This window comes from Antechinus flavipes, chromosome 1, assembly GCF_016432865.1.
Source record: "Antechinus flavipes isolate AdamAnt ecotype Samford, QLD, Australia chromosome 1, AdamAnt_v2, whole genome shotgun sequence".
Classification (NCBI taxonomy): Eukaryota; Metazoa; Chordata; class Mammalia; order Dasyuromorphia; family Dasyuridae; genus Antechinus; species Antechinus flavipes.
Genome location: NC_067398.1, coordinates 119785309 through 119925225, shown reverse-complemented (window position 1 = coordinate 119925225; position 139917 = coordinate 119785309). Strand labels below are relative to the sequence as shown.

At 36.1% G+C, this 139917-nt stretch overlaps 2 protein-coding genes across 7 annotated transcripts; one reads left to right on the top strand and one right to left on the bottom strand.

Moving 5' to 3' along the window:
* The first annotated feature begins 19038 nt into the window (after positions 1–19038).
* CAPSL (calcyphosine like) lies at positions 19039–96080 on the top strand. 6 transcript variants are annotated; one of them, XR_007952481.1, is made up of 7 exons: positions 19056–19257; positions 20822–20892; positions 43584–43720; positions 49632–49809; positions 50076–50285; positions 54073–54172; positions 63531–63619. XR_007952481.1 is itself a non-coding variant. In XM_051989805.1 (6 exons), exons 3-6 carry the CDS (start codon positions 43584–43586, stop codon positions 51687–51689), a joined length of 726 nt encoding a protein of 241 aa, XP_051845765.1. In that variant the 5' UTR covers positions 19040–19257; positions 20822–20892; the 3' UTR covers positions 51690–52536. The 6 variants fall into 6 exon arrangements, 5 of the variants coding, with proteins under 5 accessions (XP_051845773.1, XP_051845781.1, XP_051845765.1 ...); XM_051989805.1 differs by lacking the exons at positions 54073–54172; positions 63531–63619 and adding an exon at positions 51489–52536 and having other exon boundaries at positions 19040–19257; XM_051989839.1 differs by lacking the exons at positions 54073–54172; positions 63531–63619 and adding an exon at positions 95278–96080 and having other exon boundaries at positions 19058–19257.
* IL7R (interleukin 7 receptor) lies at positions 75430–105791 on the bottom strand. The gene is made up of 8 exons (XM_051989793.1): positions 105682–105791; positions 99569–99707; positions 93421–93581; positions 90202–90359; positions 87592–87760; positions 83094–83193; positions 79786–79861; positions 75430–79269 (listed from the first exon to the last, which is right to left on the bottom strand). The coding sequence occupies exons 1-8, from the start codon at positions 105758–105760 to the stop codon at positions 78781–78783; spliced, it is 1371 nt and encodes a 456-aa protein (XP_051845753.1). The 5' UTR covers positions 105761–105791; the 3' UTR covers positions 75430–78780.
* Positions 105792–139917: the final 34126 nt, after the last annotated feature.

Genomic DNA, 139917 nt, shown 5'->3' with positions numbered 1-139917 from the left:
AGCCTGGACTCCCCCAAACAATGGGAGAAAAGATCAGGCAGAGGTGAGGGCTTCTGCACTCAGGATATTTAATCTTATGTTTTGTAGTTTATGCTTTGCCCTCTTCTTTTGAGGGCAAACACCTTGTCAGATGGGAGATGCCCTTTCTCATGAACTTTGAAAACAATGTATAGTATTTATTATACAGTTTGCCTCCCAAAAGTAAATTGAAAATTCATGGGGTTTATACTAAATCTTCCTTTTATGTTGTGTTGTATACCTGCCTGAAAAATTTTTTTAAGTTGAAAATAAATAAAAACAAAAGCCAAAAAAAAAAAAAAGTTGCTATATTTGAAATGCACCTCATTATGGGGAGACATGAGAAACAAAACTAATATTACCAAATCAAGAAGATTCCAAGGATGTTACAGCTTCTGTCTCATCCAAGTCATACTGCTATTCTCTGTTAGGAAAGTGACCCTTAAGGCAAACCTAGCTGAAGATGGAATGGTAGTGTGTGGGACAGTTTTGGCCACAAAAGCAATCAGAGACTCTCAAGTAAGAAAAAGCAAAAAGGGGTTTATTATGATCTCGTGAGATCTCAAGTCACAAGTCTCAAGTCATAATTAAGGCTATAGTTTAAAGTTATACTTCCATGAGAGTGCCTTCACTCAGTTAATTCCACATGATCCCTCTTTTATTTATTAATCTTTGAAGACCTCTCACACCATTCTTGATATATTTTCTCAACCATTTTATTCTCTATCTTCAATCCCTCTGGACCTGGCTTGTCCTTTTTCTCTACTGGGGTCTATCCTTGTCTAACTGGATTTCCCTCTCCAGGTTGCTCAATCTTTTTTCTGTGGAAATTCTACTTGTGTCCACAAGTCCAAATGCTCCCAATAAAACCTATTTATGTTTCATCCCATAGCTGCCATTCTCTGATCAGCCCACTACAATACTCTGCCTTGTGGTATTTTCCTTTCCTTACATGGTAACTCCCCTAACTCCACTTCTCCCTTTAGTTAACTAACTCTTTTAGGGTGCTAAGTCCCTTTCAGGATTTAGCCTGCTAGCTAAGTCATGTTCCAACCTCATGGGGCACTCTCTTTCTACTGGGAAATTATGAGTTCCATCAAGGAACTTATAGAAGCCCTTTACTTGATAATTATATGCTCTCTCAAATCTATAACAAATCCAATGTCTTTGTCATCTGGTTGATAATTATTTCAACCAGGGCCTGGAGTCTAATGAGCCTATTCAGTATACAAGTTGGGATTCTATACCCCCAATTCACATCTGAGGCCATCTGTCACTCCAACCATTTGTACTCCCCATAATTAGAATAGGTAACCTTTCACAAATAAAAGTGCTTATCAGCAACAACAAACTACTAAAAGAAACACAAAAATATGCATCTAACAACAGATAGATAACTTGGCCAAATACTCATTTACTTAATGACTGTGTGGGACAGTAGAGTCCACAAGTTCTCTCAGAGAAAGAAAAAGCAAAAACAAGTTCATTATGATCTTGTGAGAAAGGGCATCTTCTAACACAAGATTAAAGAGGTCCCTGAAGGCAGAAGCTCCCGAAGCCCTCATCCCTCCAGCCTGATCTTTTCTCCCATTGTTTTGGGGGAGTCTATTCTAATCAAGGAAACCTAATTCAGAAACAAAAGACTACAAGTAAGAAATTCTTAAGAGAATTCAAAGCCATCATCTTTAAAAGAAGTACTTAAATGCTAATTGAAGGGTGGTGGGAAACAGAAGGGGACAAACACCTGCAACTTTTTAGCTATAGCTCTATTTGTTATCATAAAGTCTCAAGTCACAATTATAGTCTAAGGCTTTCATGAGAGTATCTTCATTCAGTTAATTCCTCACAATGACCACATATTTTCAGATAGGAAACTGCAAGATCTTACATCTACTGAACACTTGCCCTGTTTATAGAAATTTGCTAGGAGAGGAAAAAGCAGGGATGTGATTATAATAAAAAACTGATCAGTTAGGCCTCAGCCTGAGAGCACATACATATCAAGATAAATCATCCTTAGTTCACTCAGTTTAATAATTCCACTTTATAGCTAAACTCAAGAATAATCAGGCAAGTTCTTATACCACTAAGAAACTGAGTCAGAAGTATCCTACCTTTAGTGGAGGCCAAGGTTGTCCTCCCAACTCTTGCCTATATACTAACCTCCACCTGTAACAATTCAGGATCACATTCCTCTGAGTAGCTTGATGCTGGATGATCCATCAGACAATCATATCTGAATTCAAAACTCCAAATAATATCAGCTACAGTTCCAAGAGATTTTATTACAAATAGCAAGTCTCAATTATCAAAGCTTCAGGTGAATCTAGCTCTCAAGGATCACATATCTTAAATAAGTACTGACTATAATCTTACATTGATAACAGTAAGAGATTATGCTAGAAAGATCACATTTTATCTTTCTAAATAGGTGGATTTTAAATTCAACATTACACATATCATTTTACTTTAATATGCTCAATAACCAATCTATATCAAAACATGTTATTAACCATGTTCAAAGGGACAAAGACATAGACCATCATTTTCAGAATCTCCCTAAACAATGGGAACAATTTTAAAATGACTCAATATAATCAATCAAATCTCACATAGAATATAGAATATACTGTCCTAATTTCACATTAAAGAACCCTATCAGAATTAGCAATAATTTCTTCATGTTAAAAAAAAGGTTAATCCAACTTCCTTCAGCCAAAAAGTCCTTATAAAATATAAATAACAGGGATAACATTAATATTATTAAAATTCCTCTAAGCACAAACATTCCCATCTCCCACCAAAACATTCTTAATTGCAAAGTCAATTTTAGAGGATATAAATTGTCCTTAACATTCTTGATGTTCCACCAAAGATCCTTTAAGCCTGGTATTCTCACCCTCCAGACTGCGGCTTCACTCATCTGTAATGTCTGATTCTTCCAGGACTAGCAAATGCCCACTCTCCTACAAACTGCAAACTCCAAAGGTGTTCTCTAGATCAACAATCCTTGTTTGCTAAGGGATAAAAAGGGATGAGGACACAGCCAGTATATAATTTCTTTAAAATTTATCCTTTATCTGAAAGGATGGGACTGCCCTCTTCCATGTCATTTTTATCTGTATGTGTATCTTTGTGCAGAATGTCTATGTCATATCTGTTCTGTGAGCTAGATCTTATTACCTGGAAAGATTTAAAATGCAGCCAGCAAGAAGAAAAACTTCTATGCTATAGTTAGAATATAGGAAAGATTTCTTAACTCACTCCCACCTTAAAAAAGGAAAAAAGGCTGACTTTTTCCTGTGGACCCCAGCTTTGGCCAAGCTTTCTACTAAAGAAAGAAAATTAGCTAATTTTTGAGAGCATTGATTAGGTAGTTTGGCAATTGTTCATTTCAAGATTACAAAAGTGCTTCGCATAAAACAAATGCTATATGAATTAACTTTTTTATTGGACTTAATTGCTTCATATATGATAACTTTATATATACATTGTGTGTGTGTGTGTGTGTGTGTGTGTGTGTGTGTGTGTGTGTGTATACAATGCCAATGTTGAGATAAGTGATTTTTGTGAGTGTGCAATTTGGAACAAATTCAACTAAATTAAGGCCTCCCTAGCACAATGAGGATAGTGCATACAGTAAAGAGAATCTCTCTCTTTCTTCCTCCTTACCCCATTCCCTGACATAGCAGGGATACACGGACAAAGGTTTGAGAGGGAGAGAAAGAAAATATACTCACTCAGTTCAGTGAGATCTGTTATTTGAGATATGTTAGTAAAAGCAGTTTTAAAGGAATTCTAAGCAAAGCCCTCTAAAGCGATATGTAAATTGTAATCTCTTTGTACCGACAGTGTTAAAAGAAGATTTAAGAGGTTGGGGATTTTAGGAAAAACAAAAAAATGATTGGCTGCTCTTAAATCCTGGCAACAAACAACTGAGTCTGCACTATCAGGCACTTGGCCTTTTCTGATTCACAGAGGAAACAAAAAAAGATTTGTATGGATTGGCAAAAACAATCAAAAGGCAGTGGTTTCTTTCTAAAATTGGAGAACTGAAATTTGGCTTGTAAATAAAAGTTTGTATCTGAGGAAAAACAAACAAACCAACCTTATCTGAATCAGGTATGCACTTTAAAAGCCTAAAGATCTGAAAGTCTACAGCTCTGAATTGGGGGAGGTAAAAGAGAACAAAGAAAGCAGATGTCATTCAAAGAAAGTAAAGAGACAGGAAGTGAAGGAGAGTCTTTTTTTTTCCCCTGGAATTCCTCTTAAATTGTAAGTTTGTTAGGTTTCTTAAAACTGTTTTGTGAGTAAGATTGTTATCCCTTAGAAATAACTTGAGCTATATAGGTCTCAATAAAGGAATGATCTACAACTTTGTTAAGAACAATTTCTAATGATTGGCTTTTATTCCAGGAATGTTGAGCTTAAGACCACCTCTTTAGATATCAATATGAGTTGTAAATTTTATATGATCAATCTCTCACTATTAAAATTACGTGAGATGACCATTGTTAACTAATATGTGCTAGAATTGTGAATTCTAAGGACAAGATATTTGAAATTTGTGTATAAATATTGAAACATTACTACTGGAAATTTAAATCTATGTTTAAGCAAATTTCTCTCTAATAACTTTCTCAACCTAATGTTAGGTCACATATTTACATAAAATATTCTATTTCCTTCTATGTAATTTGTAAGTTTTGTTTTGTGAAGTTAAGATTTTAAAACAAAAGTAGTTTTAACTAATGTGTATTGGATTATAAGCTTGATATAGAATATGAAACTTCCATTCAAGAAAGAAAATATAAGTGACAATTTGGTTATCACTTCTGAAAAACTTTTGATTAAATTTCTTTTTGTATGTTATCTGAAATAGGGGTTTGAAAATTACATTTTTTTGTAAATTAAGACAACTCTGAGGTACCACTACACACCTCTCAGATTGGCTGACAGGAAAAGATAATGATGAATGTTGGAGGGGATGTGGGAAAATTGAGACACTGATACATTGTTGGTGGAATTGTGAATGCATCCAACCATTCTGGACAGCAATTTGGAACTATATCCAAAGGGCTATCAAACTGCATATCCCTTGATCCAGCAGTGCTTCTACTGGGCTTGTATGCCAAAGAGATCTTAAAAGAGGGAAAAGGACCCACATGTGCAAAAATGTTTGTGGCAGCCCTTTTTGTAGTGGCAAGGAACTGTAAATTGAATGGATTGTACAACAATGGAGAATAGCTGAATAAGTAATAGTATATGAATATTATTGTTCTATAAGAAATGATCAGTAGGATGATTTCAAGAAGTCCTGGAGGAACTTAGGTCAACTGAGACTAAGCGAAATGAGCAGAATCAGGAGATCATTGTACACAGTGGCAACAAGATTATACGATGATCGGCTCTCTTCAATATTGAGATGATTGAGGCCAGTACCAATGATATTGTGATGAACTGAGCCATCTACACCCAGAGAGAGAGCTGTGAGAACTGAGCCTGGATTACAACATAGCATTCTCACTCTTTTTATTGTTGTTTGCTTGAATTTTATTTTCTTTCTCATTTCTTTTTCCTTTTTGATCTGATTTTTCTTTCTCATTTCTTTTTCCTTTTTGATCTGATTTTTCTTGTGCAGCAAGATAATTGTGTAAATATGTATGTTTTTTACCATGTTTAACATATGTTGGATTACTTGCCATCCAGGAGGAGATAGAGAGAAGGGGGGGGAGGGGAATTGAAACATAAGGTTTACAAGAGTCAATGTTTAAAAATTATCCTTGCATATGTTTTGAAAATAAAAAGCTTCAATTAAAAAAATAAAGTTGCATGATTTCATGGTTTTACTTTAGATCAATTGGAATATGAAGGAATAATTATGGAATGTCCTGACTTAAGTCCTTTCTCCCTAACCATTTACAAAATAGGTGAAGTATACAAAAATATAGCCCCTGCACTGGACCCTCTGTGGGTTAAATGAAATTCCTTCAACATTAATTGCTTCAAAAGTTTAACAGAATGGCTTATGTTTTACATGGTGTTAATAACTAAATATTTGGTTTTTTTATTTTTCAAGTTTATGGTTGCTTTAAGGCAAAGTTATTTTTGATGTTGTATCAAAGATTATGCTGCTTAGCAATGCAAGAAACTTTTAAGAAGTTTGTTATAACTGCAAATTCTCTGAAAATGATTATTTCTACCAAGATCTCCATCTGTCTTCAGCAAAATTACTTAATATTTATTTAAGTGCATAATGGTCTTCTTGTTTAATGAATATAACAGATATGATTTATAGCTTTCTTAGAAGTACTTAGAGCAGAATTTTAATCTGATATCCCTGCACTAGTTTTTACTGTGTCTTATAGGCTCATGTGATATGTTATGCACAATTTTTTTTGTTTTTGTTTTTAATATATAGACCTGAAATCTCTGATTGGTGAAACTTGCTATTCAGATGAAATCTTTTGGGATTCTTAACTATTATTATTTTGAGTTTTGAATTTGGGTATGATTGCCTGATGAACCATTAAGTTAGTAACCCACTATTTGGGAGAAATGTCCTAAGTTACTCAGAGGGATGCCTTTCTGAATTTTACAGGTGAATGTCTTATCTGGGCAAGACCTGGGAAGACAACCATAACCTCTGCTTGAGGTGGGATCCTTCTGACTCCCTTTCCTAGTTCTGTTTGTTTCTCACCTGATTATTCCTGAGTCGGGCTATGAGGTGGAATTGTTACTGCATGACTGGTTGTCAAACAGAGCTAAGAATGCTTTATCCTGTCATGTATGAAACTTGAAGGACCTGTTTTGATGCTATTGCAATCATGACCCTGCTTTTTCCTCTTATAGCAAATTTCTATAATCAGAGCAAATGGTCAGTAGAAGCCATGAGCCCAATATAAGCATCCCAAGGGACACAATGGTTTTCTTCCTTATATTTTAAGGATGCTTTCTTTTGCATACCATTGCATAAAAACTCACAATTTCTTTTTGCCTTTGAAAAGGCAAATCCAGGGGAATGTAACTCTCACCAATTAACATGCACAGTCATGTTCATAATATACAGGTTGCTCAGGGCTTCTGTGATAGCCCCCACATTATTTGGACAGGCACTGACTATCCAGTATGTAAATAATATCTTGATCTGCAGCCCAACCCAAATCTCTGGCTGCTGCCATAAAAACCCTTAACTTTCTGGCTTCCCCCCGGGGCTAGAGTTTCTTTGTCTGAAGGCTTACTTTGCCTATCAGTCTGTTAAGTATTTGGGCCATGAATTAACTCCTACAACCGCTTCATACTTTCTTGGGTATGCCTGGATTTTGTAGAACTGGATACTTAACTTTGATTACTGCCATACCCCTCTATGATTCTACTCAAGGCCCTGATCAGGTCAAGGCTTTTTACGACCTTAAAAGCTAAACTGCCCTTTCCCCCAGTCTTAGCCCTACCTAAAGCCTTTTACTACTTCTCAGAAAACTTGGTGTCTTTGGGGTGACCCTCCTGCCTTAGAGCAGTGGCTGCCATAGTCTTTCCTCTAAGCTCATCTTAGGCCACTCATTGACGATTCTAACTCCCACTGAGTTCAAAGCATTTTTGCCCAAACCAGAGCGTTAGAATTAGGGAAAGGAATAAGAGTGAATATCTATACTGACTCCAAATATGTTTTTTATTGCTTTCATGTTTTTTATGCTCATATGGAAAAAAAAGGGGATTTTTGACAGTCAAACATTCCCCCATTAAGTATGCAGGGGAACAATTACTGCAAGCTGAATCTGGACTTAGAGAGGTTTCTGTTGTTTTGTAAAGGACAAGAGAAAAAGGATTCACTTCAGGCCAAGGGAAACAGGCTTGCACATTCATTTGTTGCTACCCATTTGCCCCTGACCATGGCACCTTTAATTCCCCAGCTCCTGTCTCCTACACTCCTTGCTAAACAAAGAGAATATACCCTTTTTCTTTCTGAGTGGTTTCAAACACATTTAAGCTGACTTCTAATGTTGTGCCAAAGTTCCCTTTTGATGTCCTGACCTAGTTTCCCCAAACCCCAGGCTATAATCATTCCCTCTTCAGGTTATAGACATTCCATCTTAAGGTTTGACAGGATAAAGGTTTATCCATTTTAGATGTCATTAGAATATCAGTAACCTCCCTCCATTGTGTCATCCTAGGGGCCTCCCCACCATTAGGTTATCCCCATTCAGGTACCTCCTCCATTATGTCATTGTTCTTGTGATCATATAAAAAGCTTGTCCTTTTGATACTTAAAGGCTGGACTCTTTGGGATGATAGTCTTGTCCTGTCCTGGGACCAAACATGGATCCATTGGTCCCAGTATCCCTCTCCATTTAATAAACTTGAATTGATCTCTAATCTGTCTTGCTCAGTTTCTCTGGCATTACACTAATCCCAGAGGCCAACCAGTGGAAACTTCTTTTTGGCCTACAGCAAACTACTTATTTGAAAAATAAGTGCTCTCCAATCCCTTGGGAAATCTGTTTTCTCTGGTCACAAGCGAGGAGAAACAATTAGATCTGTCCAGTCTGTTTGTCTCAAGCAAATTCTGGAAGGAGAGGTCCATGTACATCAAGTGGACACAGTACAGCCTGGTGTGTGGCACATGGCAGTAACAGAGAATGGATTATATAGCAGAAAAGACATTCAGACAGCTTTTCTAGAATAAATATCAAAGAACATTTTCCCAAAATGCTGCTTTTGTTTCCTCTAAGGAGATGAGTGGAACGGTGTGGCCTTGTACAAGTGAAAGGAGTACTCAGGTGGATTAGGATGCAAGCACCATAATGTTTAAAGGCATTAACCATTAGGTAGAGAGAATGACATACAGAGTGGAGATAATAATTAATCTTAAGTGGGTATGATTTCCTTTCTTACAAGGAAAGGCTTTTACCCAATTAGTAAAGGTATCAACAAAAACTAAAAGCTGTTTGAAGCCTCTGCCAAGGGAGTGCCAGTCCTCTTCTAAGTATGTATCCTTCTGCAGATAATTGTTTTTTTTAACAGAACATATGCATGGGTAATTTTTCAGCACTGACCCTTGCAAAACCTTCTGTTCCAATTTTTCCCCTCCTTCCCCCCACCCCCTCCCCTAGATGGCAGGTAGACCAATACATGTGAATTATGTTAAAGTATATGTTAAATACAGTATATGCATATATATTTATACAGTTATTTTGCTGCACAAGAACAATTGGATTTAGAAATAAGTTAAAAATAATCTGGGAAGGAAAACAAAAATGCAAGTGGACAATAACAGAAGGAGTGGAAATGCTATATTGTGGTCTACACTCATTTCCCATAGTTCTTTCACTGGCTCGTTCTCTTCATTACTAAATAATTGGAACTGATTTGGTTCATCTCATTGCTGAAGAGAGCCATGTCCATCAGAATTGATTGAGATAGGCCTTTTTAACAGTCCTTCTTCTCCTGAAGAGTCCAAGGACTGAATAGATGCTTTCTGTTTGTATCTGGAGATGCCTCTGAATAGTCTATTTGTGTAAGGGGGTCTAGCACCCCTTCCCACACACCCAGATAGCTCACCAGTTACTTGGCAGAGTCCCCCACACACCAGTTCTTGCCTTTATTTGGGCTGTGTTGTACAACTTTCCTGACTGATTTCAAACTTTTCTTAGCTGCCTTATCTCCTGGGCCAAATTAATCCTCTATTTCTCTAGCCTACTTATGTCTTTGCTTTCCCCATGTGTCTCTTTGGGAGTTTACCTGATCAGAGCAGGAGTTCCTGAGCCAAATCCAAGGACCACCAGAGAACTTCCGAAGGGCTCCTGCCCAAGAATCCGGTATAGGAGAGACCCCTCATGAACAGGAAATATCCGACAAGCCCCCAAGTATGTGGGACAAAATTATCCACAAAAACAATCAGACTCTCAGAGTAAGAAAAAGCAAAAAAGGTTTTATTATGATCTCACAAGAAAGAGCATCTCCCATCTTACAAGGTGTTTATCAGCAAAAGGAGAGTGCAAAGCATAAACAGTAAACCACAAAATTACATACCCTGAATGAAGAAGCCCGCTCCCCAGCCTGGCCTTTTCTCCCATTGTTTATGGGGGTCCAGGCTTACATTCTAATCAAGAATATCTAACTCAGAAACAAAAGAATACATGTCAATAATATTAAACTCAATTTAAATTTCCCTAAAGACCTATGAAATAAGCAAATATCCTTGGACAATTGAATTCAAAGCCATCATCTTCTTTAAAAGAAGTACTTAAATGCTAATTAAGAGGGAGTGGGAAGAGGTAGTGGGACAAACACCTGCAACTTTTAGGTTTACCTCTATTTCTTATTGTAAAGTCTCAAGTCACAATTAAGGCTATATTCCCATGAGAGTATCTTCACTCATTTAATTCCACACAGTCGCAATTTAAGTATTCCTCATTCTTTTACAAAAGAACCTATTGGTGTTGAGGTCTAGATTTAGGGTACCTGAATGAAATTAGGGTTTAGTTGAAGTTTAGTGGCAGGTTTGGGGTACAGGGAGTCAAGCAAAGCTCCCCTGCAACCCTCTTGGATTCACCGCAAGAATACGGAGGTAAATGGGGTCTAGTAGCAGGTGAGTCCCCAGTAAAAGCATTTATTGGCCCGAGAGCTACATTGATAAAAGAGGTTTATTATTGGGTTTGGAAGTAAGGAGATAGGTGAAGATAGAGATAAGGAGGGCACTGGACAAAGGGTCCACATGGCTAACATGTTTGGAATCTCTGCAAAGAGGGGGTCCCAATATCTCCCTTTTATAATGGGAGATTTAGCTCGAGGGGCTTTTGGTGTAGCTCCAAAGTTGGCTCAGATCCGGGTGGGGCTGAGACAGGTCAGATCTTCTATTGGAATACAAAGGGCCCAGGATTTGTGAGTTAAAAGGTAATTTACATTATTAACTAGGAGAGGTTGGGAATCTAGAAAGGAATCTTTCCCACATCAATCCCTCCTCAAGCAGTTGGAACTTAATAAATTCATTTAAGGAAAAAGACATGGGGCAAAATTGAGACAGAATTGAGGATTTTCTCCTTCCAGGATTTTCCAAGTTCGGGGGTCCCCTCTTCACTGGTACCCCCACTTAATCGCTAACTCCTTTTAGGAAGTTATCTCATTTACTTAGAGTCACAATTCACAAACATCACAATAGCAGGTTCATTAGGAACTGCCTGTTTTATGGTATCTTGCCCCTAATTAATGGCAAGTTCCCCTAGGAAACTAAGCTAGCAGTTTTCTCCTTGTTAATGGCTAACTCCATTTTGGAACTTAGCCTGCCAGTTGATGGCAAGATAATGATGCCTCTTGATTTGGAGATAGTCTAAACCAGGGATCTTCAAACTTTTAAAATAGGGGGCCAGTTCATTGTCCCTCAGACTGTTGGAGGGCTAGACTATAGTAAAAACAAAACTTTGTTTTTCATAGCCCTGGGTGAGGGGGATAAACGTCCTCAGCTGCTGCATCTGGCCTGCAGGCCATAGTTTGAGGATCCCTGAGCCAACCACTGTGCTCATTTCTAGGGATACAAATGCACAAGCAATATAGTCCTTAGTCTCAGGTGGCTTATAATTCACATGGAAAGAAACAATGTAAGGCTACTCCATTTTGCATCTGCTGCCCAGCCTAGTTTAAATGTACAGACAAAGACCCTTCCTTGCCTGGAATCCTCTAGTGTCCTTAGTCCCCATTTTTCCTTCCACTCCTACTTTCCAGCTTTATGTTTTCTCCTCCTTTGCATTGTAAACTTGTTGAGGGCAGGGTTTTGTTTTGTTTTTTTAAATTATGTTTCCAGGATTTAGCATAATGCCTGAGTCAGTGGGCACTTAATAATGTTTATGGAATTAGAATGGATCAGAAAGGTGAGCAGAAGGGACTGAGAAGTCACAAAGATGAGGAAAGTTACAACTGGACAATCCACTGATAATTCTTCTCTGAAGTAATTAATTATAGTATTTGGATTAATAAGTGGGAGGCAGGCTGGGAGGATTTGCCAAGCTGCTCCATAGCAGAGGGCATATTCTCTGGACAGGAAGAAAGATGGAGGACCAGAAAAACTTGGAACATTGGAATAAACAGATGGTTCTAACATGGGCTGACTGCAATAGAACCAGGAGCACAGAAGGAACCTTTGGGTTCTGGTTAGTAAAGTTTGGATAAAAAGTAAAAGAGACAATTCACAACAAACCCCCAGGCCAGGATCTCAGTTTGATCCATCTCATTTCTTATCAGAGAGTCTGTGATTTTTGTAATTCTATGCTAAGAGTATTTTTACAATGGTCTCCACTCCTAAGGATATATTTAAAAACACACATAAACATGATATAAATGATGAAAAATTGTCCATTTTGGGCAGTGGCCTTTATAACTTATCATGTATGGAGCCATTGTATTTGCTAGTTGTTTTGTAAAAATATTCAAGCACTTATCAATAAATGAATTTTCATAAGTCAATCCAGTCCAACAAATATTTGTATTTCACAACAAATGGGTATAACAGGTGTGTGAAGACAAGGGAATGAGATGCTCTGAAAATCTCTCCATTATAAGGGCTTTGTATCTCCAACTACAGAGTTGGTCAAGGAGGAAAAGTTCTTGGTACCCCCAACTTTTTCCTCCATTGCTGCCTTAAAAGTTAGAGAGCCACAGAAGTGAGGAAGAAGGAAGAGATGAAAAATTAGAAATGGTGAGGCACTATAAGGGCAATTAAAGTGTTTAGGGAATGGAGTAATAGTTTTGAAGTTTGGAAAGTCTGAATTTTAATCTTGCCCCAGACACTTTCTAACTTTATGACTCTGGGCAAATCATTAAACCTCTCTCAGTATCAGTTTTCTCATCTTTAAAAACAAGGCAATAATAGCACCGGGTTTATATGAAGATCAAATCAGAATACACATAAAGTACTTTGCAAACTTTAAAGTGCTTATATAAATGTCAGTTATAATTTTTGTTATTAAGACATCCTTTTTTAATATAGTTTATTCTAGATTTATTCTGGGCTTGAGTGAAAGTTGAACTGACTGGAAATTTTTGTTAGTTTGATATCTTTTCAGTTGTGTCTGACTCTTTGTGAACCCATTTGGGGTTTTCTTGGCAAATATACTTGAGTGTCTTGCCATTTTCTTCTCCAGCTCACTTTACAGATGAGAAAACAAGGCAAACAGGATTAAGTGACCTGCCCAGAGTCACATAGCTAAGAATTGTCTGAGGTCAGATTTGAATCATGATGATGAGTCTTCCTGACTTCAGGTCCAGCCCTCTATCTACTGCACTGCTTAGTGTGGAAATATCAGATGACAAAGCATCTGTCTGAGATAAAGTGAGAGACTTCTGCACCAGTCATCTAACCTTCATGGGTGGTGCACATCATGTGAAGTATGAAGTATTCCTTCCATCATTCAGAGGAATAACAGTGAAATGATAATTTATATTTTCTATATGAAAAACAAAAATAAAACAAAAAAAATTATTACCTGGCCTGTAGACTCTCTCATACATTTCTGCATAATCTTGACCTGTTCTAGTAAATGTTCAGGAAGAAACCAAATTATTTTAGATATATTTCTCCTTCCTTATCTTTCAAATATGAGAAAAAAGACAAAACATCTCAAATCCCCAAATAAATTAGTTCTTTGGATATGCTGCATAATTACTGGGTGTATCATTATCCTGCAAGTTTTATCCCATTTTCCACATTCTTTAAAAAGAATTCTTTAAAGTCAATAAACTGCAGTACTTCAGGAAAAAAGTCCTGATTTGGAGCTGGAGCTTTGCTATTTTCTTTCTGTCACCTCTCTGAGTAGCTGTTTCCCCAACAGTGTTTACTAAATTATATTTATTAAGGCAGGAAAATGAACCAAAGTATATTACAATACTTTTTTTTTAAACTTAAAGAGTTAAAACCAAAAGATTTTTCCTTTTAGCCTTTAATCAACCATAAAAATGAATTTATTAGAATCCAACCAGTTCCTAAGTATATTGTTTATTAAATTGTTTTTTTTTTTTCTAGGTTACATTAGTCTTTATAGTTTTAGGGCTTTCAGTGGAATTCAATACATATTTCTTTACTCCTGCCATATGTGGATACACTGACCATATCTCCAATGGAATTTCAGTTTTAATAACAATGACTGATTGTCTTTTGAGTTCTTCAAGTCTTTAAAATCCCAAAGATTTTTATTCATGGAACCTATAGACTAATTTCATTTCTTTAAGTCATCTTGAACTGAATCTTTTTCTTCTTTAACTTGGCTTTTGGCTTTCCAAACCTAGGGGTGGAATCAGATGATTGTGTGTGTGTGTGTGTGTGTGTGTGTGTGTGTGTGTGTGTGTGTGTGTGCTCATGCATGTGTGAATATTATAAAGTCCCAAACAAACAAAATTAAATGCCTCTGTCCTTTGAGTCCCATTATTTAATTATTTAAATGGTAAATAACTATAGGAAGAGTGAAAAGAATACTCTCAAATAGTTAATAATTTGTTTTTAATCCATTCATTCATTATGATAATGTATTAATTTATAATGGATTTACTAATTCAATCACAGAATTGAGCAAGGCATCAAGACAGCAGTGAGCTAATTACAGATCTGTTGACAAAGGATTAATTTTATATTCCCTTTAGGGTGGTCTTCAAAAAAAAATAATGGAATTTCAGACTTGAGAGGGACCTTGCAGACCTAAAATTAGAATAGTTTATTGCACAAGAATTCCCTATACATTATATATCCAAGATATGGCATCCTGTTTCTGTTTAAATAATTCTTCAGGTAGACAGCCTAAACCTCACTGTTGGGGTGCTCCAGTGGGTAAATTGGAGGCCTAATTCATCCTCTGTGCACTCTTTGTTCTCTGGTGTTATATAGAACAAGTCTTTTAACTGAGTTTCAATGGATAAATGATGGACAGAAACAGCTACACCCAAAGAAGGAACACTGGGAAACGAATGTGAACTATTTGCATTTTTGATTTTCTTCCCGAGTTATTTTTACCTTCTGAATCCAATTCTCCCTGTGCAGCAGGAGAACTGTTTGGTTCTGCAAATATGTATTGTATCTAGGATATACTGCAACATATTTAACATATATAGGACTGCTTGCCATCTTGGGGGGGAGGGGGTGGAGGGAAGGAGGGGAAAAAACGAAACATAAGCGAGTGCAAGGGATAATGTTGTAAAAAAATTATCCTGGCATGGATTCTGTCAATACAAAGTTATTATTAAATAAAATAAAATTTAAATAAAAAAAAACAAAAACAAAAACAAAATAAACAAACAAAAAAAAGAACAAGTCTTAACTCTTCCAAATGACAGTCCTTCAAATACTCAGACAGCTGTCTTCTCCTTCTAAGATTTTCTCTTCTCCAACTAAACACTCTCAGTTCCTTCAACTAGTCCTTATAGCACGATTTAGAATTCCCTCAATAGTCTTGTCAGCCCTCCCTGGATGTTTCCTAGTGTTTCAATGTCCTTCCTAATATATGGTGCCTGGAACTTAGTATAGTATTTCAAATAACTTGCCCCTTTCTCCTATAACTACTCTTCTCTCACCAAATGTAGCCTGAGATTATTCCCCCCTGCTATCTCATCCACTCCTACTCCCACACTTTAAACCATTGAACTGGAGGAAGTCTCACAACTCTGCTAACTAAATGCATTACAAAATTGTCAACTAATCTTAACTGGATCCTCACTACAGCGAGCAGTGCTTTTATTCTTTCCTATTGATTCCCTTTATCACTTTTCACAGAAGCTATTCCTTTTTTTTTTTTAATTTAATTTTTATTTAATAATTACTTTATATTGACACTCGTTTCTGTTCTGATTTTTTTTTCCCTCCCTCCCTCTCTCCACCCCCTCCCCTAGATGGCAAGCAGTCCTTTATATGTTGGATATGTTGCAGCATATCCTAGATACAATATATGTTTGCAGAACTGAACAGTTCTCTTGTTGCATAGGGAGAATTGGATTCAGAAGGTATAAATAACCCGGGAAGAAAAACTAAAATGCAGATAGTTCACATTCGTTTCCCAGTGTTCTTTCTTTGGGTGTAGCTGCTTTTGTCCGTCATTTATCAATTGAAACTCAGGTCTCTTTGTCAAAGAAATCCACTTCCATCAAAATATGTCCTCATACAATATCGTTGTCGAAGTGTATAATGATCTCCTGGTTCTGCTCATTTCACTTAGCATCAGTTCATGTAAGTCTCGCCAGTCCTCTCTGTATTCATCCTGCTGGTCATTTCTTACAGAACAATAATATTCCATAACATTCATATACCACAATTTACCCAGCCATTCTCCAATTGATGGGCATCCATTCATTTTCCAGTTTCTAGCCACTACAAACAGGGCTGCTACAAACATTTTGGCACATACAGGTCCCTTTCCCTTCTTTAGTATTTCTTTGGGATATAAGCCCAATAGAAACACTGCTGGATCAAAGGGTATGCACAATTTGATAATTTTTTGGGCATAATTCCAGATTGCTCTCCAGAATGGTTGGATTCGTTCACAACTCCACCAACAATGCATTAGTGTCCCAGTTTTCCCGCATCCCCTCCAACATTCATCATTATTTTTTCCTGTCATCTTAGCCAATCTGACAGGTGTGTAATGGTATCTCAGAGTTGTCTTAATTTGCATTTCTCTGATCAAAAATGATTTGGAACACTCTTTCATATGAGTGGTAATAGTTCACAGAAGCTATTCCAAACACTCTCTTTCTCTCCTATACATTCCCTTTCTCCTCCTAACTACCCTTTCCAAACTGAGAATGTTGACTTTTGTTTTACTGAGTAAATTGAGGCCATTTAGCATGAGTTCCCTCTTCTTCCATTTTCTTCATTTCAAAACTCCTTGATATCTTGTGCTCTGTCCTCTTTCTCTCCAGTAGCTGTGGTCTTTGGCCCAAGGTCAACCCCTTTACAAGTACATTTGATCCCATCCCTATAAATGTTTTTCAGCAGATTGCTTCTTAAATAATCTCTGTCTTTGTATCTCTGTTTCTGTCTCTGAATTCCCTTTTTCCCCTTGAATGCTAAACTCTCCTTCATCCTAAAAAAAAATTGACTGGACTAGTATCTCTTCAAACTATTGCCCTATCACAATGCTTTCTTTCTCAAACTCCTTGAAAAAATTGCCTATACCTGTTACCTTTACTTTCTTTCTTCATATCCACTCCCCATCTCTTTCCTATTTAACGACCCTGCCATTCCACTTTAACCAGCAATTGTACCTGCTTGATCTTGTACTCTGGGTCTCATGGTGGGGGACCTTCCAGCCTGGGTGTATTCTATAGCTTCTTCATGCTTCCCTATCTTATGTGATACTTTATCATTGGATAAAATTAGATAAAAATAAAACCACAACTGTAGGGCCACTTCATATAGCAAAATTAGTAGGCAAAGCGAAACTTCAAAACTCTTTTCACTTCCCTTTTAAATACCTAATACTTTTGTCCTGCTCTCTTAATACCTGACTTTCCCAAACTTCATATCATAGAGTCTTAAATCATGACATCTTTAGTAGTGAAATAGACTTAATTAGAAATTATCCCCTTCTTCTTTCATGAATTCATGAATTCCATTCACAGCCATTCTTGACAAGCAATTATCCTGGACCTCATCTCTTTTTGCCTCTCTATTAAGGCATATCTTGCTCATCTGAGAATTAAATCATGGCATCATATTCAGCTCATCCTTGAAGGAAGAGTGTAGGCTCTCTATTGCTCAAATAGTATTTTATTTTTATTATATCTTATTTTTTTCTATAATATATATATTTTATAATATATAAGAAATTAGTACAATACATGAATATAATTTATAAATAAATATATATTCACACATTTGGGGGTACATGTTCAAAATCTTTTTTTTTTTTAATACAGATGGGTGTACCATCAAAGAGATACTGATTCAAAAGTATGTTGGAACCCTGCATTTTCAGCTGTCTACAGTTTTTGAAACAGGAAATTTGAAAGGAAGTCCACTTGAAAGGTAATTAGGAATTGGAGTTTACCTATGATCTCTTCTGGGATCTTGAACTTAAGGAAATCTTGGATCGTTGACTTTATTTAGCATTCTCATTTTACAGATGAGGAGAAGTGACTTATTTAAGTTTGTACAGGTAATAAACTGTAACTATGTATCTGAACCAATCCACTATTTCCATTAGATATGGTTGACCAATATTTGCCCCTCCCATTCTCCTACCCTTTATACTTAATGATAGCTGATATTTGTTAACCTTTAAAGCATACAAACTACACAGATATCTTTATATATGTGTGTGTGTGTATATATAACATTATAAATAGTTATTTTGTTCTTGATTTCTTGTTATTTTTGTTAACAATTTTTAAAAAGTGCACTAATTTTAATATTTATAGAGAAATGGAAGAAATGACTCTTGAGAAAGAAAGTTTTTCTGATGGGGTTTTGAGTCAATTAATTGTTGAGAAAGAGATTGCAAATGAATAAGGCAACATCCCAACATACCCTATAGAGCGTGGTCGTCTGCTTGCCTGCGACATTGACTAACCTATTGCTTTCTTACTTTGCACAGGGTGAAAAAGGATGATTATTCAGTCAGGTAACTTGATAGTGTGAGTGGGAAGAAGGTCAAGATTGAAAATGAATCATTTGTAATATTACCAGGTTACTCTGCGGTGTAGTCACACACTGTAACAAGATCTTTTCTGTGTTAAGTCACACACTGAAACGAGATATTCTACAAAAAGTCATTTGAAGAATTGTAGAAGTCTAAACAAGGGTTGCCCGGAAGAAAGAAGTCCATTTGCGACGTGTCATTATCTGTGTACAAAAATTATGTGGAAGAGAAGGTAGTGGAAATAGTCCTTCCAAAAGTCAAATTTCAGAATGTTCAGACTGAATAGTTCCTAGCTGCCCGGTGGATATGAAGCAGTAGGGCGTTTTAGGGATTAGAATTGCCTAGACAACAGGTTTGTAAACTTCAGGCTCTGAAGTGGGAGGGGGAGACAGGAATTGCCTGATGGGAAATTCTTCCAATCAGTCTTCAGTGTTACCTGTGGGCTCGAATCAAGGAGCGCCAATCATCCAATTGGAGCCGAGAAGGAGTACCTGGGAGACAGGGAGGGGTTGGGCAAGTGAGTCAAGGAGGAAGCGCAAGGGGATAGGAAGAGATGGGTTTTTCCACATGCAAGAAGCGGCTATAGTTTCAGTTTGAAGCGACTGTTCGCAACAGGTTAACATTTAAGGTAAATTAATGGCTTGGTATGTTACGCTGTTGTGGTCCAGTTTATTTTCTCCTATTCTAAAAAGATGACAGATGTCACTGCATCTTCTGAAGGGGAAATTTTCAAACAATGAAAATATCTGTTATTGTTGCCAGTGGGATGTCATCCTTAGAGGTAAACAGGTTCTGTGTACTGGGGGAGGCTCTTGCAAGATTTGCAGAATGAGCTAATGCTAATAAGGTGCCACAGATCTGAGCCTTTTGTATTAAAGTGTTAAATTGCACAGTTAAATTACATTAATCGGAAGACATCAGACTTAACAAAACAGCAAGATGCACTGGAAAGAGGGCTGAACCAGGACCATAGTTTAAATCCCTGGTTTGGTGACTACTTTGAGCGTGATCTTTGACAAGTTTCTTAACCTTGCTGGACATCAGTTTTCTCAACTGTAAAAAAAGGTTTGTGCCCTCCAGTTTTAAATGCATGATACCATTCGGAAATAATTGTAAAATTCACTGCTTTTGGATTCAAGTCAAACTAGGCAGTTCATGAGGTTCTGTAATTCTTATATTCTCCTATTTTATTCAATCTAAGAATCACAATTATATTATGAGAGGCCTTCTAGCCCATCCACCTTCTATCTGTCAGGAGCACTAGCAGACTGAATGCATCTATTTTTAAAGGTCTTGTTTTCTCTTAAGTCTCACTAGTATAGAATACATATTTACTTTTATTATTTTGAATCATGGGTTCTCTGTCAACATATCTGATACTGTTTTGTATCAGACGTTACATGTTCATAATTGTTAAGGAAAGGGTAGGTATTTAATATGTGAATTGTGAACAATTGTGTAGTGAAGACAGGAGAAATAATGGATGGTATGAGTGGGCTATCCATTTGACTCTGGCTCAGGTATTTTTCTAAACTAGAATTTTTGAGCATCTTTCTGAATAAGACCAACACTTTATGGCAATAATGTTTTTCTTTTTAAAAAAAGGCGCTACTTCTTCTTGTCGGACTGTAATGGAAAATGACTATTTAGATGATCAACATCTAGAATATAATAGCAACAATAATAACACTTGCTTGCTTTTATATAAAACTTACCTTGTGCCAGGCACTATACTAAGCACTTTTTAAATATTGTCATTATTACAAATAATATATATGACACAGAAGCAAAAGCAGTGTTTAAGAGAAGAGAACTCATCCTATTTACAAAGTGATTAGATCACACAAGAGGGACAGATTCAATTCAACAAGTATTTACTATGCACTTGCCATGTGGCCAGGTACTGTGGTAGTCACGGGAGATACAAAAACAAAAAACTAATCAGCCCCTATCTTCCAGGAAGTTATATTCTACTGGGGAAAAGGGTATTTATACATTCAAATGAGTCAAAACAAAATACCCATTTATTAGTGGGATTAAGGAGTATGAACAACAGAAGAAATCAGGATATCTTCCTGCTAAGAGATAGCACTTAAGTCTTGAGGGGAACTAGGGATTCTAAGAGGTGAGGAAGGGGAATATTTCTTGAATGGGCTTAACTTCTTATCAGCAACTGTTTTCTCTGTTTGTAGCCTCCATATTGACTTGCTTACAGAAAGGATGTCCATGGCAACCTGCATGAAAAATTCTCCGCCTATTTCAGGTTGACATTATATTTTTTAGCTACTCTCTGGGTTTTCTTGATTTCTGGTTTGGGAATTTTCTGATGCAGATGTTCTTTATTTGCAATGTCATGAGCTGCCAGGGACAAGGTCAAGTCAAACAATTTTTAAAAGTGTTACCAGCTGAAAAATGTAACTATGGAAAACAATGATTCTCCGCTGGTTGGGAATATAAAGGAAGTGGTGGGCTAAAAAGAATTGTCTTGCTGCCTTTTGTTTTAACATCACCATCATTTCTGTATGGTGTCCCTTTTCTTAGCACTAAACACTTCCTTAAGCAGATATGGTGACTTCATCTAACTGTTATATACAGCGTTGTGTTCTCTTTGGAGAGGAGGAAGATATGTTTTATTATCTGTTCTTAGGATCAATATTGTCTTTTATACTTACTCTTAGTCTTCCTCTTCTTCCTCCTCCTTCATTTTCGGAAAATTTACATTATTCTTGTCATTGTGTTTATTATTCTCCTAATCCTGCCTTCTTCATTCTTAAATCGTGTTCCTCTCCTTGTTTGTCTCTGAATTTTCCATTTCTTTTTTCTTTGCAGTAACATTCCATTATATCACAGACTAGTTTGTTCAGCCACCAGATATACTAATCTTATTTGACCATCCATCTGGTGTATTACCCTCAGTTGAGATCCCTCTGATTTCAGAGGAGACTCTGCCCACATAAAAGATATATGGGCACTCAGAATGATCTCTGTTAAACACTCAAACTAGGTGTGCACTGGACTTATTCTTGCCTACTTTGGTGAGAACTTTTACATGTGAAGAGCTGTACAATAATTTCAGTGATACCTCACTTTTATGTAACAAATGTTCTTCTGAAAAGCTGTCAGTTTACCTAGACTCCTAAAGATTTAAAACAGGAAAGGATTTTAGAGATAATCTATTCCAGTATTTTGATTTTAAAGATAATGAAATAGAGAAAACTTCACTTCTTTTCCTTCCCTTTTTTCCTTCCTCTCTCCCTCCCTCCCTTCCTTCCTTCCTTTTTCTCCTTCTCCCCCCTTCCCTTCCTTCCTTCCTTCTTCCCTTCCTATCCTTTCTCTCTTCCTTCCTTGCTCCCTCCCTCTCTTTCCCTTTCTTCCTTTCTTCCTTCCTTCCTTTTTTGAATTGGAAACTGATTTCATGGCTACTTTTGCTGCTAGGAAAAGTCAACATCCAGGTATAGGTTAGTAAGGGTGGTTGTGAGTAATGTTCAACGGTCCTGGTCTGTAGTAAATGTTAAACTACAGGAGGATGATAAAAGGGTGAGGCTTACACTTATCATATAACCTTATTGATAGTATTGAGTGTCATTGACATCAAATTATGGCATTGAATTATTTACTTTACTTCTTAATTCTTCTGGTTTCCTTGGGGAGTGTCACTTAAGGCATTTTAGCTTTGTAGATTAATGACTGAATAGCTAAATGAGTATAAGGTAAATTTCCACAGAATGATTGATTGTATTGATTATTACCTGTGTAAGAGTAGCCATTAGCACAAGTGTGCAGCTTTATCTACACCAATTTTTGGAGAAGACCAAAGGAAGAAATTTCAACTTGGATAGTTCTAAACATAGCTCATGGAATGGATTTGAAAATTTGGGGCTATGTCTGCCCTGATGACTGTTAGTTGATTTGTTTCAATAACCTATCAAACCTGGACTTTGTTAAGTCCAGGGGTCACAAAGACAAAAATGAAAAGGTCCTTGTTCTTGCAGAAAGTTCAATCTACTGAAAGAGTTTACATTAATGATAGTAATTGGATGTTCTTTGCTTGCTCAACTGAGCAGTAGTTACAGTTTTTCCCTTGAACTTGTTTACTTCAGTAATCAAATATGTCCCTGACAAATTTTTGCTCTGCTGTGTGAGATTATCTCTTTAGTTTGCTAACTTTATGTCTCCTTAGGATGAAGATCTGGCAGATTGCCCTGGTTGGGAACAAACTGTTTTCCTGGCAAATGCCTTTGGGACATAGGCCAGAAGAGAAGAAGAACACAGTGACATAGGGAGAGACATAACTACTTGAAATAGATTGTACCTGCTGTGATCCCCAGTAGACAATTTAACTCTTTATTTCACAAGACTAAATCTTTTTAAAACTGGGAGTATTTTGTTACAGCTTCTCTTTATTTTAAAGACACCAAGTTCATAGGACACAAATCCAAAAAACCAACAACTTTCTAAAGCTTTTACACTAAAACTTTGAACTATGGGAGACTGGAATTGTCTATATAGACTGGACTTTACTGTGCTAAGGGAAACTTTAAGGGGAAACCTTGTTTGGCCACATGGTCCTACCAATTTCTACTGAACTCCAAAGAGGTATCTTGAATATAAGTCAGTGAGTTCTAAATCACTTCCCGGTCCCATGAAGAATTTTGTACAGCTTACTTTTTCCCATGTGAAAAGGGAGAGCATGTGTCAATATTGGATGATTGGCCTGAGAGTTTTCTTTGTTTTTGATCTGAAACTATTATTTCATTAGACAATAGCTAGGTTAAGGTCTAGGTTTACAGAGAAAGGAAAAGACAGTTCTAGTTTTCAGAAGGCACATAGCTTAATGCGAGACATCAAACAAATATGCACAAACAAGATATCTACAGGGAAAAAATCAGGAAAGGAAAGGCACTAAAAGTAAGGGAAATCAGAAAAATCTTCTTATGGAAGGTAAGACTTTTGTTGGAACTCCATCATGAGATGGAGATGAGAGAGAGGTATCCAGGAATGAGGAACAGTCAGAGAAAATACCTGGAGCTGAGAGATAAAAAATCTTGTTTGAGGAACAGTAAAAAGTTCAGTATCATTGAATTACTGAGTATGTGGAGGAGAGACAAGAATACTAGAAACCAGAAGGAACAGATTGTGAAGAATTTTAAAAGCTTTGTAGACTATTTAAAATTTGATCCTGGAGTTAATAGGGAGCCACATAGTCAGAACTCTGCTAAAGGATGATCATATCCACAGCTATATGAAGTATGGATTGGAGTGGGAGAGATTTGTGACCAGGTCATTTTTATGGTCCAGGTGTAGGACCCATCCCTGCAACAGGATGATATTAGCATCAGAGGGGAAAAGGGGCTATATGTGAGGGATGGTATAAAAGTAGAACCAATGGGATTTGTCAGCAGATTAAATATAAGTGGGGGTGGATGATGGGGAAAGGAGTCAAGCAAAGCATATAAATTATGAGCCTGGGAAATTGGGAGGACGGTGGTACTTTTGACAGTAACAGGGAAGTTTGGAAGGAAGTAGGGAAGAGTTAGGAAAGAAAGATTATTAGTTCAGTTTTGGACAGGTTGAATTTAAGAAGTCTCTGAGACATCTAGTAAAGACATCCAATAGATAGTTGTAGATATGAGACTGGAGCTCAGTAGAGAAGTTAAAGCTGGATAAGTAAATTTGAGAATCATCAGAAGAATGACAATAATTAAATCCATGGGAGCTGATGAGAAGAGGGAGAAGAGAAGATGTTCAGGACGGAATCCTGAGGGACACCCGATGTTTGACCTGGATAAAGTCCAGGAAAGGAGAATAAGAAGGAGTGGTCAGATAGGAAAAAAGGGAACTAGGGAAAATAAAAGTCATGGAAACTAAGAGAGAAAAGTATTAAGGAAAAGGTCTGTGTCAAGACAATGTCGAGAATTTCAGAGAAGCCAAGAAGAATAAGGAGTAAAAAAAAAGGGCATTCAATTAGGCAATTAAGAGAATAATGGTAACTTTGGAGAGAACAGGCCCTGTTGAATGATGAGGTCAGAAGCCAGACTGCAGAGTCTGCAAAGTGAAAAAAGGAAACCAGAGGGGCCTATTGTAGATAGTCTTCTCAAGGAAATTAGGACAGGAGAAAGAGATAGAGCAATAGAGCAGGAATAGAAGGATCAAGTGAGAGTTTTTTGAGGATGGAGGAAGACAGGGGCATGTTTTCAAGCAAGAGGTGAGCAGTCAATAAACTGGGGAGAGACTGAAGATAAGTGAGAGAATGAGGATGATAAAGGGAACAATTGGTTGGAGAGGATGGGATGAAATGAGAACACTTGTGCATGGAGGGCATTTCTTTTTGCTTTGGCAAAGAGAGGGCAACCTCTTTGTGTGAGACAGTATGAAAGGGGAGAAAGTAGTAGAGGGCATCTGGCAGATATATGGTGAGGAGGAAAAGTAAAGAGGAAGTTCTTGGTGAACCTTTCTTATTAATTATAAGGTGAGATCCTCAGTTGAGGGAGTTGGGGAAAAGGTAAGGTATGGGAGATTTGAAAAGGGGTAAATACATTTGCAAAAGTTTTTGTGAGGAGGTAAGTAGTGATGATGTATAAAATAAGTGACTCACTACAATAAGGACCCCGTTGAGATTAACACAAATTGATAATAAGTTTAGTCAACATGTTTTTGTGATTTTTTTTTCCAGTTTTGTTGGGTGGTATGTGTGAAGGAGTAAAGACAGTGAATGATGGGAGTAATTCAGGGCTGAGATATGTGTGGAACTTCTACCAATCAATAACTCCATATGTGTGTCTATATGTGTGTGTTTATACACATACATATATACACACACATATATATACAACTATATACACACACACACACACACACACACACACATATATATATATATAATTTAAAAATCATTTAATAGGTAAAATTTTGCCTTCTTATCCCCTCACCTAATCTTCTAATGGAGACCTAAAGAAAAACACACTCCATTACAAACATGTATAGTCAATTAAAACAAATGTTGACATTAACTATTTTAAAAAATGGTATCATTTGTCCCTCTAAGTTCTTTATCAGGAGAGGGTAGCATTTTGCATCAATAGTTCTTTGAAATCATGAACTTTTATTGGACTGGTCAGAGTTCCTAATTTTTTCAAAGTTATTTGGCTTGATTATCATTTTATAAATTATTCTTCTGGTTCTATTCTTTACTCAGCATCAGATTATTTAAGTCTTCCCAGATTTCTCTTCTTCATTTCATGCCCTTCTTCATTTCTTACAAGATAATAATATCCCATCTCATATATAACATATATTCTTTCCCCAACTTGTGAATACCCTTCAGATTCTCATGTTCTTCTGTACCAATCTCTCTCTCTCTCTCTCTCTCTCTCTCTCTCTCTTATTTATTTATTTTAAAAATTTTAATAGCTTTTTATTTACAAGATATATGCATGGGTAATTTTGCAACATTGACAATTGCCAAACCTTTTGTTCCATTTTTTCCCCTCCTTCTCCCCACCCTCTCCCCTAGATGGCAGGATGACCAATACATGTTAAATATATTAGAGTATAAATTAAATACAAAATAAGTCTCTCTCTCTTTTAACCTATCTCTCCCCTCTTCTCTCTTCTCTTTTCCTCTTTCTCTTCTTTCCTCTCTCCTCTTTCCCCTCTAGGCCCCTCCCCTCTGCTTTCCTTTCATGTAAATAGCTTCTGTTTGGTTCATTTTAATTGTCAGGGAGTATATTGATTGGTCAAAGTTTAGAACTTCTTGTTCCAAATTGTTAATTTACTTTGTAAAACTTTTTTTCTGTAGTTCTTATTTCTTTTCTATTTTTCCTCAAATAATCTGATTTTATTTATAAATTTTTGAACTCCTTTACAAAAACTCTTACTTTGTGTTTTCCAAGAATTCTAGTTGTTTGTTCCTAAGTTGTGTTTTTATCTGAGGCATTGCTTGTATATGTTTTAGAATCATTATCTTCTTCTGGATTTGTGTTTTATTGTCCCTGTCACCATTATAGTTGTCCCTGTCGCTCATTATAGTAAGGTTCTTTTGCTTACTCTTTCTTCCAGTCTTCTTCTTGACTTCAGACTTGATATTATGAGTGGATTCGGTGGCACTTCTAGAGGAAAGTTTTGGGCTAATCCTTTTGCTGCTTTCTTGTGTTATTCTAGGATCTTAAGGATAGATTTGGGATCTGTAAGCTTTCAGTGCTTCCAGTGTAGTTTAATCCAGGGTAAAATATGATTGCTGCCCCACGGGCCTGCCTGAGCTTTGTTAAGTTCTTGATTTGAGTTTTGAACAGAGCAATAATAGAACACTGTTGGACGTAGGGTTATCAGCCAGGTAGGAAGTTGATCGGGTTCCATAGAACTACAAGTTCTCATTTGGCTTGGGATTTCTATTTTTGGTATTGCTCTACCAACTGCCCAGATGCTAGAACTGAAATCCATCTCTGTTCCTGGGGTCTGAGCCAGACTATTGCCTTTTATCTTCTTTCTTTCTAGATACATAGCCTTGGGCCTCCCCACCTCAGAACTCCATCTCCTTGGGCAGACCCACTTTATAATCTGCTCTGGACCTGTGACCCAAAACTGAATAGTGGGCAACAAAAGTTTCCAGTTAGCGCTTGTCCCATCACAGAACCCTGATATGGGGCTGGGGGTGGCTTGTACAGGGTTGGAAATCTCCTCTTGTCCTGATGCATTATCTTTTCCTAGGTGCTAGAGTGCTCTAAGCAGAGCATGCTCCTGCTTCAACCCAGTTTCCAGGGTCTGAACATCCCTGTGTTTTTCCTTATGCTGATATGGACTGGACAAATGACTCACTGTGACTTTTTCTGAGTTTCCCTATCAGAATTGTCTAGTGCACTTTCTAGATCTATTTAGAGGAGATATGGGGGAACCCTCAGCTTTTTGGCTTCCTATTACTTTGTCAATCTTCCACTCACTAACTTTGATCAAATTTATCATTTGGGAGGGAGGTGGGAGTTTTTAGATCATTAAGCTGTTAAATGATATGTCCAGAGTCACACAGGTGACAGAGTGTCTGGAGCAGGATTTCTTGACTTTGATACTGTTTTTTTTTGGTCCGGTGACCATTGCTATGTATCTTTCTTGAGAGTAAATATTAATCAAATTATGAAAAAGAAGTTGGAAGGGATTAAAAAAATTCCTTTCCTAATTGTCAAGGAGCACTGAATTACTCCTGAAATATTTCAAGTTTCTTTCTCTTCCCCTGTTGATATTCAACAGCAAAATTCAGTAAGCACTTATTAATATAATTAGATAATAATAATTATTATTAATATAGCAATATTAATTATTGATTACATGCAATCCAAGGCAGCTAGATGTCACAGTAGATAGAACAACCAGATATAAAGTCAGAAAGACTCATCTCCCCGAGTTCAAATCTAACTGTAAACATTTACCAGCTGTGTGATTCTGGGCTAGTCATCTAACCCTGTTTGCCTCAGTTTCCTCATCTGTAAAATGATCTGGAGAAGGAATTAGCAAACCATTCCTGTATCTTTGTCAAGAAAACTGCAGATGGGATCATGAAGAATTGCACATGACTGAAAATGACTAAATATGCCTGCATACATGCGTGCAATGTATTGTGCTGGGCACAATATGTATGTATGTGTGTTTGTGAAAATACGAGATAATGTGATATGATGAATAAGAAAGTATGTCGAGCTCTGCCCTAGGAGGTAATGGGTGCCTCCTCACAAGCAAAGATAAGACAGATGATCATTTGTTAGGGAGGTAGGTGATAGAAGACATCCTTGTGCAAGAACAGGTTGCACTAGGTATCCAGGAGGACACTTCCCATGATTATATAAGATGCAATTCTTGTCTCTGAGGATTTCAATCTCTTAAAAGGGAGAAGATTTTTGCAGAAGAATGAATGCAACATATGCATATGATTTTTTTCCCACTAGAGGGCTCCCTAGGGAAGGACATTTTCTCTACCAAAATAGATCAGAAACTATTTGAACTCACTGAGAAATTAAGTGACTTGCCCAGAGTCAGTCAATATGTATGAGACAAGACTTGAGCTCAGATTTTCTTGATCCCAAGACTACTTCTCTGTCTATTACACCATGTTTCCCATATTAATACAAATTAGATAAGTGAGAAGTGAAGAGTACAGTGTTATGAGATTAAATGGAAGATGATGTGGTTTGGGAGTAGGAAAAGTTTCATGGAGGAGGCAACATTGGAATTAGGATTTGAAGAATGGTTAGGATGTCAACAGAGAGAGATGAGGGAGATATAAAATAAAGGATGGAATAGAATCTATCCCTTAGCAAACCATAAATTGTGTGAACAAGAGAAAGAGAAGAATTAGTTATGGCTGTGGATTAATTGGAAAAATCATAGAATTGAATGGGACCCCTCAGGCCATGTAATCTATCTGTACCTGTCTAGAAATTCTTTCTAAAACATTCCTGGAAAGTGGTTACCAAATGTATGAATTTCTCTATTGGGTGAACCCATTATTTTCTGAGATAATTTGTTCTAAAAAGGAGCAGAAACATGAGAATCAAAGGGAAGATTTAATAATAGCAAGCATTTATACAATACTTTAAGATTTGCAAAGCACTTTCCAAATATTATCTTATTTGATCCTCACAATAAGCCTGGGAGATAAATGCTATTATTATCCCCATTTTACAGGTGAAGAAACTGAGGCAGACAGAGGGTAAGTGAATTGCATGGAATCACATAATTATTAAGTATCTGAGACTGGATTTGAACTCTTGAATCTGGGTCCAATTCTTTATTCATGGTACTATCAAGCTCCATTGTATGGCACAACCGAACTGACCTCTCTGCTGTTCCTAACTAATAATACTCCATCTTCTACAACTTGCGTTTGTATGCATTATCTCCTACACCTAGAATGCACTCTTTTCATACCTCTGTGTCTTAGACTCTATAATTTCCTTCAATACGTAGCTCAGATGCTACCTCTTACAGGAAGCCTTTCCTGAAATCCCTCCCTCCAGCTCCAGCCTCAGCTACTAGTGCCTTCTCCACACCAAAAATTATTTTGTATTTATTTACTCAGTTTATATCTTCTATCTACAGTGCTTAGTACAATGCCTGGTACATTAGTAGGCTTAATGTTAATTGACTGGCTATATATGTACACATATTCTTTCTTATATATCTTAGAGAGTAAGAATTATTTCATTTTGGTCATTTCATCTCATAAAACATAGTAGATGCTTATTATCTGCTTGTTGATTATTTGAATAGAATTTCTTAGGGATGAGGAGTTCAAATTGAGACACATTAAGTTTGAACTGATAGTTGAATGATATAGTACAAGCTAGAATGATATAGTAGATAATGTTTAATATGAATCCAGAGTTTTGGGGAGAGATCAGAGAGGGCTAGGAGGTCACCTACAGAGAGACAAGAGTTGAAGTGGCAGGAGCAGGTTAATTTACTGATGAGACATAGAGAAAGAAGAGAGTATTGAGGACCTAGCTTTGGAAAACAACCTACTCTGAGGGAATAGGAAGATGCAATTAGCAAAGCAGACAGAAGAAAAATCAGAGAGGTAGGGGAAGAATCAGGGGAATGTAGTATCCATGACAGCAAAGGAAGAATAGGGGCCAGAAGGAAGGAATAGTGCACTGACTTAAATGTGGCAAAAAAGTCCAAGATAAAGACTGAGAAAACATATTTTTTGATTAAAAGGGTTGTTTATTACTTTAGAGAGAGGAGTTTCAATAGAGTGGTGGGGATAGAAAGTAGATTACCAGGAATTGGAGTGAGTTATAAGAAAATGTTAATGATATCTGTGTTCATGTCAAGTACTACAAGTAGAATCATAGGAGAGTCCGATCCTTTGACAGATCCACGTAATTGAATTCAGCAAATATTTATTAAGGGTTTACTCTGGAAAGAAGATATGTGAGAGGCAATGAAGCAGCAGATAGAGCCAGCTCTGGACTCAGAAAGACCTGGGTTGAACTCTCATTTCTGACACTTACTGGTTGTGTGATTCTGGGAAAATCAAAACTTCCAGTGCCCCAGGCAACTCCTTAAGACTCCTAACTTGCTGAATAGTTGCTCATCTGATTTAATGTTTCCTTTCTGAGAAATTGCCTCTGAAAATGAAATCACAGTTCCTAGTCCAAAGAAAACTATGTTTAGAGCATCATGCTAAGTGTTTGGGGAGACAAAACTTTAGATAACACATAAACTTTTATATTGTGGAATATAAAGTCAAGGGAGGAACTACTCTAGAGACCAAATAACCATAGAATTGAATGATAATAAGAATTGACAATGATGTTGGCAGAGTACATTAATTTTATTTGATTCTTACAACCATTTTATGACATAATTGCCAGAGATAGTATTATCTCCATTTTATAGATGAAACAGGGCTGGAGAGGGCAAGGGGCTTTCCCAGAGTAGCAAGTAATGATGTGATAAGAGCTATGTAAAAGGAAGGATGGATTTGTAGGAAAATTAGTTATTATGGTGATTGTAATAGTCCAGTTAAGAGTGAGTGAATGGCATAGCTAAAATGGTGGTAAGAGAAATGATAAGATGACAGATACAAGAGCTATCATGGAAATTGCTATTCCTGGAAGCATTTTTCATGATATAATAAAAATTGAAATATAATTATTAATTTCTCACCACAGAAATGTGACTTTGTCTTAGTTTAAACAAAATTTGGGTAGTAAATATGAGGGCTATAAGGGCAAGAAAACGAGGCAGTCAGAAGCATGTCACCTCTAACCAGGGCCCTGAGACACAATGGCCAAGATGCCATGGGGACATGGAGCTAAGGAAAAAAAGTGCTTCCACATTACCAGATAATGTAGAATAATAAAAATTCTAAACAACCTATGTATTCAGAGATTGAGGAATGGAAGGACAACCTGTGGTACTGTATCATGGGAAATGCAAAAGGAGGAGTGTGCTGGAACCAGCCCTTAAGGGGTAGAGGGAAGGCAGGGAGAGAGAGAGAGAGAGAGAAGAGAGAGAGAGAGAGAGAGAGAGAGAGAGAGAGAGAGAGAGAGAGAGAGAGAGAGAAGCAAAAAGAAAGATACAGAGAGAGACAAAGACAGAGAGACAGAGAGAGAAACAGAGACACAGAGAGAGACAGAAAAAGTGAAGGGAGGGAAGAAAGGAGGGAGAAGGAGGAGGGAGAGAGGGGAGTACAGAGAGACTGAGACAGAGAGACAGAGAAAAACAAAAAGAGAGACACAGAAAGCGACAGAGACAGAGAGAGACAGAGACAGTGAGACAGAGAGAAATAGAAATACACAGAGACAGACAGAGAGACACACAGAGAGAAACAGAGACACAGAGAGAGAAAGAGAAAGGAGGGAGGGAAGAAGGGAGAAGGAAGAGGGAGAGAGGGGGAACAGAGAGACAGAGACAGAGAGACAGAGAAAAACAAAAAAAGAGACACAGAAAGAGACAAAGACAGAGACAGAGACAGAGAGACACAGAGAGAAATAGAGACACACAGAGACAGAGATAGAGACACAGAGAGAAATAGAGACACACAGAGACAGAGACAGAGAGACACAGAGAGAAATAGAGACACACAGAGACAGAAACAGAGAGAGAAACAGAGACATAGAGAGACACACAGAGAAAGATAGAGAAAGAGAAGGGAGGGAGGGAAGGAGAGATAAGGGGGGGGAGAGAGAGAGAAGAGAGAGAGAGAGAGAGACAGAGAGACAGGAAAAAAAGAGAAAGAGAGAGAAAAAGAGAGAGGGAACAGAGAGACAGAGACAGAAAGAGAAGGGAGGGAAAGAAGGAGGAAGAGAGAAGGAGGGAGGGAGGGAAGGAGTAAGGGAGGAAGACAGAGAGCGAGAGAGTGAGGAAAGAAGGGAAGGAGAGAGGAAAGAAAAGGAGGAAGGGAGAGGAAAGAAGGGAGGGAGGGAGAGGAAGCAGGGAGGGAGAGATAGAGACAGACAGACAGACAGAGACAGAGACACAGACAGACAAAGAGAGAGACAGAGACAGAGAGAGAGATATTCTGTGGGGAGAAGAGGAGGACTCTGAAGGGCTGGGTGAAGTGGTGTCTTAGTGTTAAACACCTCGCGCTCTCCTAACATGACATTTGGGATCCCTCTCACAGTGATATTGAAGTTAGAAAAGCTTAATACCAAATACATTGGGGGTGGGGGCAAAGGAGTCCTGTGAAGATGGACTGGATACACTAATTATAATTCACATTTCTTTTTAAACTTTTCAGATCAGTCAATTTATTCTTGTCCATGTTTAGCTCATACTATCTTATTTCTGTACTTGTGAGTAGATTATTTGTCCTTCTTGGAACATCTTCCCTAGTTGTTTTGACCCATGACCTGCTCTTCCTTTCTCATCCTACTTGAGACTCTCAGATTGTTTGTCCCTTTCTCTCTCTCTTCTTATCCCTCAGCCTTACGTTTTCTCTTTTTTTCTCTGTTTCTGTCTGTGTCTCTATCTTTGTCTGTCTTGTTGGAAGAGACCACACACACACGTTTTGTGGAGGAAGAGACTGGCCTAGGAAAGTTCTATGATTTGCTTATGATTACACAGATAATAAACATAACAGACATCGAATCCAGGTGTGGTGACTTTTGTTGTATCCAGTTTGTCCAGCGGTATCGGACACCTTCTTCTTTCGCTCCCTTGTCCTACCATTTATATCTCTGTATAACCGAACTTTGTCGCACAAACATGTGCTTGCATTTGTATTAAATTCCCTTTATTTGTTTCCTTCCCACCTTGAGAATGTAGCACACAGAGTAGGGCAGGTTCCTGAAAGCAGGAACTAAATCTTAGCCTTAAGTCAGTGGCCTGAGTTAGTGTCCAGACCTGACTGACCAATGTCCCAAGTGGACCTTTGGAGGCAAGTGCAAAGCTTTAAGGATGCTCCCAGAATGCTCAGTGATGGGCCCCATCAGAGGGACATACTTTCCAGCACGAAGGGATGTTCTCCCATGATTTTCCATTTCTACTTCTTATCAATCCCCAGTGACTCTGATTCCCTTTTGGTTTCCCCCTGGTCTGATAAACATGTTTCCTTCTGCTCTACTTTGAGAAGCGCCCGAGGCACTGACTTATAACTGGCCCGTGATACGTATTTAACTGACTAACTGATGTGTGAAAGGGAAAGACCCCAGTGCAGAATATAAGCGATCCCTTCTACATCTGGACTTAGTAGCTAAGAACCGGAGGTCTTAGAAACTAAGCTGGGCTTTGGGCTCAGTTGCTTGGATGGAATCTGTGTCGCTATCTACATGCCACCAGGGGGTGCTCCAAGACAGCTTAATCTGGAGTTTTTCTATTGTGTTTCTGTCTTTAAGATCAAGTTGATTTTTTTTTTTTTTTTTTCTTTTTGGACACCGAGGAACACTGCTCTGATCATTTATTTCTAAACATGGAGAGGAGACAAACCTCTTTTTAGCAACTCAGTCTTGATCAAACCCTAGTATCATCTGTTCCATCCAGGAGCAGCAGAGATAATGGAAGAGGTGTAGGTAGCTGGGTTCCAGCAATCAATCAATATGCATTTATTAAGCACCTACTGTGTGGCTGGCACTGTACTAGGTGCTAAGGATACACATTCAATGACTTAATCTCTCTCTCCTGGAAAGGAGGTTGCATGCAAATAACTAAGAAAACACATAAACATATAAAGGGGAAATAAAAAGACTGAGCAACTTTTCAGAAGAGGTAATTGGCAGTTCCCAAGTTGACTGGTCTCTAGTAAAGTCTCCTGCGTTCAATGTCTGCAGCTCAACCCTTCCTGCAGTTGTCTAGCATCTCAGAGCAGTATGGGCCATGTCCCATGTGTATCCTGCTTTACCTGGGAAATTTACAGACAGCATCCCAACACACAGTGGCAGTGCAGGAATAGAAAAAGGGTCAGTTCTCTCTGGGATGCCTGCCTAAGGATATTAATATATATTAAGATATATTGAGAGCTACTTTTTTGTAAAAAGATAATTTTTACTAATGAAATTAATTTTAAAATAATAGCTTTTATTTTCAAAATACATGCAAAGATAATTTTCAATTTGCAAAACCTTGTGTTCCAAATTTTTCTCCCTTTCTTCTCCCCACCTTTCTTTAAACAGCAAGTAATCCAGTACAGATTAAACAAATGCAATTTTTCTATACATATTTCCACATTTATCATGGAAAGTTGCTTTCTGATCAAGTTGGCAATGGTGTTATTACAGAAAGAGCCTTGGACAAAACAATAGGAGACTTGTATTCTAGTCCTGACTTATACTCCAGTCCTGATATTAAAAATAATAATTGCTAACATTTACTACTAAGTGCTAGGTACTGTGCTAACCACTTTAAAATTTTTATCTCATTTAGTTCTTGCAACAATATGAGCAATAAAAAAATTTATTATTATTCCTTTTTGTGCAGTTGGAGAAATCAAGGCAAACAAAGAATAAGTGACTTTGCTGGGGTCACCTAGCTAGTAAATGTCCAAGGTCAAATTTGAATTCAGGTCTTCCTGATGTGCTTTATAGAGGTGGAAATGTAAAATCTTTCAAGTCATGAGTTTGCAAAGTGCTTCCCCCAAACAACCCTGTGAGTCAGAAAACTGAAGTATTATTTCTCCTATTTTTACAAAGGGATGAACTGAGGTAGAAAGATTGCAGAGGAAGGAGTTCAGGATTTTGAATTAGAGCACCTAAGTTCGAACTGAGGTTCTGTTACAAGATTGTAGATGGAGAAATGTAGTTTGAATCCAGCCTTCTTATTTTCTCAGCTTGAAAAAACTTAGACCTGCCCAGGTAAAGTGATTACAGAACAAGAATTGAAACTTGGTCCTTTTGATCCACATCCAGTACTTTTCCTACGTGAGAACGAGGTGACTGACACATGGGATCATTCAGAGTTTGGGAAACAGCGAGTTGCCAATTTGGCTGGAACATTCACTATATGAACAGGAATGCTGTACCAGGAATTTGGAAGGTAGATTGGAACAATCTTGTGAAAGGCTGAGGAGTCTTTCTAAGGATTCTTGAGGAGGGGAATAGCATGGACTTATGCTGTAGAAAGATAATTTTGTTAGCTCTGTGGAGAATTGGTTAGAGAAGGATGAAATTGAAAGTTAAGAGGTCCTGTCAGAGCTATTATAATAATCTAGGAGAGAAATAATAAGGAACTGAATTAATAATAAATGCAAGCATTCACACAGTGCTTTAGGATACATTTGCAAAGTACTTTACATATATTATCCCATTTGATCTTCACAACAATCCTGACTATTAGTATTATTATTATCATGAGGACTCAATAAGAAGTTTAAAAATGAAATGGGGATATGATCAGTTCAATTCTTTTAGCTAGTGGCAAATGCCTTTCCTAATTGAGTGATTAAGCATTAATCAATTGCATGTTTAATTAAGTGGTAATCCAGCATCAGCATCTGAGTTGATGGTTAGGGGAATAGTGGAAAAGGAAATCTGTCCACAGAACACAGGTCCAAAAGACCTTCCTCAAGTATATAATATTTAAAGCCAGCTAGAGACTGGAGTAGGATGCTATGGGCCTGCAAATTGGTGTCCACGTTGGGTTGATGATATGGCAGTTCCTCAGTGTGAGATTGGGTGGCTGTTTGGGAGATAGTTCCCAAACTTTTTTCTTTTTTCTATGGGAAAAGTCCCATATCTGATGTGTCAGAGATGACCCTGCCTTTTCTAGTTGGTGACTAATGGACTGTAGTGTTTTGTTATGTGCCTCCTTCATGCGTTTCATTTCTGAATGTGGTAATTGGTTGAGGGGAATAAGAAAATGAGTTTAGAATGTTTCCTGATTTAATGAGGGAAAGTGAAAGATCTCATGTATGATGCCAGGTGTTATGCAGCCATTTGGGTCAAGGGGTATGTTTTATCTTCCCACTTATTATTGGGAGAGAGAAGGAGCTTTATTTGGGGGAATGGCTTGAGGCATGAAAGCAAAACAAAGCAAGCAAAAATAACACAGAATACAGGCCAATAGACATGGGCATGGATCTTCTCAAAGAAGGAGGGGAATTTTCTGCTAATAAATCATCTGGCAAGTGTCAGGAGGTGACCTTAAGTTATTCTCTCAGAAGGAGAGTTCTCATGTTGTTCTTATATTCCTCATCCGTTCACTTCCACCTTAGAATTTTGTAATAATATGGCTAACAGATTCTGTGGGGGAGGGAGAATAAATGGCCTATACACAAAGATCCTTCAAAGACTTTCAGTATGACTATAGATATGTATAAAATGTAATAGACATAGATAATAAAATAGAATAATAGATTATTCATTATATATATAATTATGAACATATATTTATACATTTTATAATAAATAGTGAGGTGATGAAGTGAACAGAGCACTGTATCTAGAGTCAGGAAGTCTTGAATTCAGATATGGCCTCAGATCTTGGACAAATCATTTAACTCCTATTTACCTTAGTTTCCTTCTTTGTAAAATAGTTTAATAATAGCACCATTCTCCTAGAATTGTGAGAATCAAATGAGATAATGTTTTCAAAGTATGTAACAAACCTTAAGGTGCTGCATCAGTAGTAATTATTAGCTATTTGTTTTCATTCTCCAGAGGGAAAAGGGTCCTTGAAATTATACCATTCTAAGAAGGGACCCTATCCTTACACATTCTGTATTAAAAAGGACTCAGAAAAACCATAAGCCATTATTATGAACTAAATTGTAACAGGTTCTACTACAGAACTAAAGATAACTTGAAGACTAGAAACTTGCTGAGAAGCCTGAGGATACTACCTACAGAAATGGAAAATGAGAGGAGAAGATTTGAAAATGGGGATGATAATTAGTTATGGTTTGGATATCCTGAGTTTGAGATATTCTGTTGGAGGTGTCCAGCTTGGTGAGACAGAACTGGACCCCTAGCTGGGTATGTGGACTTGGGAGTCATCTATATAGAGGTAAAGATGGAATCTATGGAAGTGATAGGGTCTTTGAGAGAAGATACGGAAAGAGAAAGGGGGGCTGTGAGGCTAGTCACCCCAGCTGGGAGGTCAAAGGACCTGAGGGAAGAGGAGATGCGGGAAAAAGCATCCTCTCACATAGCAGGAGAGAGGAGGGAGTAGAGGGGGCTGGTCCTCAGTGGTAAACATTCTAGACAGCTCAAGGAGGAAGGAGGCTGAGAATGGGCCATTGGTGTGGGCAATTAAGACATCCTGGGTAACATCAGAGAGAGCAGCTTCAGTAGAATGGTGAGGTTAGAAGCCAGACAGCGAGGGGCTGAGAAATGAGTGGGAGGAGAGGAAATGGAGGCAATGAGGGCAGATAACTTCTCCAGATGCCACCCTGCTCTCCCCAGCCATCCCTCCTCAGATCTTTCAAGGGCTCTTTTTTTTTTTAAATTTTGCATGATCTTGCACGATCCCTTCATGTTGCAGCACTCTCCTGTGGACACACACCATTTTCCCAGTGTCCTTCCTAAAATGAGGTGTCTGTGATGAAACACAGCGTTGTAGATGAAGTCAGAGCTCACCACCCTTGTTCTGCTTAAGTCTGAATTAACTTTTGCAGATGTTCTGTGACCTTGTTGGGCCATATCAAGCTTGCAGTCCATTAATATTCCTAGCTCTTTTTTTTTTTAGATGCATCATCATGTAACCACCCTTCCCCAATCTTGGTCTTATAAAATTGGCTTTTTAAAAAATTGAAGTCCAGAAAACAAAATGTATAGTTAAGCAACCATGCAGATCTGCTAACAGTCGATTCTTCTGGGAGCTAGCAGGATTGTCCATGCTCAGTTTGAGATGTCTGTGAGATATTCAGTTGGAGGTGTTCAAAATTGATTTGAACTTAGGTCCTCCTGACTTCAGCTGTTCACATCAATCAGCCATTTAAAAGTGCCTGCTATATTCCAGATACTATGTGGGGTGCTGCAGATAATGAGGAAAAATAGTCAAGTTTTGCCCTCAATTGGGGGAAACAATGTGCACATATAAATATACAAATATACAAAAGAGATAAACGGGAAATAAGACATAAATATAGAGGAGAGGCAGGAGGCGTAGGACAAGACCAGGAAAGGTCTCATGAGGTGTGGCTGGAGCTGATCTTTGAAGAGAACTAAGGATGCTAGAAGGGGCCAGTGAAGAGGGAAGGCATTCTTGGTTTGGCAAAGGCAATTTGAAATGAGATGGAATTTGAAATGAACAGGTGCCAGCTGCTGTTACCATTCCATTTTAAAGATGGGAACACTGAAGCAACCAAAATATTTGAATGATTTACTAGAATGGCTAATGGACTTCAGGGTTACTGGATCTAATCACTGCTTTTAGAGAAAGAAAAGAAAGTAAATTAATTTTAAAAATTTATTTATTTAATATTTTCCCCAGTTACATTTAAAACATTTTTTACATGTTTTTAAAACTTTTGAGTTCCAAGTTTCTTCCCTTATCCCCACCCCCAATTAAGAAGTTATGCACGTATGAAGTTATACAAAACATTTCCATAAAAGTCATGTTGTGAAAGAAAACATAGATTTCCCAAGAAAAGTTTTTAAGAGAAAGAAAGAGAGAAAGAAAGAGAAAAAAACATAAAGAATGCTTAATCAGTATTTAGACACAAGCAATTCCTTCTTTGGATATGGATAGGATTTTTCATTATAAGCCCTTCAGAGTGGTTGTGCATCATTGTACTGAGAATAGCAAAGTAATTTAGAACTAGTCATCTCAGAATATTGCTATATTTTATATATGGGATATTTCACTTTGCTTGAGTTCATGGAGGACTTTCCAATTTTTGTTTTCTGAGAGCATTCTGCTCATTTCCCATAGAGCAATAATCTATCACAAAAACCATAATTTATTTAGCCATTCCCCATTGATGGGCATCCCCTCAATTTCTAATTTTTTGCCCTGAGAAGAGAGCTACAATATATATTTTTTGCATATATAAGTAATTTTTCTTTTATTTTTAAATCTCTTTTGGTATTCATGTAGTGGTATTTTTGGTCAAAGAATATGAATTTATAGCCCTTTGGGCATAAATCATATCTTTTGATGATTTATCAATTGGGGTATGGGTCTTATTTTTTAAATTAATTTGATTCAGTTACTGTATGTTTGAGAAATGACACCTTATTAGAAAAATTTGCTTCAAAATTCTTTTTATAATTACTATTATTAATTGTATTTCTCCCTCATTTATTCTCTCTCTCCAAGAAAGTAAATTATTGATCAGAACATAGGAATATAACAAAATAAGAAAGAAAGGAAAATTGTAAGTGAAGGCAGTACAAGTTAAGCAAATTAGTTCAATAAGTAAATGAATTATTCTGTAGGGACAAAGTTCAAGCTGGAGAAATTTTTTGATCAAATGACTGTGGGACTAGCTAGGCATGAGGCCAGGTAGTATAACTGGAGTCCAACTAGAAGGAAAATTGGAAAGTCTGTTTAGAGTCAAATAAGGAGCAAGATAAAGATGAACTTGTTGAGACTGATTCTAGGGAGGCTTTTCAGTAGATTTAATAATTTACAATCTGAAACATTTAAAGAATTTTGGTTTCAGAAAGGAATGAAAGGAACCCCCAATAAGATTTTTTTTGCCCAAATCACCCATTCCTTCAGAATGATAGTGTCAAGCAAATATCTAAATAGAAAACCACAAATTAACATTTTCTTTCTTCTATTGCTTTTTAAATTATTTGGTTAAACAGTTCTCAATTGCATTTTAAATTTGTGTTTGATACCTCTGTTTTAGACTTTCCCTTCCTTCCTCCCTCCCTCCCTCCGTCCCTCCCTCCTTCCTCCCTTCCTCCTTCTGTCCCTTCCTTCCTTCCTTCCTTCCTTCCTTCCTTCCTTCCTTCCTTCCTTCCTTCCTTCCTTCCTTCCTTCCTTCCTTCCTTCCTTCCTTCCTTCCTTCCTATAAAACCATTTCACATTATCCAGGGGTCCTCAAACTTTTTAAATAGGGGGCCAGTTCACTGTCCCTCGGACTGTTGGAGAACCAGACTGTAGTAAAAACAAAAACTTTGTTTCGTGGGCCATTAAATAAAGAAACTTCATAGCCCTGGGTGAGGGGGATAAATGTCCTCAGCTGCCACATCTGGCCCACAGGCTGTAGTTTGAGGACCCCTGAATTACAATCCTGGGCTCTTCTCTCCCATCTTACACCTGTATCTCCATTTTTCTTTTAGAAAAAAAGGTATTCCTAACATAACCACAGTCCCCAAGCCCATTGGTATGCCTATGACCCTTCTAGGCAGCCATTGCACTGTAGGATATTTCTCATGGCTTGGGTGTAAAGTGACAGTAAGCTTAAATTTCCTTCTGCCATTTCTATTCATAATCGCTAAACTGGTTTGACTCTCAAGGGACAAAATGGACTAGGCTAAATTCCTCTTCTACCCAACTGATTGAGGACAACAATCATAGGTTCCACTGAATCTTTTTCTTTTTTTTAAACTTTATTTATTTTTGCCTAAGGTAATTAGGGTTAAGTGACTTGCCCAAGGTCAGATAGCTAGGAAGTATTAAGTGTCTGAGGTCAAATTTGAACTCAGGTTCTCCTGACTCCAGGGCTGATGCTCTATCTACTGCTCCATCTAGCTGCCCTTTAAATCTTTTTTTTTTTTTTTTCTTGAGGTTAAATATGCCCATTTCCTTCAGCTGATTCTCACATGGCATGAACTTGCCATTTTTCACCATCCTGGTTATTGTGCTTGGGATACTTTCCAGCTCAGTTGTCCTTCCTTAAATGGGAGATCTGAACTGAACAAAATGCTTTAGATGTAGTCTGACTACAGCGCAGTACAGAGGCCATCACCTAGTGATGTTTATATAAAGTTTGTAAGACGTAATTAATGGGTATTTTAATCACCTTTTTATTATAACATGATTTATTTCTTACAAGAATTTGTTGTTTTGATTTTTTTCCCTTTTGGGGGGAGAAAATTAATTAAAGAAGAAAAATTAAATTTAATGTATATACATACACACATACATATATTTGTCTACAAAGCATGCTATCATAGCAAGGAATCATGCTTCAGGTAGAGTTTAAACTGCATGACTTTGGAGAAGACTTTGAAATCTAGACTGTTATACAATGTATATATGCATACTTCTATGCACATATGTATAAAGTATGCTTTTGTAGCCATGTTCATCACTTTATTATTAATAAGGTTAGCGTATCTATTAATAAAAGAGGTAAGTGGCATTCATAATGGCAAAGACTCCTCATGATAGTGGGCTTAAAGTTTATATGCCCTTGGAAGAATAGGATGACAATCAACTCTAATTGTTCAACAATTAATGAGAGAATGAATATTCCAATAAGAGTTTTGTATGTAGCTTAGATCACCTAAATCTTTGTCAAAGGAACTTATCAATTTCCATATTACTTGTTAGACAAAAGGATAAATCCCTATTTTTCTAGCCCTGAGTACACACAGTGAACAGGCATCCTTTCAATTAGCCCAAACTTAGACTTTCTTTTATTGTCTTTGATTTGATTGTCTAGCTTGGATAAGTCTTTGAGAAATGGATGATTTCTGGAAAGTAGAAAGAGGGGAAAACCCTGGTTCTGATTCAATAATTATTAATAGGAGAGAAATAACCATTCCTCTCTATCTGCCTAGTCCTAGACACTTTTGAAAAATAATAGATTCTATGGATAACTTTTTATATCATCTCAAATTCTCCTTGTATCTATCATTCTTTTGCTATCAAAGAATCATCCCTTTTAATGAAAATTATTTTTAAATGTAGGAAAAACCTCCCCAAACCTTGACTAATATAGTGAAAAAATTGGGCATTTTATGCAGTGTTAATGTCTGTAGGCTCCATCTCTGCTAGCAGTGAGAGGAGATATCTTCTCACACCTCTTTTAATTGGCCATCCTTGTTCTTTATACTTTTGAAATATTTAATTTTGATTATTTTTTGGTTGCATCTTTCTATTTTCATTTCCTTAACATTCATCTTTACCATTTTCCTGATTTCCACGATTTTATTCTTCATCTGTTTATCTAAGTCTTCATACTTTTTTTTTTTTTAATGCAGTCTGGTTGTCTCATTCTAATTTGTTTTTGTCTGACTTGTGATTTAATGAGTGGGAGGAGGTCTCTGTAAGAAAACTTTCTCTACCAGTGCACTTCAGTAACTGATTTATACTTCATGGTCTTAAGAGAATTGCTAGAATTAAGTGATTTGTCCAGCTACACATAGCTAGTTTGTCTCAGGCCTTGACTCAGAGAAAGCAGGTTCCTTATCTTCTACTCAAGCTGATTCTCTGGTTTCATTAGGACTTGATAAATACAAATCAATCAATAAAGGAGAACCTAGAGTTCAGTAAAGACTAAACAACTAATTTCAGCAAAGATAAAATCAATAGAGAACGCTCAATAGTGAGCAAAGATAAAATCATTGGAGAGTTAATCAAGAGAATTCCTCTGGGTCTTGTTTATCATCAGGCCTGGCAGAAGAATGCAAAAGTGAAGGCCCAGGTTGCTGAAGAGCAAGAATTAAGGCAACTGAGTCAGAGAGGCAGGTAATAGATACACAGGCCTCACAAACATTCCCTCCCCCAAGAAAATTCTGATTTTTGAAATATATGACCCAAAAAAACCTAGTAGAAACTAGCTGAATATTTTAGAACTACCGAGTATTGTTCAACTTTAAAACCAACTGTACCTGGAAATGGATAAATAAGTAATACATATTCCAGTCACATTGTCCGTACTCCATAAATATTAATAGAACTGGATCGAATTGAATGTGGGAAATTCTAGAAAGTGAGCCAATTCTTGAGAAGTTATGACAAAGAATGCAATGAATAGGGGATATAAATTCTTGCAGATAAAGGACAGACTGCATAACTGATTTTTTCTAATGTATACTGATCTGTGACCAGAGTTCTAGGCCCAGACTTCTCCTCAAGCAGAGTTCCTCAGGAAAGATTTGGTGACTTGTGAAAATCTTCCCTCAGATGTCTGGGACAGCAAGGCATGACCGGGAGATGGCAACCCAGGCCAAGAAAAGGCTTGCTACAGCCACGGACCCCATGGAAAGACTTCGGCTCCAGTGCTTAGCCAGGGGGTCAGCTGGCATCAAGGGTCTCGGCAGGTAAGAAGGAAAGAACCAATGACAGCGTCGTATGTTGGCTAGAGCAGAATTTAAAACTGTTTCCATTCACAGCCCCTTTTCTCCCAAGAAATTTTTACACAATTCTGGGTATGTAGGTGTATAAAATATGCATACAAATCAAACATTTACTGATAATAATTCATAATTTTACTGATAACGAATCATAATTTTGTTACCCCCACAATCCCAAATGGGACTGCGACCCCCAGACCTACAGTTTAAGAAGCTCTTGACTATAGCACTAGGTCTATGATTTTATGAAAACTTAAAAGCTAATTAAATCTGAGTCATCACTCTTATTTTTGTCTTTTATCATCAGGTAAGGATGTTGGGCTAGATTATTTCAGATTATTTGCACCTTTTTGATTCATAATGACTGTATCCAAAGTAGATTCTCTGCCATACTGAGAAGTGAATATCACAACCTCCCTAAGTGACAGTTTTATTCTTTCCATCCCTTCCCTTTCTCCTACTCTCTTAAATCATGCCAAAAAAAGCTCAAAACTCTTCTCTCGGCTGAGTTTCTTCCTATGCTTCCTCTTTGACTGTGAAAGGTAGTGAGTTTTTGAAGGGCCAATGGTCCCTTTCTTCCTCCATTTGTATATAAATCATCTTATAGTCTCTGTACATTGTTCAGATGTATTTACCTTTAATTCAATCAATCAATTGACAATAAGCATGAATTTGCTAAGCATCTATCTTTCACATGCCAAGTATTATGCCAGGTACTGGGAAAACAAAAGACAAAAAAAGAGAAAAAGAAAAAACAACCTTTTCTCCACAGCAGTTCATGTTCTATCAACACATAGGGCGAAAGTAGATATTGTTTGTTCCCTTGGCAACTACATAACTTTGACACCAAGAACAGGCACTCTTAGATACCTGAGAAACTTCTTGGAACACTGAGGCATTCCCTACTGGGTCTGACAGCTACTAGCATTGAAGGGACCTGTTCTTGCTTTAGAGGGAATTGGACCATTGCCTGCATATTAGATTAGTCTACCATGTGTGCACCCTGTGTGTTCAAAACACAGCTCAGCATATAGAAATCAAGAGAAAGATTTTATTTATTTTTAATGAAAGTTTTTTATTTTCAAAATATATGCATGGATAATTTTTCAACATGAATCCTTGCAAAACCTTGTGTTTTTTTTTATTTTTTAAATTTTATAATAACTTTATATTGACAGAATCCATGCCAGGCTAATTTTTTACAACATTATCCCTTGCACTCGCTTCTGTTCCGATTCCCCCCCCCTTCCTCCAACCCTTCCCCTAGATGACAAGCAGTCCTTTACATATTGAATAGGTTACAGTATATCCTAAATATAATATATGTGTGCAGAACCGAACAGTTCTCTTCTTGCACAGGGAGAATTGGATTCAGAAGGTATAAATAACCCAGGAAGAAAAATAAAAATGCAAATAGTTTACATTCATTTCCCAGTGTTCTTTCTTTGGGTGTAGCTGCTTCTGCCCATCTTTGATCAATTGAAACTGAATTAGCTCGCTTTATTGAAGAGATCCACTTCCATCAGAATACATCCTCAAACAGTATGGTTGTTGAGGTATATAATGATCTCCTGGTTCTGTTCATTTCACTTAGCATCAGTTCATGTAAGTCTTTCCAAGCCTCTCTGTATTCATCCTGCTGGTCATTCCTTACAGAGCAATAATATTCCATAACATTCATATATCACAACTTGTTCAGCCATTCTCCAATGGATGGGCATCCGCTCAATTTCCAGTTCCTGGCCACAACAAACAGGGCTGCCACAAACATTTTTGCACATATAGGTCCCTTTAAGGGAAAGATTTTATGCAAAGCAGGTATGTGAGGGTGACTAGGGGTTCAGGGAGAGTAACAAATAGGGCTTTGCAGGTCAGAGAAGGGAAAGACGTTGGTTCCCCAGTCTTCCCATGGGGTTGGTGCCCCAGGGATCAAGACTCATATGGGGAGTTTGCAGGTAACACAGCCCTTGTGAATCTGCAGATGAAGTCTGGGCATCCTGCTGTGTGAAGATGAAAGCCCGAGACGGGGCCAGGTGCTTTTAATATTGCCAAAGCAGCCCCACAGTCACTGACGTCATTTTGTCTGGCCACATCCATCTGGAGGTAACCCTTCCATCTCTGATGGAAATCTAGCTCATCCTTGCTCACCGACAAGTCAGCCTCTTCGACTTGTGAGTTGTAACCAGGTTGTACGGTGGTAGTGTTATCTCCAATCTAAAACACTGAGGCAGAACTCAGTTTCTTTGAGCACAGGAACTATGCCTTTCATCTCAATTTTATGCCCACTTCGATGCCTCAAATAACTCACATTTATAAGGTTTTCTGTGGTTTGTAAAGCTACCTCACGTGAGCCTCCCCCATTTGCTGTGAAATAGGTGCTATTTTATAGATGAAAAAAACTAACTTCCAGAGACATTGGGCCTTCCCCAGGGTCAAGATTTGAACCTCCATCCTGACTCTAAATGTGGCACACTATACATCCTGCTGCACAGTATGGTTTTGTTTTGTTTTGTTTTTGAGGCAATAAGGAATTAAGTAACTTGCCTAGAATCATGCAGCTCTTAAGTGTCAAGTGTCTGAGTCTTGTTTTGAACTCTGATCCTCTGACTCCAGGACCACTGTGCCACTTCACTGTCCCCACAATATTTTTTTTATCCAAATATTGAATTTTACTTAAGAGGAAACTGGGATTTTTAATAGAGGTGCTTGCTAATTCATTTGTGCTTCTGATTGTGACTTCTCAGAATTTGAATGCTTCCTAGATGCTTGCAATATTTATTTCACTTTTTCCCCTCAAAACATTTTGTTTTTCCAAATATTGATAAAGATAATTTCAGCATTAATTTTTGTAAGATTTTGTTTCAAATTATTTTCCCTCCTTTGCTTGCCTCTCCCTGCCACAAGACAGTAATCAATCTTATATAGCTTAAATATGTGCAGTCCTTTTAAACACATTTCCATATTTGTCATGTGCAAAAAAAATGAGAAACAAAAAGCAAATAAAAAAATTATTTCTCTGAATGTGGATGGAAATATGGTGTTCTCTTCTTTTTTATAATATATGATTGTTCTCTGTGAGCAGGTTTCTTGGGGAGGTTTTCTGGAGGCAGCCTTAGTTTCAGTTCCAAGTAATAATCACCTCAAACGCAGACAGGAATTAAAATCCAGTCCTTTATTGTGTCCTTCAAAGTCTTGAGCTTCAGTCCCTAGCTCCCTCCGAATGTCTCCAGCCAGCACAAAGATGGAATATGGAATGAATCTGTCTCCGTCTCCAAGAGTGGGGCTTCTGTATCTCCAGAGAGCTCTTTGGCCCTGAGAGCTTCTTGCTTATATGCTGTACACTGAGTACACACCAATTATTATATCACTGGGAAACCATTATTTGTTGTAGGATTAAATCAATTCTAAACTAGATTTAAACATTGTCTTCTCAATTCTACTTAGTACCTTGTTTCAAGTTCTGGCCCATAACAGATGGCATTTTATATCCCAAGTATATTTGAATTTTCTTGAACCCCCACACCCCCCACCACATTTCTGAGAAGAGCCAGATCCATTATAGTTAATCATCACATAATCTTGCTGTAACTTTGTACAATATTCTCCAGGTTCTGCTTATTTTAGCATCAGTTCATGTAAGTCTTTGTAGGCTTTTCTGAAATCAGCCTGCTCACAATTTCTTATAGAACAATAATATTCCATTACATTCATATATCACAACTTATTCATCAATTCCCCAATTGATAGGCATCCACCCAATTTCCACTTCCTTGTCACTACAAAAAAGAGTGCTGCAAACCTTTTTGCACATACTCCACAATGTATTCTTAATAAATGCCTATTAACTTGACTGAATATACCTTAATTTTCTGTTCCTGGAGGGAACTGGTTAGGTTCACTCTTTGATGAATGCTCTATCCAACCTTTCCCTTTTTATTTTCTATTAATGTGACCTTTGGGGTCCCTTCTAGACAGAAATGCTATGATGCTGAGAGATACAAAAGATGTAAAGATCTCTCATTGTTCCTTGTAACAATAGAGGAAAAAAATGATGTCTCTCAGGGACCCTTTAGTGAGGGGGATCACATGGTAAAGGACCTAGAGAGTCAGCCATGGAGTTGGGAAGACCTGGCTTTAATTGCTTTAATTTCTCTCTGAGACACTATTTCTATATAGCCATCCAGAAATCATTAAACTTTCCAGCATCCCCAAGCAGTTCTCTTAACTTACCTTGTCCAATGTGTTGCTGATCTCAGTTTGGGAATGGATTTTCACACTGAGAACATTCTTACATTATATAGGAAGGAAGAGTCAACATTCTTTTAGAGATAGAAAATTATGAGTTAATTGTTTCCTCTTCTTCAAAACTAATTGATTTAGGTAGCTAAATCTAAGCAAAAGATAATATTTATCAAGAAATAAAAAATTCCCCTTGTTGAATTCAACAAGCCTTTATTAATTTTTGGAAGTATTACCAAACTCATCCCACCACTGGACATATTTAATTTTTTGGAAACATCGAGTCTAAATCTGACTCTCTGCAAATAATACTCTTTGCTTCTAGGGCTGTATTTTACATACAGATAGAACAAATTCAGCCATGCTGGCCTATGTGTTTGACCTTACACATGACATTTCTTATCTTCATGTTCTTACATACATACATGAAATGTACTCCTTCCTTAGTCTTGTTTCTTACAATTTTTAGCTTCCCCCAAAGTTTGACTCAATTTCCTATTGTACATGAATGTCCCTGCCAGATGCAAGCACCTTTCCCCTAAAATTAATATGTACTTATTCCTTGTACTTCTTATATTTCTGTATCTATGTATATGCTCTTTACTTTTCAGCTCCTGAAGGAAGGAAGGTGTTTTAGTCTTTGTCTCTCTGATACCTGACAGAGTTCCTGAGACATGCTAAGAGTCTGATAAATGCCCTCTTTGATTTGTAGACTACTGGAAGTCATCACTTTTTTTGTGTAACAGCTCTTTAAATAGTGGAGACAGCTCTCACATCCCCTTAAGTTTTCTCCTTCCCCAATTTTCCCAGAGAGGGAAGTCTGGCCATGATAACTCAAAAGGCTACCAAACTCTTTCAGCTTTATACTAACAGGGAAGACTTGAAGTTGTGGCTCTTTTTCATAGTCTGGTTTTCATTTGAAGTCAGCTTTTTTCCCCCTTATAATAGAATTCTTCACCTAGGAATGGATTTACTCTCTCTGAATGGGAAAAAAAAAATGCTCTTGCTGTTCAATGTCCTATTAAGGAAAATGAATATCTGCAGAGAGGCATTGTGGGAGATGGAGAGAATACTGGATGGATAATTGGTGGACTTGGGTTTGCTTCCTGGCTACCTCTTATCAGCTCCTGTAACCTCAGGCAACTTACTAAACATCTCTTCACCTCAATTCTCTCATTTTTGAGGGGGCTGGACTAGGTGATCTCTAATGTCCTGACAATTCTAATCCAGAATTCTAGAATCATCAAGGGCTTCATATCTGCATGATTTGATTTCCTGCCTGTGGATGGTAGATATTGCTGCATTCTCCCAAATGGAAGAGAGCCAATCACTATGTCTTTTAACTGATGGCTCATCTTAGAGAGAGAACTTCTAGACGGCCCTTATGTGCTTTATTTAAGTTCCATTTCCATCTTTTAAAAAGTTTAGAAATATTATCTTGGTTTGATTGCCAAAATACTAGTGGTTCCTTTTGAGTTTTGCAAAGCACTTTGTGTGCATGCATTATCTCCTTTCTGAGGTGTCGTATTTTTATGATGAAAAACCTTGACATTGATCTGTCTTTTTTCCTTTGTACTCCCACACCTATTTTGCTCTTAGTGGCTGTGTGTATACATTTGTATGTCTGTGTTTTCTTCAGAGTATTTCGAATCATGGATGATGATAACAGCCAAACCATTGACTTCAAAGAATTCATGAAAGGGTTAAATGATTATGCTGTTGTGTTGGAAAAAGAAGAAGCACAAGAGCTCTTCAATCGATTTGATAAAAATAGAAATGGGAAAATAGATTTTAATGAATTTCTTCTCACATTAAGGGTAGGTATCAGAGCACTACATCTGTGCTTGGTTTTCCAATTGTTTGCTCTCTAGTTTGGTTTTTATCTTTGGTACCTGTACAATGAAGAACACTGGGGGACAAGAAAGGAGAATGCTATCAGGGAATTTCTAAGATTTAACATTATTTGGACCACTTGTACATATGCAATTACTTTTTGAGTCCTAGAGACAGTAAATGAGCTTATCAATATCAGTAGAGCAGTGCTTTTCTATTAGGTTTGTATTTTCTTTTTCTCTTTCTGTAGCCTCCCATGTCCAGAGCCAGGAAGGAAGTCATCATGCAGGCTTTTCGGAAGTTAGACAAGACAGGCGATGGTATCATAACAATTGAGGATTTACGTGGATTGTACAATGTAAAACACCATCCAAAGTACCAGAATGGAGAATGGACAGAAGAACAAGTTTTCAGAAAATTTCTGGATAACTTTGATTCACCCTATGACAAAGATGGATTGGTAAGTGAAAAGGCTTAAGCTAGGTGGAGCTTGGCTAATTCAATTTTAATTGTTTAATGTGAAAAGGGACTAGTGAGTTCAGAATAAAACACATTTTCCATTATATCTGGCTGTGAATAGAAAGAAAGAAAGCAAGGAAGTTCTTTACCCAAGTTTTAAAATGTTAACAAACACTGAAGTATGAAAAGTAAAGCAGGCAGTTAAGTTGTCAGTGTAGCCTCTCAGTTATCTGATCTCCATGCATAGTGGAGAATGGGCTGCTTTGTTTAATTAAACATTATTCTGGTTAACAAAACCATTGTTAACCTCATCTGTAGATGATTAATTTCTAACAAAATGTACTCAAGCCTGAAGACACTTTCCTGACAATGTTTTAATCTCAACAAGATCTAACCTTTCTGAGCATGATTTTGAAGGCATTTCAAGATCTTTTTTAGTCATTGGTTCAACCAATAGTATCAATTTTCCTATTGATAGCTCAGTTTAACTTTTGAAGTGTACTGATAAAAATGTAGCATGATAAATTCTTTACTTTTGTAGTAGCTGAAGGTACCAGAAGTAAACATTTTAATATTCAAGATTTTTAGGATTTTAAGTAAGCCTTTCTCTAAACATTGGAATTGTTCCCTGAAAAGTTTCATGTAAATCAAATTTTTCTGAATGTACCATGTTTTAATGATACCAGGAAAACTTACCATATGAAGGAATCCTCCACTGAATCCTTTGTAAAGTAAATTATCAACCCCTATTTTATTTTATTTTTTTACATTGGGTTCTTTTAGAGTGAGTCAGACATTCCTTTATGGAATAGTCACCAAAGTATTTTGAAGCTTGAGAAATAATAATACAAAAATAGATGAAGGACTAGACAGGGAATTAGAAAATAAAGAATGAGAAATCTATAAGAAGAGATGGTAAAAGAAAAGAGGATAAAGATATTTTGGAAAACTAAGCTAGAAGAATACTGAGTACAATAATTAAACCACAGGGGAAACCAAACTATTGGCAGGTGGAAGTTGACCTTTTAAGAAGTAGTATGCAAATTGGTTGTTATATAAATGAGCCATTAGTGAAACTAAGAGCTCAGATAATAGTGCTTTCAAATTTACTGGATTCTATCAGGTATATTAAAGATAACAAAGTCACTGACAAGTGTTGAATTCTGAGCTATCTAACCAAATTTTTCTCTTTCTATTTCTCTAGTTATGTTGGATTTCTTGGAGAATCTGTTCTGTGGATTATTCAGATCCATTTTTGTGTCCTTCCTATTTTAGGTGTTTCTCTCTCTTATCTCTTTTCCTCTCCTTCCTTTTTTTTTCCTTAACACTACTATTAGAAAGAAACATGTGCAGTTCTTCTAACCATATTTCCCATTTATCATGCTGCATAAGAAAAATCAAATAAAAAAGAAATAGAAAGAAATAAAGATGACATTCCAAGCAACTCGTATTACTTAGTAGCTGTAGAGATTTAAAACATCACAAAAATGAAGTAGAAGAGCAAGTTGAAGTTATGGATTATAGAGAATTTTAAAAATTCCTCTGTGAATTTCAAGTGTCCCTACTTGTTGGAATCTTTACAAACTGTTAAGTCATTAGAGTTAATAGAGACAATAATTTTCTAATTTAGCATGGTTCAGTATCACTGATCTGATCTTACAAGGAGATGTTATGGGCCAGAACCTGAAACAAGGTACTAAGTAGAACTAATTAATACAATGCTTGTGTTCACACCAGTACTCATTGGAGTTCACAAGTATGGGAGATTCACAAAACAAACTTTGTAATTTTGTGAATTCACACCTCCAGAAGGAGGAGTCAACTTTGGGAGATGATATATAAGAAGCTGACTCATTCGGGAGTTCAGCTGAATTTAGATTGAGAGGGGAGTGTCAAGTGAGTTCAGCCAGAAGCCCTCTCTGAGTGAGGAGTTTTACTTCGGAACATTGACTGGGGTCAGAGAGGAACACTCTGGGAGATTGAGAGGCAGAAGCCCTCTCGCAGAGGCAAGACAGATTCAGTTTTGTGCTGGCTGGAGGCTGAAGGACAAACCTTTGGATTTGGAGACATTCGGAGGGAGCTCTTGGAACCAAGCAGAGAGATAGGCCTCTAAGCTAATCCGGCTATATTGGAGGCAATAAAAAATCTAAACTTTTATCACCTGGCTGCGTTTTGGGTGATTATTACTTTCAACTGCAATTAAGGCTGCCTACAAAAAACCTCCCCGAGAAACCTGCTCTCTCCTAGAGAGAACTTTTATATTTTATTTTATTTTATTTATTTATTTATTTTATTTTGGGACTGATGAATCCACCTTCTTTATACTTTTATATTTTAAAAAAGAAAATCACCACATCTACTATCCTTATTCCTTAAAGTATAATTGAGGATTGACTAGAAATGTGAATTTCTTAGGAAATCACTCTTTCTGCATATGTAAATGGTGGTATTCTGTGGATTGAATTCATGGGTAAAGTCATCAAAAAGCCAAGAAAATCAGTTAGATAATTGATTGGAATTTGATGACTAAATCAACTGAATACCACTAAATCAACTACTTAGATATTTAAACTAGTTATATCTATATTTTTAGCCTAAAAGGTTTATAAAATAAGATAGATATCATTTTTCCCTCCACTCCTTTTTTCAAAAAGCAAAATAATTTGAACTCTAAACTGAGATGAAGGATCTCATTGGCTTAAAAAAACTGAGCATCAACATACACATAACATTGGAAAACAAACAAACAACCAGAAGCCAGTTTTGTCTTCTCTTGCTTTTTAAGCAATGAAACATTTGTCTCTTATAAAAGCAGATAATAAAAGATCATTAAACTAGAATTTTCCAGCACTTAGAACTAAACTCCAGTCTTTCAAAGACAGAAAATCACTTTGCTGTGCTTAGCCTACCGTAGCAACGGCTCATTCAATTTCAGTTATGTTGCAGAATGACAATCTTAACCATAGTTAAGAAAACAAATTAGTTGTGTTTTGAATATCAGTCTCATATATCTTCAACAGCTCTTGATCTTAAAGCAAGATGGTATTGATGTTGTGCCACTTTTAAAAAAAATCTAAATTGGCCTAGAAATTGTCAAGCCTTCTTTCTTTCTTTTTAAAAAAATAATCACTTTTTATTTTTAAAATAGTTTTCAACTATTCAAAGTTAGTTTTCAACATTCATCCTTGTAAAACTTTGTATTCCAAATTTTTCTCCTTCCCTTCCTCCTTCCCCCCTCCTCTAGACAGCAAGTAACCCAATAGAGGTTAAACATGTGCAGTTCTTCTAACCATATTTCCCATTTATCATGCTGCATAAGAAAAATCAAATCAAAAAGAAAAAAAAAGCAAAAAAGCAAGCAAACTGCAATAAAAAGGAGAAAATACTATGTTGTGAATATCCTCTTCTCTCGGGATGCAGATGGCTCTCCATCACAAGTCTGTTGGAATTGGCCTGAATCACCCCATTGTCAAAAAGACCCTCAGAACTGATCATCACTTAATCTTCTAGTGACTGTATACAATATTCTCCTAAGCCTTCTTTCTTTATTCTTTGTGTCCTTCTCTCCTCCCCAACTTATTTATCCTTCAAAAGACACATTCCCTTTTGAAATTGTTTTTCTCTCATACTCTTTACTGTCCATTACTGGATTCTCTTATTTCAGGTCCATTTCTTAACTGCTTTAACTTGACAGTCTTTTAGATTCCAGTTTTTCTTCTTCTACATCCAGGCAATGCAGCAACGAGACATGAAGATTTCTCTTTCTGTTTTAAACTTTGCCACTGCAGGTCACACCGGAGGAATTTATGAACTACTAGGAGTGAGTGCATCGATAGATACTGATATCTATTTCATCATCATGATGACAATCACATGGAAACTCTAAATGTATGGCCTGGGGAATCAGGGTTCTCTTTCCAACTACTTTCTTCCAAGTGATTAACATATGCTGACGGATATGATCATATTTGCTTCCATTTTTATCTGCATGTCACAAAGCAGTGTGTTGTTATGGCAAGAGAAAAGAGAAAAAACCAGAAACACATAAACCCTTTCCCTACTCTTCTCATATAATCTAATTCTAGATGGAAAAGTGGTCCACTTTTAGTTATTGTAAATCTTCAATTGGTTTGTTCTAACAAGTTATGCTTTTCCTTTGCAATACGAGAAAATGTAGTCCAGTTTTTTTAGAAAAATCTTTATTTTATTTTTTGCTATTGTTATAAGTCTATTGTTCTAGTGGATCTCTTTGGAATGCTGACTTCTTGAAGGCAGAAGGCAGGAGATGGTTATTTTTTTTTTAACCTTTCTTTGTATACTCAGTTCTTAGCACGAATCCTCACATATAGTAAGTTTTCAATAAATGCTTATTAATAGATTGTGTGATTCCAAATACCAGAAAACAGATTTTAGGGGAAGGAACAGGTATAATGAAGACTCTGGTTCTGGAAGCAAAGGACCCTGACTTCCAATCCTACCACTATTGTTCATTCTATCTTTATGATTTAGGGAAAATCAATTAATCTTTCCCAGAAACTGTTTTTACATAAAATGAGGGAGTTGGACAAGATAGATGATTCTTGAGGTTCCTTACTACTCTAGATCTGTAAAAATGAATAACACTTTCGTGAAATAAATTATTGCAGAAGTAAGTCTTCTGAAATTTGCTTGTGTAGTGATGATTAGGTGAGACATCTTGCCTTTTGCCAAGAAAAGAAGTTCAAAAGAAACCCCACATCTTCTCTGGCCTGCAGCCTACAGATTGTTAGCACCCATTGGTGTTGTATTCCTTGGTTCCTGGCTTCTAGATGCTATTTTCTGGTTCTGAATGGGCCTTGTCCTCCACTCTGTGGGTGCCTATTTAGCTAGAGAGTGATTCATCCCCAGGACTAGGTGGTGGATATGATACTTGTCTTCCCCAGTTGTGTTTTGTTTCCTGTTTTACAGGGGGTTAGGGAGTCACTATCAGATCTCAGTTAACCAATGCTTATGGTGCTGGGAGATATATCTCATCAGATTCAATAACCTTCTTTCTTTCCGTTTAAGTTCTAGGTCCCACAAGTCAAAATCCAGAGGAGGCCACCTTGCCCTCTGTAAATATTTACATTTCTTATTCTTCTGAGGGAACCATTTCCTTGAAATGACATAATGTAAACTATAAGGCTAACATGAAAATGCAAACTATTATCATTATTAGTGGGCAGCTGGATGGTGCAATGATTATAGTACACAGCCTGGAGTCAGGAAGACTCATCTTCCCAAGTTTAAATCTTGTCTCAAACACTTACTAGCTGTGTGACCCTGGGTAAGTTAGGCAACCCCATTTGTCTCATTTTTCTCCTCTGTAAAATGAGCTGGAGAAGAAAATGGTAAACCACTTCAGTATTTTTGCCAATAAAACCCCAAATGGGGTCACGAATGAGTCAGATGTGACTGGAAACAGCTGAGCAATAACAAAAATCATTAGTGATGGTGGTGCTTAAGCTAGCAATACAAAGACAGTATAACATGTAATACTATGGCTTCCAGCAAGCTTTGGAATTCTCTCCTTGTGTTTAGTCTTTATACCTGGTCCAGATAGAAGGGAGAAGAAAATGAATAATCATTTTCAGAACTTACCAGCACTTTTTAAAAAAAAATTTATTTTATTTAATAATAACTTTGTATTGACAGAATCCATGCCAGGGTAATTTTTTACAACATTATCCCTTGCACTCGCTTATGTTTCGTTTTTTCCCCTCCCTCCCTCCACCCCCCCCCCCCAAGATGGCAAGCAGTCCTATATATGTTAAATATGTTGCAGTATATCCTAGATACAATACATATTTGCAGAACCGAACAGTTCTCCTGTTGCACAGAGAGAATTGGATTCAGAAGATAAAAATAACTCGGGAAGAAAAACAAAAATGCAGATAGTTCACATTCGTTTCCCAGTGTTCCTTCTTTGGGTGTAGCTGTTTCTGTCCATCATTTATCCATTGAAACTCAGTTAGGTCTCTTTGTCATAGAAATCCACTTCCATCAGAATACATCCTCATACAATATCGTTGTCGAAGTGTATAATGATCTCCTGGTTCTGCCCATCTCACTTAGCATCAGTCCATGTAAGTCTCTCCAAGCCTCTCTGTATTCATCCTGACCAGCACTTTTTCTTAATACTTTCTGTTAGATGTTCATATTTTAAAAATCACATTCTTGATTTTAGCCTTGAGGTGTCAGTTTTGAAAATAGAATGTCTAGCAACTTACCTCTCATTGTTATAGATATTGATCATCTAGGTAAACAATTAAAATGTTTAAAAAAACATAAATGTGTGCCTTTAGGAGTCTCAGCCATTCTGCTGCTTTATTATGGTATCAGACTGCCTGAAAAAGCTCAAGAGCAGCTGGAAGAAAGAATAAAAGCATTTCCCAATTAATGCCTGCATCTCATTCTTCAAAGTACCCATATGTGCCCAGTTGACAGGAAAGGCTGATTGATCTTAAGTATTTGTAAATTTCAGGGGGAGAAATAGACAATTTCTGAGACACCCTGCCCTGGTGGGGCTTTACAGACTGAGATCAATAATTTGATTTGATTGCAAAAGAAATGGCCTATCTGTGAAGTATAAAGATATGATATGTTGTTTGAAGTGAAATGCTGGCTGCCACAGATTCTTCTCTTGTTCATAGCCTTGGCTACTTTATGAAGCCATATTAAAATATCAATCAATAAGTAAGTAATTTCAGGAGAGTCTTTTTTCAGCTTCACTGATTATGTGATAGTCAATTGATTTGTCAAATTATAGTATAGATGCAGATCATAGGATCACAGTATGGTCATATATTTAGAATTCAGAGATCTCAGAGATCATCTAATCTTACCAGGAATTTATCTGGGGTAGATTTTCTATCAAATAGCTTACTATTTTAACTAGTTTTATTAGTTGGGTGCTAAGTTCAGTTATATTTATGTTGCTAAGAATTGCAAGTGCTCTCTGTACCCTTTAAATTTAAGTATCCTGAGGCAAACCCCTAACTACCAAGTCCTAGATTGGGTCTTTTTGGATTTTAAATGCCAGAAAAGAGAAAGAAGGAACAAAAAACAAACCATTTGCTAAAAGGGGATAATAGCCCATAAGAGGCAGGAAAGACGTAAGGAGAAAAAAAAATTTTTTTTCTTGAGCATTGCTAGAGCTTTGAACTCCAGGGTAATGCAAACACTAAACTATGTCTGCACAAAGAAAGTCTAAGTTCGAGAAATCAGATTTTGCACCTAATAGAGGGAGATGGGATGGTATTGTCTCCAGGGCACAGAAAAATTAAATGACTTGCTTGGAATCACAGAACCAGAGGTGGCACATGAATCCAGCCTTGACTCAGAAGCCAGATTTTTGTCCATTATGTCAGCCATTATGTGTTTTTTAAATTTTATAATAACTTTTTATTGACAGAACCCATGCCAGGGTAATTTTTTTACAACATTATCCCTTGCACTCTTTCCAACTTTTCCCCTCCCTCTCTCCACCCCCTCCCCTAGATAGCAAGCAGTCCTATATATGTTAAATATGTTCCAGTATATCCTAGTTACAATATATGTTTGCAGAACCGAACAGTTTTCTTGTTGCACAGGGAGAATTGGATTCAGAAGGTAAAAATAACCCGGGAAGAAAAACAAAAATGCAAATAGTTTACATTCATTTCCCCATGTTCTTTCTTTGGGTATAGCTGCTTCTGTCCATCCTTGATCAATTGAAACTGAATTAGCTCTCTTTATTGAAGAGATCCACTTCCATCAGAATACATCCTCAAACAGTATCATTGTTGAGGTATATAATGATCTCCTGGTTCTGCTCATTTCACTTAGCATCAGTTCATGTAAGTCTCACCAGTCCTCTCTGTATTCATCCTGCTGGTCATTTCTTACAGAACAATAATATTCTATAACATTCATATACCACAATTTACCCAGCCATTCTCCAATTGATGGGCATCCATTCATTTTCCAGTTTCTAGCCACTACAAACAGGGCTGCCACAAACATTTTGGCACATACAGGTCCCTTTCCCTTCTTTAGTATTTCTTTGGGATATAAGCCCAGAAGTAACACCAGCCATTATGTGTTAGGGTGGGAGGCTTGAAACTAAGTGTTTCAGACTTTCAGACTAGATCTTTTGCATGCAATGTTCCATCCTTCCTTAAGATCTGAATGTTAAAACCTTATCCCTTTTAGCTCTGTTAACAGAATGATGATTCATACCAGATATGTCTAGACAGTTTCTTTTAAGAGTTGGGTGAATACAATAGTAAATTTTAAAAAATGATTAATAACTCAAAATCCACATTTTCTCCTTTTCACCTCTTGTGTTTCCATTGGAGAACAAAAAGGAAAACAGACTTTTTATAACAAGTATGCATAATTAAAGCAAATTCCCATATTGGCTGTGTAGATCATTTTGTACCCCAAATTTATTATTTCTCCACCAAGAGGTGGGTTGGAAGCATTTTTTAGAATTGATCTTCTGGATTCATTCTTGATCATTCCATTGTTTGGAGTTTTTAAGTCCAAAGTTTTTAATTTTAGAAAATTTTGTAATTTGAAAGAAAAAATAAACCCCTACGTTTTGTTTTCATGTTTCTTATAAAAATGGTCCTTTGAAAGCTGAGAAAAAAAAGCCTTCAGAGGGTTTAAGTGACTTGTCTAAGATTTCACAGATACTAAGTGCAGATACCAGATTCTGAACCCAAATCCTTTAACACCAGATTCTTTATAATGCACACACAACCTCAGAGGTCATATAATATCTATCTCTTCCCCTCCAGCTCTAACCTCAAGAGGTGAGGAAACTGTTAGTTTTTGAAAAAGAAATCAATTCATTAGTGTGACTTTTGCTTAATAAAAGTAAGGGAGTGACTTTTAGAAAGTAGAAGCAAAAGAGCATCTTAAGCTAGGAGATGGGAAAGCTGTGAAAGCTGCAGATTATACTTGGCTTTCTCAGTGTGGCAATGAGTTGTGGTGAAACAGTTCTTTGGATCAAAGCTGCCTGAGCTTCCTTCTGGCTTTATGCACTAACTTTGTCTAAACCCTCTTCTATCCTCCAAATATAATGGGAAGCCTTTTTCAGAGCATAGCACAACCCAATGAGAGTGTGAGTAAATAGTTTTTTGAAACAGCTCTCCCTCATGACTACTTGAAAATTACAGTATATTTACTATGAGAAAAAATAACCTGGAAATATGGAATTTATCAGTCCTTAAACTCCTTGTTTTTCTCCTTCTTCAATTTTTACTTAAATGGAATTTGGTGGTTTAGTTCTCTGGTAGTTTATGAAAAATAACAATTATGAAAATGAACTGACCAAGCAACTGAATTTATAAATCTCTATGGAAAAAAGAACAACATAAAAAACCCTCAAAAAACCTCCAAAATGAAACTTTATAGAATTGAGTAGTAGGCCTAGCTGATCCCACTGGGTCTGAACACACATGTCCAGGTAATTAATTATCTATATGGGCAATAGTCTCAAACCCTAATGACTCAAATCAAATTTCAAATGAATCTGCCCTTAACATTATCATTTATATTAAATTGAATGCTTGATGTTAATACTTGCATATTAAATGTGGAAAAATTCTGATTTTTTTGGTTGAAGTAGTTGAGCTTCTCTTCTATTAGAAATTCTTACTTTACAATATAAGCAATTTGCTAGGGACATGAACTGGACGTTTCAAGTTATGTCTCAAAGTAGAATTTGGACCCACAACTGAGCATAAGTCCTAAGGGAGATCTAAAAATAAAAATAATAGTTTGCATTTATGTAGCATTGTAAGGTTTGTGAAGCACTTTATAAATAATCTCATTTTATCTTCACCTGATGAGGTAGGTATCATCGTTACACCTATTTTACAGATGAGGAAACTGAAGCAGAGTGAGGTTAATTGCTTGCCCAGGGACACAGATAGTAAGTATTGGTGACTAGATTTAACTCAGATCTTCCTGGCTCCAGGTTCAGGAAACTATTCACTATGCTAACTACCTAGTTGCTTAAAAAGACAACCCATAAACTAGACATATTTATTAGTGGCTGAAGTTTATAGATACTTTGTGGTTTTCAAAATACCTTATATGCATTATTTCCTTGGTTTCTACAAAGTCCTGTGAATGATTGTTTTGTAGGCATTAGAGTTTTTCCACCTTCTCAACTGAATGACTGCACTCCTGCTTCAGTTATCAGATAACATGGTCATGCTGCACTACCCCAGGGAATTGTACCACTTTTAAGATACAGAACTTGGAAATTCTTCTCACTGACCATAAACTCCTTTCCTTTAATTTCCCCTATTTCTTCATTCTCTCCAAATTTAGGCTTTAACTTCATTGTGACTCAAGTCCTTGGATCAATCCCTCTTCTAATTTACCTTCCCCATTTTAATCTTCATTTTGCTTCTCACTGAGCTTTAACTCCACAGTCTATTACTTAAATAGTAGTCAATAGTAGATATCACTAGTTATCATCCTAGAATGCTTTAGTCTCATATAATTCTCAATTGATTTCCTTTTCTCAGAATTCATCATCCGTTTTTTCCTCTCCTACTCCTGGACTACTAAATGATAGCAAAAAGTCATGAAATTGATCTGATTTTACCCATTAGAAACATGTGGGACAATTCTGCTTGGCCAGCCTTGATGAAGGTAGCAAGACATGCATTATCTTCAGGTTTCAGTTAATGTGCGCAGATGATGAAGTATAAGGGGAAAAGATAAAAAACAAAGGAAAGCACAAAGGGAGTTTTTCTAATAGAAATAATGGAAGGAACAGGCAAAGGAGGAGAGTAATTAAGGAAGATAGGAGATGAATCCTTCCCTAGGAGAAGAGTATTCTATAAGAGATGACAGCACAAATATGCATATAGAAATACTATTACAAACATATACTCACCTAAGTGGCTCCATTTGGGTTTTTCTTGGCAAAGATATTAGAGTGGTTTGCCATTTCCTTCTCTAGCTCATTTTACAGATGTGACTTAATCTCTCTGAAAGTCAGTATGCAATAGGAATAATAATGGCACCAAATTTACTCACAGCAAGGTGAGAACTAAATGAGATTATAAAATTTTTTCTAAGTGCATATAAATGCATGTCTCTGCCATTAAATGTCCTTTTAATGCCCTCTTAAAGTACTCTTGTAGCATTTAGTAACATTTTGCTGAAATCATCTTGGAACTTTTTAAGCTAAGATAGCCTGATATATATATATATATACATATATATATATATATATTCATGTATAATTAAATAGAATATGATCTATACACATAAATGTAGGGATATCAATTGGATCTGTGATTTAGTTGACAGTGGGAGGAAGCGAAGGAAAGAACTATTTATATAATGCTTACTATGAGATAGGCTCTGTGATAAGTACTTCACAAATATTAGTAGTCATTGATCATTGATTTGTAGGGAACTGCTTGTGAGGACATTCTTTTCCCTAAAATTCATGTTGGCATTTTCAAGTCTTCAAGAGTTGCCTAGAGAAGCAGCGTCAAATTTATTTGGAAATAGATCTGGGCTGGAAGCATGTTGACTTGTTATTGTTCTTCATTCTTTTTTTTTTTCCAATTGTGTCTGACTCTCTGTGACTCCATTTGGGGTTTTCTTAACAGAGAGACCGGAGTAGTTGCTGGAGCTCATTTTCCAAATGTGAAAACTTAGGCAAAGAGAATTGGCCACACAGATAGTAAGCATCTGAGGCTGAATTTGGACTCATGAATCTTTTTGGTTCCGAGCCCAGTGCCACCTAACTGTCTTATATTGACTTAGCAAACCACAAATTTACATTAGTTCTCTTGTAGTTTTTTGCTTTATTAATTTTTCTCAATTACATTTCAATCTGGTTATTGGGAGCTAAACAAATTGTGTTTTATTTATTGGTATAGCTTAGAACTGAATATAGCATTCAGTACATAATAGGCAGCCAGTGAATGTATGTTGAAGGAATGAATGGACTTCATTTATAATATAACCTGATATTTTGTGTTCGTATTGTTAACATGTGCTTTGCACCAGCACCTTGATGCTGGCATGTTTCTTCTACTGAAGGATTTTGAGACATATAATATGCTCACCTAGTGGTATGAGGAGATAGATCTTTGGTAATTTCTACTGATGATGCAGTTCCTTTTTTTTGGTAGTTTGACTTTTTAGTTTAGTTCTCAGATGTGTTTCCCTTTTTTGCTAACATATTGTACAAATAGAACACTTCAAAATGTCATTTCTTTTCCTGATAATGGTTTTGCTGATTCTGGATCAGAATTAATGTTATTTCAATGGCAATTAAATTACTAGATATTATTTCATTCATTTATGTGGATAAAATACTATTTAAGTTGAATTCTCTCATTACAGTTTTTAAACTTGATAACTCCTCCCTCCCTCAGCTGAGAATAATAGTTTTGAAAATTTGATGTAAGGCTGAATAACTTCCATTCAGTAAGCTGTGAAAGCTCACAGGAAGCTATTGCATAGAACTTTTAGGACTTCTGAGAATTACTAACAATTTTTTTTTTTGTTATGGCTAAAGGATTGAAGTAGGAAGAAGAGAAGAGCTCAGAGATCCCTTATGCCTTCAACTTCAGGTCCTGTTCCAGATAGTCCAGATTAATTCACAGACAGCAACCCCTCCTCTCCTCCCCAGTACTCAAATAGACTCTTCTAAGAAGATTGTGAAATCAGAATAGCTAGTTTTCTAACAGCCTACTATCTCCTTTTTGGATGGCCTTCCCCATCTTCTCAACATTTTATGACATATGACATTGTTTCCTCCTGTTAACCCTGACTAGTTAGGGAATTCTCATTTCAGTACTCCAATGAGCCTTCCCTACATGAACAAAATGTAGGATGACTCTCCTCAATGTATTTATCTACTTCCCCATTCTCTAAAAGCTCTGTTCTCTAGAAACATAAATATTAGCAGGTACAAATGGGTTAAACCGTTACCTCTCCAAGTTTACTCATGTGCACTTTATCCCAGAAACAATATCTTAATTCACATGGGTCTAATATAGAATTGTAGATACCCTCTGAATGGTATGGAGATTTATTTATTTATCAGTTATCCTCTTCATGCACACCATCCTGGTTCTGCTTTTGGGTTAGGCAGGTCAGACCAGGATCCAGGTAGCCTTTAACCCAGAATGCTCTTCGGTGACACCATTCCCTGACTTTATTCCCTCCCCCTCCCCATTTTCTTCCCTTTCATATGCAGGTTTCCCAAGAGGACTTTTTGGAATATTATGCTGGGGTTAGTGCTTCCATTGACAGCGACGCCTACTTCATTCTTATCATGCGAAAGACCTGGAGATTGTGACTTTTTGGTTTTTGTTTCTTTCCGGAATCAAAGACTTTCCACAGGATGGTTTTTGAAAGGCTTTCAGTACTATTAATTCTGAGAATGATCATATATAAGTGAACTTTTGAATGATTTGCTTTTTCTCTCCTAAATAGCCAGGGACAGTTCATTTCTTTTAAGGAAGTTATGTAAGAGCAATTGTTTCCTCACAAATAACCAAAAAACTTATTCTAAACATCAAGAGAAAAAGAACAGAGGCATGGACTTGGCTAGTGTTCAGATAAAATAACCACATTTTAAGCATCTTTAAAAAATTAAGACAATATCTGTTATCCTACATTTGTTCTCTTTCCCCATCTCTTGAAGTCTAGCCTGGAAGGAATCAGCATGAGCACTGGGGAAAATAAAAAATGTCTGTTTCATAAATTATTCTCAACTTACTGTGTGTTTCTGAGTGTGTTCTTTGGCAATAGTTTCCAAACAACATGAAGACATACTTCATCCGAGGATTATTAAAAACCAACACCCAAAGCTAATAATTATATTCAGACTTTAAATTGGGGTGTTAAATGCACATACAAGAGTTTTAATGGGGACTTGTACCCTAACACATGCATTTGGGTGGACCAGGTAAACAAATGTGGTAATAAGAATAGTGCCAGGAGGTACCAAATCTTTTAAATGAATTTTCATAATTTCATTCAGTAAGAGATGGAAATAATGTTCTATGTCTGCTCATTTCGTTACAAACAACAAATATATAAGAATTCATATTTTTGATGCTGTGTCTGGGGCGTTAATCTCTGGGTTCTTTATCCTCTAGTTTCCTTTAACTCAGTACAAGATCAACCTTCTCCATTCCCTCCTTTTTCACAGATGAGAAAACTGAGGTACAGGGAAATTATGTGATCTGTCCAAAGTCATTCATACAGTGTCAGAGGAGGACTTCTCTAATTTCAGAGTCAGAACTCTTTCCACTGTACCCCAACATCTTCAAGCCATTTAAGGGAATTGCTGGTCCGTGGAATACTGAAATATTTATTCTGCTAGGTGAAAGAACTTTAAAAATAAATCTTGACTTAGGAATGATGCTGTATCTGAATTAGTAAACTAATGAATGTAATTGAATATTATTTCAGCTAGAAAAAGAAAGTTTGAGGGGGAAAATTGGTGCAACTTTAATTAGATTTCAGGTTTAACCTTCAGCTTAACCCTTATAATTACAGAAGAAAAATGTATCCATTTACTTGTTTCTTGTGGATTTGAGAAGCTTTCTTTCTCAATAAAAGGGAGAAAGGATAAATGGACTAAAATCAGAGATGATAAACTAAGGGAAGGAAAGAATAATATGTGAAGGTCTGGTATGGTACAGAGCTAAGCACCACTCTGAGGGTTTTCAGGATTTTCAATATTCATCTTTTTATAATGCAGTGAATTCTACTCTCACAGATGATAATGGAACCAAGGGAACGGCTATGAAAATGCATTTTTAGGGAGAAAAGCATGGAAATTTACCTTGAAAATTTTGTTGAAAAAAATTTTCCATTATTTCCTATGCTAGGAATTCAAGCATGAGCTTCTGTTAGTTTCTTAGTCATGAATTAGGCTACACAGAATCCCAAATGGCATCTAGTCATTTTTTAAACTAACTTTTGTTGGGAACACTTTTTTATTAAAATTTTACTGTGTTCACCTGGGATGTTGTTCTCCATGCACTCATGCCCACCAGTCTCATCCTTGAGCATGTAGCAATACCATCTCTAATTAGCTTAGCTGATTATGTAAACCAGCATTGTTGCATCTCAGGGTAAAGTGGAGTTTCTCAGTATTATCTCTAAATGGAAACCATTTAACCCTTTGTATCCAAGGATGAGTAAATACATCCAGGATTTTTGGGCAAGGAGTTTGTCTTTGAAACAGGACAAGCTCCATTCTTTCCTGGCTCCTGATTGCCACGAGAGGTCTGTGAACAGAGCAAAGTGGGATTTTTCATTTGGGTAGCACTTGTGTGTGTTCCTTCACAACATAGCAATTAAAATCTGATTTTTCTTCAGACTGTTGGAGATTTGGATGGTTTCTTTACAAATGTCACAGTGAAGAGTAATATATTCCCTGGAACCAAACAAAGTCTGCACTATCATTGTCCAAAGAAATATAGCAGTCCTGTGCTGCTGCTTACCTATCTTTGTCACTGCCTTTTTTGGGTTCACTTTCTTAGAATCCTTTAGATTAGCTCAAATGCCATCTTCTTCAGGAAGCTTTTCCTTTTAGTGCCTCATTCTCAAATTATCTTGTGAATGGTTTTTGTTTTGGGTATATACTTATTTATATGCATATTTTACCAATAGCAAATAAGGATAGTTTCCATTTCATCTTTGTATTCTTAATGCATAGTACATTAATCTAAAATGAGGGCTGCACTATATAGTCACTAAGACATCTTTCAACATTAACATACTGTGTGCTAATATTTTTTGAAAAAATCTTTTAATTAATATATTTGTGATCCAATATATTGGTACAGTTTCATTGGTATAGGGGAAATCCAGATGGGGAAACTTCCTATACTGGTGTAGGTTGACACCTTTACTATCTAGGTTCAGATAATATGATACATGCCTATATGTAGTTAAATAGAATTTATAATATATTTGAAATATTATTTATATATAAAAATATGTAAATATTATAATATAAACTATACTTAAATAGAATTAAATAGAATAATTGACAAATATAATAAATCCAAGTATAAGGATAGTGATTAGATTTGTGATTTTATTGGTTTAGGGAACTCCTTGTGAGGAAACTTCTATCGACTCAGACTGGCACCTTTTCTGCAGCTTAGAGTCTTAGAGTGTGTCTGGAGCTTTTAGAGTTTAATTGGCCAGGCCAGCATGTGTCAGAGGCAGGACTTGAATCCACATGTTCATGACTTTGAGACCAGCCCTCTATCCATTGTACCAGGGGGAGGAATGTCTGGCCATATAAGACCCATGAAATCATTTGCTATACAACAATCTCTCATTACTTGAGTTCTATAAGTTGATAATTTTGTATTGCTTGTAAATGGTGTTATAAATATCCGAATGATAGAAAAAAAGGTTCCCCACCCTTGTTTTATAGCCTGCCGCCAGAAAGACTCATCTTCCTGAATTCAAATCTATTCTCAGACACGTACTACCTGTGTGACCATGGACCAGTCACTTAATCCTATTTGCCTCAATTTCCTTATCTGTAAAAAAATTCCAGATGGGATCAAAGAGTCAGATATGACTGAAAAATGGCTGACCAACAATAAATAATAATACTATTAATTACAATCAATATTAACATTTAGAGAGAGCTTTAAAGTTTGGAAAGCACTTTATAATGATTATCCCATGTGATTCTTACAACCACTCTGGAAGACAAATACTACAAAGATTATTATTGCCTTTTTATAAATGAAGAAACCAAGAATGAGAGAGAAGTTAAGTTGCTTGCCAAGGAGAACACAACTAGTAATTGTCTAGGGCAGGATTTGGACCTGTCTTTGTGACTTTAAGCCTGACACTCCATCCATTTTGCAAATAAATGCAGAAATTTAATAAAATTGGGTCTTATGGAACTCTCTCTTTTGTGGCTGCAGTGGTTAGCAGTACAGTTGGAGAGATGACTGTGAATTAGGAAGTTGGTTGATTATTTGAACATCAGTCAACAGATGTGCTAACTTTCCCAGGGCTGAAGTTTCTGGCTATATTTGTGTCTGTAGGCTGAGCTTCTGGTGTGACCTTTAGGGAAGATGTTACCTAGGTAGAGCTATAAAGAGGATCAGCATCAGCCATAAGCAAAATTATGCAACAGACCTTTATTCATACCTTTTCCCCCTTCTGTTCATAAAATTTCCTCTCTTATTTCTCTATCAAAATCTTATCGATTCCCTGAGCTATCCTAATTTATAGTCTTACATGTTTATTTGGGTAGCACTATGTGTGTTCCTTCACAATTTAGCAATTAAAATCTGATTTTTCTTCAAACTATTGGAGATTTGGATGTTTTCTTTACATATGTCTCAATGAACATTAATATATTCCCCAGAAGCAGTCATAGTCTGTACTTGTATTATCCAAACAAGTATAGTCCTCACCTCCATTTAGGGGATCCATTCTGCTACTAATGACCATTTTACTATTAGATAGCTCCACTTTCTTAAGGAGATTTTCTTATAACAATCAGTCAAAAATCTGCCTCTTCAGTCTATTCCACAGTCTATGCTTTGAAGGTTTAGTGTTTGGAAGAAAACAAATCTAACTCTTTTCCCACACTTTCTCTTGGGCATCTCCACTAAAGGAAGGTGTTGGGAGGGATCTTATAGTCATCTACTCCAAGATTCTTAAACTGTGGGTGGGGACCCCATATGGGATCATGTAATTGAATGTGGGGGGGTATGAAATTATGCTTTATTATCAGAAATGTTTGATTTATATATCTATTTTGAATACCTATATATCCAGAATTGTGTAAAAATTTCTTGGGAGAAAAAAGATAATTCAAGTGGAAAAAGTTTAAGAAGTACTGATCTAATCCTACATCTTCAGTTTGCAAATGAAAAAATAGTACAGATGTGCTATGTCTCCTTAAATCTCCTTCAGCGAATATTGTGTATAAAATAAGGAGTTGGACAATATGGCCTCTACGGCACCTTCCAGGTTTAACATACTATATCTATTTTTGTTGGGGAAAAAACCTTTTAACAAATATATATGCACTAAATCTGCAGTATCATCAGTATAAGGAATGTTCTGGTGAAGGAATTCCCTCTACCAAATGTAGAACCACCACTTCTTCATAACTTATAATCTAAATTCACTTCACAGACTGGATTAACTAACAATTTAAATAACCACTAACAGGGTAATAAATGAACACAGGAGTAATAATGCTTTGTTCATGTTTGATGTTTACTATATCATTAATTGAAGTTGCTTTTCTGTAGTCTTACTTTCCCTATATCTTCTCCCCTCCCTTTTGACCATACGCTGGTCCTTCCTCTTTATTAATTTATAGCAATTTCCTTTCTCCTTCAGATACTTTAATATCACCTAATGTATTTTGCCTGTCCTGTAGGTTGACATTTAGTCCTGTCTTCCCTAAAATGCATCGTGTGTTCTGGTCCTGTCACTCCATTTCTGTTCTCATTGTAATGCTTCGGACTATTCTCAAAGAGCTTTGTGTTTGCCTAGTTATACCATTTGGACATCAGACTGATAAAGAACCTATTAATTTCTTAGTAGCTAATTTTAGCTTTATGTATTTTGCTTCCTAAAAATCTTTATAAAAAGAAAAAAATGACATATGTTGGTAAAGATCTTTAAAAAGTGTTGATTGTTAGATGGGGCACCTAGCTGGTACAGTGGATAGAGTATCAGCCCTGAAGTCAGGAGGACCTGAGTTCAAATCTAGCCTCAGATACTTAATACTTCCTAGCTTTGTGACCTTGGACAAGTCACTTAACCCCAATTGCCACAGGAGGAAAAAAAAGATGGTTAGATGTCCATGAAATAATTTGGGGAAAAAGTTATATTATTGTGTCTGGGTGGCTTTATTTAGCTCTTTTTTGTCCTTGTCTCTAGGTTAATTTATATGGCAACCAGAAGCATTATGAGAACAGAAGGTAGTCTTATCATTCTAGCTGCATACAACTTCTTTGTAGCTTCATTGAGTGGAGTCTTCCGAATGATTTGGTGAGATATAGCCTGGCAGTGATTTGACATGAAAAATATTTGGAAAAATTTTAGAAATTTAGAATTTTAGAAAAATAAATCTAATCCTAAATCAGACAGTTGACAGGCTCCAAGGAGAGTGGTGGTCCCTCTGTCAGAGGTGAAGGAAGGAAATAGACATTTGTTAAGAGCCTAGTATGTGCTAAGGGGAGATTTTTCATAATATGAACTTGGGCAAATCAATGAATTTCTCTGTGCTTCTGTTTCCTCATCTACAAAATAAAGGTGTTGTATTATATGACCTGTGAGATTCCTTCCAACACTCTCTTCTAGGGGAGATGTCCAAGAGAAAGAAAGGGAGGATTAGAACTGTACCTTCAAACACTGCACCTTTAAAGGATAGATCTTTGAATAATGTGAAAAGGCAATTGCCTGATTTTTTCTGGGTAATTAATCATTTTGTTCATAATGCTAATTAATAAAATTAAGATAATAAAAAGGCAATTAATAAAAGGGTTTAGTGACACTCTTTAATGCCAAAGACTCCTCATGAAACCCACTCATTGTTTATACATCCTTGGAAGAGTAGTTGTATTTGAGGGTGAAAATTAACTCTAATTGGTAAACAAGTAATGAGGGTATGAACATTATAATAAAAGGTGAACTTCTTCTCCTCTTCCACCTCCTTTCCTTCCCCTTCCCCTTCCTCCTTCCCTTCTTTTTTCTTCTTTTCCTCCTCCTCCTTCTCATCCTTCTCTTTCTCTCCTTTTCTTCCTTCTCCTTCTCCTCTTCCTCTTCCTCTCCTCCTCCTCCTCTTCCTCTCCTCTTCCTCCTCTTTTTCCTTCTCCTTCTCTTCCTCCTTGTCCTCCTCCTTGTCCTCCTCCACCTTCTTGTTCTATTTCTTGTTTTTGTTCTTTTTCTCCTCCTTCTTATTCTTCTTGTTATTTTTGTTTTTGATCTTCTCCTTCTTCTTTCTTGCTTCCTACATGATTATTATAAAAAAATTCCTGCTAAATTATACCCAAAGGTATATCATAAAGGCCTCATTTCTAAAATATATAGAGAATTGATTCAAATTCATAATAGTTCAAGCCATTCTCTAATTGATAAATTGTTAAAGGATATGAACAGATAATTTTCAGATAAAGAAATTAAAACTATATGTTGTCACATGAAAAGTGCTCCAAATCATTATTGATCAGAGAAATGAAAGTAAGACTGCTCTGAGATACCACTACACACCTCTCAGATTGGCTAAAGTGACAGGAAAGATAATGACAAATATTGGAGGGGATATGGGAAACCTGGGACACTGATACATTGCTGGTAGAACTGTGAACGAATCCAATCATTCTGAAGAGCAATTTGGAACTATGCTCAAAAAGTTATCAAACTGTGCATACCCTTTGATGCAGCAGTGTTTTTACTGGGCTTATATCCCAAAGAGATTGTAAAGGAGGGAAAGGGACCCATATATGTAAAAATGTTTGTGGCAGCCCTTTTTGTACTGGCAAGAAACTGGAAACTGAGTGGATGCCCATCAATTGGAGAATGGCTAAATAAATTATGGCATATAAACACTATGAAATACTATTGTTCTGTAAGAAATGACCAGCAAGATGATTTCAGAGAGGCCTGGAGAGACTTACATGAACCGATGCTGAGTGAAATGAGCAGAACCAGGAGATCATTATACATGGCAACAATAAGACTATACAAAGATCAATTCTGATGGAGAGGTGGCTCTCTTCAACAATGAGAGGATTCAAACCAGTTGCACTTGTTTAGTGATGAAGAGAACCATCTACACGTGGAGAGTGAACCATGGGAACAGAGTGTGGAACACAACATAGCAATATCACTCTTTCTATTGTTATTTGCTTGCATTTTGTTTTCTTTATCAATTTTTCTTTCTTCTTGATCTGATTTTTCTTGTGCAGCAAGATAACTATACCAATATGTAAACATATATTAGATTTAATATGTATTTCAACATATGTAACATGTATTATATTATTTGCCAGCTAGGCAAGGGGGTGGCGGGAAGATGGGGAAAATTTGGAACAAAAGGTTTTGCAAGGGTCAATGTTGGAAAAATTACCCATGCATATGCTTTGTAAATGAATTTTTAAAAATCTACAAAATATTATACAAATGTAAATGTGGATAGTTGAAACTTGCTTGCAATGAAAATCTACTGCAAGAATAGAATAACCAGCTAAAGCCAAGTCAAGCTATTTTCAAATTATATTGATGTTCAATAAATTATTAAAAGTTTTTAAAAAAAGGAAAACAAGTTGTGCATAATAAATTTACAGTTTCATGTGCAATCTTTTTTTATTATATTATGTTACAAAATGCTTGTCTTATTCCATAAATTAAAATAAAAATACATACACATAAAAAAGAAAAAAATGGGGCTAATAGTAGAATGGACACTAATAATGGAGTGGACAGGTGGTAGATTGTACCTAACTGGAGGTTATCAAATAAACTCTGGGTGATAACTTATCAGATTGAGAGGATTCTTGTTCAGGTTGGAATAGGTAGCTTCTGAAGTCTCTTTCAATTGTCATATTTTGATATATGGGGAAAAAGGTAGAGAGAAAGCTAAGAAATCTGAGAGAATCATATTGAAATCAGCAGTAACATCATTCTCACATCAGAGTCAGGGAATTATATATCTTTTATTTAATCAAGCAATAAATAAATCAGCAAACATTTATTGTGTTTACTATGTTCCACACATTGTGCTAAGAACTGGGAATATATGCATGAAGAAGGAAAGAATTCTCACTCAAGGAGCTTATGTTCTAAATTATCATTGATAAGAGGATAGTTCAAGATTTATTTTGAAAAGTGGATCAGGAAAATTACAATTAAATTAAGTATTGAATAATAATAATTTTTAGTAAAAAATGTCAATTTTTATCATTTTTTGGGAGGATGGTGGTATTCTTTGAAAATGATAAAGAAGGGGGCAGCTAGGTGGTGCAGTGGATAAAGTACCAGTCTTGAAGTCAAGAGGACCTGAATTCAAATCTGGCCTCAGACACTTAACACAGCTTGTGATCCTGGGCAAATCACTTAGCCCCAATTGCCTCAGCAAAAAAAAAAAAAAAAAAAAAAAAAAAGAAAGAAAGAAAAAAAAAAAAAAGAAAAAGAAAAAATGATAAGAAAAATTGAAGGAAAGAGGGCTTTTTGGGAAAATATAATGAGTTCAGTTTTGAACATGTTGATTTTATGATGTTTGTAGGGCATACAGTTTGAGATATCCCATAGATAGTTGAAGACATTATTGAAGCTCAACAGAATCATCTTCATAGAGGTGATAATATAATTCATGTGAGCTGCTGAGATGCTGAAGTGAAATAGGATAGAGGAAGAAGAGAGGAATACATAGACAGAGCTTTAGGGGACATTCATGAAATCAGTTTAAAGGGCTGAAACTCAAGGAAAATCAAGGCAAGATTCTCAGCTGAGAGGGTTGGCAAAAAGGGGACAATGGCAGGTCTAAGGATGAATGAGAAAGTTTGGAGAATCTGGTGTATTGAGTGGAGTAGTAAATGAATTAGGGAGATGTAAAATGATTGCTTTGCTTCTGTGAGGTCTTGGTTGGTATTATGTTCATACTGTGCCAAATTTATAGTGTGCCCAGTCAATAGGGTTGTACCCAAACAATAGGGTTTTATGATTTTCCCCATCTCCATTTATGGACATGAGAATAAGAGCAAAAGTAGTAAATGGTTGGAGTAATTTAAGATTGGGGTTTGACAGGGTATGAATAACAATAGAACAATGAGGCAAAAATCTAAATTGTATAATAGAGTACAGAATTAAACTGGATTACCAAGGAATCAAGATCAGTGCAAGGATGATGACCTAGGAAAGGCCTGAGGGGAGGAATAGAGACTGGTTGATGTCCTGCATTCTCCAAGAGGAACAAAATGACATCATTGTCATGTCATGTCACAGTCAGACAATGTGTCTAACTATGGCTGATCAGATCAATATGAGCTCAGAATGCTCTGCCATAGGTTGGGCACAAATAGTTCCCAAGAACATCTGGGGTGGATTCTCTGTGAGGATGAAGAACAGAGATTGTAAATTAAAGGAAAGTATGAAATGATAAAGGATTATGATCAAAGTAAGGAATTTGAGAGTTCATAAATATAGAAACAGAACTTCTGTGGGTAATGGAAAATCAGAGCTATGTCTACCTCAGTTTGAAGATGAAATGGTTTGGAGGAGTAGGTCACAGAAATGAGTAAATTGAGAAATTTGTAAGTTAGGGTATTTGAGGGAGTATCGATATAGAGAAAAACCATGAACCAGGTGCTGAACTCACTGAGGAAGGAAGGAGAATGTCCTTAGTTGACAGACAAAAGTTAACAAACAGAATCTTAATTGAGGGATAAATATGAATTGAATAAACTTCAAAGAAGGAGAGATTACTGAGTAAAGATATTAGAATGTAACAATGGGAAGCAAGAATTTCAATTAATTCTTCATGATCAGTGAATTGGGGATATGAGTGAAAGTACATTAATGCTGGAAAAAGTGACTCAGATAAAGCATCATTAGGAAAGAGCCAGGTCTCAGGGAACATGAGAAATTGGTATAAGTAAGAAAGGAAAAGTTAATATAAAATCAAGTTTCTGATTTATGGGCCAGTCATTCCAGAGAACACGGTGAAAGGTGGCAGATTGGAGCCAATCTTAGGAGAGGATGGGTGTCATTGGTAGACTTGTGTAATGACGTCTGGAGGTTCAGAATTACTGGAATCAGGAATATATGATGGAGTGAGAATATAATGACTAAGGGATATATTCAATCGGATTATCAGTGACTAGAGAAAAGTCCTTTGCGGGAGAGGTGATTAGATTCTTCAGGGCTCTCTCCTGATGTTCAGCTTTGTGAGAAATGCTGCTTATAAGTTGTATAAGGCCTAGAAGGCCCACCCCCCAATAAGTAGGAGTAGTACCTCTGAACAGGAAGCAGGAGCCAGCAATTTGTGATGGGTCTGGTCTAGGAAAGGTCTTTCAAGCAAATCTTCTTAAACTATGGGTCACAACCCATTGCATAATTGCATAACTGAATATGGAGGTCACAAAATTCTGATTTATTGTCAATAAATGTTTGATTTGTATACCTATTTTATATACCTATATACTTGGACTGGCATAAACATTTCTTAGATAAAAAAGGATATTGAGTGGAAAAAGTTTAAGGAGCCATGTTTTAGAACAGTGCAGAAAGCCTTGGGGTGATTAGAAGGGGAAGAAAGTGGGGAAGCAGAAGCTAGTGACCTGAGATTTGAATGGGGTTAACACAGAATACTTTGGGAGGCTCGGAAGGGAACAGTCCTTAGGTGAGAAACTGAATCAGGGCTGATACTGAGGTAAAGGCAGAGACCCTATGCATGCAGGCTGAATGTGAGGTTCCCCAAAAAGTTTCAGGGGAAAAGGCAGAAACCACAGTAGGGTGAGACTGCATTGGGGGAGGCAGAATTCACTGGGCATTTTTAGAGGCAAAGACAGAAGCCATAGGATAGATGTTTGTGTCTTTATATTAATAAATATATGGTCTATCATTGTCCCCATACTCAAAGTTTTACCAATTTAGTTAGAGTTGCTCTTCTGTGATATTCTTCACTTGGCCATTTTGCATTGAATTTACCATAGTCTTCAACCATACAGGCTCATCTATATGCCTTAATGAGAAACAAAGTATTTTAAGAATGTCTTGTGTTGTTGTTAATAACTAGCGAAGCTACTATCCAGGAATGTTGCTTAATAATTCATTTAGCAAGAAAAATAAAAAGTATCCAGTCATATCCCAGAATCCTTTCCTTTCTTAGTTATCCATGCTCATGAGAAGCATCTCAATGATATAGTTAAAGCTCAGACATTATTGGCTCCTCTTCTGTTAGTAACTCAAATCTTGGGCACATATTTATGATGAAAAAAGAGTATATGAGTTGTCCTGAAGACCAAAACTCATAAAGGGCTATTAGTTTTCAGAATCACAGGCTGATTCTGTGACTGAGGATGGTCCATCCCAAGGAGGTTCCCTTTACTAGCATTCATAGAGGACACATAAAGGAACAATTGAATTTAGTATCATTTAATTAAATAAACCATAATAATATACATTGGTTATTTATTCAGACACTTAGCAGCTCTGTATTTTGTGCATATAGAAAATGTGAGCCCAAGCCGAGATCTCTGGAGTAGTGAATTATGGGTTGTTGTTTTTTAAGCCAGTACATAAATGTTTGTAAATCATTATCATTTACATTGTCATGTAAATCATGGGCTTATAATGGTTTCCTCTGATATGTGATGCTTTCAGTACCTCTCCCAACGGTATATTAAGTTCATCATCCATTTGTCCATTGATGGCGATTCCCACATGGAAACCAATCAGAAACAAGAGGCAAGTGACTACAGGCAGCCCAAAACCAATAATTCAGTTCTTTTCCATCAAAAAGCAAATTAGTTTAGGGCCAATTTTCTTTCTTTCTTATACAGTTCAACCATGTTCAATATCAGATCAGTCCAATGCTTTGTAAATCTCTTTACTAATAATTCCGAGCTTAGATCCATCTAGTAAGAGAAATGACAATGTACATTTTGTTTCAAATGTGATCTGCGGACCTTCCTTCTTTTTAAAAGTCTGTTAAAGATTGGGCAGATTTTCTACCTTAAGGGGGAAAGAGATTGGTTAAATTTAAATGCTAAATATTGCAAGTCAATATGTGCATCAAGCATTAGCAGCAGTTATACATGTAATGATCATATTCTTCATAATAAATGTGGTTTCTTTCTTTTTTTTCTTTCTCTCTTTCTTTCTGTAGAAACTTTATTCCATTCAATTTCAAACCTGGGCCCTTTCATTCCTCTTTAGGCAGCCTGGTGATCCTTTACTCATGGAGGACTTAACCACAGTGGTTACAGACAGGGCAGATGCCCAATTGACTTTTAGTCCTGCTGTAATGATTATAGGCATGTGTTTTATATCAAATATGTCTATTTTCATTCATGCTGAAGATTTCAAATGATCACATTATATAATCAAATCACAGAATTATAGAATGTTAGGGATTTTAGCAGTTCTCCAGTGCAGTGTTGGAGTTCAGTCCAGAAAACAGTACATTTCCCCTTGGCTCCATATATATATATATATATATATATATATATATATATACTTATATCCAGATTATTTTTTCCCTGAGGCTATTGGGGTTAAGTGACTTGCCCAGGGTCACCCAGCTAGGAAGTGTTAAGTATCTTGAGATTAGATTTGAATTCAGGTCTTCCTGACTTCAGGACTGGTGCTCTATCCACTGTGCCAGCTAGCTGCTCCTTACATTTAGAGTCTTGTTCTGACTCTACTAACTAGATCTTGGGCAAATTAATTAACTTCTCTTTAACTTGTTTTTTGCATATCTCATATGTAAATAATAATACCAAGCTGATAGAATTATTATGAAGATCAACTGAGATAATATAGATTGTTGTACAAAGCATGACAGCAATCTAATGTAGTAATATTGTCATCATTGAGGCACTAAACTAGAAAGAGGATGTCTTAGATCTATTATACAACATTAATTTCCCAGCTCTTCCTCTCTCTTTTCAACATCTCTGCCTTATATTAAAGGAGATAATATTCAGTTAGAAGAGGGATGGGGACAGCAGCAAATGGAGGACCGTAAAAGTTAGCTGCTCTAATCTCTGTCCTTGAGATTTGGATTAATTCTTATATCTGTCATATTCCTTTTATCCTTGTAGTTTGCTATATGTACTTGAATTTCTACCAGATTAAGAGACAAAAGACAAAAAGCATTTGTCTCTTAAGAGTCCAGAAATTATGACATCCAATGAAATCCAATGCATATCCTTAACCTGGCCAGAATTTACAAACTACCAACGAATATAATATGTTCCTTGAAGTATTTGGTCATTTCCTAACTTTGTGGAAGGTCAGGATAATTTGTGGATAAGTCCAGGTTGTTGACTCACTAATGTTAATATGAAGGTTTATTCATTCAGGACTGAAATGTCCTGACATCCAGGGTTAGCAATGAGATTCTTCCAAGAACCAATAATGTTTACAAACTTTGATAATGGCAGGTCACAGTGAACCCTATACTCTTGATAATTCAGAAATCATTATTTTTTTCTATTACTAATCAATTTCAAATTGAGGATTATTATAAAAAAATAGAAGAGGTTTTGTTTTACTCCCAAATGGAAGGTAGCCAGTGAAGTAGCGTTTTCCTCAAACTGCAGAGAATTGGGTGAAAATTTGATCTAGATGATTGCTAAAGTCTCTTTCAATGTTAAGATTTGGTGATTCTGTGTTTGGATTTTGAAAGTCCTTTGCATTTTCTATCTTCAGACTTTGCAGACATGATTCTTGAGAACCAGAAAAAAGTTCATTTCCCACCTTTAAAACTAGAAAATGTTCCCCAAGATATGGCATGCCTGACTTGAGTATGATATTTCCACTGCCGGAAATCATAGTAAAATTGTCAACTACAAAATGGTGTGTGATAGATGGTTCAGAACAGTTGAGAGAAAAATCAGAATGATATAGACTTTGGCAATTTCCATTTCTATGTTTGCATTGCCAGCTTCTGATAATGAGAGTGTATCCTAGTTTTATACTTGTGGGTCTTATCCATCACTTGCACACTATTTTCTTCCTTCTTCTTTTCCTCCCCTTTTCCCATCTTCCTTTTCGTCACTTCCTCTTCCCTTCCTCTTTTTTTCTTCCTCTTCCATTTTCAAAAAAATTAATAGCTTGATAATTTGTTTTTGAAATCAATAACAATAGAAGCAAGGACACTCTAATCTTGTTAGAAGGATTTAACCAGGAAATAATGAAAGAGATATTCCAAAATTTGGTAGGATTTCAAATTGAATGTAAACAGCAATCATTTCTGCTTTGGCCAGAAACTCTGAGGGTCTTCCCCTCCCAGATTCATTCAGTCATTCATTTATTTATTTAGATTTTTTTGGATTAGATGAAAGATAGCCTTATCACTGAATGGGTGCGGCCTCAATAAAATTGTGACCTGTTGAAGACATTAGCTTAAAAGACCAAGGTCTTCCATTTCGTCCAGGGCCATCTCCAGATGTCTTGATCTATATTTGGTCACTGAACCCAGATGACTCTGGAGGGGAAAGTGAGGCAGGTGATTTTGCACAACTCTTCCTCACTTAAATCAATTCACTTGCATGTCTGGTATTACCTCCTCTTCGAGAATGAAGAACAAATAACATCCAAAATTTGATAAATGTAGATGTATTACAAAGAGAAAAGTTGTATTTTCCTTTTCATATTGAGTTTTATTATCAGAGACTGGATTCAATCTAGGAAAAAGGGTCTCCAAGCCACCCCCTCAGTTCTCTTTGTTGGCTGTGACGTCCATATGATGGGTTTCTTGAGGCTTACTTGTTTTGGTAGAAACTGGACATAGTGACATATGCGTCTTCTTGACTTAACCTCAGGTTTTCACTGTTGGGTTGTTCTTGAGCAGTTGGACTTGGAGCCAAGACTCCTATACTGAGTGGAAAAGGGAATGTTAGGGCACTGTTTCTGGAGTCGGAGTTAAGAAGCAGACCTCCACAGAAATGAGCTTCATTTTTGTTATTCTCTTGATGGTTGGGTGACTTTGAGGCTGTGACCATAGAAAGGTCACATGTATTAAAGTTCCCACACAGACAAGTTGAGGGTGAGTTTCCTCCATAAGTCAGTGGTGGGATGATGTTCTTTTCAGATGGCCAGTCAGGGTTGAGCCCAATCTTCTCTGTGACATCGATGTCTCGGGGGATTGGGACTTGAAGAAAACCTTCCACTTCTTCTTTGGCTTGAATGCCATCCACTTTATGAATTGGATAGTCCAGGAAACTTTCTGGATTGAAACTGATGTTGTAATTCTGGATGTAAAAAGAGATAATTGGTTCAGACATTGAATTAGATGAACATGCTAACAAGAGTTCCTGAATATCATTCTTTCTGACAATGGATCAGGATATATATTTCCACAGAATACAAATAAGTATTCCTCAGAAGATGGTATATGTAAATTCTGAACAGTGATTTTTCTGTTCCCTTTTCTAGACTAACTCCCCAGAAAGCCCAGTATCCCCAGGTCACTTTCACTCTTCGATAATGAAATCTTTAGAGGTGCTGTAGCTCTTTTAGAACCTGCATTCAGTGGTGCTATGGTCATACTCGACAAATCTGGGAAATCCAGGGATAAGAGAAGGAGACTAGTATCTTGTTATAGTCTTCTTCCCCCATAACTTGTTCATAGCATCCTTCTGGTCACCAGATAGTGTTTCAGAAAAGGTCCAAGATTGTAAGCTCCACTACCCCTTATCCTGTAATCCATCCTTTGGGATGCTACAATTTACTTATCTTATCTCTGAAAGTTTCAGATAAAGTCCAACCTTTTGTGGTTTCCTACACAGCTGTTCCAGAGTCATCTTGTGGTCAGGGAGGTTGGGCCACAAAACAGGTTTAATACTGAAATGACAAAAATTTGTAATGAAAGAGGCAGTAGAAACAATGTGGTACAGCAGCACTATTTCCTACTGGATCAAAATTCATAAGTATAATCGATAGAAAGCCTGTTTTGGAATCAGTAATATCAGATATAGACTAGCTGATATAGACCAACAAATCATGGAAAATTACCTAATAATAATATTTTTATATTTTATATGTTTATGTTATACACAATATATTTATAAATATTAAATATTTATATCATATATTATAAATTCATAATATTTATATAGTGTTTAAAAGTTTACAAACTACAAATATTTCATTTTATCCTCACAACAACTCTAGGATGTAGGTGTTTTTATTAATAATATTAATATTATTATTAATAACATTATATATTATTATAATACACTATATAGGATTTATCATATAATTATATAATATATTATATACAATATGTGACATATTATATATATGTATATAATATATTAATATATATTCCATCTTCACTAGCCTCATGGTGGCTCTCCTGGTTCCCCCACTGAGACCAAGGCCCATCTGAAGGGCCTCCAGAAAGCTAACCAAACCCCACGCAAGAAGACAGACTGTGAAGGAGACAATAAAGACTTTTGGACTTTATCCCTGGCTATTCTCATGGTGATTGCTCTTTAATTAATTAATATGTATATATCAATTAACATATAATTAATATATTATATGTAATATAATATACCATAATATACATTATATTATATATACTATGCATTATATTATATTATGCATAAAATATAAAATAAAATTATAGCATAATATAATTAATTAATATATAATACATAAATAAACTATATTATAAATATTATATATAATTATATATTATATTATGACATAATATAATATAAACTTATTTTATAATATAATTAATTAACATGCACACAATTGATATAATAAATAAATATATTATATTATATATAAATATATATAATTACAATTAATATTATTATTATTATTATTATTAACTCTACATTTCAAATGAGGAAACTGAGGCAACCAGAACTAAAGTGCTGCTGATTGGATTTGAACTCATGCCTTCCTGATTCTTCGCCCAGAGCTAAGTGTCTCCATTACACCATCAAAGTTCCTTCCAGATAACTCTCTAAGATAAAATGAGAATTGAAACTAGTGTTGGAAGAAGCCTTCAAAATGGAATTTTCTTATATTGATGAAATTCCAGATCTAGGACCAAATCAATAAAAGTATTTATGAGATTTGGAGTCTGTAATTAAATAATTGTGGAATTATGTACAAATTTTCATTTCCCTTGACCTCAGTTATATCTTCTCTAACACAGAGTTCTGATTATGTAATCTATAGGTTCTACTCTTGACTCAAGGCTTTATTCTGTCACAAAAGCTTTTTTACTTTGACTTTATGGACTTCACTTTTTACCCTAGAAGTATGCTTCAGCCCTGCATTCTCTTTTTCCCAGAATATCCATTTAAAACCATGTCTTCATTTCTCCTCAAGGTCCATTCCTGACTCTGTAGTCTCTTTACCATGCTTCCTCAGGCCTTTTTTTTTCTTTTACCCTCTCCTATATCCTTTTCATCTTTTCTTATGTTCTATCTTTCCCCATCAGAATACAAGGTTCATGAAGACTGGCACTGTGACAATTTTCAGAGGATGAAATTGAAACCATTACCACTCATATGAAAGTGTTCCAAATCATTATTGATCAGAGAAATGCAAATTAAGACAACTCTGAGATACCACTACACACCTATCAGATTGGCTAAGATGACAGGAAAAAATAATGATGACTGTTGGAGGGGATGCGGGAAAACTGGGACACTAATGCATTGTTGGTGGAGTTGTGAACGAATCCAGCCATTCTGGAGAGCAATCTGGAATTATGCCCCAAAAGTTATCAAACTGTGCATACCCTTTGATCCAGCAGTGTTTCTATTGGGCTTATACCCCAAAGAAATAATAAAGAAGGGAAAGGGACCTGTATGTGCCAAAATGTTTGTAGCAGCCCTATTTGTAGTGGCTAGAAACTGGAAAATGAATGGATGCCCATCAATTGGAGAATGGTTGGGCAAATTGTGGTATATGAATGTTATGGAATATTATTGTTCTGTAAGAAATGACCAGCAGGATGAATATAGAGAGGACTGGCGAGACTTACATGAACTGATGCTAAGTGAAATGAGCAGAACCAGGAGATCATTATACACTTCGACAACGATATTGTATGAGGACATATTTTGATGGAAGTGGATTTCTTTGACAAAGAGACCTAATTGAGTTTCAATTGATAAATGACGGACAAAAGCAGCTACACCCAAAGAAAGAACACTGGGAAACGAATGTGAACTATCTGCATTTTTGTTTTTCTTCCCGGGTTATTTATACCTTCTGAATCCAATTCTCCCTGTGCAACAAGAGAACTGTTCGGTTCTGCAAACATATATTGTATCTAGGATACCCTGGCATGGATTCTGTCAATATAAAGTAATTATTAAATAAAAATTAAAAAAAAAAAGACTGGCACTGTGTTTTTGCTTGTATTTGTAATTCTAGCATTTAGCACAGAGCCTGACACATAGTAAGGGCTTACTTAATGTTCATTGACTGGCCAAACGACCTCTAAGGCCCCTTTCTGTTTTGTCATCCTATGATACTAGGTAAGAGTGGGAAAAGTGTTAGCCTTGATGCTAAATTCACATGGATTTCAAGAAAGGAAGCAGAAAATTCTGGACCATTGTGAAAGAGATTTTTTAGCAAAAAAACAAAGTTGAATACCAATACATTATTTTTGATGCAGATATTGGAACCCAAAGCTGGCCCAATGGCCCATCCAGAAATAATAATTCAGGTTATTCAAGGAGAAAAATTTAAATTTTCCTCTTGCTTGTACTTCATTCTATGCTTCTATATTATTTTTGACTTCCTAAGAAATACCTTGGGGGAAACAGCCTGGTATGGTGGTAAGCTTGCTAAATTTTGAATTTGAGCACCTAGGTTCAAGTCTAATCCTGTGACTCTCTTTTTTCCTCTTTGGCCTCTTGTTTTCCTTCTCTATAAAATAGAGGGAGTTTGACCAAAGGAGGGAGTTTGAACTCTAAGGTATTTTATAGCTCTTGATCCAGAAAAAAATGAGAATTAGCTGAGATGGGGCAGAAACAGTTGACATTTCATTTCCTACAATACCTTAATACAATCCCTCTGAATGAGAAAAGGACCTCACCTTTTTTTCCATAGAAAACACATCACAACAATCCCCAGGATCACAGAGAAGACGCTCAGAGTGATGACGATAGTGATGACCATGAGAGAATTCAGCTCCACTGAAAATCATGGACAAGATTATTATAATTTATCTTTTTTAAAAAAAATCAATATCCATAGCCACATCCACAGGCCTGGCTCTGCCTGCCTCCCTCTCCCCCTTTCATTTACTTAGATACTTGGCCTTGCTCATTTTTTTTTGTAAGTGATTCTGTAACTTGGAAAATAATTCATACAACAGTAACATGATGGAGAAAAACTAACTTTGAAAAATTAAATAACCATGAGTAATGAAACATACCACTCATCTTCTAACAGACCAGGGATGAATTTAAAAGGAGGAGAGAGAGAGAGGGAGAAAGAGAAAGAGAGAGAGAGAGAGAAAGAGAGAGAGAGAGAGAGAGAGAGAGAGAGAGAGAGAGAGAGAGAGAGAAAAGGAGAAAGAGAAGGAGGGAAGAAAGGAGGGAGAGAGAAATTGTCAGACATGGCCTATGAGGGAATATTTTTCATCAGGTTATGCAAGCATATGTTAAAGACTTTGCTTTTCATTTTCAAAAAGTCATTCAACAGAGAGATAATGAGTAGAACAGTGAGATGGACATTATTAAAAGAAAAAAAGATAAGTAGTTGAATATGAAATTGAGTAGCAGGATTATGAAAGATACCTTACTTGAGAAACTGGCCCAAATAATAAGTCCATCCAATACAGCAGCAGCATCTTTATCACTTTCACCATCATTATCATCATCATCATCATTTTTATTATCATTATAATTGTTATATATATTATGTTATATTATTCTACTTTATGTTTATAACTGTGTATTAATAAAATTGTAATAATTTAAAAAAAAAACAGAAAAGGATTCTGTAATCACAGGCCCAAGATAAAAATGATTTTCTGAATGTTTTGGGGAATTATTGCTCTACTAAATAGTAGTAATTTGGGTGGTGGAATTATCATGACTTGCAAGACAAAGTTTGACCACTCATCAAAGATGCCTGACATCTCACCTTCAATAGGAAGATACTTTTTTTTCCCTTAAAACTTTTTATTTTCAAAGCATATACATGGATAATTTTTCAACATTAACCCTTGCAAAACCTTGTGGTCCAATTTCTCACCCTTCTCACTGTATGGCAAGTAATCCAATATATATTAAACATGGTAAAAATATATGTTAAATCCAATATATGTGTACATATTAATACAATTATCTTGCTGTACAAGTAAAATCAAATCAAAAAGAAAAAATGAGAAAGAAAATAAAATGCAAGCAAACGACAAAAAGAGTGAAAATGCTATGCTGTGATCCACATTCAGTTTCCACAGTCCTCTCTCTGTGTAGATGGCTCTCTTCATCACTAGATCATTGGAACTGGTCTGATTCACCTCATTATTGAAAAAAAACTATATATATATATATACACATACATAGAGAGTTCACATATCTAGTGCTTGTCACAGTGCCCGGTGCAAAATGGGTGCTTAATATAATGCTTGTTGAATGATTGATAACTATATTCGTTACTGACAATGGAGAGAATGCTAATATTGTAGTGGGGAATCAGAAAAGGCTACTCCTATGGGGCTAAGCCGAATTTTGAAGGAAGCTAAGGATTCTAAAAAGTGAACAGGAGGAGAAGTATTTATTTTTGTTAATAGTATTTCATTTTTCAAAATACATGTAAAGATAGTTTTCAATATTCATTTTTGTAAGTTTTTTTTGTTACTTTTTTTTCCCTTCCTTCCTTTCCTTTCTCTTTCCCCAAGATAGCAAACAATCTGATATAGGTTATACATATATGATACCTTAAAGCATATTTTCATATTTGTCATGTTGTGAAAGAAAAATCAGATCAAAAGGGGAAAAACATGAGAAAGAAAAAGCAAACAAATTAACAAGGGTGAAAATACTATACTTTGATTCACATTCAGTCTCCATAGTTCCCTCTCTGAATGGGGATGGCATTTTCCAAACCAAGTCTATTGGAATTGTCTTGGATCACTGCATTGCTGAGAAGAGCTAAGTCTTTCATTGTTGATCATCACCTAATCTTAATGTTACTGTATATGTTTTCCTGGTTCTGCTCACTTCACTCAACATCAATTCATTTAAGTCTTTCCAAGTTTTTTTTTTTCTGAAATCATCCTGCTTATCATTTCTTGTTATATTTATACATTGTATACATCACACTTACATACTCTAACTTATTTGGTCATTTCTCAATTGATGGGTATTCATTGAATTTTCAATTTCTCACCACCACATAAAGAGCTGCTACTAACATTTTTGTACATGTGGGATCCTTTTCCCTTTTTTATTGTCTCTTTGGAATAAAGACCCAGTAGACACTGTTAGATCAAAAGGTATAAACAGTTTGATAGCCCTTTGGCCATAGTTCCAAATTGCTCTGTAAAATGGTTGGATCTGTTTGCAACTCCACTAATACTACATTAGTGTTCTAGTTTTTCCACATCCCCTCCAATATTTATCACTATTTTTTCCTGTCATCTTAGGTCATCTGAAGGTGTGAAGTGGTATCTCAGAGTTTTAATTTGCTTTTCTCTAGTCAATAGTAATTTAGAGCATTTTTTTCATATGACTCTAAATAGATTTTATTTCTTTATCTGAAAATTGTCTATTCATAATATTCTTTGACCATTTATCAATTGGGGAATTGACTCAGTTCTCTCTATATATTTTAGAAACATGGTCTTTATCAGAAACACTGGCTATAAAAATTATTTCCAAGCTTTTGGCTTTCCTTTTAATCTTGGCTGCATTGGTTTTGTTTGTGTAAAAATGTTTTAATGTAATGTAATCAAAATTATCCATTTTGCATTTCATAATGTCCTTTAATTCTATTTTGCTCATAAATTCAGCTCTTCTTCAAATATCTGACAGGTAAACTATTCTTTGCTCTCCCTATTTGCTTATAGTATCACCCTTTATATCTAATTCATGAATAAGACTTTATCTTGATATAGAGTGTGAGATGTTGGTCTTTGTCTGGTTTCTGACATACTACTTTCCAGTTTCCTCAACAATTTTTGTCAGACAGTGAATTTTTATCCCAGAAACTGGAATTCCTGGGCTTAATAACCACTAGATTATTATAGTCATTGACTATAGGTTCACAGAATCTAATCTATCCTATCTAATTCACTCCTCTTGTTCTTATCTAGTACTAAATATTTTTGATGACTTACACTTTATAATATAGTTTTATGTCTGGTACAGCTAGGCCACTTTCCTTTGCAGTTTTTTTTTTCACTAAGTTTCTGGATATTCTTAGCCTTTTGTTTTTCCAGATGAATTTTGTTATTATTTTTTTTCTTGCTCTATAAACTAATTTTTTGGCAGTTTGATTGATATGGCACTGAGTAAGTAGATTAATTTAGGTAGAATTGTAATTTTTATTACATTAGCTCAACGTACTAGGGTTGTTTAGATCTTTATTTGTGTGAAAAGTCTTTTGTAATTGTGTTCCTGAGTTTGGTTTGGCAGGTAGATTCCCAAATATTTTATATTGTCTACAGGTATTTTAAATGGAATTCTTTCTATCTCTTGCTGTTGGGTTTTGTTGGTAATATTTAGAGTTTTACGATTATATTAATTGATTCTTATAACAACTCCATGAGATAGGTGATATTATTACCCCCATTTTACAGATGAGGAAGCTGAGACAGGTTAAATGACTTGTTCAGGGTCACACAGCTAGTAAATATCTGAGGCAGAATTGGAATTTGGATCTTTCTTACTCCAAGGCAATGCTCTTACCCACTGTACTACCTAGCTGCCTCAACCAAGATATTATTGATTATCTAGGTAAGGTGTTGTGGGTCTGCAGTGTCTGGCACATAGTAAATGCTGTAGAATGGCTGGCTATAATTAAAGCAGTAGTTAGAGTCAGGAAGACCTGAGTTCAAATGTATAATGTTGGACAAGATAATCTGTTTCCCCTGGTTTCTTCAACTATAAAATGAGGCTGATAATAGCATCCCTTCTTAGAATTGTGAGGATCAAATGAAATTTTAAAAGTGCTTAGCAGAGTGCATATAGTAGGTGCTTAACAAATCCTTTCTTCTTCCTCCTTTTTTTCTTTCAGCTTTACTTCCTTCTCTTTCCTTCCCTCCTTTCTTTTCTCTTTGCCTTCTTGCTTCCTTTTTCCTGTCCCTCTTCCTTCTTCTCTTTCCCCTTCTTTCCCCTCCAGTCCTTCCTTTTTTCCTTCATTCTTTCCTACCTTAGCTCTTTTTCTTTCCTCCTTTCTTTTCCTTTTCTTTATCCTTCCTTTCCCCTTCCCCTCTCCATTTTCCTTCTTATTTTCTTCCCTCCTTCCTCCTTTCCCTTTCTCCTTTTATCCCTCTTTCCTTCATTCCTTAATTCCTCTGTTCCTTCCTCCTTCTGAAAAAGAGGCCACAGATATAAACACAGAGCATGATCTGAGTATACCTGCTTTGGGTCTTGATGGTGTCATGAAGTAGACACTGGGGCTCCAATCACTCCAAGACCCAGCAAAAAAGTTTCCACCAGGAAGTGACCGTATTTTAACTTCATATGGTGTGTTTGGTTGCAACTTTCTCTCCAGAAGTGTTGCCTGAGGATATCGTGAGCTTATGTGCTAAAGAGTAAAAATGTAATATATAGGTTACATTGTTAAATAGGTTACATTTGATAAATAGGTCATATTCAAGTTGAAACAAGTCAAATTTAATTCAGTGATAAGGGCTTATTTTTTGAAGATCAAATTCCTTGGAGGTCTTCAACAGTTTTTAGTAAAACAATAGGTATTATACTGGTCAGATGAACTTAAATAATTTTATATTATATAGGTGGCTATCTTTTTTGTTTGTGGTCAGTGCCAGGAGAAAAAGAAAAGTGGATTAGGAAAAATGGATTAGGTAAACTAGATCTCTGAATAGAGTCCATTTCAACCATCACTTCACTTCCATTCTCTGAATTGAAGAAGAGAGAGATGAGGAAGGTGGAACCTCTGCCCTGAAAGTCATGAGCCTGGCTGCAGATGATGGTGATAATCTCAAGCATGTGAGGGTGCAAAAGACAAGGTAGAGGGATGCTTTTGGCTTGGAAGGAATAAACAATATCATTATGTTCAAAAGAATGATGCCTGAATTATTTCCTTAGCTCAAAAGAGGCTATGTCTTAGTGAAGACATGCAGGGATTCTTTTATTTCATTGCAGTAGATATGGTCCACATTGCTTATTGTTTGAGTAGGTACATTTTATATTATGTACTGTATTTCCCTAGTCTCTGTCTAAAATAATTGTGCAGTAAGAAATCTTAAAAGTCATTTCCTCAGGAGAGGGCTTGAGAATGGGAGTTGGGGATTGGGCCAATTCTGGGAAGGTGAAGGCTAGGAAAAAGTAACCTTTTGACTATTGAGTGGGCCCAGGACATATCTACTATTGACTCACAATGTATAGACTGGATATTTTGGGGTACAGAATCAGGAATATGGTGGAAGGGCCACGAAAGAATGCAAGTAAAAATTATAAGACATTAAAATAAATTCTGAACTAAAATACCAATTAAAATGGGCATTTTCTTATATATACTAAAAGAACATGGAATGAGATAGTAAATTTTGAAGAAAAAGAGAATCCAGTTAGAAGGGGAGCCTCTACTTGATTCCAAAAAGGATAAATCAGATTTAAGCAGGTAGGATTATGGTAGTTTAGCCCAAAGTGGATGATCTGAAGGGAAACAATAGGTAGATTTAGATAAGTCAGAAGCCCAAGAGGAGAATTTTTTAGAGGTTAGAGACAAAAGTGGCATCTTCATTCAAGGATCCAAGGGGTATGGATCAGGAGGAGGATAGGAAGAACAGAATGGTTTTGGGAGTGGGGTGGGGAGATAGTATAAGAATGTGAGTGTTTATCCAAGCCAGGGCTTCTGGACATAAAGCTTTCCTAAAGTTAAGAAATGTAGTATCTGGAAGGGCCAAGATTCTGACAGCTTTGCTCCAGCCAGTCTATTCATTAGAGATCTCAAAGTGGCAGCACATTTAACCTGTGTAGTAGAATCACTAATTTTTGGACAAAAACCAAGAGGAATAATAAAACAGGAGAGAATGAACTAGATGTATAAGCTGCGATCTGATTGGGAGAGATCATATTGAGCCACAGACCTTTGAAACGTCATTGATATTTCCCTTTGAGTTCATCTGAAAGTTACTCCTGCAAACCCTTGAAATATTTATTTTCCCCAGTAATTGGAATAAAGGAAGCCCTTTAAACCACTTTTTAAAAGAATGACAAATTATTTTCAGGGAGCAGAAGTAGGAAAAGATCTGTTTGTTGCTCTGCTGATTTACTGGAGTCTTTCAAGTCCTCAGACCAGAGGAGGGATGTAATGTCAACTACAGACTAATAGAGGGAGATGGGCAGCTAGGTGGTGCTCTGGAATTGGAATCACAAAGACTCATCTTCACGAGTTCAAATCTGGCCTCAGGTATTTATTTAGCTTTATGAATTTGAGTAAGTCACTTAACCCTGTTTGCCTCAGTTTGTTATTCTACAAAATGAGCTGGAAAAGATAGTGGCAAAGCAGTCTAGTATCTTTGCCAAGTAAACTCCAAATAAGGTCATGAAGAGTTCAATATAACTAAACATCAATAATTGAGGGGAAGAGCCCTGCAATCCAAGTTTTGATATCTGTTGTGTTGCTAAGCCTAACTCCAGTGGATCCTGGTCACAGGAGAATCTCATCCAGCATTTGCCTGGTTTAAATGAAGTCACTAAAAACCTGCATATCCTGAAGCCACATGATAGAAGAGAATTTAGATTTTCCCACTTCTCAAAGTTAGAAAGGCATCTAGTTCAATCTTTTTCTACCTGATATCAGAGGCTCCTACATAACTTGCTGAAAACTTTCCTTTGACTGCATAGACAACAGAGGAAAACAGTGGTCTTGAAGGGACTCAGAAATATTAAGAATTGACTTGATCCTGATAACCCCAAACTATCAGGTTGCCTATTTATTCTGCTGGGATAAAAGTGTAACAAGAAAATCAGGTGAAATAAGAGATATATCTAACTTACCATCCAGTCGCTGTTATTATTTTCTTGGTGATAGGCTATATCATGGATTAACTCTTTCACATAGTCCTTCCATAAGTGTGTTGTATTGAATGTTAGCACAAAGTCATTTGCTGCCTTGCGATAAGTGACAGATACGTTAAAAGGAGCTTCAGGCTTAACTAGAAATGAAAACAGAAAAAGAGGTCAGGACAGAGGGCAGATAGAAAGAATTAACAAAGTACCCCCTTTCTCCAGAGCTCCCTGTCTTCTGAACCCCACTCTTAATTTCCTGGCCTATCTCTCAAGGTTTGCGAGGATGAAATGAGATCCTAATTGTAAAGCACTTATCACTTTTGCCTAGTACATATTCATTTACAAGAAATGCTTGTTTTCTAGCTCCCTTCCCCTGTCTGGCTCTAAAGAGAGAGCAAATCAAGAGTTTCAATAACATTATTCTATTCAGCAGCAAATGGAGTGGGATACTTCAGTGGTTAAGTACCCTTAGTGCTGCAACTAAGAGTAACATTGACATGGCACAGAGGCAGAATGGAGTGGTTTGACCTAGAGGAATCCAGATACCTGGGTTTAATTCTGGTTCTACTACTATGGAATCTTGGTCTAGTCACCTGCTATGCCCTCCAAGAACTATATCTAAAACAGGGCTATCAGGTCTTAGACCCTGGGCTCCATATTTAGAGGATATCTAAAGCACTTGCAGAGGATACTTAGAATATTTTATAGCATTTTATTATCAAGGAGAATTAGTTAAAATAGGGAGCTACCAGAGACCTCATTTCTTTCTTCCTAGGTAAATGCCTATCTGGCCCTTCCTGACCTGTTCTGTTTCTGCCTACCTATCCTCCTATAAGCGACTTCTAAGCCATTCACCCTGTCTGGTTTGGGCTGCTCCAGATTGCCTGTGTCTACTCCATGGCTATCTATGCCCAGATGATAAAATTGCTACTTAGGTCCCTGACTTATCATCTGAGAATATTTCAAATCATTTGAGTAAATAAAATAATGATCAAATGAAAGCCTGCCATGCTTGAGTTAGTGGAAATATAATATTGGAAAAAGATAGATTTCTGCCTCCAAGCAACTATAAAATAGTAGGGATATAAGATGAGTATCCAAATAGCTATAACATAAAAATATGAATTAGACCATAGAAATTACATTGAAAAAGTCCAAATGGAGTGGTTTAAGAGATTCAAAGAAGAGGACATCATTTTTAGCTTGCAAGCTCATAGAGAGCTTCAAGTCAGTGCCAGGAGATGACAAGAACATTTAACCAAATGTTCCCCAAAGGGGAGATGACACCTGCACTGAGTCTGGAAGAGAGGGAAGAGTAAAGATGGGGGATGAGGCTCCATGAAGATTATAAAAGATTGTGGAGAAGCACAATGTTTTAGTTACATAAGGGTTGTTAGGATAGCAAGTGTCTCTAGTGTCTTCTAAGCTTGCTAGCTAAGCTGGAGACACTAGGCTTCCTGCCCACCTCTTGTAGAGTTCCCTGTTCTGCTCTAGCCCGAGGTCGCCCACTCACTCTGAAAGTGTGGTTGCTACTGAATGGGTTGCCTGCTTATTTGCAGGGCTGATCTCAAACTGAGATAGGATCTATGGAAGGTTTGACATCTAACCAAATCTAGAGCTATAGAGAAAAGCAATTCAATGCAGACTTATCTCCTGTGGTAACTGAGTCTACTCTCCAGTTTTGAAGATTCAGTAGAATCAATTCTACATGGTTATGTGAGGAGCTATTAAAACATATGCAGTCTCTTGGACAATTTGTCTATTCTATAACACCACGCACATGGCAAAACACATTAATAGTTATCAGAAAGGCAAAGGAAGGAGGGAGATGGGGACAAAAATAAAGATCAAAGAAAAAGTACTAGTCTTTTCTCCTGACTCCATTACTGATAGAACACTTTTTTCCACCAATCCAAATCCTTTTTCTGCTCTTCCACTAAAAATTTTAGGACCTAAGTCCATTCCTCTTTCTCTTCCTCTTCCTCTCCCTTTCCCCACCTTCCTTTTATGGAATTCCTTTTATGTAATGGCCACACTAATTAATCTTTGCCCACAGAATCAAGTCTGTTATTCAAGATTCCCTGAAATCTGGTCCCAAACAATTCAATAAATTCAGTTCAACTACATGTAACAAACATGAGTTGCTTGAGTTAGACTGCTAAGGAACCAAAGATAAAAATAATAGCATCCTGGATCTCAAGACATTCTATTTGGAAGGACATAATGTACACACACATACATGCTCACATATGTACATATATCACCCCCCACATATATACATACATATATCATATATTATTATTATTTGGTTCTGTGAACCCACTGATATGAATCAATAAGCACATATTTGTTTATCTGAATCAGTTGGATCAGTTGACTGACAAGTTGTTTATAATATGCATTTGATAAAAGTTAAAAATGATTGCTCAGTAACCAATCAAGTGAATCAAAATGGTTAAATTGGAGGTGCACAAAGACATAATCTTTCAAATAAAGGAGATCATTACTAAATACTTTTAAACATTATCTCAGTCTAGTTTTATTATAGCCATGTGAGATAGATACTAAGGTTTCATTATTTTCACTCATAATTAAGGATGGCTCAGAGAAATTATGTGACAAAGCCACACAGCAAGTACCAAAGCTAGGGATTGAAACTTGTTGGTCTCCTTGTGGCATGCCACGTAACAGTACAGAAAATGCTCCAAGAAGAATAAAGGAAAGTGAGGAAAGAGTCACAAAAAGAATTGTATTTCATTGGTGGCAGAAGGATCAAAGTCCATTCTTTTAAAAATTATTATTTATTTTTTGACATATTTTTCTTTTAAAATTTTGAATTCCAAATTCTCTCCTTTTCATCGTTTCCCCCACCTACTAATCAAACTATATCAATTATGCATATGAAATTATGTAAAATATTAGCCATATTTTTTAAAGCGAGAAAAATAAAATGGAAAAATTATACTTCAATTTGAACAAAATTCATTCTAAAGGTCATCAAGTGCTACTCCTCCTACCTTCTTTTTTTTCTAGTATATTGTGTCCATCATCACTTTTTCGGGAGGGATTAAATGTTTTTCCCAGTCTTTTGCCAAAAATTCTGAGCCTCTGAATGTAAATGACTTTCACAATCAGTCAGTTTAAGGCATTTTAAAGGGATTGTGGCAGAGAATAAATTCCTAAATATTAAACTGCATAAGGTCTTACCTATTTTGGTTATCTTCAGTGTTTTGCAATTCATCTTACTTTTTCTGAATATCACACACATCTCACAAGGTTTAATCAGTGAAAATGATCTTGATTGTATAAAATAATCCTTTTCCCTTTTCATCATTATCTCACATCGTGAATCAGACATAAATGCGTCACTGTGGAATAAGATAGAGTCAGTATTAATCCAGGAATTATTGTTAACAATAATGATCCCATCTGCCAAGATCTAGCTGTTAGAAAACTAAAGGAGAGGATATCCTCTACCCCCAACTATGTAGGTTTGAACATAAAACCAGATGAACAGTCTTGGCAGTCTGGTCAGGGCTGGTCTGTTGTCCACAAATGACTTAGTACCATAAAAAATAGACTATGAATAGACTGTGATTATTCTTCATAGAATGCCAGCCTTGACCACTTTTTTTCAATTAAAAATTAAAATTAAAATTCATGACTTTTATGTGACTCATTTTCTGATGAAACTTCCACCCTTATAGAACCTTTCTTTATAAATAAAGAAAGCCAAGTACAACGAAGTAACATCGTGACTTTGTTTAATAGTGTGTGCCCTATTCTGCACTAATAGTTCCTCACTCACAGCAAGAAGAGGGAGATCATTATTATTTATTTATTTTTTAAGTGAAAAACTGTACTATGTTTATTTCCTTTTGTCATCTGTCATTTTAAAGATGAATAGCATCTTCTTTCATAAATCCATGTCTTTCCATTTTTTAAAAAAATTGTTCTCTTTTCTTTTTTTTTTGATAGTATTTTATTTTTCCAAATACAAGCAAAGATAGTTTTCAACATTGACCATTGCAAAATCTTGTGTTTCAAATTTTTCTTCCTCTCTTCCCCCCATTCCCTCCCTCAAGACAGCAGGAAATCCAATATTAGTTAAACATATGCAATTCTTCTAAAATATTTCCATATTCATCATGTTGCCCAAGAAAAATTAGATCAAGAGTGGGGGAAACATAAGAAAGGAAAAAAAATTAAGCAAACAACAGTTTTAAAAAAATGAAAATACTATGCTTTGATTCACATTCTAGCATTATTTTAGAAGGAAAATGATGTTCCTCTGGAATTAGAGATAAAGGAAGGGGTGAAGCAAAATAGAGAATTATATTAGGGATATTTTCTCTCTTTTACAGAAAAATGTTTATCTCTAATTATTGGATTTGGGTTTTGGGTATGATTGAATGATTTTATATATATTCTTCTTCTCATTTTCTTGGTATAATCAAGTTATAATATTATGTGTTGGTTCCTGGACTTTCTAAAGAGAATACTGGGAATTAATTCTGAGGTAAATCTGCCACATTCATATGATATTGCTGTGATACATGCTTACAAATAATTATATATATTCACTTGTAGGGAATCACTTATTACTCTAATGAAATATTTAGAAAATACATATGTAGTTTATCAATAGAAGTTTATATAAATCAAGGCAACAATAGTGAAATCCTATATTATATCAGTCTAAAAAAATTTTTTTTTTGCGAAGCAAATAGATTTTCTTGATGCTTTGTCTTGGAATTTTGAGAGACCAAGCAAAGACATACTCACATATGTTTTTTTTTTTTTTTTTTTTTGACTCAAGTCACTTTGAACTGGTGCTACCACACCCCCTTTAAAATTGGGAGTTTACATTTTGCATTCTCATCAATTCCTTTATCCTAGCATATTAACTCTTTGAGAGTTTAAGTATTTAATTTCCACTCCTGTTGCTAAATGTACCATCCAAATAATTCAATTCTAGTAAACTTTTGACATGGTGCTTAGCTGCATGAGTTCTAGGAAATATAGTTTGAAAGAAACAAAATTGTCTTCTTTCTGTTCTTGAAGGAGTACCTGGAGACAGAATGGGGAATTTGAGCTCAGATTTTCCTGGGCTGCTGAAGAGGAATGATCACCCTTACTGTGAAGGAGGCGATGGAAGCATCTAGCAGCACAAATAATGGGAATAAATGCTCTGTGGAAGAAAGGAGCACTAGGGTATATTCATCAGGATATATGGGGCAATTGGGACAGGCTGTCGGAAACTTTGACAAATTTGTCCTTGGCCAAGAATCCAGGCAGCCAGCCAGTGTGGATGTCATCTATTTCATCTTTTCATGTTTTATATCCAGATGAAATTCCCTGAAATCTCTGGAATCTTTAATATGATGATACCATAAAAACTCTCTCAAAGTTCAGTTAACACAGCCCAACTTAACCCTAGTCATTCCCCATGCATGATTCTCTCTCATCATCTCAGCCTTCTGCAAACATGGATTTTAAGCTTTTATAGAATAAACTTTTGCTATTTGGAAACAATCTCACATTTTATAGTGTTGTGACTATAGAACTAATTACTCTTCCTTCTTCTCCTCCCATGTTTCATTTGAAGGCATGTCTTCAAAGAACCTATCAATGATTTTTGGTGAGTTATTCCTGTAATATTTTTAGTCCAGGAAGATGAATCTGGATCAATGTAATTTTAAAATCCCTTTAATTCATCTGAATGTTGGCTTAATTAAATAAACTAAAAACTGCTGCAAAGATATTTGCCAGATCATTTTCATAATAGAAATTGATTCCAAAGTTAATTGGAGTATAATGAATTTGAAGCTTATGATATATTTGAAAGCAGCTAAATGATCATACCCCTCTACTTCTCAAGTGAATTTGATTTCACATACTCTATACACACCTAAGAGATATCTGGATCTTCCCACCACAATAGCTTTTCAAGAATTGCCTGCTAGCTAATGCCAGCAGAGTCAGGTTTTCACATCAGTTTCCAGAACTACTGGAATCTAGCATCCTCATAGGTAGCTAGGTGTCTCAGTGGATAGAGTGCTGGACCTGGAGTCAGGAAGTTTTGAGTTCAAATCCAGCCTCAGACACCAGCTGTGTGACCCTGGGCAAATTATTTAACTTCTGTCTGCCTCTGTTTCAAAAAAGGAATCTGCAAAATAGGAATAATAATAGCACCTACCTCCCATAGTTCTTGAGAGATTAAAATGAGATAACTGTAAAGCATTTTAGAAACCTTAAAGTATTATGGAAATCTACTACTATTACTTTTATTATTATTATTTCTACTGCTGCTACTGCTAGTAGTACTACTATTACTATTATTTATCTTATTTCTACCAAAATATTTGACAACTAATGAAATGCCAAGTTGATGGTATAGATGCTAACTCTGATGGCTTGAAAGATCTCATTCTGTGAATCCATTGTAGCATTATAACCTGACACAATTCATCTATTTCTCCTGGAGAGCCCGAGCTGGAAATAGCACCAAGTGGAGCCATCCTTCCATTCCTGTTTCTCACATTACCGTGAGCTTTTCCTGGGCTGCTTTCTGTCAATGCTCCCTTCCCTTTTTCTCCTCCTGTCTAGATATTGACCTCATCTCCAACCCTACCTCTTCTAGAGAGTACCCAGAATGTACTTCTCCATTCTGACACACAGGCTCATTAATTCTCTACTTCCCCATGGTAGTCAGGCAGTTGGTTCAAGTTTCTTCTCTTCCCACTGTGTAGTACAGAAAATCTCTTCTCCACTAAAGAATCCTGGGCTTTGCTATCTGTTCTGCTGTTGCTGTATCCTTATGAACTCTATGCCTTCACATTTATCCTGCTGCCTAAGCCTCCCTTTGTCTTGTCTCCTCTAATTAGAATGTCTTTTCCTTGAGAATACAAATTATCTTCTTTTGCTATCTATATATTTAGCATTTAACAAAGTGTTTGGCACATAGTACTTAATAAATTCTTTTTCATATATTACTTTACTGGACTCATAAAACAGATATAGAAATAGAAATATCAGAAATATGCTGTGAGATGAATCCAAATATTTGACAATATATGGGAGCATGGCCAAGTACTATGCAAGAAAAGGTAGATTGAATGTTTATCATATGTGCACATTTAACCTGTAATACCCCCAGGAAGCTAAGACTATGAATTGCAGAGAAAATGCTAATTTTCTTTGGTAGAGAAAGCCCTCTCACTATGAATTTCCTTTGTTAATGAAATCATAAACCCAGTTATGTCATTGGTTCTCTTTGAAAACAAAAGATAAACAACAATAACAGACCCAGTAGGCACTGTGAGAGATTGTAGCTGAGTAGCTCTAAGACATTGGAATTATCCAACCTCTTGGGTCACTGTCTTGGATCTGTTTCAAAGCTAGAAATTAAGATCATCTACTTTTATGAAGTGAAGGCTCAGACAAGAATCACACACACACACACACACACACGTATGCATACACATACATATATCACATAAATAATGTTTAAACATATACATATATTATATAAACAATGCGTGTATATATGTATATACACATGCATGCACATATAAACAAATTATATCTTAGCTGTTAATGACAGCCAAAAGATACTCTGACAAAGCAAGTTGTCTTCCTACTGAACTGATAGTACTTCCCATTTATACTATCTCTTGTTGTCTTCACAATTTTGTTGAGAAGAGAATAAATCATTTATTCAGACAAGGAAATCGAGATTGAAAAAAGGTAAAAACGTCTGCTAAGGTCATATAATTAGGAAGAGAGAGAACAGGACTTCAAATCTCTGGCTGCATGTTCTTTCATTATGCCACAAACTAAATTGCCTTTTATATTGTTCCCTTTGCTGCTTGTCTCCTAGCATTCATGAGAATGATGATCCCAATTCTATCTATAGATGTGTGTAAATTTAATTAAATTAAGCAGATATTTATTAAGCAAGAGTGAGCAAGGCACTGTGCAAGGAACCATAGTTGGTTCAAAGCAACATGGTGAAAGGGCAGATAGAAATATTTTTTTCCTTTTCTGATGAGGTTTTGATGTAATTTTCCCTTCAGTAATTTCAGCCAGGATTTAGGATTAAGGTTCCTTAATATGGACTTTCATAATCATGTAAATCTATTCCATTTTTCATGTCTGTTGCTCATTTTACAGTTAGAAGTTGACAGGTAGAGAAAAATTGGTATTTCTTCCTTGGGGAAATGAAAGATTTTATAAAGATGCTTAAGGCATTTGGATATATTGTGAAAGAAATAGGTAAGGAATGTCCCCCTCCTTTTATGGCCAAGTATATAGGGTTACTATATAGAAATTCTGGGCTTCATTCATATTTGGACCATCTAAACATAAAGTATGGATAGATAGGGCTGGTTTGGCACTATCAGGATGGTTCTGCAGCTGCCTTACTAAGAAAAATGGACTAGATGCAGCCTGTGGTACACTAGATAGAGCAATAGAACTGGACTCAAGAAGCCTGAATTGAAATTCAGCATCAGATACTTATTAGCTTTGTATTTCTGAGTAGGTCATTTAAGGTCTATCTCAGTTTTCTCATCTGAAACAGAGGTGATAACAATAGTATCTACCTCCCAGCATAATTATGAAGATACATGGATATAATATTTGTAAAATCCTTTGCAGACCCATAATGTACAATCTAAATATTAATGTTGGTGTTGTTAATCTTGTTATTAAAGATCTATTTGCCTTCAATTAGGCTTGTGATCCTGTTCAAATCACTTCACCTCTCCTATACTTGGTTTCCTCATCTAGGAAAACATATTAGTCTATATGTCCTCTAAGAGGAAAATCTCTGTTAAAATCAAAAGAGTGTTTCTCTAATTGCTGGTTATGGAGAAACTTCAGAGGGATTTGGAGCTATTATGATCTGCATGACAGCTTGGCAGTTGGGCCAGCAAATTCTGCTAAATGAATATGAACTCCCATCCTTCACTTCCTCTGCTTTTCTTTTATACTTTCTCTCTTTCATTCTTTCCTAGAATCTAGGATGTACTATCAATCTAAGGAGGAAAGAGGAGCTACAGAATTACAAGGAGAGAGCATGAAGATGAATTAAGGATCAATGTGTTTATGACTATACAATCTCTATATGTTCATGCAGATATGTATAGATGCATGTGTGCATCTAATAACAGTCTTTATAAAGGAATTTAGGACATTCATGAAATGACAGAGTTGGATAATTCTGGTATCAATATAAAAAGTCCCCCTCCCTTTTTTTTTTAGAAGGAATAGACACATAGAGTACTAAAAAAGACTTTGTAGTCTCTATCCCTGCAAAAAATAAAAACAAAAAAACACAATAGTTTCTCACCATAGTTTGAACTCCAAATTGGAGCTATTGACTGATGAGTCATTGAAAGAACAAGTCAGTGTGTGCTGCTGGCCATGGACTTGCAATTGGCTATAGCAAGTGAAGTCATAGTCATCTTGTTCCTCATCTCCAAATTCATCTAGAGAGCAACACACAGATTATTAGTCAAGCAAGAGATTTCATTAATTTGAAATGTGGGATATCTAACAGGGAATGGACTTATTATTTAAGATATTTTCAGAGAGGAGCCAAAGGCTAAAGTTAGCTTTTTAAAAAATAAAATACTATTCATAAATAAAAATAATCATAAATGGAGTGGCTTTGGGGAAAGAGGAATGAGGTTAAAAAATTATCTAACATATACCAAGAAAAAATTTCCTAATTTAAAAGATGCACATGATGTGCTCTCTTCTACTTAACATTTCTAATTTGTATTATATTTATTTATGAATATGCCATCAATTACTTATAGTAAATAGCAAAGTCTTAGAGGGAACGGATTTTTTTTTTATCATTGTATTTCCAACCATTCTTAGCAGAGCATCTCACACATGGTATTTATATAGGATTATAGAGTTAAAGATATAAGCAAACTTAGAAGTCAAATTGTCTACAATATGATGAGATGAGATGATGAGAAATTGAGTCCCAGAGACACATGTGACTTGCCTAAAGTTACAAACATTCCAAGTGGCTGAGAGAGGATTCAAACCCAAATTGTCTGATGTTACACTCAGCCTTCTGTCCATGACATGCTATGTCTTAGCCATTTAATAAATTTTAAAAATTTGTTGAATAGCTGAAAGAAATAGACTTTGTGCAATAATTGAATGTGTTTATTCATTCAGATTGAATTTAGCTTTGCCACTTGAATGAATTAAAAAACATTTCTTAAGTACTTTCTATTGCCAAGCTCTGTACTGCAGATTCAAATAGAACAAATGAAAGACAGTATCTGCTCTCAAAGGACTCATGCTATAATTGAAGAAGATGATAATAAAGTTCAGTTATATCCTCATTTTTCTCATCTGTAAAAGGTGGGTGGCAGATAAAATGAGTTCTAGGGTTCCTGACAGTATCAAAATTTTCTGTGATCTTTTCATTGATCTATTTGCTTGGTTAATTATTAATTATTAAGCCAGAGATAATGCATATCATGAATAATTTTAATTTAAGATTTCATTACATTTTCTTTTTTCTTTATTAGAGGAAAAGAACCAATAAGCATAGAAATGGAATATATATTTATTAAGAACCCACTTTGTACCAGGTACAATGCTCAGCATTTTATAAATATTATTTTATCTTAGTCCCACAACAACCTTGTGAAGTAGAAGCTATTATTGTCTCCATTTTACAATGGAAGAATTTGAAGCATTTAGATTAAGTGAATTGTTCAGGGTCATATAGTTAATATGTTTCTGAGACTAAATTTGAACTCAGGTCTCCCTAACTTTAAGCCCAGCACTCTATTCACTGTTTCACCTACCTGCCTTTGATAATGATACTAGACATGTATGTAATAATAACAAATAATAACTAGATACTGTGTTTAGCAATTTATAACTATAATCTCATTTTATCCCCATTATAACACTGTAAGGTAGATGTAATTATTATCTCCATTTTATAGATGAAAAAACTTAGGCAGCAGAGGTTATTGACTTCCAGATCACACATCTGTTAAGTATCTGAGACTGAATTTGAACTCAGGCCCAGTATGTACTATTCACTGTACCACCTAGTTGCCTCCAATAATAACAATTGACTGTTATGTGCTCTAAATAATTACAATAACTTTCAAACATTATCTCAATTTGTTCTTTTAACAATCCTATAAGACAAGTGCTACAGATGCTTATTTGACAGATGAGGAAACAGGCTGAAAGGTTAAGTTGTCCAGGGGCATATAATTAGTAAGCTTCTGAGGTGCTATTTGAACCCCAATCTTCCTGACTCTAATATTATGCATTGTTATGCTTATTATTACAGCTCAAGACTTGAGTCTCCATGGCTCACTTTTCCTACCCACTTGCTGTAGGATCTTAGTTGAAACTAAGATGCACAACCCCACTGACAGATTATGATATACCAATTTATTTCAGGAGGCAACTGGGATGATAAAAAGACTCTAAATTTAGAATGGCAAAATTCTATCTAATCAGTCTCTATCACATGAAAATTAAGTTTAAGAAACTTAACTTAGAAATGAGAAGACTTTGGGGAGACATGATAACTTCTAAAAGGTGGTTATTTTGGAGAAGAATAAGACTTATTTTGTTTGGCCTCAACAAATAAAACCAAGGACAATAGTGAAAGCTGCAAAGAAGCAAATTTAAATTTGATGTCAGGAAAAATTTCCTGATGTTTAGAGCTATCCAGAAATGGAAATGGCTATCTCAAAAGGTGATGGAGTGTTCATCCTTGGAAGTCTTCAAATATTGGTTAGGTAACTATTTATTGGGTTTGTTAGAAAATCTAACCTATTTGGGGGTACCTATTTGGTTATAGGTTAGACCAGGTGATTTCTCAGTTGTTTTTGTACTTTAAAATTCTATGCTGGTCCCATAAAGGCAGAATTTCCAGGTAAGACATTTTCTAGGAAATTAAGAATGATCACACTGAATCAAATCCATAGACCATTCAGCTCAGGGCTGTAATTTTCAATGGAGGGGCAAAGAACATGCATTCTTCCTCTCCCTGATGTAAGCCTTAAAAAATAAGCATATTCAAACCTCTATTAGTCACTGTTTCTAGTTCCTAAGATTGTCACAGCTGTTTGATTCCACTGCTATTGGACGTACTACATCTTAGGGTGCAGTTTCTTTTTGCATTTCATAACTGACATGTGATGTAGCTTTTTCCTTACTTGTCTTCCTTTATCTTGTTCAAGTTTCATTGACCTGAACCTCACTTCATGAATTTAGAGAATCTATCATCTCCCTCTTCATATTTGCTTTCCCAAACAGAAAAAATTTCTTCCTCCCCCTTTTTCTTCCTCTTCTTCTTCTTCCTCCTTTATCATCATCATCTTCTTCTTCATTATCATCTTCATATCATCATCTTCTTCTTCTTCTTCTCCTTCTTCTTCTCCTCCTTCTCCTTCTCCTTCTCCTTCTTCATCATCTCTTCTTTGTCTCCTCCTCCTCCTTCTTCTTTTCCATCTCTTTCTTCTCCTCCTCCTTCTCCTCCTTCTTATTTTCCTCCTCCTCCTTTCCTAATTTTTGTCCCTGCCTTTTCATTTCCCATTCTATCAGCTCCTCTTTGGATCTTTTATGGTTCTGTCATGCACAGTCATTATAACATGTCTTATTAATGTACAAAGTAAGACAGACTATGGGACATTTGGTAGAGGATTGGGGTTCAGATCTGTGATTTCATTGGCATGAGGGAATTTCTGGAATGGAGACTCCTCCCTACCCCCACTAATGTTGATCAACTACTTGCCTGTATTTTATGGTCTTAGACAGTTGCCTAGAGCATTGATAAGTAATTTGCCATAGTTTCATTGTCCACTAAAGATAAAACTTGAACCCCAGTCTTGTAAGACCTATCCTCTGTTAGGCTTCCTCATCATGGGTTAAATTAGTTTCCCCTAAATGTATCTAACTCAAGAGAAATATGAGATTAGTCTATAATGTGATTAGCACTCGTATTATAAAGATGTTTCGTGGAACTTAGTTTGCCTAATTGTATTGGCTATACTATGTGTAGGGTCCATCATTCTTTCATTAAAATGCTTGCTTTTTAGAAACAACTTCTTAACCTATCATCTTATATCTTGGTTCTGACACATACTAGCTGTATAACTATGGATATGTTTCTCTACCTCATTGAGCCTTAGTTTACTCATCTGTAAAATGGGAATAATACTTGTCACTCTCTACCCAGCAGGGTAATTTTGAGATAGAAACTTTGTAAACCTGTAATAGTTATATAATTGTGAGTAGGTGAAAATGAAGAAACAGTCTAAGGATGCTGCTAGGGGACCATCATCCCTGACCTTACCAGAGTTTTTTTTTTTTTTAATTTGCAAATAATGTCTGGTGAGTACCTGGAATTCTCAAAATCCAAGAAGGCTGAAAAATCTACTGATGGCTCAGAGGATAATTTAAATATAATCTCCAAATTTCAGACACTTGCCTCCTTTCCAGGCTCAGCTCAAGCATCACTTCTTTCAAGAAACCTTTCCTGAATCTGCTAGTAGTTAGTGCCTCTTAACCAATTGTTTTTATTCAGTCATTCAGTTGTGTTCAACTCTTGTGACACCATAGATCATAACACACCAATGTTCATGCAGTTTTCTTGGCAGAGGTACTGGAGAGGTTTACCCTTTCTTTCTCTAGTGAATTAAGACAGAAATTAAATGACTACCTTGGGATCACACACCTAGTAAAGGTCTGAGGCTGCATTTGAACTCAGGTATTCATGACTTTATACTCTGTCATCTATTCACTGAGTCATCTAGCTGTTTCCTAATCAATTACTTTGTATTCATTTTTCAAAAATTCTATTTTTATTCATCTATGGTCATATATTGCCTCTCCCTAGTAGAACATAAGTGCTTTGTGTCTCCAGCACTTAACTTAATGCTTGACACATAATAGGGTGTAAATACTACTGAAAAATTGATTAATTTGCTGACTTATATCTAATCGCTCCCAAATTAAAATATTTCAGAGTTGAGGTGACTGTTCTCTAAAGGCATATATGGTATTTTCCTCCTTTTTCTCAGAACTTAAAACATATTCCATGTAAAAACCAAATTTTCTCCTTGAGTCATATTTCAGGTTTTAAAAGAGATCATGTAAAAATTTGATCACATTTAAGATCATTTAAGATCACAAAGTGCGTTAACATACATTTTCTATGTTCAACATTCATCTTCTTTTCAAAGTACAAGCTTGCATTTACTATGAAATAATAAGTATTTCTGTGAAATGATTCATAATACAGTCAAATTGTGAGAAAATGTCAACTATATGACTTTTGTGTTTGACGAGAAAAAGTCAGTGATTTCCCTATTTGCTAGTTATATTATGTAAAATATCTAAACTGAGTCATCAGAACTAGTGGGTTTGATGCCATCTCTTGGGAAATGTTTCAAACTATAAAAGTAAAAGAATTTAATTTACAGGAAGGAATTGATATGAACAAGTTCCCAAAATACTGTACAGTTGCTTGCCTTTTATAACTGTTTGCTAGAAATTTTATGGATTGGTGCTATCTCATTGTATCTATGTTTCCTAACAGTAGGATTATCACAGCAATGATTCATCCCCTCATTTAGACTTACTAATATTGGTTTGTTAAAGAAAATTAACCTATTCAACATCTCTGGTAATCTGACTTCAAGGAAATTGTTCAGTTTTTTTTGACTATCTTCCAGAAAATTTAAAATCAAATCATGGGGTACTGTGAAAAGAGCAATAGTCTGGGAGACAAAAGAGCTAGATTCTGGTTCTGTGGTGGCTGTTGTCTAGAATGGCAAATTGTGAGGAATCTCCTAGATGGGAGGAAAACTGGAGCTATCCATTCAACCTCTCTAAATGTTTTATTAACTATTGAATGAAGGGATTGAATTCTACCATGGCTAAAATCACTTCTTGTGTCAACTTTTATGATCTCTTATGTTAAAAACTTCAAGCTTTAGTGGGACTTTCCAAGCACCATAGTTTTGTCACCAAATTCACACTTCAGGAATTCCTTAAAACATATGGAGGAAACTCACAGGAGGCAAATGGGACGGAGTTTTCGCATTGAAATCAACTTTCAAAATGTATTACTTGTGGAAGTTATAGGTGTTTATCCTTTTAAAGAAATGATATCTAGCAGATTTAAGATCCAGCTTTCAGTAATGCTAGTACTTTTTTCTGGATATTTAAGATTTAAATTATAAAGCAGGAATCAATATGAGTACCATTCTCCAATGCTCTTGATTTCCAGAATAAACTAGTTTTCAAATTATCATCTAAATCCTTAGTCCTGATCAGAAGCACATGCCCTGGTCCTCATCACTTTCCATGAGTCCCCAAAATTCTCATGACTCTGAATAACACCCCCCCAAAGTGTCAAAGTCCCATAATCCTAAAGAAAAGTTTAAAATGACTCACCATCCTGTCCAAAGCCACTTTCTCCAGAAGAGTGAAGTAAAAAGAATATGATACCAAAACCTGCACTGAGAATTGTCATTTTGAGAAAGAGAGACAGAGACAGAGAGAGAGACAGAGACAGAGAGAGAGACAGAGAGAGAGAAAAAGAGAAAGAGAGAGAGAGAGAGAGAGAGAGAGAGAGAGAGAGAGAGAGGAGGAGAGAACGAATCAGAGCTAGTAAGAACCAATGCCTGTGTAAGTGAAAGAAAAATTGGGGATGCGGCTTTATAAACCAGCACTAAGTAATTTTGTCTTGCTTAACCACAGCCAGGAGGAAATATAAACACATGAGAAATGAAGACGTGTCAGTAACAGGAAGCCTGAGTACTTGAAGAATTGTAGTAAGTAGAGGGGACTGCTGACTTTTACTGGAAATAGGGGTTTGTGAGACTTTGCTGAAGCTCCTAAGTTCTTCTGGTCTCCCCTACCTCTAAACTTGCTGCATAACACAATGGTTACAAATTAACTGGTTCTTCTTCTCACAGAGGAGAAATAGCCACATAGGCCGGCTCCATTCAAGATACAAAATACCTACTGTTAAAATTGAACAAATAACGAGGTCCTTCCAGTTCTCCAGAGGTTGTGATTTCTTACCTAAATGGGAGATTATGTGCCCTCCAAAAGATTTTTATCACAGAATTCTTAAAATATACTAGCTCCTTAGTGCTCTCTAAGAGCTGGTTCAATGTATAGTCAGTCAAATGCAGATTTCTTGAGGACAGAAACTGTATTTTGCTCTTTTGAGTTTGTCCTGCATTTAGTACAGTACCTGACACACAGCTGATACTTACAAAATATTTGTTGAATTGGATTTGCAAAAACCTAATTTGACCATAACTTTTTAGAAACCTTTTGCATGAGAAGAATTCATTGTTCCCTTATTTTGAACAGACATATTATTTCTCTAAGGTCAAATCACTAAATAACTATATATTAATATACAATGAGATTTAGTGGATAGAAAACTGATCTTGGAATTAGAATATGGGATGAATCCCCTAACATGTATTGACCATGTGATTCTGGTCAAGTCATTTAAGCTCCCAGTGTTCTGGGAAATGATCTAGAATTGTAAAATTGGAAAGAAGGTAAAACCTGCATTGATAGAAGGGGGCTCTTCATATAGGGGTTTCCCTATATCAAAAAAAATCATAGATACAGTCATCTTTTTATGTATATGTGTATGGAAATACTCTATATGGAAATATGGAAAGAGTATGGAAATCTTTATCTAAACATTTATATATGTGTACATAATATATTGTATAGATAATATAAATCTATATCAATCTATTTATACATAAAACATATCTAAACAGGATAGATACTATGCAATACAGATATTTTAGATACTATACTGTATTATAGATAGGGTATATATCATAATATATATATCTACATATATATCTGCTCATCATATATGTATATATTTTATATAATTTATCTCTCTAGATTTATATGTAGTTATCAACTATTTATCTATCATCAATAAAGCTATCTAGCTATAATAATGGGATTTCAAAAAATATGGTGGGGATGTATTATCAAAAAATAATTGGGAATTGAGTGTGTCTGGTTACCTGAGCCATAATCATCTGCACATCTCCTTTGTATAAGTAAGCTGGATTCAAGAGAAGACCCTAAAAAAAAAGAAAAGACCCTTAGAAATAGGACAGAAATAGTAACAGGTTAGGATCTTTGGAATATATTTACAAAAGTTCAGTCACAGAAATAGAGTGGGAAGGTACCTTAGAAGTCATCAACTCTCATTTTGCAGATGTGGAAATTGAAACCAGAGATATGAATGGAGTTATTACTTAAACCTTGGTGTCCTGCTCCTAAGTCCTAGACTTGAAACTTTTAGGAGAATTAAGGCTAAGTACTGTCTTAGGACAAGAGGTAATGAAAACAAGTCCAATCCAAAGGAGTCAGATCAGTCATAGTTATTGGTCAATTAATTTACTTCAGGAGAATGAATGAAAAGGAGAAAGATCAAGTGTAAGATAGGACTTTCTGGAACAATAGAAACCTCCAGGCAAGATGAAGGAAGCCATAACAAATTTGATGTAAATCAGCATGAAGTTCTTGGAGATATCTCCTGGTAATCCAGAAAAATGTCTTCTTCCAATTCAGAGTTCCATATTCAGATATAAGAGTAGGAAACAGATTCTAAGAAAAGTGAGAAAGCTAACACTTTTGCTGTACCCCATCCATCAAAAAAATATTGTTCTAGGATCCTAGAAGGGTGGTCTATGATCCAACTGAGATCTGATTGGAGACAATTGATTGGAGTTATAGGGATGTAAGAACCAAAATGTTGATCAGGTGAATCACAGAATAGGGGGACCTCAGAGAGATCTATACAGCACTCTTGATATATATATATGAGACCAAGCTTCTATATGTATGTCACTTTCTCCCTTTGGCCTGTTATTTTTCATTCTTGTTTGGATAAACTATTTACCATATCTGGGCAGTACTTTGTTTATCTGTAAAACAAGAAGGTTAAATTAGTTGAAAAGAGCATTGGATCTGGTCAGATTTTAATTTGACTTCCATCAAAGTCAAATTAATTCTTTTAATTTTAATTCCTTTAAAAAGATTTTAATTTAAATCTTTATTTAAATTAATTTTTTAGTTTTATTAATTTTATATATATGATATATATTATATAATATATAAATATACAGATATATTTATATATTTAATTTTTAAAAATTATTTTACTGTTTGGCTATCTCTGTTTTCTTGTGAAAATCACTTAACTCTCTGACCTTCAGTTTCCTCATCTAGAAAAGAGTGAGGTTTAGTACTTCATTTTATAACCTCTAAGGACTTCTTTCTCTAAATCCATGCCCCTGTGATCCCATAAGATTTGAAGTCCTCCCAAGACTAAACTATATGATACTATAATCTGTCAGATAAGGAAGAATCTTTGGGTTCAGGAGAGCAGTATCTTTCCATACTACATCTAGACTTGTCATTATATAGATTTGGAATCTGAGTCTCTAAAAAAAATTAAGAATTTTAAAGTGATCCTCAGCCTAAAGTTTTTGTGTTCCATGAAGTAGTTTGTTTCTTTCTTCCCTATTTTTATACAAGCAGAAAGGCAGGAATGAGAAGGTCTGTTGGATGCCTGCTCTCAATGAGAGGCTTACGATTAATCCCAATATTGAAGGTAATTTTTAGCTGGAAGAGGAATAAATCTTTTTTGCTTCTGGCCCTTTTCTAGACTTGACTAGACTTTACAGAATATTCTAGAGTATAGAATGGAGGAATGGTGATGGAGAAGGATAGGATAGGCAGAAGCTGCATCGTATTTGGCTCTGCCTTTGAGAGTTTTTTCCCAAAGGATCAGGAAAATTCAAACTCTAAATGATCCTTTTATCATCTTTGTGCTCTCCTTTTAATATTGTTAATTCAAGAATCTGGTTAGGAAAAATAAGAAATCAGGTGATAAAAATCAATGCAGCTATCCACGGGGGTAAATCCTTCATGAAACCACAATCTGTTTAGTCAACCAGTACCAAATCCATTCCCAATATTAAACTTACACCTACCTCTGTTGAGTTTGCCCATGAATTGGAAGTTGAACTGGGTTATGTCTCTTTAAATTTTCTTGTTTATCACTTAAATGGACTACCATTTTGATTTTATCTCTTTCCTTCAGATGTGAAGAAGCAAAAAGAACAAAAAAAGGGCACAATATTTTGGTTTAGCTTCTGATCTTCAGTTCAGGGGATTTCCACTGGTACATTCTCTTTGGGTGGGGACAGGGGATGCTCTCTGAAGAACCAGAGAGAAGAGTCCAAAGTAAACTGTGAGAAGAGATGAACCAAATGAGTTTCATTATTCAAGATCTTTGCCAAAGATTGGCTGCTGGAGAATAATTTGACTTTCTTTGAGACAATGAGGAGGAGGGAGAAGAGAAGGGGGAACTATAGGACCAAACCTTCGATTCTCTGGACTCTAGTGAGAAACACTGGGATCCATGAAAAAGCTGAGACATAAGGAGGGCAGCTCTGGGTGGGTGTGGATGGGAAGGAAAAGATTTTCTTCTTTCTGTTTTATGTCCTCCTCTTTTGTTCCCTTTTTTTTTTCATTATTTTCCCCAAAGGGGAAATAAGATATTCACAGATAAATAAATACAAACTATATACAACCAAAAACAAAACTTACAAAGAATAAACAATCATTTTTAGTGGGAGAGGGGATTGGAATACTAGTAACTGAAAGGGATAAGGACCAGGAAAAGTTTCTTATCGGAGATAGCACAATCTGCTAGTAGAGTGTAAGAGGTGCAGTGGATAAAATTCCAGACCTGGGGTTAAGAAGAATCATCTTCCTGAGTTCAAATCCAATCTCAGATACTTAGTAGCTATGTGACTCTGGGAAGTCACTTAACCCCGTTTGCCTCAGTTTTCTCATCTGTAAAATGAGTTGGAGAAATGGCAAACCACTGTAGTATATTTGTGAAGTGGGATCATGTAGAGTTGGTCACAACCAAACAACAACACAAAACTGTGAGGAGACTAAGCCTTTCAAGAAGCAGAGGGGGAAGAGAGAAAGCTTTCTAAGCATGTACAAAGGACATGGAAATGTGACATGGAAGTACTTGAGCAGTAGAATATTTAGTAGGACAGTTGGGCTGACAGATTCGGTTGAATATCACAGAGAGAGGAATCTGCTTGGCATAGTGGAGCAAAAAATGGCGTCTTAAAGACCTGGATTAGGATTTTTCCTCAGACACTGAGTAGCGTTTTAACCCTGGACAACCCACTTGAAGAGACTCAGCTGTATAATCAGCAAAATGGGGTTAAGAATAGCAATTGCCTAAAAGTTAATATGATTATAGCAGAAGATAATACATGGAAAGTATTTTGTAAATTACTATATAAATGTTAGCTTTTATTATTATTGCTACTATGTATTATTGTTATTGTTATTATTTTTAAAGGATATACCTGAATTGGAAAACTCTTTAGAGGTCTAGTCAAATTCCCTTTTTTCTTTTCTTTTCCTTCCTTTAGATGAAAATGATGTATACAATTAAATAAATGAAAATCTGGCTTAACACACTTATTAACTGTGTGACCCTGAATAAGCTACCTAACCTCCTTCTGCCTCAGTTTTTTCAGCTATCAAATAGGGACAATAATAGCACCTATATTTTCAGGTGGCTGTGAGGACCAAAGGAGCCAGCATATATAAAATATTTTGCAAACATTAAAGTACTATATAAATACCAGTGATTATTAACTTTGCAAACATTAAAGTATTGTATAAATATCAGTGATTATTAGACAGCTAGTTGGCACAGTAGACAGAATGCTGGTCCTAGAATCAGGAGGACCTGAGTTCAAATCCATTTTCAGAAACTTCCTAGCAGTGTTATTCTGCTTAACTGTCATTTGCTTCAGCTTCATCATCTGTAGAAAGTGTATAATAATAACAATACCTATCTCCCAAGATTGTTAGGAGGATAAAAAGAGGTAATAATTGTAAAATACTTAGCACAGTGCCTGGGACATAATAAGCACTGCATAAATGTTAACCTTCATTATTATTTCTTTTAAATCAGAATGGTGCATTTTCCCAGTTTCAGAAGCAGAGAATTTCAATATGCTTTTACAACTAAGGCAGACAATGAAAGATAGATTTCTTCTCAAAGTCATACAGGAATACATTCTTGTCCAGGAAACACTAGGGCATCATTTTGTCTCTAAAATAGTTGGTTCAGCTCTCACTCTACAGATCTCATTTGAACACCTTATTAATTATCTGTAAGAATAAATCTTGGCTGAAATTATGTCACTGAATTGTTAGAATTAGAAGGGACCTGAAAAATTATTCAATCCAACATCTTCACTTTCTAGATGAGGAAGTTGAGGTGTTTGAGAGGACAAGCTCACCTGAGTTCATGAAGTTAGTAAGCGGCACCCCTAGGACTTGACTCAGTCTGACTTCATTTCTACTCTGCAATGTTTCTCTCTAAAAAAAAAGGTCTTTTTTCCTGCCTTTAACAGAAAGTAAAAGATTTGGGAGCAATGACAGCACATTTTTTTTTTCTTTCTACAACCCTAGGAACAGGATAAGGATGAGAAACAAGCTCCATTCACAATATATACATTTCCCTAAGTTAGATTTCAGATGAAGCTCGCAAAATTGAATTGAAGAACTCAGGAGTTGCTTAAAATATCTTAATGGTATTTTATTCTGAGTGCTCCTTTGGCTGAAATAGGGAAGAGAATCACTTCTAAGCTGAAGGTGATCTCTGTGAATTGTGGCCAAAGCATCACTTTGAGGAGGACTCTTTTGGAACTTTTCTAGGCTAGGTCTTTTGTATGATATTATCCTCCTCTGGACAGCCCAGCTTGCATAGGACCTACCAGCACTTGTGTAGCCTTGTGAATTCTTGTGTATCTCCAGGCTACCATGCTGCTTTTAAATTAAGACTTTCCTTAAGGTGACATGCAATACTTAAGAGAAAAGAATAAAGGATTCAAATTTACTCAACTGGTGAAACAATGACAATGGAATTGTTTAAAGTCATATCCAACTCTTCATGACCTCATTTGAGGTTTTCTTGGCAAAAGTACTGGAGTGGTTTGTCATTTTACAGATGAGGAAACTGAGGCAAACAGGTTCTTGCCCAGGGTCACATAGCTAAGTTTCTGAGGTCAAATCTGAATTTAGGAAGATGAGCCTTCCTGACTTCAGGGTCAGCACTTTACATATATTGGAACTCATTGAGGCAATTAGGGGTAAAAATAAAGAAAAATAGTTTGGGAAATCTGAAATGCAAGTATAGGAAGGTAAAAAAATTCTTGGAAAAGTCTGTTTTTTAATAAATAGTTTGAAAAGCTCTGGTACATTTATATCCCAGTGATTTCTTATTTAGAGCTATGATGAGTAATACTTTTACATGAGACAAAACACAATATTGGGGGTAGTCCATGGCACAGAAGACAATCTGATCACAGGTGCCATCATCTTGGGTAAAAGGGCAGTTTAATTCTTCCTTCCACAGAGGTTAGAAAAGAAGCTGAATCCTGTGAGAGAGATATGGCATGGTGATGGATTCCATTGGGGGAGGAATCCCTTAGAGGTGATTGTGCCATATAGTGCCAGAAGACACTAAGGAGACACTACACTCCCCTATTTAGGTGTCCTTGGACAAAGTCCTGCTTGCCTCATTCTAGTTGAAATTCTAGTTTTTATTTCTCTTCATGTTTAAGAGTCTGACCTTTTCTTCATGAGACAGACTAAGTCATGGAAATAATCTTCCCCTTGAAAATCATGCATCTATTTCAACGGGAATGTAAGTTCTGCAAAACTCTAAAGAGAAGAATAATGAGGTCTGGAGAGAAAAACAGATTGACAGAGCTGTGGGGAACCCTGGTTTTGTTCCAAGGTAAAATGAGTTAGCCTCATCAGCTTATCGTTCTGTGCTGACTCAGTCTCTGGGGTGATTTGGGGGAGTCCCATCATTTTGAAGTCTCATTTCCAGAAATAAAACATTTTCCTTTTTTTGTGGCTCTTCTTTCATCTCCCTTTCCTCCCTACCCCATATGTTCTGCTTTTGTATTTTTCTGTTTTTTTTTTTGCATCCTGGACAGTGTTTGAAATGTCAGAGAGACCAAGGCATCCTGCCCTGGTGCATTTTAACACTGTGTCTCCAGCTGTTACAAAAAGTACTTCTGTATGAGTCACTTTCTATTGAAGAAGTTTTTAGCAGGCAGCAAATAGACCAGGTTTCAAAATTTGAACAACTGGGAAAATGCCAACTGGCAAGGTGTTTTTCCAATGCTCTGATACCTTGGTTTGTTGACTGGAGGCCTACTAAGAATACAAAAAGTATGAATGGTGGTATGTGATATTCTGTCTGGCCCCATCCTATTTCAGAAAAAAGGGTCTTACCAAACCTGCTTGGAACCTAACTAGAAGTCTAAAAAGATGGAACATGGCATGATTTCACTGTGGGACTTTCAAATTCTGTCTGGCTTTTACAATCCTTGTATCTTTACAATCCTTGCTATCTGTTACTTCCCCTCTCTACACTCTATGGTTGTTTCTTATACATGGCACTCCATTTCCCATCTGTTTTTTTTTACCAGTTGCCCCCATTCCAAGAACACTCTCTTTTCTTACCTTCTTTTCTTACAATCCCTGCATTCCCTCAACTCTCAATTCAAGTTAACCTTTTTGCAGAAGGCAGAACACAGAAGGTCCCTTTTGCTTCTAAAACCTTTCTTTTTAAAGTGACTTTCTATCTATTTAGTATGTATTGCACTTGTATCTATTTATGGTTGCACTGACTCCTCAATTAGAACATAACTTCCTTGAAGTCAGGGACTGCTTTTGAAATTTTTTTTTATGTTACCATTATTTAGCATATTATGTGGAATATCATAAGCTAGTAGAGTGACAGGTTCTGCCCTGGTCATCTGGATAAAAGTCAAATAGATAACTTGTTGGCAGGCAATTAGAAGTAAGCAGTAAAGCAAAAAAGAGCAAAGGAAGTAAAAAGGGAGGGTGGATATAGGACAGGACAGATATAATCTCTTTTCTTCTTTTCAAATTATTTGGTTGGGTTAATATGACTAGAATTCTCCCTTCCCCCTAACATAATTTGAGACCACAAGAGCTAAGGTTTGAATCCCATGTTTTAGGAATCACAAACTTTTGGACCATACCAACCCTTAACTGTTATGTGTGTCAGTTTCCTCATCTATAAAATGGGGATAATAGTACTTTCAAAAATGTCTTACAAGGTTGTTGGGCTGATCCAGTAGGATAATATATATGAAGGGTTTTGGAAACAGTAAAATATTTTATAAATAAATGTCAATCCTCATTATCTCTTGGATGTCACTAAGATGGAACTGGACATGATTTGCTTTTTTTGGAAGGAATTTACAGGCTTTCACAATTGGAAGTGACCTTAGAGATGATCTAGTATAATCTGTATTTGTAATAGGAACCTCAACTACATAACCTAACCAGAAATTTTCCAGCTTTTGCTTGAAGACAGAATCATCTTGCCTGATAAGGCAAGAATAGTTTTTCATTTTGTTATGTTCCCACAGTTAGGACAATTAATTGCAGATATTAGATGCTTAATAAATGTTTGTTGAATCAATGAATGAATGAGTAGATGAAATAAATGAAGGAAGGAAAAGAAAAGAAAAGAGAGAATAAAAGAAAAAGAAACTACTTCTTGAAACTCATACAGACTGAGCCTAGGGTTAACATAATACCACTTAAAAATGATTTTATTTTTGAAATAATGAGAATCCATCTTTTCTGCCTGACAATAGCATCTAACTCATAGGGTTGTTGTGAGGGTCAAATGCGATGATATTTATAAAGCACTTAGCACAGTGCCTGGCACATGAAAGGTACCTAATAAATGTATGTTCCCTCCTGTCTGTCCCTTCTTCTCTATCACTTCTCCTCCACTGAAAAATGAAGAAAAAAGGAAGTTCTTGTATCAAATATGCATACTGAATCAAAAATTCCAGCATTGTGTGGGTCCAAAAATGTATGTATTGATCTATCCATCTGGATCTGTTCACTTCTCTCTCAGGAGGTGGGGATCATTCTTCATCAATAATCCTTTAGAATCATGGTTTGTCATTGCATTGCTCAGAGTCTTTCAAAGTTGTTTTAACAATGTTGTTACTATATAGCCTATGTAGTAGTTTAAATCTTCATTCCATCTATTAGGACTTCTAGACTCTCAAATAGTGACAAGGCACAAAATTGAAAGCTACTATAGATGAAACTCCATAAAAAATTGCTGCTGCCAAACATGATGGCTAATGCCCATAGTCCCTGCTCCTATGAGGGCTGGTATTTTGAGCTACAGTAGGGCAAAAACTGACTTGACGTCTACACTAAGTCCTCACAAACAGGCTGCCTGAGAAGGTAGTGAACTGGTCCAGGTCACAAATGTGTCAGGACAAAACTTATGTGCTTAACAGCACTGGAATCTGACTGTGAGTGCCTGCTGTGCTTCTAGTGTGGTTGAAATAGAGGAGAAAGAAGAAGGAAAGAAGGAGGAGGAGGAGGTCTGACTGTGAGTGCCTGCTGTGCTTCTAGTGTGGTTGAAATAGAGGAGAAAGAAGAAGGAAAGAAGGAGGAGGAGGAGGAGGAGCAAGAGGAGAAGAAAGACTGAGAGGAAACCAGTCGAGCATTGAAAATATAATTTTTGCAAGAAATGTATTTCCCTCCCCCCAATACTATTTTATTTTTCTAATTACATGTAAAGACAGTTTTCAACATTTAATTTTGAGTTCCAAATTATTTCTCTCTCCCTCCCTTTCTTTCCCAAGAAACTAAGCAATCTGATATAGGTTATACATGTGCAATTATTTAAAAATATTTTCCATATTTGTCATGTTGTGAAATAAAAGTCAGATCAAAAGGGGAAACAATCACAAGAAAGAAAAAACAAAAAAAGGTAAAAATGTAATTTTTTTTAAAATTTGCATTCAGTCTTTATAGTGCTCTCTCTGAATGTAGATGACATTTTTCATCCCAACTCTGTTGGAATTATTTTGGATCACTGCACTGTTGAGAAGAACTAAGTATCATAGTTGGACTTCATATAATCTTGTTGTTACTCTGTACAATGTTTTCCTAGTTCTGTTTACTTCACTTAGCATCAGTCCAAATAAGTTTTTCCAGGCTTTTCTTAATTCAGCTTGCTCATTATTTCTTACAAAATAATAATATTATATTACATTCATAGACAATAGCTTATTCAGTCATTTACCAACTGGTGGACATTCACTACATTTCTAATTCTTTGTCATTACAAAAAGGACTGCTATAAACATTTTTGCATTTATGTATCCTTCCCTTTCTTTTATGCTGTCTTTGGGATACAGACCCCATACTGACACTGTTGTATCAAAGAGTGTGCACAGTTTTATAGGCTTTTGGGGAATTAGTTCCAAATTGCTCATCAGAATGGCTGGATCATTTCACAATTCCACCAATAATACATCAGTGTCTAAGTTTTTCCACATTCCCTCCAACATTTATCATTATCTTTTACTGATAACTAATCTGATAAGTGTGAGGTGATATTAATTTTCATTTCTTTAATCAATAATGATTTAGTGTATTTCTTTATTTTTGCAAGGCCATTGCGGTTAAGGAATTTGCCCAGGGTCATACAGCTAGTAAGTATTAAGTGGCTGAGGCTAGATTTGAACTTAGGTCCTCCTGATTCCAGGACTGGTGTTCTATCCACTGTGCCATCTAACTGCCTTTAGAGCATTTTTTTATGTGATTTTAAATGGCTTTAATTTCTTCATCTGAAAATTTGACCATTTATCAATTGAAGAATGATTTTATATTCTTATAAATTTGAGTCAACTCTCTATATAGTTTAGAAATGAGGCCTTTTATTGAAAACACTGTCTGTAAAAATTGCTTTCCAGCTTTTTTGTTTCCTTTCTAATCTTGGCTGCATTGTTTTTGTTTGTGCAAAACCTTTTTAAATTAATGTAATTAAAATGATCCATTTTGCATTTCATAATGTTCTCAAGTTCTTTTTTGGTCATCCCTTCTTCAAAGATACGATAGGCAAACTATTTCTTGTTCTCCTAATTTTGCTTGTAGTATCACCCTCTATGTCTAAATCAAGACCCCATTTAGATCTTATGTTGGCACAGGGTGTGAGATGTTGGCCTATGCCTAGTGTCTGCCATGCTATTTTCCAATTTTTCAGAAATTTTTGTCAAATAGCAATTTCTTATCTCAGAAGGTGGAGTCCTTAGACTTATCAAGCAGTAGATTACTATAATTGTTGACTATTGTGTCTTATGTATTTAATCTATTTCACTGATCCTTTACTCTATTTCTTAGCCAGTACCAAATGATTTTGTTAACTGCCACTTTATAATATAGTTTTAGGTCTGATATAGCAAGGCTATAGGAAGGGCATTTCTAAGGCCAGTATCTTTCATCTGTTCCTTAACCCATGAATGCCTGCATTCACATTGCTTTTATTAGGATAAAGAGATTCTGTGTTCAGAATTGTGATGCTTTTGGTGTGGTCATTGGAGTCCTCCAGGATAAAGGATTAAGGAGCAGCAGGAATAGGGTGCTGAGAAGATACTGAAGAGGGAAATGGAGATGGAGATGGGTAAGCTACAGTATGGATTTAGGTCATGTTGGGGAAGGTCTGGCTTTTGTCAAATTATGGAATCTTTTTATTTTGAAGGTGAGAATTTTTTTTTCTAAACTATATAAGGACTCATCATTGCAGTGAAAGATGGATTTTGTTGCATAAGTCAAAGATAGAAAACGCTAAGGAGTCATTGGCAGTGTCTTGGTAACAAGGAAAACATATGTTGACTCTCAAATTATTAATAGGTTCAAAGAAGGCAAAAGACATGTTACAGTAGACACAGATGCAGATGAATTGACCATCCAGGAGTGACTTGAAATAGAGGCATATACTTGTAATCCTTGCTGCTGAGGAGGCAGGTAGAACACTTGAGCTTGGTAATTATGAGTTGCAGAAGGGCTAAGGGCAATTTGGTGTCTTTACTTGTTAGGGGCATAGAGGAATTCCTATCTCTGAGATTTGCCATGTAGCCTTACATGCCACATCAACTTATCAGGGCAGTCCCAGAAGGTAAAAAGAGGCTTGGCCCCTGAGTAGGAGTTTGTATCTTGCAGGAGTTATAGGAACTGCTAATAGGTTCCTTGAGGTGACAAGGGACATGTCCTCTTGCTAGATCTCTTCCGGGGATGTAATGTTAACTCCACATGTCTCCCTTCTGTGGCTCCACCTATGGCAGTGCTGAGTGGGCTGGGCACAGGTAATCCTGGAAGAGAGGAAGCATAAATAGATAGCTCTGAGTGGAACTCGCTCTCTTACTTCCTGCTACTCCCATGGAGAGGATGACTAAATAAAGACAGACTATTTGCACCTCCCGATTGACTCGTCTCTGTGTTTATCCGGGTAGGCTCCAAAGACTGGTATATATGGCTCTGGTAGCCTAGAATATTGTGCCTGGACAGTGCAGCAAAAGTGGCAGCCCAAGCATGGGGCTGAGCATAGAGGACAATGACCTTGTAAACTGACTGGTCTGATCATGGGAAGGGAAACGAGACCCTGAGACGGATAGTTGGTCTGGGAAGGAAGATGGGACAGGTTTTTATTAATATCCTAGATCAAGAGGTGCTGGGGAAAGAAGTTTATTGAACAGTAAAGCAAGCAGGATTGGAAATTGATTTAAAAACACAATTTTGCTGCCCTATGGTGCAACATAATGGGCTAGATTTAAGTAAGTGGGAGGTTAGTAGGTAATCATATGGCTTCCTATGATAAGGAAACACCGGGAGCCATCCCAGAATGGCATCACCTCATTTGTCAAGTGATTAGAAGCACTTTAAGAGGTGCAAGCCACAATTCATTAAAGGTAAATAATGAAGTTCAAAGGAAGAATCATAAAACAAATGAGGGTTGTAAATCAGCACTCACCCAGATCAGCTACTCCCATAAAATGGAGCAGACAAAAGTCGGCTATGGGGAAGAATCAGGAAGTAAACATGAAGGAGCAGGAAGTGCATGTGATGAACTAGGAGGAGGCAGGTATAAGATGAGGAAGAAGAAAGTAAAGAGAGGGAAGAATGATGTTGAAAAAAAGGCAAGGCCACAGGAAGAGGTGGGGATAAGATGAGAGAGGAGAAAGTGAACAGAAGGATGGTCACCTCCTCTGAGGCATGGCCTGCTGCCCCATCTTTACCTTCCCTAAGGAGGAATGTTTCCCTTCTGCTCCTTCTTCACCCCTTTATGGCTGCTTTGGAGATTCCCAGACAATTTTAGGATATATGCTGCAGAAAGGAAAAGCATTTAAAGGGCTACTTGACAATATAGCTGATAGGTCTGTTATCTCACAGCTCTTTTGGCTCCCTTTATGGCAGGTTTGTGCAGATGCCATGATGGTTAACGGGATGAGAGGAGCACAGTAGGCATGGGTTGCAGCAGAAGACTTGTTCTAGCAGTTTGCAGACAAACAGGGGGTGTTCTGACCCCTGGTGATCGCAGATCTTAGATACAATCTATGGGGTAGGGATATAGTGAAGGCTTGTGGGGCCTCAGTTTATATAACACTTTCACAGCATTTTTAATTGGAGCCACTGGGTGTTGGAGCACCATCTTTTATATTACACCCACACCATTAACATGGAAATCTAACACCCTGGTTTGGGTATTCCAATGCTCTCTCCCAGTGGAAAAAGCCCAAGCCTTATGTGAAATTGTGTTAAAGATCAGACATATAAAACCAACCCATGGAACAGCCCTGTATTTATCATAAAGAAAAAAAATCTGGGAAATTCAGAATGCTAGTGGACCTTAGAGCTGTTAATGCTACTATTGAACCTATGGGAGCCCTACATCCTGGAATGCCATCTCCTAATCTAGTGCCCACTGGCTGGCCAGTTAATATACAGGATTGTTTCTTCTCCATCCCTCTGGCCCCTGAGGATAAGAAAAGATTTACTTTTTCCATCCCTTCCATGAATAATGCAGGGCCTGATCTGTGCTATCAATGGAAAGTTCTCTCCCAAGGGATGTATTGTAGCCCCACCTTGTGTCAGGCATATGTATCAAGAGTGCTAGAACTAGTTAGGAGGATGTGGCTACATGCCATAGTACTGCATTATATGGATGATATATTGTTATCAATGAGCAGTGGAAAAGATTTCTCTGCCCTGCTTAAAGAGATCATACTGGTGGTAGCCCCAGAAAAGATCCAAAATAACTATCCCATCATTTACATGGGACTCCACATGGGAAATTCTATAGTTACTAATCAGATATCTAACTTACAATTAGATAAGGTGAATACTCTGAACCCATTTCAGAAACTAGTTGGACAAATTCAATGGTTAAGGGTTTGAGCTCCTTTTCCTGTTTCTTTAATGCAGCCTTTATGTGACATCTTGAAAGGAGAGTCTGATCTAAACTCCCCTCCTAAGTGGACCTCCTCAGTGAAGAACACAATTGATAAGATCATTGCTCTACTTCTAAATCTAAATCTAAATCCTACATGTTCTGTAGAGGTCTCTTTAGTAGACCAAAAAAGTCCTTTCACAATACATCAAGGTAGCAAAATCTTGGAATATGTGTGATGAAAAGACCACAGAAAATATTACTGATTCATATTGAAATGCTGGGAGAACTTGTCCTTGAGGCAGTAAAAAGAGCTTCTCATTTAACAGGGAAAAGACCATTACTGTATTTACTCTTTGAACTAGGAGCTAGAGAGGTCATGATGCAAATATACTGGCCATGGACATATTGTGCTCAATGTGCTACATTAAGCCAGCATTCTACCTGCTTGCTCCTTCTTTTGCTGTCCCACATTATTATACAGCCCCCTTGTAAGATGATTGTTAATGAGCCTGTAGGAGGCTCAAATGTTTTTATGATGCCACTAAGAACCACAACACTTCCATTAAACATGAGTACTCAAAAGAAATTATGGTGTTAGAGACCTCTTATGATTCCACCCAGAAAAATTAGCTTTTCACTATCCTCCATGCCTATAAAAGATACCCTGAGCCCATTAACATATCAGACTGCTTATATGCTGTCTAAATGCTCAGAAGCACTGAGGATGCAGTCCTACAGCCTCAGAATCCTTCAATTGCTGACCTTCTTGCTGAATTGCAGCTGATTTTACAGACTAGGAAACATCCCATTACATCCTGCATGCATACTCTCACCAATGCTGTGCAGGAGGCATATTTGCAGGCAATAAAGTGGTGATTTGTGCTTTACAATGCTCCTTTCTCACGATGGTCACACCCCCTGAGCATGCCCATGGATTTCTCCACTTATCCGCTAATTCTTTACACATCACCTTTATGACCTCACCTAGGAACAAGCCTGACAGATAGTGAAGTAGTGTGTTCAGTTTCTCCCTCCTCCACCTAAAAAAGGAGTTAATCCCAGGGGTTTATTCCCCATTGATTTGTGGCAAATGGATGTGACACACGTGGGCCATGTGTCCATCCACGTCTGTATTGATACTTTTTCTAAATTCCTTTGGGCCACAGTGGCCTCCCGTGAGAACACTCCTTCGGTCATTAAACATTTGTATAGTTGTTTCTCCTCTCATGGAGTTCCTAATATCATAAAGACCAACAATGGTCCAGCTTATACCTCTAAGCAAATGGCCACCTTTTTCACCATGTTCACTATTAAACATGTTACAGGGATTTCCTATAATCCACAGGGTCAGGCCCTGGTGGAATGGACCCATCACACATTGAAGGCCACCCTTCTTAAACAGGAAGGGGGAGGAAGTAGAGAAAATCCCCGATGCCCCACTCTGGTGGACATAGACAAGGCCTTATATACTTACAATTTTTTGTGCCTGGATAGGGATACTGGCCTCTCCCCAGGGATGATACATTTGGCACAATCTTATAGACAGGACAGAAAACTAGGCTCCATGAAAACAGCACTTCAAGTTCTGGAGAACACTCAAAAAGTCTTTTGGAAGGACGTGGAAGGACATTGGCAAGGTCCATCCCTATTACTATGGAGAGGGCTGGGCTATTTATGTCTTGCAGGTCCTGATGGGGAAGGCTGCTGGATCCCATAAAGAAGAACAAGGAAAATTATTTCCAGTAAAACAGAGGCTGCAGAAGAGGAGAAGGAGATGACCCAGGAAATGCCCGACCTAGCACCATAGCAGAGAACGACTACCCTTGCCAGATCAGCTTAGTGATTGGATCAAACACATTTCCTTTCCCATCCCCTTTTATTATATCCCATGGGCTCTATGTAGCCATTTTTGTGTTGTTGCTTCTCTTGCTGTTGCTCTTTACTTTGCTGGGATGCTTTATACATATCCTTAGAAATTCTATAGAGGTGCTTAAGGAAGAGCTTCTCATTCATAAACCTGAGAACATTTGGTCTTAATATAAAAAAGGGGGGAATTGTTAGGGACTAGGGAACTTTCCTTTCTCCGAGCTGTACCACGTAGCCTTACATGCCATGTCAGCTTAGCAGGGTGGGCCCAGGAGGTAAAAAGGGACTTGGCCCCTGAGGCAGGAAATTGTATCTTGCAGGAGTTATAGGAATTGCTACAGGTTCCCTGTGGTGGTGAGGGGTGTGTCTTCTTGCTAGATCTCCTCCTGGGGTGGTCAACTCCACACATATCCCTTCTGTGGTTCCACCTATGGCAGTGCTGAGTGGGCTGGGCACAGGTAATCCTGGAAGAGAGGAAGCATAAATAGACAGCTCTCAGTGGAACTTGCTCTCTTACTTCCTGCTACCCCCACTGTGATGAAAATTGAATAAAGACAGATTGTTTGTGCCCCCCAATTGGCTTGTCTTTGTGTTTATCTGGGTAGGCTCCAAATACTGGTATGTATGGCCCTGGCAGCCTAGAACAGTGTGCCTGGACAGTCCAGCACACATACTAAGGGTGGCAAAAATATGGTGACTTCCTGTGCAAGGAGTATTGGAAAGAGTAGGAATTGTTTCATTTTTTACCTTTGTCTCTCCATTGCTTGCATAGTGCCTGCCACATAGTAGGAACTTGATAAATTTATTAATCTACCAATATCTCATCTTCATTAACATTTTCATTATTAATCAATACCATGTAATCACCATCTCATAGGAATAAAAAGATGATTCTGTAGAGTCTTATGAAAACCCTATGTGGAAATTCTATAATTATTTGGATGGCTGGCAAAATTCTATCTTCCAGATAAGCCATTGGGCATACTTGCCCCAGTAAATTGACCTTTATGATATTCTACCTATCAATTACAGAGTAAGAATAATTAAATTGTCTTATATTAATATACAATATCACACGTTACATTACTTAATATATAACATTATTGATCAATATATTAATAATATATCATTAATAAATGACATAGCAATATAATAACTCACTGTCTTATATGAATGTAAGCAAAATGATCTCATTGGGACAGGATGAATATGGTTTGAGCTGGTCAATTGATACACAATCAATCAATTTGCTAAGGCAACTAAAAATACTCTTATAAATCTTATCTCTGATGTTTATTACCTGTCCGACTTTGGGCAAATTGATCTCTTTGACTTCATCTGTAACATCCTCATCTGTAAAATTTCAGGACTGAATTAAATGGCTTCTGAATTCCCTCTAGCACTAAATCTATAATATTTTGCTTCTGAGAATGTGATCATTGAATATAATCCCTTAAAACTGTGATCATCTAGTTGTAATTTTTTCCAGAGCTATTCAATATTGTGCTTTTACTATAATTTAGCTAAACAACAACAACAAAAAACAGTCTGATGAAACCCAACTGGTTCACACATTCTAAAAGGAAATTTAAATCTATGAACAAAAGTTACTAAATCAGGCATATCCTTTGACTTAGCAATATCACTATTAAGTCTATACCCCAAAAGTCAAAGAAAAAGAACCCATATGTACAAAAATGGTTATAGCAACTCTTTTTGTGGTGGCAAAAAATTGCAAACTAAGAGGCTTGTTGATATAATAGAGAATGGTTGGTCAAATTATGTGATATATATATATATATATGTAAGTAACAAATATTATTGTGCTATAAGAAATAATAAAGGAGGTGGTTTCTCTGAAACCGTGGAAGATTTGTATGGACTGAGGGAGACTGAAGTGAGCAGAGACAGAAGACCTTTAGCTGGTGATTCTTGAATGTTTTCATGTGGGCACAAGGTAGGGGACAAGGGACAAATAGGCAGATAGCTACTTTAATACAACTTATTAAGATTTGGGGAAAATGTCAATACTCACAATTATAGTTCTTGAGCTCCCATCAGTGTGCTTCCTACTTATTCAAGCCAACCACAGCAATATCATTAATTTTTTTTTTCTGAGACAATTGGGGTTAAGTGACTTGCCCAGGGTCCCACAGCTAGGAAGTCTTAAGTGTCTGAGACTAGATTTGAACTCAGGTCCTCCTGACTTCAGGGCTGCTGCTCTATCCACTATGCCAGCTAGCTGCTCCTTATTACTTCTTTAAAAAAGGAATCTTTAAATCAAAAGTAGAAGAAATCTAATAAATACTCTAGTTTAATTTCTTAATTTCATTTAAAAAGTTTTATTTTCAGATCTGTGCTCCGTCCTTTTCACATTTCCATACCATCTCAATTGAGAAAGCAAGTAAAACAAAATGGCTGTTACAAACATGTAAAGTCAAGCAAATTAAATTTCTTCATTAGCCACGTTAAAATATCTCACTCTGTCCTCTGAGTTTTCCATCTCTTTATCAGAAAAAGAACGATATATCTTATTTTTAGCTCTTGGAAACTGTGGTTGGTCATTGTGCTGATTAGAATTCCTAAGCCTTTCAAGGTTATTTGTCTTTACATTATTATTGCTCTTGTATTAATTGTTCTTCTGTCTTTGATCACTTAAAAAGATATGCATAATTTAATAATTTTTGTACATAGGTTTTGTACATCCTTTTAGGATGTATGAACCAGTTCAGTTTCATCAGTAGTTTATTAATGTTCTTGTTTTCCTACACCTCCTCCAACATTTGTCTCTTCTTCTTTTTTTCTTTTCTTCTTCTTCTCTTCTTCTTCTCTTCTTCTTCTCATCTTCTTCTTCTCTTCTTCTTCTCTTCTTCTCTTCTTCTTCTTCTTCTTCTTTTCTTCTTCTTCTTCTTCTTCTCTTCTTCTTCTTCTTCTTCTCTTCTTCTTTTCTTCTTCTTCTCTCTTCTCTTCTTCTTCTTCTTCTTCTTCTTCTCTTCTTCTTCTCTTCTTCTTTTCTTCTTCTTCTCTTCTTCTTTTCTTCTTCTTCTTTTCTTCTTCTCTTCTTTTCTTCTTCTCTTCTTTTTCTTTGCTTCTTTTTCTTCTTCTCGTCTTCTTCTTTTCTTCTTTTCTTCTTCTCTCTTCTTCTTCTCTTCTTCTTTTCTTCTTCTTCTTCTTTTCTTCTCTTCTTCTTTTCTTCTTCTTTTCTTCTTTTCTTCTTCTTTTTCCTCCTCCTCCTCCTCTTCTTCCTCCTTCTCCTCTTCCTCTTTCTCCTCCTCCTCTTCTTCCTCTTTCTCCTCCTCCTCTTCTTCCTCTTCTTCTTTCTTCTCTTCTTCTTCTTCTTCCTCTTTCTTCTTCTTCTTTTAAAGATGCATTTCTCTAATTATTAGTGAGATATAACACAAAATATAGCTGTTCATAGCTAATAGTTCTTTCTCTGAAAACTGATTATTCATATTCCTTGATCTATTATCAATTGGGAGATGAGTTTTATTATAACACATTTGAATCAGTTTCCTCTATGTCTTAGAAATGAGACCTATACTTTCATCCAGCAGTGTCTCTATTACATCTGTATCCCAAAGAGGTTATAAAAAAGGGAAAAGGACCCATGTGTGCAAAAATGTTTCTAGCAGCCATTTTTGTAGTGGCAAGAAACTGGAAACTGAGTGGGTGCCCATTAGTTGGAGAATGGCTGACTAAGTTATGTTATATGAATTTTATGCAATATTATTGTTCTATAAGAAACAACCAAGAGGATGATTTCAGAAATGCCTGGAAAGACTTGCATAAACTGACGCTAAGGAAAATGAATGGAACCAAAAGAACATTATACAGAGCAACAACAAGATTATATATGAATTCCAGCATAGTATTTTTGTTTTTATGTTGTTGCTTACTTTTTGTTTTCTTTTTGATCTGATTTTTCTTGTGCAGCATGATAATTGTAGAAATATGTATAGAAGAATTACACATGTTTAGCATATATTGGATTACTTGCTGTCTAAGGGAAGAGGGTGGTGGAAAAGGAGGAAGAAAAATTTTGGAACACAAGATTTTGGAAAGATGGATATTGAAAACTATATTTGTATATATTTTGAAAATAAAAAGCTATTATATATACATATACATATAAATATATATATCCTATATCTAAGAATCTTGCTGAAAAAATTTTCTCTTATCTATTTATCTGCTTCTCTTCTAATATTGTCTGTACTGGTTTTGTTTGTGCAAAATGTTTTAAATTTTAACCTAAATCAAAATTATCTATTTTATTTAACACTTCTAACTCTTGTTTGGTCACAAACTCCCTAAATTTAGCTATATCCAGAATAAACTGAGACTTTTAAGTATAATAGTTTTATTGTCCATTATTTCTTACTCTTCACTGAACATTTCTTTTAAGAACTTTGATGCCATGCCATTTGGTGTATATATTTTAGCATTTGTCTTCATTCATTGTCTATGCTACCTTTCAGTAAAATATGCTTTCTCTGCTTATCCCATTTAGCTAGACCAATTTTTGCTAATTGTTTTGTCTGAGTTCATGATTGCTACCCCTATCTTTTTTATTTTTGCTTACGCATAAGGGGTTTTGTACCAGTTAACTTTTTAAAACTTTATTTTTTGTGTCTTTCTCTTTTGAGTATACACAACATATTGATGCATTCTGCTTTCTAATATAATCAGCTATATTATTCTTCTTTTACACATTAGATTGTCTCACATACGTATGGCCATAACTGAGATTTCCCTTAATCTTATTCTCATAAAGTTTTTTCTTCTTTTTATTTCTTGCCTTTTCATCTTTAAGAGTTTATTTTATTTTAAATTAATCCCTCCTTCGATCTACCTTTTCCATCATTCCCCCTTTTTTTTCTCCCCTTTCCCTCTATCTCTATGGAGTAAAAATTATTTCTGTATCTAAGTATTTGTACATTCCTCTCTTTTTTAATCAATTCAATGAGAATAAAGTTCAAATGTTGTGCAGGAACCCTCCTCCTCTTTCTCTTTGTATATGAGATTATTTTCTCCATTTTCCCTTCCTCCCCCTATTCTTCTATTTCTTTCTTTATATTTTAAAAAAGATCATTGAGACAACAGAACCACTACTTGTCCCTTATGTCTAATTAGACTTACCTATATGAATATACATGTGTATGATGATTACAATTATGAGAGGATGCATGTATCATCTGTTAGAATATAAACTATGTATTCCTTTCCTCCTTGTGATTACTTACAAATGTTTGCCTTTAAATTCTTTTCTGAATTTTTCTATTTAGATTTCAGATTTTATACTTAGCTCAGCTCTCTTCATCTGGGATGCCTTGAAATCCTTTATTTCATTATTTTAATATAAAATTTCATTATCACACAATATTGTATAATAAAACATTTCATTATCTTATTAAAGAAAATTTGATTATCATATTTTGATGAGTTTTTATTTTGAGGTTTCTTTCAGTATATGTTCAGGGGACTTTTTCCTATTTCTTTGTTACTCTATGGTTTTAAGAGATCAGAGAGTTAAAGGATTCTTGAAACATGATGTTTAGGATCATCTTTTTGGTGAAGGATCCCCTACATATTGAATGATTCTTGAAATATATATCCTCAATATTTTTCCCAGGTAAATTGGTTTTGCTGTGAAATGACTTAGATTTTCTTTTATTTTTTCAGTCTTTAGACTTCATTTTAACATTTATTCTTGTCTCATGGATCCATTAGCTTCTATTTGATCAATTGTAATTTTTAGGAAATTTTTTTTTCTTTTGAGTACAGTTTGTATTTTGTAAAGTCTGGCTCAGCTCCTTTGAGGCCTCACGATCAGTCAGAATCAGGATAAACAAAAGTCTTTGGTCTTTAGGGGGAGAAGAGAAGGAGACAGACAAAACTACCAGGAGTTTGCCAAGGATCTCTCCTCAATTCTAGAATCCAGAATCTCCACCTTTCTTCTCCTCATCCCGCCAACAATGAGCTCTTACTTCCATCACCCCACTCTCAAATCCTTGCCTACCATTCATTATCTTTACACCAAATATTGAGCCAGCATCAATGATGAGAAGAGCCATTTATCCAAACATATGCTAATAGAGTCATTGTCTTATTTCATATAGATAAACCTTAAATACTCAGTTGTCTGATTCAAGTGCACCTATTCAAAGTTTCAGCCCTTTACAATATTTTTTAATAAGCTATTCTCTTTCTTCCATAGCTCTCATTTCCCCCTATTTTTAATGACTCTTATTTAGTTTACTGAAAAATCATTTTAGCTCTTCATAAAATTTTGTTTCATCTTTTTCAGAAATTCTGGTTGGACTTGTGCCCAAGCTGTGTTTTTCTTTGAGATTTTGTTTCTCAATACTTTAGAATTTATCAGTTCTTTTGATTTTGTGTCTTTGGGCATTTCTGTCACCATAATGCCTCATTTTGGTGGGATTTTCCTTTTGTTTTCTTATTTTTCCAGCCCACTTCTTGACTTAATATTTTATATTAGGGATAAGCTTTGTGTATTTCAGGAGAAATGTCTAGACTGAGCTATTGTCTTGTTGGATCCTTCTGCTTCTTTCTTGGGTGAAGAAAGCATTACTTAGTGTTATTTTATTTTGTAATAGGTAAAATGTGAATTCAGAAAACGACGTTTGAAGCTTCTAAGCATATCAGTTTATTAAGCAATGCATGCCAATTGCATTATAAATCAGGGCTAAGCTTTCTCAGCATGGCACTGTATGGGGAAAAATAAATTTTTATACCTTAAAAGAAAACCATTGACAGGATAAAACCAGGCTAGGTGATACGATTTCTAATTAAAAGACAAATTAGGGACTTTCTAAGTTGTGAAGGGAAAAGCAAACAGATTCGTTTTTGTGAAATCAGAAAAAAGAAATGTCCCATTTCCCCCAACTATCTGTATTCAATTGAAGGAATAAGGAAACAGTAACTGATTGACCAGGATGGAACCAGTTTTTAGGTAAGACATATGGGTTGTCTGAATGTATACTTGTAAGAAAATTCCTTGAATCAATCTTCAGCTTTTTTTTTTTTTTTTTGGCAAGACAATTTGGGTTAGTAAGTTGCCCAGGATCTCAAAGCTAGTAAATATTAAGTGTCTGAAGCTGGATTTGAACTCAGTTTCTCCTGATTTTAGGGCTGGTGCTTTATTTACTGCACCATCTAAATGCCCCTAATCTTCAGATTTCATCAGTAAAACTAAGTCCTTAGTTAAGGGTATCTAAGCAATAGGTGGTCCAGCTTCCCAGACATGTAGGGTTAGGTTCAAATAATACAATACCGTTTTATCACAATTCCCATAATTAAAATTTTCTCACAAGACAGAAATTTTACGAGACACATAATTGAACAGAGAACTAAGCTAACAAAAGAATTGAGTCACAAGAGGAAGTCAGTATAATTCACTTAATTTCTACAATTCCAGGATCTCAAAGACATCTCATACTGATGAAGTACAAGCTTTCAATGCTCCCAAAGTGGTTTGATTTGGGATAAAGTCATAACTGACATCTTGATCTGAGCTCTACTAGTTCCTGACTTGGGCTTGTGCTTGACTAACACTACTGTGGGCTTGCCTCTGGTAGTAGTTCCGGTAAACTACTGCTGGAATCAACCACAATTATTTATCTACGAAGCTCTGAGAGACAAAACTAAAGGCTTGATGTTTGTCTGTGGTTTGTGTCCTACTTTTCTTTAATCCTGGAATTGGCAAAATATCTAGCTCTTGTTTTTTGTAGACCAGGTGATTCTCCTCTGTTAAACCATTTATGTTGTTCAATCATTTTAGTTATGTTTGACTCTTTGTGATCCCATTTGGGCTTTTCTTGGTAAAGATTCTGGAGTGGTTTGCTACTTCCTTCTCCAGTTCATTTTACAGACAAGAAAACTTAGGCAAAACAGAGTTAAGTGCTTGCTCAGCGTCACATAACTAATAAGTATCTAAAATCAGATTTGAACTAGGATCTTCCTGACTTCAAGCCTAATATTTTATTCATTGTACTATCTAAGATTCCCCAGAGAATAAAGGAGGGAAATGTGGATAAACTTTTGAGGGGTTTACTCTGTCTTAAGCTGTAGATGGTGCTAGAGAGCAAGAAAGACTTGCCCCCAAATTGGCTTTTCACTGATAATAGAAAATTCTTATTTACTTAAATGAACTCTTTCAAAAACAACAGTGCTTTTCTCCAATCAGATCAGCTCCCTTCACTGAAAGCAGAGACTCTAACTAGCTGGACTCAGTTTGTGTTAGCCTTTTGTTACTGGAACCTTCTTAGTTATATCAGCTTTTATGTCTTTTGATTTCTAGAATTTAGTGTTTTTGCTTCTGTAAACAGCTTTCTGTTGTCTTTGTCTCATCTTTTCCTGAATTAACTTTGTCAGTCAGTGACTCCTAATCTGATTTTCAGTGCCTCATGTATGACAACTCATCTTTAATTAGGCTGAAAAACCCCAAATCTATATTTCCCTCAGACATGACATAAATAGTCCTTCTACCTTAGTCCCATGCTTCCAAAATAGTTCTTCAATTCACTTTCCCAGAAATATGCTTCAAAGTTATGACAACAGTCATATTCAAATTAATTGGCAGGAAACAAAGTACTCCAATCATCTCTACTATCAATGAATTGTTCAACCAATCAACCAAATTAATAGGTATGAAGTAGTACCTCATGATTGTTTTACTTTACTTTAATTTCTTCAGTCAATAGAACATTTTTTTCCCTCTGAGAAGCTGCTTTTTTTTTTTTAAAGGTTCTTTCAGCAGCATTTGTTTCTCAAGCTGTATTTTGTTGTGTTTCACAAATGATATGATCTTCCTACCATTAACTATCTGCATTTTTAGGTAAATTGTTTTAATCCAAAACTACCCAACATACATTTTTATTGATTTAGTTGGATTCTTTTATTTTTCTTTATCTGTGTTTCTTATTATATCTCTTTCTTCTTCCTTTCTCAAGGTCCCATTCCTTGTAACAAAGAATTTTTAAAAAGATAATAAATCATTTCAGTAAAACTAATCAACACTTCAACCAAGTCAAACATTATTAATTGTGTTTGGCACTTGTAATATTACCTTTATCTCCCCTTTACAAAGAAGAGAGGAAGGTGTACTTTCAGGATTCTTGTTTGGGATCAAGCTCAGCCAGTTCAGTTTATCTATTTTTTAATTTAATATTTTATTTTCCCCCTAAATACATGTAAAACAATTTTTAATGTTTTTTTTTAAAACTTTGAGTTCCAGAGTCTCTCCCTTCAGCACATGTGAAGTTATGCAAAACATTTCTACAAAAGTAATTTTAAAAACAACCCCTCAAGAAAAAAAGTTTTAAAAAGCATTCTTCAATTTGTATTCAGATACAACCAATTCTTTCTTTGGGTATGCATAGCATTTTTCATCATAAGATCTTTAGAGTAGTCATGGATCATTGTATTGCTGAGAATAGCAAAGTCATTCACTGCTGATCTTCCCACAATATTCTTATTACTTTGCATACAGTACATTACATTTTTAAAATAGTTTTTTATTTACAAGTTATTAATTAACACTTTTAATTTTACAGCATTGACAATTGCCAAAACTTTTGTTCCAATTTTTCCCCTCCTCCCTCCAGATGGCAGGATGACCAATACATGTTAAATATATTAAAGTATAAATTAAATGCAAAATAAGTATACATGACCAAACTGTTATTTTGCTGCAGTACATTACATTTTGCATGAGTTCATTCTTTCTAGGTTTTTCTAAGAGTATCTTGCTTATTATTTCTTATATAGAACAATAGTAATTCATCACAATCACATACCACAATTTATTCAGTCATTCCTCAATTCTAATTCTTTATCCTGAGAAAAGAGCTTCTATAACTAATTTTGTATACATAGGTCTTTTTCCTTTTTTAAAAAAATCTCTTTTGGGATACAGGCCTAATATTGATATTGTTAGATGAAAGCATATATATGATTTTATATCTCTTTGGGCATAGTTCCAAATTATTCTTCAGAATGGTTAAATCACTTCACAAATTACCAACAAAGTATTGATGTTTCACTTTTCCCCACATTACCTCCAATATGTCTCATTTTCCTTTTTTGGCCTAGCAACCAAATTAATAGGTATGAAGTAGTACCTCATGATTGTTTTACTTTAATTTCTTCAGTCAATAGAGCATTTTTTTCATATGGCTATGAATAGTTTGATTAATTCATCTGAAAACTATTCACATCTGGTTATCATTTATCAATCCAGATTAGTTTCACAGTATTCATTTTTTTCCTCAACAATTTTTCACCCTCCTTCCCTTTCCTTTGTACTACCCAAGACCACAAGCAATCTGATATAGGCTATATATGTATAATCATGTTGAAAATGCTTCCACATTCGTCATGTGAAAGAAGACTCTGAAGAAAAAACCACGAGAAAGAAAAAAAAAAACAAATATAAAACATGAACATAGTATGCTTCAATCTGAATTTTTTTCCCTGGATGTGGATGGCATTTTCCATTACAAATCTTTTGAAATTATCTTGTATGATTATATTGTTAAATAGACCTAAATTTATTATAGTTGATCATCATACAATGTTGCTGTTACTGAATACAATGTTGTCCTTACTCCTCATTCAGCAACAGTTTGTTTAAGTTTGTCCAAGCTTTTCTGAAATTCACCTGCTCAGCATTTCTTGTAGCACTGTAATATTCCATTATATTCATATACCATACTTCAGCCATTCCCCAATTGAGGGGCATCTAATTTTTTTCTAATTTTTTGCCACCACTAAAAGAACTGCTATAGATATTTTTGTACTTGTTGGTCTTTTTCTTTTTTTATGGTCTCTGAGATACAAACCCAGTAGACACTGCTAGATTAAAGAATACACACAGTTCTATAGCCTTTAGTCATAGTTCCAAATTGCTCTCCAGAATGGTTGGATCATTTCATAACTTCATCAACAGTGTACTAGTGTCCCAATTTTCATACATCACCTCCTACATTTACAATTTTCTTTTTTTGTCATATTAGCCAGTTTGATAGATGTGAGGTTGTGCCTCAGAGTTGTTTTAATTTGCATTTCTCTAACCATAGGGATTGAGAGCATTTAAAAAATTTATTTGACTTAGCTTTAATTTTGACTAGATTTATTTGACTAACTTTAATTTCATATGATAGCTATAATTTATTTAACCAAGAACATTCATTAAGTACCTGCTGAGTGTAAAGCACCATGCTAAGTATTAGCAATAGAAACTCCCTCTTTCCCCCTAAAAAACCCAGTCCCTTTTCTTTTTTTTCAAGTGATGTGTCATTAAATCATCAAGCATTTGAAGCATCTGGAGAAGCTAGACATAGTAGTTACAAAGACAAAAGCTCCTCAAAAAGCCTGGTCCTTACTCTGGCTCCTGGCTCAGGCTCAGCATTATGATAAAATTACTAACAATTTTCAAGCTACCCTATGAGAATCAGCATGACATACTAGAGAGAACATCCAAGAAGTTCCTACCTTTGACATACACTGGCTATGTGGTTCATGGAAATTCAAGTAATCTCTAAGTGATTTAGCTGACTTTCAAAGACCAAAATTTATAGCCCCTACTAGATCTTCTCCACTAAATCTCAAAGGGATATATAGAATTTGACCCTCTGATCTTTTAGGAGGTAGATAATACAGATAAAATATTATGTTTTGAAAATTTAAAAAAGATATTTAGCCATCTCCTTTTCCTTTTCTGCTGCTTGCTGAGATGCCCAGAAACTTTCTAGGTCATGCTAATAGCACACTCCCTCTCCCCCATGCCCCACTGGGTTGCTGGTCCAGCTCTTTATTGATTTCCTAAGTTGCTGGAACTCATTTTCCCACTCTTGGATCCTACCTTCAGTGTATCCCACTTGAATTCCGAGTAGTATGATCCTACTTGAGCAGATTCTGAAGTTTCTGTTTGTTGCTTTTCTCATAGGAAGGTTTCCTATAACGATTGCAGCCCATGTTATTTTTCTCAGTCTGGTATCATATTGTTGTTTTTCAGTGATTCATTTGTGTCTGACTCTTTGTGACTCTGTGGACCATAATGTCCACAGAGTTTTCTTTGTAAAGATACTGAAGTGGTGTGCCATCTCCTTCTCCAGTATTTAAAGCAAATAGTCCCAAAGCTAGGAAGTATCAGAGTCTGGATTTGAACTCAGATCTTTAGACTCTAGTCCAGCACTCTAAACATGAATTATCTAGCTGTCTGGCATTCAGCATACCTGTCCTGTTGAGCAACTATATCTGAAGGTTGAAAAACAACTGTTATAGCACCTGTATTTCTGTACAAATTCAGATTCTGTGTTGTCTGTCAGTGTTGTTCTGGTCCACTTGGGTTACTTTAATTTTATGTGACTTTTTAGAATCTCCTGAAAGGCCACCAAGCCACAAGTTTGAGCTGTTAAAAGGATTCTCTGGTCTTTGAACCTAGAATTACTATTGCAGACTTCCACACCTCACCCTCCTCTGTAAAACTAGCATCTTAAAAACAAACAAAAAAGAAGCCTTTATTTGGGTTTATATTACTGTTGTAGCCTCCAAAAGTCTCTGGTGTCAGAGTAATTAGAATTCATCTTTTCCATCACCTTCACCTGCTTAGCTGACATTGCTCAGCTGTTAACAGTTTGGGTTCTAGTTATTCATGGTTTCAGACACTGCTGACTTCAGAATCATGTCTTGTGGGTTCTTTGAAGATTCCTCTTCTTGGAAAAAGAACATAGGCCAAGGACCTGGAGGAGGATTCTCAAAGCTATTTATCTCAGACATTTCTAAATAAATCTGTTATTTCTCATTGAGGTTTTGAGTAATTAGTTCATTTTTCTTGTTTAAAAGCTCATGGAATTCTTTCTGTTTTATCACTTGGGTTCTGGCCATTTTCTTCTTCTTCTTTGGCTTTTCATTCCCATCAGGACAATTCTTTACAGCTTAGAGATGTCATCCACAAATTTCTCTCTCTTTTAGAACAGATACACACATACATTTCAGATATATACATGCATATATTTCTGGTACTTTCAGAAAAGCACTAATCAGAAACACTTTTCCTTAATTTTTTACTTCTTTTACAATTGATTTTTGTAATGAAATAAGAAATAGCTTTGAATCCACAGACACAAACACATTTTTTTTAGTTCTTGTAGTAGCAAAGGTACTTCAGTCAACAGGACATCAAGAACAATTTTCAGATGTCTTGATAAAGTTTCCTAGACTAACTCTCCATCAAGATTCCTGTGTAATTTAGCCTCCTGTGGGAAGATGAACCCATTTCTGAGCTTGCTAGAAGATTTGAGATCCTTCTTGCCAAAAATGCTGCCTCTTCTCAAACTCATTTACTTTATCATCAACTGGCATGATGATTTTTTTTTCAATTAGGTCAGAGGTCTGGATCATACTCTTCAGTAACAGTTCAATATTCTAAATAATGTGCTCCACTAGTACAGGGTACTTGGTTATGTGCTGAGTTATTAGAATAGTGAAGTCCTGGACACCAAGGTCTCACAATGAAGAAGTTGCTAATTTTCTTTTTCATGTTTTGGAATTTCTTATTTTATTGGAGCTGTTCCTTATAGTGAACGACAATTCTATTTTGACTACAATGAAATATACCATATTTTCCTTGAATTTTTCTCGATTTTCACCTGAAAATGGTCATGCTAAGGGGTCTCCAATTTTCTGGATCATATAATTCTGATCATACTCTTCTGCCAAGAATTCTTTCCATTATTCCTTTAAGCAGTGCATGAACAGTTTGTGCAAATCCATGGATTTGGTTGATGATTTTGCTATTTAACTACATTTCTTTTTTCAGTAAATAGACACTCTTTTTTTGTAAAAATTATTTTTTACTTATTTAAGTAAATATTTCCCAATTGTATATTAAAAAAAATTAAACACAGGATTATCTTCAGTCCTCAGACATGATGCAATGAGGTCTGCATTAACTCATAAATGATATGCCTTTTAATTATGTTACCCTATTTTATTCTAGGACAGCAAGATTGTGCATCAAATAAAGCATTGGGCCTGGAGTTAGGAAGAACTAATTTCACATTTGGCTCAGATACTTGTTAGTTGGGTGATCCTGGGAAGTCACTTAATCTTATTTTCCTCAGTTTGCTCATCTGTAAAATTAAAAGGTTGTCTTATGTTACATTTAAGATTTCTTCTAGCTCTAACTCATTCTGTGCACCTAGCACATTGCCAAGAAATAGTCCTTGCCCTCAGGCAGCAGGGTGATGCCATAGTGAACAGTATGCCTGGCATCAGGAATACTTGTCTTCCTGAGTTCAAATATGGCCTCGGATATTGAATAGCTGTGTGACTTTGGACAAGTCACTTTACACCATTTGCCTCAGTTTGCTCATCTATAGGAAATGGCAAACAACTCTAGTATCTTTGCCAAGAAAACGTCCAATGAGGTGACAAAGAGTAGGAAGCAACCAAAATGAGTAAACAATGACATCATATGGCAATTCTGTGCAAAATATCCAGGAATCAGCTTCTGAGCATCTGCTTCTATTTCATTTATTAGTGAGACAGAATATGAATCTTCTCGGATTTAGCAATGAATGATGTAAGTGAAAAAGAATCATCTGTAACTTACTTGAATTTTATAAATCCAGAGTGAGATTCATCTATCTCTCTAGAACCTCTCTAGATCTGTTGACAGTTTCAGCAGTGTTTATTGTTGACTGAAGACTTCTCCTTAGCAACATCATCATTCTGACATTTCTTGGCAGAACTGGAGTATCATTTTGATCCCCCAAATATGACGCTACAAGACTGCTTTTTCAAGAGGCTTCTGGAAACTCTGGACTGAAGTTTGTGCTGAAACCTGTGGAAATTCTGGCAGTTTGTGCTGAAAATTTTATTTTGGACTACTTTCTTGAGGGAAGCTCTCTAAGATTACTCAAAGAAGCTAACTATGGGACACTATAAAAATGGAATTCTGATCCCCAAAATGACTGCTTTTGATGACTCAGAAGAAGAAAAAGTGTCTAGAGGCAGAAATATATGATTGGGAATTCATTGACTAACTTACATCAAACAGAAATGTTCAAAAGATTGGAGAAAGGGCAACTAATTAGGGCTGAGTACAAAAGAACAGACTTGTACCTTAAGAATAATGCTGAAGGGGCAGCTAGATGGCACAATGGATAGAATACCAGCTCTGAAGTCAGCAGGACCTGAGTTGAAATCTGATCTTAGATACTTAACACTTTCTAGCTGTATGACTCTGGGCAAAATCACTTAACACCAAATTCCTCAGCAAGAGAGAGAGAGAAAGAGAGATAGAGAGAAAGAGAAACAAATAGAGAGATAGAGAGAGAGACAGAGACAGAGAGACAGAGAGACAGAGACAGAGAGAATAACAACTGACAACTGACAAAGAGAAAGAAGGCAATTTCCATATTGCTGATGTTTTTGATGTTCATAGAAAAGAAAGTGGCTAATCTAGTCAGCTGCAAAATCCATTGAGTCAACTGTAGAAGACCTGGAAGCCAAAGAACCAATTGATATTGGAATATACATCAATAGAAGAAGAATGTGAGAATAGGGAAACAGACACCTAGACCTGGGGTATAGTGTTCACAAATGTTAGTAAAAACATTAACAAGTTGGAAGAGTTCAAAAGAGGGTAACAAAGATGATCAGGGCACTCACAACCCCACTATATGAGAATCAGCTTAAGAAATATTTTAGTAGAGATAAAGGAGGCAGGATGACAAAAGTTCATGTTAGAAATCTGGTTGGGACTTATTGCAAACAAGTTGATATGAATGTTCACAATTAGGGGTAATCAGCTCCCCTAAGAAACTTACTTGAAAAGATGAAAAAGGCATTAGATGAAGCAATGATCAATAAAATTATTGTGAAAACTGGCAAGCTACTCTATTTAGTCAGAGATTGCATTATAAGATTGTTGGAACTCTGTTAGTACTTTGGTTAGGGCTCTCCTGAAGCACTGAAATCACTAAGAACTTGGGATGAGAATTCACTAATTTGTAAAACTTCTTGGAAAAACTTGAAATCAGTATGGCATATAAATAAATTAGAGGAACATAGGATAGTTTATCTCTCAGACTTGTGGAGGAGAAATAAATTTGTGACCAAAGATGAACTAGAGACCATTATTGATCACAAAATAGAAAATTTTGATTATATCAAATTAAAAAGCCTTTGTACAAACAAAACTAATGCAAACAAGATTAGAAGGGAAGCAACAAACTGGGAAAACATCTTCACAGTTAAAGGTTCTGATAAAGGCCTCATTTTGACTCCAAAATAAATTGGAGCACTTGAACCAGGGGGTGGGGGAGAATGATTTGGCTACAAATTCTATTAGCATGGGTGAAAGAAATGAAGTAAGAGATAAAAAATGAAATCAGAGTGTTTGAGGAAAAAATGAATGAAAATAAGTTGTTTAGAACAAAATGTGGAATATATGACCCAAGGAGTAGACGACTACTAAAAAACAGAATGGAACAAAACTTTTCAAGAATTAACTCTTAGGCATGGTATTCAAAAAAAGCAAATAATAGCTGATGAAGTAAAGTCTAACACCCAGATCTAGGGAAGAAATAGTTGCTCTGTCCTTTGTCCTAGGCAGACTACATCTAGAATATAGTGTTCAATGCTATACCTTGGAAAAAACCTTTTGTAACCATTAGTGCTTTCCCCCAACTGGAATGAGCTGTTGTGAGAAATTGTATTTTCATCACTAAAGTCTTTAAGCAGAAGCTGAATAATAATTTAGTAAAGATAAAATAATGGGGATTCCTATTTAGATGTGACTTCTGGTTCCTTCCAATGTTGTGACTATGATTCTATAACTTCTAGGTTACCAAAATCATGTTTTTGGTAATAAACACACTTGAGGACCAAGTAAAGATTAACAAAAACCTTGTCAGCAACACAAGGTCACAGATTTAAAGCTACAAAGGAGTATAGGAGGCCATGAAGTCTAATCCTATCATGTTGGGGATGAGAAAAATTAAGGCACAAAGACTAGATGTAGTCTGCCCAGGGCAAAGGACAGAGCAACTATTTCTTATTTCAATGGATTTCTGATATTTAATGGTTACAGTGATAAATAAAAACAAAAAAACAAAAACGGAGGACAAGAAGAATTGCTTCAGTGGTAAAGAACGGATTTGGACTTATTGAGATAACTCTTTCTGATTTGGGCTACTATTCTATCCACTGCACTATCTTATTACTGGTGTGACCTGCGCAATTCACTTAACTCAATTTGCTCAGTTTCCTTATTTATAAAATAAAATAAAATAAAATAAAATATAAAAAATATAAATAAATATAAATAAAAATAATAATAGCAACTATGTTGTAGGATTATTGTGAGGATAAAG

Coding starts and splice junctions, on each gene's coding strand:
- IL7R (XM_051989793.1), bottom strand. CDS start 105,760: ATGACAATTCTCAGTGCAGGTTTTGGTATCATATTCTTTTTACTTCAC. Junction 93,582..99,568: donor AATTTGGAGTTCAAACTATG/GTGAGAAACTAT, acceptor CTTATTCCACAG/TGACGCATTTATGTCTGATT. Junction 79,862..83,093: donor TGTTTTCTATGGAAAAAAAG/GTGAGGTCCTTT, acceptor TTGTCATTTCAG/TATTAAACCTGTTTTGTGGC.
- CAPSL (XM_051989813.1), top strand. CDS start 43,584: ATGTCTGGGACAGCAAGGCATGACCGGGAGATGGCAACCCAGGCCAAG. Junction 43,721..49,631: donor GGCATCAAGGGTCTCGGCAG/GTAAGAAGGAAA, acceptor TGTTTTCTTCAG/AGTATTTCGAATCATGGATG. Junction 50,286..51,488: donor CCTATGACAAAGATGGATTG/GTAAGTGAAAAG, acceptor CTATTTCTCTAG/TTATGTTGGATTTCTTGGAG.